This window comes from Stenella coeruleoalba (genome assembly GCF_951394435.1).
Source record: "Stenella coeruleoalba genome assembly, chromosome: 13".
Taxonomy (NCBI): Eukaryota; Metazoa; Chordata; class Mammalia; order Artiodactyla; family Delphinidae; genus Stenella; species Stenella coeruleoalba.
The window spans coordinates 30,482,497-30,626,675 of record NC_137159.1 but is presented as its reverse complement, the minus strand read 5'-3'; the positions used below and the strand labels follow the sequence as shown (position 1 = coordinate 30,626,675).

The 144,179-nt window shown below is 46.3% G+C and overlaps 2 protein-coding genes across 4 annotated transcripts; one reads left to right on the top strand and one right to left on the bottom strand.

The window, feature by feature from the left end:
• Window positions 1–31,826: 31,826 nt before the first annotated feature.
• On the bottom strand, window positions 31,827–136,739 carry ADD2 (adducin 2; the record flags this gene model as incomplete). Of its 3 annotated transcripts, XM_079940914.1 has the most annotated exons (16): window positions 136,327–136,739; window positions 74,687–74,804; window positions 68,814–69,030; window positions 66,950–67,088; window positions 60,249–60,400; window positions 59,720–59,800; window positions 57,734–57,883; window positions 56,318–56,461; window positions 54,277–54,375; window positions 49,780–49,956; window positions 44,366–44,623; window positions 43,326–43,445; window positions 42,409–42,498; window positions 40,314–40,461; window positions 38,604–38,729; window positions 31,827–32,134 (listed from the first exon to the last, which is right to left on the bottom strand). In XM_079940914.1, exons 3-16 carry the CDS (start codon window positions 68,994–68,996, stop codon window positions 31,827–31,829), a joined length of 2,175 nt encoding a protein of 724 aa, XP_079797040.1. In that variant the 5' UTR covers window positions 68,997–69,030; window positions 74,687–74,804; window positions 136,327–136,739. The 3 variants fall into 3 exon arrangements, with proteins under 3 accessions (XP_079797040.1, XP_079797038.1, XP_079797039.1); XM_079940912.1 differs by lacking the exons at window positions 74,687–74,804; window positions 136,327–136,739 and having other exon boundaries at window positions 68,814–69,348; XM_079940913.1 differs by lacking the exons at window positions 74,687–74,804; window positions 136,327–136,739 and having other exon boundaries at window positions 31,827–32,131; window positions 68,814–69,348.
• Window positions 95,927–97,308, top strand: LOC307196442 (kelch domain-containing protein 10-like; the record flags this gene model as incomplete). Its single annotated transcript, XM_079941359.1, is given in 3 exon segments — window positions 95,927–96,294; window positions 96,296–97,082; window positions 97,087–97,308. Coding segments are annotated over 3 exon segments (1,209 nt in total). The 5' UTR covers window positions 95,927–96,094.
• Window positions 136,740–144,179: the final 7,440 nt, after the last annotated feature.

The window sequence follows — 144,179 nt, the reverse complement described above, 5'->3', positions numbered from 1 at the left end:
CAGCTCCTTGGGACCTGCTCTGGGGACTTTGAGGGGCCCAGCCTCCTCCTGGAGTTAGCCCATGTCCAGTCCTTTCTAATAGTCTCATCCTCCCTTTGAGAGACAAGAACATACCTCCCTGAGAGCAGTGTCCTGCTCACCACCCCAAGCTTGGCACAGAACATACTCAAAGATAATTAGCTGCATGAATGAACTGCCTTCCTAACCTTATAATAACCCTTAAATGTTGTTGAACTTGAAGGATCCTACCATCTCATTTTTCAGAATCTCTGATAGGTGCCAACATTTGTTCAGGTCACAACAAATTGGTGAGTCAGATACTGGAGTAGGTGTGTGTGTTAGTTTCCTAGGGCTGCTATAACACAGTTCCATGAACCAGGTGGCGTTAAACAACAGATATTTATTCTTTCATGGTTCTGGAGGCTAGAAGTACAAAAATCAAGGTGCGAGCATGGCCACACCCCCTCCAAAGGCTCTAGGGGGTATCCTTCCTTACCTCTTCCAGCTTCTGGTAGCCCCAGGAGTTCCTTGGCCTGTGACAGCCTGACTCCAATTTCTGCCTCTGCCTTCACATGGCTGTCTTCTCTTGGTGTCTGGGTGTCTTCATGTCCTCACATGGCATTCTCCCCTCCTATCTTCACGTCTTCTTTTTTAAAAGGACACCAATCATATTGGAGTAAAGGCCCACCCCACTCCAATATGGAGTATAGCTTTATCTGCAATGAACCTATTTCCAAATATTCTGAGGTAGCCAGGGTTAAGATTTGAACATATATTTTCAGGGTATGTTCAATGCATAACAGCATGGAAGACAGATCTTCTATCCCTGGCCTAGCAGGTTTACCACGAGGTTGTATGGTTGCCCCTCTGTCAGGGCTGGACAGCTTGACCCTACCCAGCGGCCACCCCATAAAATCAGCTCATTCAGCTTGTTGATAGGAATACTTTAATATCACCACTTAAATGAGGGATGGCTTCAACAGAAAAAAAGAAAGGTGAGTTTGCATTTTAAAAGAGACTCTTAAAAATCAGATTCCTGGGCTTCCCTGGTGGCGCAGTGGTTGAGAGTCTGCCTGCCGATGCAGGGGACACGGGTTTGTGCCCCGGTCCAGGAAGATCCCACATGCCGCGGAGCAGCTAGGCCCGTGAGCCATGGTCACTGAGCCTGCGCGTCTGGAGCCTGTGCTCCGCAACGGGAGAGGCCACAACAGTGAGAGGCACGCGTACCGCAAAAAAAAAAAAAAAAAAAAAAAAAAAATCAAATTCCTTTGACAGCTAAGTAAATGGAATCAGTGAAAATTGAGAGACAGAACTTCAAATTCGGTGAAAGGCAGTGCAGGAGATATGTCCTTCCTGGAATCTCCCATCATACTTCCTGAGTTTCCACCCTCTACTCAGAGCTCAGACGTGAAGGTGGGCCTTGGGGGATAGAAACACTCATCCACAACCAAGAGGATGGACCTTCCCTTCTGCTTCCCACACCTCAACATCCCCCATATCCACTGCTTGAGCAACGGCTGGGTGGCTAGAGAAAGCAGGTGGCAGCGAACGCTCCCAGCACGCTCGCCTTCGTCCTGGGCTGTGAGGCTTGCCTGTTCCCCTCCAGTTGCCACAATGACCCAACCAGGCCCATGATGACACAGAAATAGGAGTGCAGGGTCACAGGTTTCTTTCTCGCCATGGAAGAGCAAGAACGATGGTCTCACCAGTTCAGGATGACACAATCTTTGGGGCTGGGACGTGCTGTCTTTTCTTTTTTTTAATTGAGACCACAGGCCTCTGAGGACAAGAACAGGCTGTCAGGTCATGCTGGCCCTGTGGTGTTTATTTTGAAAGCAACGAGAATAAATCTGATTCACGTCTTTCATGATTCAGCCTTCCCCGTAATTGTGAGGGAGGAGGTTTGTCTTGAGGCCTCCACTTCCTCCTCCTCCCTCCCCCTCTCCTCTTAGTTGTTAGGAGTTGCACCGCCCATCTAAAAGCAGTAGCTCACGCCTCTGTGTTGAGTGACGTCACCCCCCCCAGGAGGCTTCGCACTGTTAGAGAGCAAAGCAGCGAGAGGGACACAGGAGCACAAAGCCTTTCATATGAAGACAGCGAATTGCGGGGTGGGAGGGCTTCCAGTCAGCCCACCACTAACTCTGCTCAGAGCTGATGTGGACAGTGGGCTTTCGTGTCAGGAGCTGCAACTGCCAGCTGCAGGAGATCTGGAGGGGGAGGCCCAGGGGCTGGCAGCGTGATGGTGAGCCCAGGGCCCAGGGGACTAACGCATAAGGACCAGACCCACGGAAAACATCAAGTTCTTCCTCCAAAACAAACTTCAAAGACAGCAAGTGATAAGACAAAAACGCTGGGTAATGACCTGCCTGTGCTTCCTTTCATCTGGGCATCTGGAATCTCTTGAAAACATTAATTCCGCTTTCCTCCCTTTGGATGGAGGAGAAACCATGTGGTTGTCACCGTGGCAAGACATAGGTCAGAGCACTGGACCGGAGCCAGGAGATGGGGTTCCAACTTCAGCTCTGTCAATGTAGTGGTTCTTAGGCAAGTGCCTTAACTAGAGTCTTGGCTTCATTATGTTAAAAATGGGAGAATAATGATAATAAAAATAGTAATAATAATAATGAAACTGTAGACTTTGTGAAGCACTTGCTGGTGTCAGATGTTGTGGGAGGGCTGCCCTTGCCTTATCTCAGGAAGCCCGCATGGTACCTCAGGGGGCAGGCACTACCATGGAACCCATTTTGCAGATGAGAAAACTAAGGGCTGGAGAGAATTATTGACTGCTGGTAAGTAGAGATGCTGGTATGTGAATGCAAGTCTTCCAGCTGCAAAGCCAAGGCTGATAGGTTGATAAGAAAATCTAGTGAGACACAGTATGTAGGGTGCTTGGGGAAGTTCCACATTACATAGAAGTAAGAGAGAGTTTCAGGACAAGGGTTCCAGTCAAGCCACTGTCCTCCTTCCACCTCAAGCTGCAAGCTGTTGTCTCTATGGTCCAACTTCCCTGCTGCCGGTGCTTGTGCAAGATTTAGTCAGGTTTCCAGTGGCTTGATTATGTGGGAGGGACAGCATAGAACGTCCTAGATTAAAATGTTATTTTGTTCCTTTCAAAACGTCCACAAGCTTCTGAATCCTTCAGTCTAGGAAAGCCAAACCATTCTACCCTTAATCAGTTCTGGGAAAGCGATCGTCAAAGATAATGGAAAAATAATATTCTGTGTGTTGCTTTCTACCGTTGCCCAGGGCGCGAGAAACATCTGAAGGTGGGGAAAAAAATGAGGGTGGGCTGAGCCATGTCTTTTCTCCGTTTGCTACTGAAAAGATGATTGATTTTGTAATTAATGATGGCGCACTTTAAATGAGTGACATCAGGATTCCACAGCTTCAGTGCCTGTGAATAACCAGCCAGGAGAAAACTCTCCAGGGCTGTTACATCTCCTGCTGTGGGAAAGGGAGCCCCTCCAAGTGCCCGTTGTTTACGATTCTTTCTCGCCTCCCATGGGTTCACTGGACACCATCCTGGACCCTGCAGTTATCAGAGGTGGAGGAGGGGGAGACCCCTGCTGCATGGCGAGCCACTGGAGCCCACACTGGAAGGACAAGGTGAAGGGTGGGACGCAGACACAGAAACACAGGATGGTTGGAACCCAGGATGGTACCCTGGAGTCCAGCAGGTGGGGCTGGCGGCACACTTGGGGCCATGGTGCCTGGGCAGCCCTTGACGGATCTGAAGCAAGGATGTGAACCGAGGGACTGGCTTCGTGTGGGAGAGAGTGCCCCCTGGAGGCCGCGGGGCGGTGCAGCGAGGCCGGGAGAGCCGGCGCTTCCCCAAACCTGGGCGACAGGTCGCAACTAACACAGTGGGGCTGAGAGGCACGTGTTCTTTTTAACCTTTTGTCCATTTCCTGCGAAAGAAACTTCTGCCTATTGAACAGTCTATGTAATTAGTGAGAATTTAAGATATGAAGCAAGGTTTCCTCAAAAATAATTCTCTGCGTGATAGTTATAAGGGTCAGATGCAAATTTGAATAGATGAAATCAAACATTGTTACCATGAGATTTTAAAATCTTTTCCTTAAAAAAATTTTTGCTGCCTTTGTTCTTCATTTAGGAGTTCACTTGGTGATAATAATAATAATAACAGCTGCAACAGCGAACACTTATAGTGCACTATGACATGTCCAGCTGTGTTCTAGAAGCTTTCAACAGATCGACTTGTTCAGTGTTCACAGCAGCCCAGTGAGGTGGCACCATTATGATCCCGTTTACAGGTGAGGACATTAAGTCATCACACAGCTGGTAAGTGGCAGAGCTGGGACTTGAATCCAAGCACTCTGGCCCCAGAGCCCCTTCTCAGCCCCTTACCTGCATCTCATCACTTGAAACGCCCAACACAGGTCAGCATTTAGTAGCAACGTGACCTTGGGCAAGCTGCTTCACCTCTGTGCCTCTGTTTCCTCATCTGTAGAATGAGGGAGGGGCAGTAAGTTATGTGATCTCAGTGATCAAGTCCTCCAGCTCTGATATTCTACTGCTCTTCTACCGTTAGTTTAATAAATATCTGAGTCCCTGCATGGTTCACACATGGGCCAGGTGCTTTGCTAGGCCCTGATCTACAGGGAAAATCTGACCAGCCTATTCCTCCAAGAAGCTTGCTTTCCTCCACGGGGAAACAGCTACAAGGTCCAGTCTCCCTTGCTGACAGCTGGGGGCTGGGAGAGGAAAGTCTGATGGGAGATGGTAGAGGCACAGCCACTCTTGAACAGCGGTGGCCACAGAGCCCTCAAGAGCTAGAGACCTCTGCCCAGGCTGCTGAGAGTGGAGACCTTTTCATGAGGCCAGCAGCCCCCCTACTTAAGCCCTCAGGACACAATGCAGCCATCACTGCAGGTATCACCATCGAGCCAATCCAGCCTCATAACTGTACTGTGCCTCTGTGCTCCTTCGCCCTGGGCCTCTCTTCCCTTCTACACCCAGAAAGCTCCTCCTGGCCCCTCTCTTCTTTGAGTGTTCCCTCACCTCCCCCAAGGTCCCTGCTTCCTGGGCAGCCTTCTCTGGAGTTAGTGCTTTGCTCCTTCCCGCCCCATGTTCGTCACAACCGGGAGCCTGGGTTGACCTCCTTGGGCCCACTTTCTATCTTCAGACCATTGCCCTTCCTCCCTTGTGAATGCCTGGAAAACCCAAGTCCTCTCCTAGTGGTTCCTGCCATCCTTCCTCCACCCCCTGCTGGTGTGAACGCTGGGCCTCTGTGTCCCCCTCAATCAGAGCACCTGGACCACTGGCTCTGCACAGCCTCACCTCCTACTGTCAGGATGTCACTGTTAGTTCTTGCTCCAAATCCCAGTGCTGTCATTTTAGGGTCTCCACATCCATCAGCATGAGCCAGCCACCCCCCGGGCTCATACCAGGCTTATCACCACCCCAAGTGCAGCCTCTGTCCTTCACGTGCCCGCCACTAGGCATGCAGTTGCTTGTCCACCAGCCTCCGCCTGGCCCTCCTTCACCCTCACCGGGGCCATCAGTTGCTGACCCATCTGCTTTCCTCCCTGTCCACATTCCTCTTACCTTCACTTCCCTGTGTTCCAGTTCTGTATCCACAGTCCCTCATGTCAGCATTGTTGTCACAACAAACCAAACTCCCTCGACCGTCCATCTTTTCAGTGCCCCACCAGGCCAACTTCCAGTGCGGTTCCCCCAGCTCTGTTTGTTCTGGGCCTGCAGGCAGCAGCTGAGAGCTGGCAGCAACAGCACTTGCAGCACAGATTTCAAAGACTACAAATCGATGCCCATCACGCTGCCACTGCCAGGCAGTCCTCTGGGGTTTCTCTAGCGAGTATGTTTTCCCACTTATCACTTGGTGTCAGCATTCTCAGCTCTCTGCACAACTCTAACCTTCCCTCTGTCTCTTCCCTGACTCCCAGCAGATGGCTTTGCCTCCTGCTTCAGAGGGAACAACAAGTTACCAGACAGGAACTTGCTCACCTTCTGCAGAAACACTGCCCCCTCCACCTCACCTTTCTTTTATCCCTGCCCGACTAGCTGTAGTTGTTCTTAACTTGCTGAATTAATTTTACATATATATATATATATATATATATATATATATATATATATATATATATATATATAAATTAAAAGGGTAGCATACTATAGGCTACTTTCTGGGGCTTACTTTTTAAATTTAATATGCAGTGTATGATTCATCTATATTGTTGCATGTATCTGCAGTTCATTTGTTTTAAATGCCCTTAAATGTTCCCTGTGTGAAAATACCACAAGAGAATGATAAACTGGGGTTCAGAATGCTGGTACCTCCAATGGGGGGAGGCCAATGGCAGAATAGGGAAGAAGTATTGATACATAGTAAGTTATTGTCAGTAGTCCTGTTCTTACGTTGGGTGTTTCTTATAATATACATTTTAATAAATAAATAGATAAATAAATAATAAATCAATATCTCTGACATGCATCTAAGATGAGAATGTGTCATAAACTAAGACATAATGATTAATAATATTGCATCAGAGGGAGACCTTCAAGATGGCGGAGGAGTAAGATGTGGAGACCACCTTCTTCCACACAAATACATCAGAAATACATCTACATGTGGAACAACTCCTACAGAACACCTACTGAATGCTGGCAGAAGACCTCAGACTTCCCAAAAGGCAAGAAACTCCCCACATACCTGGGTAGGGCAAAAGAAAAAAGAAAAAACAGAGACAAAAGTATAGGGACAGGACCTGCACCTCTGGGAGGGAGCTGTGAAGGAGGAAAAGTTTCCACACACTAGGAAACCCCTTCACAGGTGGAGACTTGGGTGGCGGGGTGGAAAGCTTCGGAGCCACGGAGGAGAGCGCAGCAACAGGGGTGCAGATGGCAAAGCCGAGAGATTCCCCACAGAGGACCCGTGCCGACCCGCACTCACCAGGCCGAGAGGCTTGTCTGCTCACCCGCTGGGGAAGGTGGGGGTTGGGAGCTGAGGCTCGGGCTTCAGAGGTCAGATCCCAGGGAGAGGACTGAGGTTGGCTGCGTGAACACAGCCTGAAGGGGGCTAGTGCACCACAGCTAGCCGGGAGGGAGTCCGGGAAAAAGTCTGGAACTGCCTAAGAGGCAAGAGACAATTGTTTCGGGGTGCACGAGGAGAGAGGATTCAGAGCACCGCCTAAACGAGCTCTAGAGATGGGCACAAGCCGCAGCTATCAGTGCGGACACCAGAGATGGGCATGAAATGTTAAGGCTGCTGCTGCAGCCACCAAGAAGCCTGTGTGCAAGCCTGTGTCCACACCTCCCCTCCCGGGAGCCCGTGCATTCTGCCACTGCCAGGGTCCCGTGATCCAGGGACAATTTCCTGGGGAGAACTCATGGCGCACCTCAGGCTGTTGCAATGTCACACCAGCCTCTGCCACCACAGGCTCGCCCTGCATTCCGTACCCGTCCCTTCCCCCAGACTGAGTGAGCCAGAGCCCCCGAATCAGCTATTACTTTAACCCCGTCCTGTCTGAGCGAAGAACAGACACCTTCAGGCGACCTACACACAGAGACGGGGCCAAATCCAAAGCTGAACCCTGGGAGCTGTGCGAACAAAGAAGAGAAAGGGAAATCTCTCCCAGCAGCCTCAGGAGCAGCGGATTAAAGCTCCACAATCAACTTGATGTACCTGCATCTGTGGAATACATGAATAGACAATGAATCATCCCAAAACTGAGGCGGTGGACTTTGGGAGCAACCGTAGACTTGGGGTTTGCCTTCTGCATCTAATTTGTTTCTGGTTTTATGTTTACCTTAGTTTAGTATTTAGAGTTTATTATCATTGGTAAATTTGTTTATTGATTTGGTTGCTCTCTTCCTTTTTATATATATATATTTTTTTTTCTGTTTTTCTCTTTTTGTGAGTGTGTATGTGTATGCTTCTTTGTATGATTTTGTCTGTATAACTTTGCTTTTACCACTTGTCCTAGGGTTCTGTCTGTCCTTTTTTTGTAGTATAGTTTTTAGTGCTTGTTATCATTGGTGGATTTGTTTTTTGGTTTGGTTGCTCTCTTCTTTCTTTCTTCTTTTATTACTTTTTAATTTTTTTATTTTTAATAATTTTTTATTTTAATAACTTTTATTTTATTATTTATTTATTTATTTCTCCCTTTTATTCTGAGCTGTGTGGATGACAGGGTCTTGGTGCTCCGGCCAGATGTCAGGCCTGTGCCTCTGAGGTGGGAGAGCCGAGTTCAGGACATTGGTCCACCAGAGACCTCCCAGCTCCATGTAATATCAAACTGCAAAGGCTCTCCCAGAGATCTCCATCTCAGCGCTAAGAGCCAGCTCCACTCAACGACCAGCAAGCTACAGTGCTGGACACCCTATGCCAAACAACAAGCAAGACAGGAACACAACCCCACCCATTAGCAGAGAGGCTGCCTAAAATCATAATAATTTCACAGACACCCCAAAACACACCAGTGAATATGGTCATGTCCACCAGAAAGGCAAGATCCAGCCTCATCCACCAGAACACAGACACCAGTCCCCTCTACCAGCAAGCCTACACAACCCACTGAACCAACTTTAGCCACTGGGGACAGACACCAAAAACAATGGGAACTACGAACCTGCAGCCTGCGAAAAGGAGACCCCAAACACAGTAAGTCAAGCAAATTGAGAAGACAGAGAAACACACAGCAGGTGAAGGAGTAAGGCAAAAACCCACCAGACCAAACAAATGAAGAGGAAATAGGCAGTCTACCTGAAAAAGAATTCAGAGTAATGATAGTAAAGACGATCCAAAATCTTGGAAATAGAATGGAGAAAATATGAGAATCTTTGACAAGGACCTAGAAGAACTAAAGAGCAAACAAAAATTGATGAACAACACAATAAATGAAATTTAAAATTCTCTAGAAGGAATCAATAGCAGAATAACTGATGCAGAAGAATGGATAAGTGACCTGGAAGATAAAATAGTGGAAATAACTACTGCAGAGCAGAATAAAGAAAAAAGAATGAAAAGAATTGAGGACAGTCTCAGAGACCTCTGGGACACATTAAACACACCAACATTCGAATTATAGGGGTCCCAGAAGAAAAGAGAAAAAGAAAGGCACTGAGAAAATATTTGAAGAGATTATAGTTGAAAACTTCCCTAATAAGGGAAAGGAAGTAGTCAATCAAGTCCAGGAAGCACAGAGAGTCCCATACAGGATAAACCCAAGGAGAAACATGCCAAGACACATAATAATCCAACTATCCAAAATTAAATACAAAGAAAAAATATGAAAGCAGCAAGGGAAAAACAACAAATAACATACAAGGAAATCCCCATAAGGTTAACAGCAGATCTTTCAGCAGAAACTCTGCAAGCCAGAAGGGAGTGGCAGGACATATTTAAAGTGATGAAAGGGAAAAACCTACAACCAAGATGACTCTACCCAGCAAGGATCTCATTCAGATTTGACAGATAAATTAAAACCTTGACAGACAAGCAAAAGCTAAGAGAATTCAACACCACCAAACCAGCTTTACAGCAAATGCTAAAGGAACTTCTCTAGGCAAGAAACACAAGAGAAGGAAAAGATCTACAATAACAAACCCAAAACAATTAAGAAAATGGTAATAGGAATATACATATCAATAACTAACTTAAATGTAAATGGATTAAATGCTCCAACCAAAAGACATAGACTGGCTGAATGGATACAAAAACAAGACCCATACATATGCTGCCTACAAGAGACCCACTTCAGACCTAGGGACACATACAGACTGAAAGTGAAGGGATGGAAAAAGATATTCCATGCAAATGGAAATCAAAAGAAAGCTGGAGTAGCAATTCTCATATCAGACAAAATAGACTTTAAAATAAAGACTATTACAAGAAACAAAGAAGGACACTACATAATGATCAAGGAATCAATCCAAGAGAAGCTATAACAATTGTAAATATTTATGCACCCAACATAGGAGCACCTCAATACATAAGACAAATGCTAACAGCCATAAAAGGGGAAATTGACAGTAACACAATCATAGTAGGGGACTTTAACACCCCACTTTCACCAATGGACAGATCATCTAAAATGAAAATAAATAAGGAAACACAAGCTTTAAATTATACATTAACAAGATGGACTTAATTGATATTTATAGGACATTCCATCCAAAAACAACAGAATAAACTTTCTTCTCAAGTGCTCATGGAACATTCTCCAGGATAGATCATATCTTGGGTCACAAATCAAGCCTTGGTAAATTTAAGAAAATTGAAATCAAATCAAGTATCTTTTCCAACCACAACACTATGAGACTAGATATCAATTACAGGAAAAAGACTGTAAAAAATACAAACACGTGGAAGCTAAACAATACACTACTAAATAACCAAGAGATCACTGAAGAAATCAAAGAGGAAATCAAAAAATACGTAGAAACAAATGACAATGAAAACACAATAACCCAAAACCTATGGGATGCAACAAAAGCAGTTCTAAGAGGGAAGTTTCTAGCAATACAATTCTACCTCAAGAAACAAGAAACATCTCAAATAAACAATCTAAACTTACACCTAGAGCAATTAGAGAAAGAAGAACAAAAAAACAAAAGGAAAGAAATCATAAAGATCAGATCAGAAATAAATGAAAAAGAAATGAAGGAAACAATAGCAAAGATCAATAAAACTAAAAGTTCTTTACTTTTTGGTTCTTTGAGAAGATAAACAAAATTGATAAACCATTAGCCAGACACATCAAGAAAAAAAGGGAGAAGACTCAAATCAACAGAATTAGAGATGACAAATGAGAAGTAACAACGGACACTGCAGAAATACAAAGGATCATGAGAGATTACTACAAGCAACTATATGCCAATAAATTGGACAACCTGGAAAAAATGGACAAATTCTTAGAAAAGCACAACCTTCTGAGACTGAACCAGAAAGAAATATAAAATATAAACAGACCAATCACAAGCACTGAAATTGAGACTGTGATTAAAAATCTTCCAACAAACAAAAGCCCAGGACCAGATGGCTTCACAGGCGAATTCTATCAAACACTTAGAGAAGAGCTAACACCTATCCTTCTCAAACTCTTCCAAAACATAGCAGAGGGAGGAACACTCCCAAACTCATTCTACGAGGCCACCATCACCCTGATACCAACACCAGGTAAGGATGTCACAAAGAAAGAAAACTACAGACCAATATCACTGATGAATATAGATGCAAAAAACCTCAACAAAATACTAGCAAACAGAATCCAACAGCACATTAAAAAGATCATACACCATGATCCAGTGGGGTTTATCCCAGGAATGCAAGGATTCTTCAATATATGCAAATCAATCAATGTGATACACCATATTAACAAATTGAAGGAGAAAAGCCATATGATCATCACAATAGATGCAGAAAAATCTTTTGACAAAATTCAACACCCACTTATGATGAAAACCCTCCACAAAGTAGGCATAGAGGGAACTTACCTGAACATAATAAAGGACATCTATAACAAACCCACAGCCAACATCAGTCCCAATAGTGAAACACTGAAACCGTTTCCTCTAAGATCAGGAACAAGACAAGGTTGTCCACTCTCACCATTACTATTCAACATAATTTTGGAAGTTTTAACCACAGCAATCAGAGAAGAAAAATAAATAAAAGGAATCCAAATCAGAAAAGAAGTAAAGCTGTCACTGCCTGCAGATGACATGATACTGTACATAGAGAATCCTAAAGATGTTACCAAAAAACTACTAGAGCTAATCAATGAATTTGGTAAAGTAGCAGGATACAAAATTAATGCACAGAAATCTTGCCTTCCTATACAATAATGATGAAAATTCTAAAAGAGAAATTAAGGAAACACTCCCATTTACCATTGCAACAAAAAGAATAAAATACCTAGGAATAAACCTACCTAAGGGGACAAAAGACCAGCAAAAAACTATAAGACACTGATGAAAGAAATTAAAGATGATACAAACAGTTGGACAGATATACCATGTTCTTGGATTAGAAGAATCAACATTGTGAAAATGATTATACTACTCAAAGCAATCTACAGATTCAGTGCAATCCCTATCAAACTACCAATGGCATTTTTCACAGAACTAGAACAAAAAATTTCACAATTTGTGTGGAAACACAAAAGACTCCGAATAGCCAAAGCAATCTTGAGAAAGAAAAATGGAGCTGGAGGAATCAGGCTCACAGACTTCAGACTATACTACAAAGCTACAGTAATCAAGACAGTATGGTACTGGCACAAAAACAGAAGTATAGATCAATGGAACAGGATAGAAAGCCCAGAGATAAACCCACACACATATGGTCACCTTATTTTTGATAAAGGTGATAAGAATATATAATGGAGAAAAGACAGTCTCTTCAATAAGTGGTGCTGGGAAAACTGGACAGCTACATGTAAAAGAATGAAATTAGAACACTCCCTAACACCATACACAAAAATAAACTCAAAATGGATTAGAGACCTAAATGTAAGACTGGACACTATAAAACTCTTGGAGGAAAACATAGGAAGAACACTCTTTGACATAAATCACAGCAAGATCTTTTTTGATCCATCTCCTAGAGTAATGGAAATAAAACCAAAAATAAACAAATGGGACCTAATGAAACTTCAAAGCTTTTGCACAGCAAAGGAAACCATAAACAAGACGAAAAGACAACTCTCAGAATGGGAGAAAATATTTTCAAATGAAGCAACTGTTAAAGGACTAATCTCCAAAATTTACAAGCAGCTCATGCAGCTCAATATCAAAAAGACAAACAACCCAATCCAAAAATGGGCAGAAGATCTAAATAGACATTCCTCCAAAGAAGATATACAGATTGCCAACAAACACATGAAAGAATGCTCAACATCATTAATCATTAGAGAAATGCAAATCAAAACTACAATGAGGTAACACTGCATACCAGTCAGAATGGCCACCATCAAAAGATCTACAAACAATAAATGCTGGAGAGGGTGTGGAGGAAAGGGAACCCTCTTGCACTGTTGGTGGGAATGTAAACTGATACAGCCACTATGGAGAACAGTATGGAGGTTCCTTAAAAAACTAAAAATAGAACTACCATACGACCCAGCAATCCCACTACTGAGCATATACCCTGAGAAAAACATAATTCAAAAAGAGTCATGTACCACAATGTTCATTGCAGCTCTATTTACAATAGCCAGGACATGGAAGCAACCTAAGTGTCCATCGACAGATGAATGGATAAAGAAGATGTGACACATATATAAAACGGAATATTACTGAGCCATAAAAAGAAACGAAATTCTTTGTAGTGAGGTGGATGGACCTAGAGTCTGTCTTACAGAGGGAAGTAAGTCAGAAAGAGAAAAACAAATACCGTATGCTAACACATATGTACGGAATCTAAAAACAAGGCTCTTAAGAACCTAGGCACAGGATAGGAGTCAAGATGCAGACATCGAGAATGGACTTGAGGACACAGGGAAGGGGAATGTTAAGCTGGGATGAAGTGAGAGAGTGGCATAGACATATACACACTACCAAATGTAAAATAGATAGCTAGTGGGAAGCAGCCACAAAGCACAGGGAGATCAGCTCGGTGGTTTGTGACCACCTAGAGGAGTGGGGTAAGGAGGGTGGGCGGGAGACGCAAGAGGGAGGCGATATGGGGATATACGTATATGTATAGCTGATTCACTTTGTTACAAAGCAGAAACTAACACCCCACTGTAAAGCAATTAGACTCCAATAAAGATATTTTTTAAAATAAATAAATAAAATTATTCATCAGGATAAAAAAAATAATATTGTATCATTATTGTTACATAATCTTGTAAGATATATGAATCATAATCCTTATATATGTTATGTGTTACATATTATATATTATGTAGACGTGTATTTTATGTATATAAACACATACATATGTATTATATACTATTAATAAATAAAATAGGACATGTTAGTATATATACTATTATTATGTATTATTTAATAAATAATAACATACTATGTTATTTTATATGATATGATATTTAACCTTTAATATAAAATATATTATTATATATGATGACAATTAATAAAATTAAGTAGAAACACCGACACCCCTTAGCCCTCACACCACTCCAGCTGTCACTGTTCTTTCTTCTTCCCTTTCTGTTGAAATTCTTCCCAGTGTTGTCCATCCTCCCATCTTCATTTCCTTATCTTGAACCTTCCTCCTCCTCCCATCCCATCCTGACCTCTGCCCCATCGTCCCTCCAGAGGTCACCAGCAGCCTCTGGGTCACTGAGTTTAGTGGGCGGTCTCGGTCTTCAGCTCACCTGCCTGTCCGCGGCCTCTGCTACTGCTGAGATGCCCTCTTTCTTGGCCCCCTCCTCGCCTGGTCTCCATGGGCCACACTCTTTCTTTCCCCCTACTTCTCTGGCTGCTCCTTCTCAGCCTCCTTTAGCAGACTATCTCCTCTGCTGTGGCTTGGAGGTTCCTCAAAATCCCATCCAAGGCGCTTTTCTTATTCTCTTCCTTCATCCATTTCCTTGGCCTCATCTGTACCCTAAGCTGGGTCATCGGTTATTGCTGGCCTCTCCAGCCAGACATCTCCCTGGAGCTCTAGATTCATCCCTCTGATGGCTCTGCTGGGCTGTCAGCACCTCCAAACTAAACTCCTGACCTTCTCTAGGCCAACCCTTCTCCAGGGCTCCCTGTCTCAGGATGGGCTAAAGACCTTACTGGGTTTGTCCCGGCTGCCCCCGAGCTCTGGTAAGTGGCCCCGGAATGAGCATGGGCCTCAACCAGGACAACAGGAGGCTTCCCCTGGGATTTTTCTAAGTGGATCTAATGGAGAAAACTCCCTGGCCTCTTGCATGTGAAAGCCGCAGGCGTGTGAGATGGGGGTCCTAGAGAAAACCTGTCTGCCACCAAGAAAATGGCGAGTCCAGGCAAAATCGAGGGTCCTGGGGCTGCAAGCTCATTCCAGTCCCCCAGGCCCCTGCCTGCCTTCCTGCATTGCTGCCCTTGGTTTGTTGAGCGCTTATATATCCACCCAGTAACCCCTCTTCTTTGCTTAAGCTAGTTTCAGTTAGGTTCTGGTCACTGGCCGCTAGAGGGTACTGACCACCATGGCCCCTCCCCCAAACCATCACAGCCACTGCCCATCAGGCTCCTGCCCAGCTCTCGATCCACCCACTCCTCTCCACCCCGGTGCGCTGTCACCTCTCACCAAGACCCCTGCACCAGTCACCTTTCTGTCATCCCAGTCGCTCTCTCCCATTCCAATCTGGCCACCGCACAGCAGCCCAGCCCAGATAAAGAGAAGCATGGCACCTTCTTCTATGCCTAGAAGTGCAGAAGGCAAGTCACAGCAAGACCGATTTTTTGTTATTTGGAGGAAACTCACATTCCAGTAGTCCCTCCAGCCATATACATGGGGGGCAGCGTGCACCTCTTGCCCTGGGAAGAGAATACAACACAGACCCAGGGACTAGCAGTGCGGCCCATGATATGCAGAACATGTCGGGGGTGCAGAGAGCCGGGGGCTGTTGGCATCAAGACCCAGGGCACCTGGAGAGTGAAGAAGCCAAGACACACTAGTTCTCCCGGCCTCTTGAAGTGAGGAAAGCACCCATAGGGGGATTAAAGTGTGACCTAGGTCTGTTGGCTGGAAAGGACAAGCAGACCCCTAATGAGAGTGTGGCTGGTGTTCCAGGCCCCATGAGAGCCCAATGGGCTGGTGGGGGCCGAGGCTGGATGCTCCATGGATCCAGCTCCCCAGCCTGGGGTAGAGCCTTTAGGAACAAGCAGAAAGGCCTTGATCTCTGTGGGGACCGGAACAGTGTGGGAGCATCACTGCAGCTGTAGTAACGTGACATCAGAGCCAAGTCGAGCCTCTGCGAAAGTCACAATGGCAGAAGTAGATTCATGCCTCTCCAGTTGTCTTCCTCGTGTTTGAGTGCCAGGCTTCAAACCCAGTCTGCCCTGGGCGCTAGGACAATTCTGGATAGAGGCAGCTGGTGGTGGGGGGGGGTGGTCCTGAAGAGGGCAATGCTGGCCTTTCTGCCAACACGATTATGTGTAGACTAAATAATCAATGGAAAGAAAATAAAAGACATGGTCACATCTGTACCCCAAGCTTAGTTATGGCTCATGGGTGACATTTATAGACAATCCAGTGAGGTTTTAGGCCCAGAGCTAGAGGCCAGGGCAGCAAATGCCACTGCCAGGAGTGGAACCAACGAGCCTCATCATACGTAAGCCGGGATTAGAGGCCTCCAGTCTCCTCTCAGAAGGAGCCTGGGTGTTAGGAGATGGCTAAAAGATAAGATGAAGGTGCCTCCCTACGCGTCACCAAGGAAGTAGCCACCCAAAAATGCCACCTGTGGAAAACAGGCTGTAATCCTGGGCCGGATCGCCCCTGGCTGATCTGACAAAAGCAGTGTTCTGGCCCTACAAGGGGGAGCACCAGATGGGCAGTGAACCAACCAGCAGGCCAGCGCAGTTTCCTGCCTGTATTTATCATGCTTCAGTAACCAAGAACGCGAGGGAGAGGATTGAAATGCTCACCATTAAGATTTTAACACCATGAGAGGCTTCCAAGTCTCACTGCATTTCAGTATCACCGAAAGAAACTCAGGTAGTATTTAGACCCCAGGGAAAGCAAAGGTCCCCTGGTTCCTCAACAACCCGGTAAATCCACCAGTCCTCTTAGACCAGACCTTGACGAGTGTCTGTCTTCTCTGTTACAACAAAACACTTCCCACCAAGGCCACTGTGAGCTTTTGTTTTGTTAATTAATGGAACTGAGGACACTTTACAGCCTTCTCAGGAACTTTGCAGAGGCCAGTGCTACTTCCCAGCCCCTCCTTAGGGCTTCTGCCCTCAGACCCCAACAAGGGGTCCACTGCCCTGGGTCCCCCCACTACGGAGGGTCCTGCACTGACACTTTCTCTGGCCACGCCCTCCATGGGGGTGGAGTCAGCAGGGCCAAAGGAACATGCCTTTGGTGTTACCCCATGCTCTGGAAATCCAGGACCCCAGAATTCCATGCCCCAGCAGCCCCTGACCCACTTCTGGTGTCTGCACAGTTTCTTCCCAGAGCATATGCTCATATCCCCAAGGACTTACAGCGTGGCCAAAGGGCAGCTGTTTGTACGGAGGGTATGGACAGAGCCTGGACGTGAGGTCTAGGTGTCCACACGTATGCACACAAGGCCACCTGTGGCATGGGATGGACCCCACATTGGGAAGAAAAGGCTCAGGCTAGTAGTTAGAGACTGGGGATCAGCTCTCCCCACACTGTCATTTTTTGTGTGTGGGACTCCAGTGAGTCTGAGAAGTCTAAATTTGACCCTGGCCTTCCATCCTATTATGAACATATATTTACAAAGGCAGGAATTTAGAACCTAATTAACTTAAAATGTTTAGCTATATAGGATGTGAGCTTCTGGAGTATTCTAGCCCTGCACGCCCAAAGGTCCAGAGCAGTTATGTTGGTCAGGTGCGCCCCTTGTTGGCCCTGCTGAGATTGTTGGAGGCAAAGACCACCTCTAGAGAGGAGGGACTCCTGTTGCACGCTCTGCAGTCAGGATCTTCTGAATGGATAAAACGATGGAAACTGAGAGCATCAAGCTTATATTTATTTATACACTACCAAATGTAAAATAGATAGCTAGTGGGAAGCAGCCGCATAGCACAGGGAGATCAGCTCAGTGCTTTGTCCAACTAGAGGGGTGGGATAGGGAGGGTGGGAGGGAGACGCAAGAGGGAGGGGATATGGGGATATATGTACAAATATAGCTGATTCACTTTGTTATACAGCAGAAACTAACACACCATTGTAAAGCAATTATACTCCAATAAAGATGTTAAAAAAAAGTTTAAATTTATTTAAAATGAGGTTAACGATGCGTGTGTGTGTGTGTCTGTGGATGTGTGTGGTTGTGCTCATGTTTATGTGTGGGGTGTGCATGGGGGGGGTGTCTGCATGTGTGTTTGTATGTCCATGCATTAGTTTTAAGAATAGTAGAAGCTGTCCTTTAGAAGTCTGAAGTAGTGAAAGTTTTATGTTGTCCCTCACTGTATAATTCAAAATTAATCTTCAATTACCAAAAATTAGTCCCCCCCAATTCTGTTCCACCCCCCGATATTGATTAGTTCTTCATTTTACAGATGAGGAAACTGTAGCTTAGGGATGTTGAGTGACTTGCCCAAGGGCAGAGAGCTCATGAGCACAGGACCAGGATTCAGTCCAAGCAGGGTGGCTCCAGAGCTCTGGAACACTGCTAACTATTGTGCGTGGCCTCTTGGCTGGGAGAACAGATTCTAATGAGCTGGGCCATCGTGCAGGCTGCTCAAAAGGTGGGGACTCTGGAAGCCAGGCAGTGAATACTGGATATTAGATAAGTGTTAAGGGCTACTCAGAAATCAGATAGGTTCTTAGGTCTTGGATGAGTAATAAGGCTCTCTGATCATCCTTGATCCCTTTGCTGGTGACTAAAAGGGACTAAGGGCCATGATAGCACTGCTGGGGGTTGCCTGCCAAAACATGGAACAGTACTGTACTGCTTAGGGCTGTTTCTACATTGGAAGTGGAGAAAGGAAATGTTGCCACCTGGTGGACATCTTTGGTAGTGTCAGTAGGGGGCCCACCAGCCTTAGCAGGTATGGGGCAAGGAAGCTTTCTTGTGTCCTAGTGGATGATCATTTTCAAGTGTCTTAAAAACCATTGTTTCATATATTTTATCCATTTCTTTTTGTTTTTTTAGGCAGGATAAATGTCTCTGGTACTCCATCTTAGCTGAATTCCTAATAACTCACTTTCTGTTGTTGTTTTTCTCTTCAATGATTTGGAAGCTATATTGCCTTTAATGACGATTTTCTCTAAATTTTTATAAATCATCTCTAAGTTCACAACTTTATATGTAATTGAACCAGTATTCCCTTAATGGTCTTAAAAATGAAAAATCTGGGGAGGAACCAAGATGGCGGAGTAGAAGGACGTGCTCTCACTCCCTCTTGTGAGAACACCAGAATCACAACTAGCTGCTGGACAATCATCGACAGGAAGACACTGGAACTCACCAAAAAAGATACCCCACATCCAAAGACAAAGGAAAAGCCACAACGAGACAGTAGGAGGGGTGCAATCACAGTAAAATCAAATCCCATAACTGGTGGGTGAGTGATTCACAGACTGGAGAACACTTATACCACAGAAGTCCACCCACTGGAGTGAAAGTTGTGAGCCCCACGTCGGGCTTCCCAACCTGGGGGTCTGGCAACGGGAGGAGGAATTCCTAGAGAATCAGACTTTGAAGGCTAGCGCGATTTGCTTGCAGGACTTCGACAGGACTGGGGGAAACAGAGACTCCACTCTTGGAGGGCACACACAGAGTAGTGTGTGCATCGGGACCCAGGGGAAGGAGCAGTGACCCCAGGGGAGACTGAACCAGACCTACCTGCTAGTGTTGGAGGGTCTCCTGCAGAGGCGGAGGGTGGCTGTGTGTCACTGTGGAGAGAAGGACACTGACAGCAGAAGTTCTGGGAAGTACTCCTTGGCATGAGCCCTCCCAGAGTCTGTCATTAGCCCCACCAAAGAGCCCAGGTAGGCTCCAGTTTGGGTTGCCTCAGGCCAAACAACCAACAGGGAGGGAACTGAGCCCTACCCATCAGCAGTCAAGTGGATTAAAGTTTTACTGAGCTCTGCCCACCAGAGCAACAGCCAGCTCTACCCACCACTAGTCCCTCCCATCAAGCCTCTTAGATAGCCTCATCCACCAGAGGGCAGACAGCAGAAGCAAGAAGAACTACAGTCCTGCAGCCCGTGGAACAAAAACCACATTCACAGAAAGATAGACAAGATGAAAAGGCAGAGGGCTATGTACCAGATGAAGGAACAAGATAAAACCCCAGAAAAACAACCAAATGAAGTGGAGATAAGCAACCTTCCAGAAAAAGAATTCAGAATAATGATAGTGAAGATCATCCAGGACCTCAGAAAAATAATGGAGGCAAAGATCAAAAAGATGCAAGAAATGTTTAACAAAGACCTAGAAGAATTAAAGAACAAACAAGCAGAGAGCTCATGAGCACAATACAATACAATATTGAACAATACAATAACTGAAATGAAAACTACACTAGAAGGAATCAATAGCAGAATAACTGAGGCAGAAGAACGGATAAGTGACCTGGAAGACAGAATGGTGGAATTCACTGCTGTGGAACAGACTAAAGAAAAAAGAATGAAAAGAAATGAAGACAGCCTAAGAGACCTCTGGGACAACATTAAATGCAACAACATTCGCATTATAGGGGTCCCAGAAGGAGAAGAGAGAGAGAAAGGACCAGAGAAAATATTCGAAGAGATTATAGTTGAAAACTTCCCTAACATGGGAAAGGAAATAGCCACCCAAGTCCAGGAAGCGCAGAGTCCCATACAGGATAAACCCAAGGAGAAACATGTCAAGACACATAGTAATCAAACCGGCAAAAATTAAAGACAAAGAAAAATTATTGAAAGCAGCAAGGGAAAAATGACAAATAACATACAAGGGAACTCCCGTAAGGTTAACAGCTGATCTCTCAGCAGAAACTCTACAAGCCAGAAGGGAGTGGCATGATATACTAAAAGTGATGAAAGGGAAGAACCTACAACCAAGACTACTCTACCCAGCAAGGATCTCATTCAGATTCGATGGAGAAATCAAAAGCTTTACAGACAAGCAAAAGCTAAGAGAATTGAGCACCACCAAACCAGCTCTACAAAAAATGCTAAAGGAACTTCTCTAAGTGGGAAACAAAAAAGAAGAAAAGGACCTACAAAAACAAACCCAAAACAATTAAGAATATGGTCACAGGACATATCGATAATTACCTTAAACATGAATGGATTCAATGCTCCAACCAAAAGACACAGGCTTGCTGAATGGATACAAAAACAATACCTGTATATATGCTGTCTACAAGAGACCCACTTCAGACATAGGGACACATACAGATTGAAAGTGAGGGGATGGAAAAAGATATTCCATGCAAATGGAAATCAAAAGAAAGCTGGAGTAGCTATACTCATATGAGATAAAGTAGACTTTAAAATAAAGAATGTTACAAGAGACAAGGACGGACACTACATAATGATCAAGGGATCAATCCAAGAAGAAGATTTAACAATTATAAATATATATGCACCCAACAGAGGAGCACCACAATACATAAGGCAACTGCTAACAGCTATAAAAGAGGAAATCAAGAGTAACACAGTAATAGTGGGGGACTTTAACAGTTCACTTACATCAATGGACAGATCATCCAAAATGAAAATAAATAAGGAAAACAGAAGCTTTAAATGACACAATAGACCTACAATGAGGTATCACCTCACACCAGTTAGAATAGGCATCATCAGAAAATCTACAAACAACAAATGCTGGAGAGGGTGTGGAGAAAAGGGAACCCTCTTGCACTGTTGGTGGGAATGTAAATTGATACAGCCACTATGGAGAACAGTATGGAGGTTCCTTAAAAAACTAAAAATAGAATTACCATATGATCCAGCAATCCCGCTATTGGGCATATACCCAGAGAAAACCATAATTCAAAAAGACACATACACCCCAATGTTCACTGCAGCACTATTTACAACAGCCAGGTCATGGAAGCAACCTAAATGCCCATCGACAGACGAATGGATAAAGAAGCTGTGGCACATATATACAATGGAATATTAGCCATAAAAAGAAACAAAATTGAGTCATTTGTTGAGATGTGGATGGATCTAGAGACTGTCATACAGAGTGAAGTAAGTCAGAAAGAGAAAAACATATATCGTATATTAATGCATGTATGTGGAACCTAGAAAAATGGCACAGATGAACCGGTTTGCAGGGCAGAAGTTGAGACACAGATGTAGAGAACAAACGTATGGACACCAAGGGGGGAAAACCGCGGTGGGATGGGGATGATGGTGTGCTGAATTGGGCGATTGGGAATGACATGTATACACTGATGTGTATAAAATTGATGACTAATAAGAAACTGCAGTATAAAACAAACAAAACAACTAATACTAAACTTTCTTTGGGTCATTTGTATGGAAATATGTTAATATAAATGTTTCAGACATGACATGAAATTTCTAAAAATCTTATATGTTCTGGTATAATGTTATAAGTCATAATTCTAGTTATTACTTTAAAATGTATATCTCAGAAATAACTAAATTTCCTTTTCAATTGCATTATTATGAATTTTCATCAAATCTTTAACCGTGGTCATTTTTAAGTCTTTTGTCATTTACAGACAGTCGGGGTGTACTCTGATGCTTTTGCAAAAATGTTCCTATAAAAGGGTTTCATCTTCAAGGAATTCATGGAAAAGACTCTGACAAGTACAGGTTTCTGGTAACTGACTATACTGCTGAACTGAATGAATAAGCATTTTCAGAACTCTAATGGAAAACTGATGAATTCATAAAAGTGCTAACAAAAGATCAAGATAAAAAAATTAATTACATGGGACTGAGTGAACTGATAAGGATGATTATAATTATTGTGACTTTCTGTTTGAATTAAAAAAAAAATCCCACAAGGACTCAGAGGCAAAAAATATACAAATCAATTTTCACTGCAAAGTAAAGGAGCTGTTACAGTGGAGGATTCCTGGACTGAATGTCAATATTATGACATAGTGTGAGTGTGTTTCGTGTTTGGTAATTGCAGTCATTGTTGCTTTTGTTGTGGTCATCCATTTACAATGCTTGGTGTCAGTTTATTTATCCCTTGTAAAAATAAAATACAGTGTGTGTGTGAGAAAAAAAATGAAAAATCTATTAGGTCCCTCTCATCAATAATGATAAATTCAGCATATTTTGCTTCTCTGCTGTTCCAAGTGTGTGTGTGTGTATTCCAATAACTACTTTTTAAACAATTGCTTTAAGTTTGTTAAATTAACAATGAAAAACTAGACTTAGGTATAAACTTGTTTGATTTAATTGCTCACGACTATTTTTAATCCCATGTCCTTCCCATTCTCATTTACTTAGATTGATTTCCCAATCAACTGGACACATGATTGGCTAATTTTTCCGTGCTGGGTTTGAGATCCTTACCTGTCTAAACATATCTTTATGCTCTCCTCATTCATCAACAATCTTCAACTTGCCGTTGACTGCCCATGCCTTGTTTTAAAATACAGCACTGCGGGCTTCCCTGGTGGCGCAGTGGTTGAGAGTCCGCCTGCCGATGCAGGGCACACGGGTTCGTGCCCCGGTCCGGGAAGATCCCACATGCCGCAAAGTGGCTGGGCCCATGAGCCATGGCCGCTGAGCCTGCGCGTCTGGAGCCTGTGCTCCACAACGGGAGAGGCCACAACAGTGGCCCGCACCGCAAAAAAAAAATAAGATAAAATATGGCATTGTTTCTCATCATCAAAAAAAATTTTTTTTATCTTAGTTTAAAGTGCTCCCTTTTCATGACTGGCTGGTCTTTTCTGATAAGTGGCGATTAATAAAGATTTTCTTAACCTTCTTGCTTTTTGCAGTAACTCAGCTACATTGAGGAGCATGTCTCCGCATTTCTCAGACTGGCTCCTGCTTTTGAACTACTAAATCATTACCGCGCTATTTTTCTCCATGCTTATTCCTGAAAGAGTTCGATCTCTATCAGATTAAAGATGGTTCCCGTCAGAGATGTGTGGCTCCCTGTCCAAAGGTCCAAAGGAAGAGAGAAAGAAAGATTTCCGTTTCTAATGGTTACCTTTTGTCAGATTAGAGGTTACCTGTGTGGCAGCAGTGGAATCTGCAAAACTTGGCTGAAAATTTCCTTTTTCATATTTATGAGAGTGGCCGGCATTCGTGGGGGGTCCTGGCACTCTGACCCTTGTCAGGATCCCGGTGCTGAGGCATCCCCTCTCTCCCCTTGTTACCTAGACCTTGCAAACAGGGTTCCAGCTGTGTGAATCCTGCACCTGGCTCTCTGCCTTGAGGCCAGGCTTGCCCTCCCCCAGCATTTCCCCAGTGTCCCAGGTGTCCCTCACTGCTATCAGCTAGCTGGCTTCCACTGCGGGTCCTTTCACCCTCCTCACCAGGCAACCTCCCCTTTCTCACGCGATTGGTTGACCCTAAATCTTCCCTCCAGCACTATACACTGTGAAGAAATTCCTCAGCTTTTCTGGCCGGTAGAGGGCACTCTGCTCCCATGTTTGGATCCCTTTCGTCCTTGCAGTAGAAATTTAGGAGGAGGAGGAGGTGGCGGATGCGGGGGTGGGGAGTTGTTCAACCTGTGCGTTTGCATCAGCACCTTCAGCTGCAGCCAGCCTTATAAAGCGATGTCAGCACGCTGACTATGGTCCCTGGCCTGATCAGTGCACACAGCTGTGCGAAGACAGAGCTGAGACGTTGAGCTGCTTACAGGCAGTTTCCTTGGTGACTTCAGGAGAGGAGAAACTGATGGCTTTGGGGCAGGGGAGAACCTCGGCTCCTGGGGAGAGCCTGTGGGGGCTTTGGGGCACCTGGATGCAGCAGGAGACTGCAATTTTTGGAACAGGTGGGCCTGGGAGTGATGATCAGATCTGCTTCTGTAGAGGTCTCTTTGCTCAAGACACTGGGCAATGGGCAGTAGTGGGGAGAACTTGGTTACCTAGAAGACCTCGGTTTGAATTTGGTCTTCCCCACATGTTAACCTGTGGTTCATGACAGTTTTCTTTTTTTTTTTTTTTTTGCGGTACGTGGGCCTCTCACTGTTGTGGCCTCTCCCGTTGCGGAGCACAGACTCCGGATGCGCAGGCTCAGCAGCCATGGCTCACGGGCCTAGCCGCTCCGCGGCATGTGGGATCTTCCTGGACCGGGGCACGAACCTGTGTCCCCTGCATCGGCAGGAGGACTCTCAACCACTGCGCCACCAGGGAAGCCCCAGTTTTCTTATTTCTGAGCCTGTTTCCTCATCTGTAAACTGGGTAATGATAATAGGATCGCCCTTCTGGTTTTATGGGGATTAAATGAGGTGCTACGTATAAGACACTTAAGCAGCACCTGACTGATGTGTGTGGACCCTCCACAAACACTGAGCTCCTTATTTGAGTAAAGAAGAGTTGGAAGGGGGCAAAATGGCTCTTTCCTCCTCTTCTTCCTCTCCTCTAGTGTCTCTGTTCCCCTTTTGCCCTTTGGGGTGATGTCTTAGCTCTCCCCAGCCCTCTGATCCTGGCCTGACACCTCTTTCCATTCCAGCCTGTGAACCTCTCCTGTTTGTTTCTGCAAGCCTTCCCCATCCCAACACATCAAAACTGACCTTCCTCCACAGAGCTGTTTGCAAATCCACCTGGCCTTTCCCTTCTCAGAGGACCGTAGCATTTTATTACCTCCCTCCCCAGTCCGAACTCAATGATTCATATGTCCAGGTTTCCATGCGTGAGGTTTCCAGGATAAAAGTTTCCATACATGGAGCCCCTCTCTGGCTTCTGCTCCCCAGGGAGCTGGAAGAACTGGGTGGCTGAGAGAGATGGGTCACACACCGGGAAGCCAAGCACAGTAGATTTACTAGGGTAATATCTGCGGGTGAGAAGACAGCACGTACATACAGAAATCCATGGCCAGAGATACTGCCCAGCACCACAAACACCAAAGCAGAGGGGGGCTCAGGAAGTGGCTCTGGAAAGTTCTCTTGACAATCCGAGGGCAGCTTTGGTGCTCAGAGATTCAAACAGAAAACCGTACAAAACCAACCCATAAATATATATATATTATGTATATAATGTGTGTATATATATATATAAAATTGCAAAATAAAAGCCCAAGAAACGAACCAATCTGCACATCAGCGGCTCAAAAAGTGTTAGCGTAAAGGCAAAACCACTTGTGGGAAAGATGCACAATCCGGGGGGCTGGCGTTTCAGCGGCAGAAAGAGTATTTGCATGGAACCCCTATTTGAAACTTCACAATACTAGGAAAAGCTAAACACAGACCATGTATGTACAAGGGAAGACGATTGTCAGACACAGACGTTTCACCGAAACCGTCCACAGCTCTAGAGAACACAGCACTCTACCTAGACCCCCGTGTGCTCCACCACCAGGTGAGCCAGGCTCACAACCGTTTCTGCTCCCCCCCCACTCCCGCCTCTTCCTGAGAAAGGGCGTGGGACTCAGCAGGGTAGCGTAAATTACAGGAATTTAAAGGTGGAGCAGCCGGTGGAGATCAAACAATCACCCACAAAGCAGGACCGATAGGCATGGGGTGCAGTTGAAAGGTGGGGGTGAGGTCCCCAAAATATATTCCCATTTTAGGAAGCCTTTGATGTATTTAAATGTAGCCCCTCTGTCCTTGGTCCAACTGTCTTCCTCCTTCTGGTTCACTTTAACAGAGAAGATCTGGCCTTCGCGCTTCTCAAAATTATGCAAGATAATTTGTTGGAGGGGGGAAGAGTTTAGGGTTTTCCTTGCTAGTCTCCTCCCACCCCCTAAGCCCTCAAAACATTTTCTTCACACGAAAGATAGGGGATTTGCCACGTCACAGCGGGCCTCACCCTGCTGCTTGGAAACAGTGGGTGAGAAAAATCAAGGGCCGCCTACACAGGGAAAGCTACTGGCTGGTACCTCCCCACAGCGAGACTCTGCTTCCAGCTCCACCTGAGTCCCTCCCTGTGCCGGTAACGGTGTCCACTTCTCCTCCATCTTCAGGCCCCAATGTCTCATAGTGACAGCCCAACTTTGGGGGCAAGCTTGAAGGCAAAGGGCACCAAACATCAATTTGGCAAACCTTCATACCACGTAAGTACAAAGCAACGCAAACCATAGCTTCTGTATTTTTAAGAAAACCCCCAACCAGAGGTTCTTCCTAATCGTTCCTACAAAGAGAAGACTCTCTACATAAAAATGACGAAAGGCGCTTTCTCCACTCAAGAGAGACACCCTGCCTGAAACCCCACACTGAGGCCTGGGTGAGAGGTGGCTTCTCACCGTGGGAGGCTGACAGGGTTGGGTGTGCGTTGGCGACAGAGCTCTACATGGGCACTCTTAGTTCCGGCAAAAAGGAATCCACGTCCAAGTGGACACGTTGCTGAGATGGGGCGTCTGGAACTCAACAGTCTACTGCGTACTGTGCCTGCTTTTTCGTATTGTGGCACCAGTGGAACTGCCCACAGAGAAACATCCAATGAGCATATTTCATTCGTCATTTCGGGTCTCTGACTTTTTAAAGTATCCCTCTCAGAATACATGTGGAAAAGTGAGGATATAATGGCCCATCACGTCTTGAATTGTGGGGAGCCCTGTCCTTTCTGCGGGGGTGGAGAGCATAGATTTGCATAGATTTGGCCCCTCCTTCATTTCTTCTCAGACTCTTTGAATGTTATTGTCTTAGAGAGTTCGCTTGGGCTCATATGGTGGAGAAGATTTTAACAGGCCCGCTTCCTCTGTGCTCGGAGAGGCAAAGGCAATGTGGCCGCTACCTCGAGTACCGCTGCCGACCTGCACCAGGACCCAGGGGAAGGGCTGTAGTTTTTCTCATTTGTTCAACAGTCAGAAACTGTGTGTTCCTGCCTGGAGCTAGAGCATAAAATTCACACCGGTACAAAAGACGGCACAGAGGCCGAGGGTAGGCTGTGTGTCTATCTGCCCCTCTGACTACCTCCATGGAGAAATCCACACTTCCTTTTCCTTTTTTAGGCTTTCAGAAGTGAATCGTGATGTTGGGTGAATGGTTCTTTCAAATCCACGGCAACCAGAGAAGTGACCACATAGCTCTTCTTCCCGTGTTGACAAGGGTAGTAGCCCTCTGTGATGTCAGTGCCAAATGACATCTGCATGACTGTCTTGCCACATTCAGGAGTGAGTGACACTACTGGACGGGGAGCAGAATGCAAGGCTCAGAGTACACAATCAGTGGTATAAGGGTGATGCTTTCCAGTGGGGTTCTTACTGGACCAGACTTCTCATCCAAATCCACTCAAGTTCTTTCAAAAGAATGTATCTGTCTGCAGAGGAAGAGCCCCATTTTCCTTACAGGAGGGTTGAGGGAGGTTCTTTTTGTCTGTATAACCTGGCTGAAGTCAGATGGTGACTTGGGTCACCTGCAGGCCAGGAGGCTCTTGTGGAGCCCGGATCTGGGCTGGTCTCTTGGCAGTGCTTTTTGCAAAGGTTGAGGAAAGGTCACGTGGTATAGATGGTCCTCACACATGACCGCTGGGCACCGGCCACCAGTGCAGGGGAAGTCACTGGCGCCAAGCTTGCATCTCTGTAACACCTCTGCCTCCTTACTCCCACCCCTGCCCATCTTCCCAAGGAGACAGGCTCAGGAACCTCTCCACTCCCCAGCTCAGCGTCTATAACGTAGCATCTCAGTCCACGCCTTCTCATCCTTTTCCACAGCATATCCAAGCTTTACTAGAAACCATCCTATCACCTAACACTGCTGAGCTCCTCACATGCTGAGTATTTTTCTCCAGACAGATACTGGCCAAAGTATTCAGCCGACTTTTATTCAGAGCCAAAGAATGAGTCCCTTCCTCTCACCCTGCGAGCCTGGGGTCTTGTTTGAATGGCACATCTGCTTCAGCAGCTCTCAGCACCTGGCCTCGAGCCTGGAGCCATGCCAGCTGCATCCTACACGCTCAAGAGGAGGAGAAATGGGCAGGGTGACTCGACAGCTCTCCCAGCAACTCTCCACCAAGACAAAACAGAACTGGAAGCTGCGCTGAGCATTAGCTCTCTGAATAGTTCCCTCTCCTTGTTGAAAAGCTCTCTTAAGATGCCTCATCCAAAGAATGTCATGGGAATGAATTCTGTGCTCCCAGCTCACTATTTGCTGTAAGGGAAAAGGCAGTGTAAGGCAGGCCACCACATCCTTTCCAGTTTCCGAAAGGCCTCCTTGTGGAGACCTCCCATGCTTCCAGCGCTGCCCGCTCCAGTCAGTCCTCCGCTCAGTCACCAAAGGAAATTTTCTAAGATGCAACCTGCTCACGATCTACCCTGACCACAAGCCCTCAGCAGCTCCAAACCCCGTTCATGATAAAGTCTCACTCCCCCACACCTTCTACGAGTTTCTTTTTGACCCACCCCTGCCCACCTGTGAAGTGAATCCCATCACCTGACTCACACTTTCTGTCCCAGCCGCACTGAATTACTCCACGGACGCGTCATGGCGTTTCATGCTTCCGTGCCTTTGCACGGGCTCTTCCCTCATCACCAATGTCCTACTAATCCTCTTGTCCTCCTGGAAAATTCCTCTTTGTTTTGAAAACCTAACTCAACCGTCACTCCTTTCAGGAAGGTTTCTCTGGCCTGGAAGACAGCCAATCAACGCTTCCTTACACCTCCTCTGCACCCTTGCCCGTTCTGTAACTTGTTTATATGCCTACTAGACTTAGGAACCTCCTTCAGGCGGGGACCATGTCCTGCCCTCAAGCTTGGTCCATGACCTAAGCTCATGCGTGGTTTTTGAATGCATAGGGAAAGAACAGATGGTTGGATATGAGGCGGCCCCATGGCATAAACTCCTGCAAGGCCCTGGCATGTTCACCTAAATGAGGCCTCCCTGTTTTCACGGGAATAAAGAGAATGTGATGAAAGCAAAGAGTCTGTTGACATCATCTCTGAGCGACAACCACTCAAACATAAAAAGCTGCATCAGTGGTTGGGTCCCCTCTACCTTTCTCTTAACACTGCCTGCCGCTGACTGTTCCAGTCACAGCGATTGTTTTCTTTTAATGTCAGCATAATGCCTGCTGCTTAACAAATATTGGGATGAATGAATGAATGTGAAATCTTCTTTTTTTTGAAAGAAGGCATCAAAGGAGTGGCTTTGAAAGGCATTTGGCATATCACAGGCTTTTCTGCTTTGGGTTGTCCATCACAAGACTTGACTCAGTCAGAAGCGGAACAGAGAGATGGGTCTGGGTAGCAGTTAGGAATCTTCTGCTCTAGGGACACACAGTATTTGTGTTTTCCTCAGTCCTGTGTCAGTTTCCTTCCTTCTCAAGAAAGAGCCCAACGATGATGGTGTTTCCTGCCCCAACCAGAAGGCTCTGGCCTCTCCTTTGTCAGAGGTCCACACTGGCCCTGTCACAGCCCACATTCACCAGGAACTTACTGTGCACTGATCGGGGGGAACACAGGTGGTTTCCTACGTTCACTTCAAGTGCTAACATTATGCAGTGGAGACCAGTCACAGGAACGAAACGGTCCAGGACTAAAACCACACCCTCGGAGATAAAAGTTTTCTGATCATCATAGCTGTTAAGCGCAAAGGCTCTGGACTCAGACGGACCTGGGTTCAAATCCAGCCTCTGAATCTTTCTAGCCAAGTCACTGGAACAAGTCAATTATCCTTTGGGATTGGAATTGGAATAATCTGACCCACATCACAGGATTATCATGAGGGTTAAAGGATATAGTGTACGTGAAGCCTGCACAGTGTGTGTGTGTGTGTGTGTGTGTGTGTGTGTGTGTAGTAAGTGCTCAAAAATGGAAAACTATGATTAAGAACTTTCAAAAATACTTTGACAATATTCAGGACAGAAAGGGAAAATATTCTTTGAAGACACTGTGCTTTAAAGAGAATGGATTGTCTGTTTTTTAGGAGTCAATGTTGCTTATAAATCAAAGCCCCAGGGAAGAGTATGAAAAGATAGTGACGGCATCTAAAAAAATAGCTGTGGCTCTTACAGGCCCCAGGATTGATGGGCAGACAGTGACAGGGCCAGGGACACGCAAGCCTTTCTCTGAGAGCTGGTCCGAGAGGATTAATCCTGAAGGGCTCACCTCATTCTCCTCTGCTGGACCTAGAGCGACTGAGTCAGAACCCAGAGGAGCCACGGTCAAGGGGCCAAGGATGCCAGTTCCAGGCTGTGAGCCAGGGCTTCTAGTTTTAAGGGAAGGTCAGGGGATCCCAGATGCCGGACCGGAGGGGGACAGGGTGAGCCGCGCTGCCCTGAGAGTCAGGCAAATGCTCAAAAGGCATCACATATCTGCGCTGTCCTGACCCTCCTCGTACAACCCAAAGCCAACAGAGGATCAAAATGTCCCCAAATTTCGGCCCTGCTTATGACAGAAGTGTTTCCTAAGCTAAATTTGGTTTTAGTTTTGAAGTGCCTGAGATGCACTGTTCAAATGGGTCAAGTTCCTGCCTTCTTATATGGATTGAACCATCCTCCACGCTGTGGCTGAGCTGGCTGCCCTCACGTCTGCCCACTCTTACAACAATTCCGGCCGTCATTCCAGAGGTTCCATGAAGAAAGCTCGGGGTTAGTGGTTGGGGGAGCACAGCTAAGCCATCAGCCCTTGGGAACAAGGATTAACTTCTGGTGGAGGGGGCGGGTCCACTTGTGTGGTTCCCGTGAGCAGCAGGGCAGTTACCCTACGGGAAAGAGAAGAGAGATTTCTAAACATAGTGACAGCTCCGTCAGCAGGAGGTTGGGTTCACGCGAGGACAAGGACCCTGCTCAGGGGAGCCTCGACCTGTCTGATTTGGGTCTGATTTGTGAGAGCTTGCGGCTGACTTTGGCCCCTTGCCCTGGGCTCAGATCAGGGGCAGCGTCCTCACAAGGGCAGCCCACAGCTAGGCAGTGTCGTGTAGTGGAAAGAGCACTGGACTGGGAGCCAGAAGACCTGACTTCCAATGCAGGCTCCGCCACGAACCAGCTGTATGACCTTGGGAAAGTCACCTGATTTCTGTGGGGCAACTGTAAAATGAGGGGTTGGTGGGGTAATCTCTAAGTTTCCCATCAGAGTGTGATCCAGGGCCTATTCGACCCCTCCTTGGCCCCGTGCTTCCAGGGACAGAGATGGGAGACGGCGAGGGAGGGGAGGGAGGACGCAGATGGGAGCCCCAGGGGGCTGCGAATCAGGACTCCACTTTCTCCTTCTTTTTGCTTTTCTTCAGGAAGGACGGGGTGCGGAATTTCTTCTTCTTCTTTGAGGGAGACTTGGAAGGCGAGCCCTCTGGGGACATGGGACCGCTGGTGACTGACTCTGTTTTGTCTTTCGAGGTATCGACATCCGTGTCGGCGCTGGTGGTCATCTGGCTGAGGCCTTTGCTGAGGATGTCCTCTGCCGTCTGCTCATCCTCCCTGCCGTTGACCACCACTCCTTCTGGCTGCGTCTTTTCCGGCTCTGTGGTGGCTTTGCTTGTTTCCGTCTTCTGAGCATCTTCTAGAAAAAGATCCAAAGACGTGACCCATAAGATTTAATTCAGGCGAGAGCTTCAACCTGGGGCTAACAGAACCATTTCTAGGCAATTATATAAAGGAAGTCTAGAGCAAAGAGAGGGGCGGGCTGACACGGTAAGGGGAAAGGGGTAGGCAGGGTTCTCTCCCAAACAGGAGAGAACAGGCCCTTGGCAGGCCAGGGACTATGGGCTCTTGCCTACAAATGTAAACAGGTAACGATCTCCAGAAACGGCAGCAGCCCAGCAGGGGCCCGGTTGGGAGCTTTCCTAGGAACAGACAGAACAAGGGAACAGACGCAGACTACAGAGAGGCTGTAGGAAGGGGAGGGCACTGCCATGGACAGCTCAGGGGATGCATCTAAGAATTGTTGTGACTGGTTCAGTTTCACTAGTAAAAATATGGAAATGACATGTTTTCATACCCATTTCATTTCCTACACCTCTGAGGAACTTTTCAAGATGGAGAGTATCTTCCCAGTAGGCAGAGAGGGGCAGGCAGAGGGATGGTGGGATTCCCTGAGTGGCATGGACCCTACAGACTGCCACCCTATTCAAGGCCAGGAGTGAAAGCCTCCTGCTGCCCTTTCTCCTCCTTCCCACTCTCTTCCCACCCTGCTTCCACTCAAGCTTTGAAATGCCTGTATGGGGAAGGAGGAGGGAAAATTCTAAAACCGTAGACTTTGAAAAGTAGAAAGGAAGGTAAAGTTAATCTAGCTCCTCCCCATTTTACAGATAGGAAAACTGAGTAAAGCAGTAAAAGCGGGCAGACCTCAGTTTCTTGCCGTCCCAACTTAGTGTTCTTTTCACTACGTGAAACTGAGAGGGGTGTGTGTGATTGTGCATGTGTGTGAGTGTGCATGTGTGTGAGTGTGAGGGATATCACACCATGAGAAAGTGGGAGTGTGGGAGCTGGGGAAGGTGGGAGACTGGTGTCCCTTACAGACAGAGTGGGGCAAGACAGATGTCTTGGGAAATGGCTAGGGTTCTTGATGGGGTAAAGACTGGAGAAATGTCTGGTTACATGGAAGATGGGACAGAGGGGGGTAAATTTGGGGACAGTTAACATGGGCTAGTTTAACTATCTGGGTAAGCAAACGTCTTCTCCAATAACTCCTGAGGACTGTCCCCTCTTAGTACTGAAGACCTCGGCCCTGGCTCCCATTCTTCCTACTGTCTGGCCCGCATCCTGCCATCATCCAACTACCAAGTTCTCTAATGCGCTTGACTCCTACGGCCCTTACTGCCCTCCCGCCCACCATGCATTCCGATGGTCATCACTGGCCATTCTCTTGAACGCAGAAAAGCAATCCAGACACAGCCTTCCCCCTGACCGCTCCCCTCTCCTCTCTTCACCTGCTTTTGGCCTCATCGACCCTCTGATCCCTGGACCCCTCCCTGCCATTGCAGTCTGTTTCCCTCTGTCTAGACCACCCTTCTCTCTCTTCTCTGTGTCCCCAACCTTCACCCACACAATCAATCAGCTTGAGTGTTACCCTCCCCTTAAAGTCTTTCCTGGTCCCATCCCTGCTTCCAGGTAGAATTTGTCACTCCTTCCTTTCGGCCCCTACTAGATAAATTTCCATCACAGTGACTGTGAAACAATCACTTCTTTTTTATGCCTATCTCTCCCCTCAAAACTGAAATAAATCAGACAAGACTGTGTTTAATTATCTACGTGACTAGCTTATAGGAGGTACTCAGAAAATGGTTGTGGAATCCATGAATGGTTGAATGCATAAGCAAACAAATGAACGTGTGAATGGTTTTATTCTAACCAAGTCAACACCATACCTCATCTTCTTTCTTGTCTGTCCCAGCCTGAGTCTTCTACGCTGAACTGGACCCAACCTTGTAGACAAACAGCTGCCCTGCATGCTGGCCTTTGTCTCCTGTACCTACTCCCCTGTTCCCACTCTTGGCCTCCTGGGCTCTTGTACCTCCAATGACCCCTCACTTGGATGACCCGTGAGGATGTGTTTCTCAAGTTACACCCTCTCAGATGATTTTGTTACCTGCCTTCTAGCTCCACGAACACAACTATGGATCAGAGGACCCCACCTTCTGTCCAGGTGCCATTTCCTGCCCTGTGGTGATAGGCACCCTCGTCCCAGCAGTGGCCTTCACCCACGCCTGCCCCTTCAGCTGCATCTGCAATCGCAGCCCCTGCTGGCTGGCTCTAGGAGAGCACAGCAGGATTCTTCTCCCCAGCCAGAAAACAAGTCCACACCGGGCATGTCACCAGCATCTCACAGAGCTCCCGCACCATGAATCGTCTGGGGAGCACCAGCAAACAGAACGTGGGGCTGGGAGGCGCCATGGGCCTTGGAGGAGTCGGGTTCCAGATCGAGGTCACCACTCCCTCAGCTGGGGGGGACAGAGACCCCTGGAGGGTGCAGTTGGCCAAGAGAAGGGGCAGCAGTCAAGGCTCTAGAAATAAATACTTATTGGGCCCCAGTAAGGAAAGCATCAAGGACCAGCTCTGAGAGTCCAGATCCCTCCTTTGTTAACAGCCCACGACAGTTAAGGTCAGAACTACCTGGGTCTTCAGCTATTTGAAGGGCTCCAGGAGCTGTGGCAGAAGCGAACTCACCTTCTAGCATCTCCTAAGACGAACCACTGGCTTTCTCTCCTAGATGGGGCACTTTGAGCTCTGGGAGTAGGAGACAGGTGTAGGGTGGATGGAATGGGGTAGAGGCTGGGAAATCGGGGGATCTATCCAAGGATGGTGGCCAGGAAGCAGAGGGGAATAGGGAGAGTGGATTTGGAACAAGACTGGACTTGGCAGCCTAGGTCCATAGCCACACCCTTGTGGCTTGGGAAGAGCTGAAAGGCTTGAAGAGGCTGGAGGAGGAAGGGAGGTGCTTTGGTAGGGAGATGCCGAGCTTGTTTGGGTACCTACCTCTCAGACTGGATTTCTCACTATCCCTCAGCATCCAAACACTTGTCTCTCAGTCCCCCGATGTCCCCTTCCAGAAATGCCCACTCCCTGGACAGCCCACTCTACTCCTATCTGCCAGTCCAAGCATATATCTCCCCAAGGTCTGGTTCCAGCCTCCCTTGACATTTGACAACGATTTTGCCCTTCTCTAAACCTACCACCAATATATGAATTTTACACTTGAGTGTGGTCCCCTCCCACACTGAATCTGGGCTGGCCGTGTGGCTTGGAGAAACCAACAGAATCCAGAGGAAGTGCCACTGAGCCAGCCTCAGGCCGAAGAATTAAGAAGGCCCAGCAGCTTCTGCTTCTATAGTTTGGGGAGCCTTGAGGCACCATGTGTAAAGTCCAACTACCTTGATGGAAACACAGATGGCCACATGGAGAGGACCTACAGTTATATGGAGGGACAGACAGACAGACAGAGAGACAGAGAAAGAGGCCCAGCCATTCCACTGTCCCAGCTGCCCCTGACAAGGCACCTGACATGTGAGTGCACCATGTTGGAAGTTCTAGCTTAGTCAGGCAACCAGATGACTGCAGCCCCAGCTGACATCAGTGGAGCAGAAGAACCACCCGCTGAGCCTTGTCAGCCCACAGAAGAACTAATTTCCATAAACCAGTTCTCATTAGGCACTATGATTTAATAGTTATCTACTGCTGCGTAACAAACCACACCAGAACTTAGTGGCTTAAAACAGCAAGCCGCGTAGTATCTCTCACAATCCTGAGAACACAGTACGTAAGGAGAACTCATTTATGAAAGCACATTACAAGGGCCTTTTATATTTATGAGCTCATTTTATCCTGATAACAATGCTGTAAGTCAGGAAAGGCAAGGATTCATGTTAGTCCCCCATCCTGCAGTGTTTTCATGCAACTTATTTGAGATGGCTAAATTAGTAAGTGACACAGCTGGCCTTCTGATGTTGAATGCAGGGCTATTTCTTTGCAGGCATAGCCAATGCTCCTGAGGGGCCCATGGGGGGATTGACTCAGCAGGGGCAGGGACAGTCAGGAGCCAGTCAACAGAGAAGGTGATGACAGAGATGGCCAGATGTGAAGGAACAGGACTGGAAGGACTCCTTCAGAGAGGCTGAGGGGTAGGAGTCAGGGAGGCAGATGAGGAGTGACACTGAGGTGAATTAGCACAAGAGGATTTGAGAGCATGGGGACGAATGGTGTAAAAGTCATTCCGGATCTGATGGGTGAGCTACATGTCAAAGTGCAGATGCTACTCGGGGGGTCAGCCCTGTTGTTCTGAGGAGCTGGGCAAGCCAATGGGCAGCCTGGCCAAGGCCACACAGTCCCACTTCACACCGTCACCCCGGACAGCTCCAACTGGTGCCTCTTCACGGGGGAAGGCACCAAGGAGGTCCACGCTCCCCAGCTCTGCCTGTGTTACAGGAAGACTCTTTTCTAACAACTCAACTAGAGTGTGCCTCTCCATGGAGCATAGATTTGGGCCAGAGAGAAGCAGGAATCCTGCTGCAGTGGGAACGACGTCAGGCAGTGGGAAAGCAGTGATCCCACCCCTCACACCCCTCTCCTCCCCCATTCTGTCCCACTGAGTAGCAGAGGTCACTCCAAGGGGCTCCCAAGAGCCGAAATGGAATTGCCACCCCTTGTCCCACTCCTGCAACCAGCCTCCTCTCCAGTGGGCTCGCCTTCCTGCAGTTGGCGCAGGGATGCTGCAGACGGCAGTCAGGCCGGGTGCTCTCTGCATGCAGATAAGGCAGTTGGTCCCCAAGGCCATTCAGGCTCTGGCCCCCAGCCCTAGAAGAGGTCATGAGCTCCTCAGAGGGGCCCATGCACTAGGAAGGGGGGGTGCAGATGTGCTCCCGAGGGCCACAAGCCCTCCGCCAAAGGGGGCGTCCAGCAGCTGGCCCAAGGCCCGTTCACTGTGGGTGGAATGTCCCATGGAAGTACGGGAGTGTGTTAGTGCACGGGTATGACCTATGTGTGTCTATCCTAGGGGGATGCCTAAACCATGCACAGCACATGTGGAACTGGTGATGACTTTTATGGTCAGGAAACCTCCCGAAGGCAGGGTTGTGAGCAGCAAAAGAAAAAACTGAGGAGCAACATATTTCCTTTGTAAACGTCCTCCCTCCCCCATTGCACGTATTGGAGTGAGTTAGTAAACAGCCTCTCTATACTTACTACAGAGACAAGTATTCAGAATCGGAGGAAACTCCTTTGACGAAGGCACCAACGGGAAGAGAAAGGAAGACGTTGTGGAGGCAGGTTGACAACACCACGATGAGACACGATGAACACAGTCATGGGACATCCACTTGGGGCTCCGGCCTCAAGCAGATGGGTTTCCCCTGCCAATGCTGGACCTGTGCTCAAGGCAGCAGTTCACTAACGGAGGGAGCTCAGAGTTGGGGATTCGAGCTGCATTCACACGTGTGGCCATTCTACCCAGGAGGGGGAAGGTTCTATCAGGACACCCAGCTGCTATTGTCTGCCTGGGGTTCAGCCCTCCCTGGTGAGGGCTCACAGTTGGGGTGGCGTGCCCCAAGGGAGGAGCGTTCATGCCCCGGAGCGATTCTAGGAGCTCATTAAAGACACTCGCATGATCTAGGAGGTTTGGACTATCATCTTATTACCCATCCTGTGTATGTTATTAATCATAACCATAATTAGATCTTATATTTACATCAGGCTTTTACTCTTTCCAGGTATGTCTTCACCTACACCTTCCCTTATATATATAAGAACCTTAAAAGGGGAAAATATTAGTAGCCCCATCTGACAGACAAGGAAACTGAGGCACGGAGATTATCTGATTTTCTAAAATCAACAGTTGAGTTGGGCCTAGAACTCAGTTCTCTAAACTAGTATCTCATAAAGTGGTTTTCAACCTGGGCTACACATTAGATTCACCTGGAGAGATCTTACAACTCCAGGCTGCACTCCCCCATGCCTACTCCTAGACCACTGAACTCAGGAACCACTGGGGTGGGACCCCGGCAGGCGTCAGGGATTGTAAAGCTCCCCAGGTGATCCCGACGCGTAGCCAAGGTTGAGAATGACACCATCAGCCTCACCTGGGGGCCTTGCCAGAAATGCAGGGTCTCAGGTCCCACCCCAGACCTACTGTGTCTTCATCTTAACATTTTAATCTTCATTTTAACCAGATCCCTAGGCGATCCCTGTGCACGTTAAAGTCGGAGCACTGGGCTGGTGAGTCTAGAAAGGCCCATCAGCCAACCTGGCCTGAGTCAGAGGTGAGAAGGGCGTGGGTCAATCATTGACGTACTCAGCATTGCTTAGACTCAGCTTCACCTGTAAGGCGTATTGTCACAGCTTGTGAAGGGAATAAGCTTAAAGTTGGTAACCCCTGTTTCAGGTTCCCTAGAAACAGCAGAGGGGAGAGTCTCCCGTAGGAGGGTAGCACCTGTTGAAAGGCAGGTGCCCTGCAGTGAAGACCTGCCCACCCTCTATGCAGACCCCCTTCTCGGCCTGCGGAGGCGCCTCCTCCCTCCCAGATGCTCAGCTCCACTCACCGTCCACAGACTTGGAGGGAGAGCCCACGGGGCTCTTCGTCTCTGACTTGGCTGGGCTCTGAGCTGGAGAAGCAGGTGCAGACTTTACAGGTGAGCCAGGCTCCTCAGGGGCAGGTTCTTTCTCTCCTGAAAATACAGAAAGCCAGCTCAGGATAGAGGTCAAGGAGAGGAGAGGTGGGCAGACCAAGAGTGCTTTAAAACAACTACTTTCTTCGGCTTGGTCCTCATTTCTCTTGGCTGGAGTTAGCTGCTTCCTCTAACTTTAAAAAAAAATTTCTGCTCCATCCTAGGGGAGGTAAGTGGGAGGAGTCGGAGTCCATTTCCTCCCTCACAGGACATCTCTGGATGGACTTTGTTACCCCTGATGTGGACGGCAAGACTGCAGGGGAACTCCCACCCACGATCTGTTTGCATGTAACTTATTGATTATTTGTCTAATTTACATGTCCGGTCCAAACAACCTCTAGAGACAAAGAGCACCATATTTTTCTATCTACTTTTTCGATTGGCACCGAGAACTCCAAGCAAGCTAACTCCAAGAAAGCCAGCGAGGATTCTTCTAGTGCCTTTGTTCCTAGGAAGATGGCTGAGTCTGGGTGGGGACGGGGGCTGTGGAAGGGGGCCCTGCCCTGAGGGAATGAAAGCCTTGCCTGGTGGACAAAACCAAGAGCTGAATTCTGTGTCTCAGACCCCAAGTGCACTTGAAGCAAAGAGAAGGGACGGCTCCATGTGGGGCACAGAGAGGGCTTCCTGGCTGGAGGGGGTTTGCCACAGAGGCCGAAGTGTAGATAATACTGAACCAGGCTAGCCGAGAAGAGAAACTCTGTCGGGAAGGGACAAAGGCATGAACAAGCTCTCAAGAGTATGACTACTTAGGAGTCAGCATGGAGAGATGGGCTCGACTGAGATTCTGACATAAAGGACGCAGCTGCTGGATTCTGACATAAAGGACTCAGTTCTGATTGCCCGGCTAAGCGGTTTATACCACATCTGATAGATCATCGGTAATTATGATCACTATTATAATGAACATATTATTACAGCTAACGTTTGTCTGGTGTCTACTGACCTAGGCCATATTCGTAGGCAGTAACCTAAGCACTCCTCACGGATTAACTCCTTATTCCCAGGTGAGAGGGTCAGTGGGGTCATGGCGGCAGCACCGTGTAACTGTCAGGCACGAGCCATGAGGGGCATTGGTGTGATTAACAAAATCATGCTGATAAGAATATTATTTGCTGGGCTTCCCTGGTGGCGCAGTGGTTGAGAGTCCGCCTGCTGATGCAGGGGACACGGGTTCGTGCCCTGGTCTGGGACAATCCCACGTGCCGCGGAGTGGCTGGGCCCGTGAGCCGTGGCCGCTGAGCCTGCGCGTCCGGAGCCTGTGCTCCGCAACGGGAGAGGCCACAACAGTGAGAGGCCCGCGTACCACAAAAAAAAAAAAAAAAAAAAAAAAATTTGCTGATGGAGCAGGAAGGTCAAAGTGAGGACATGACAGAGAAGAGACAGAGAGAAGCAAATGAAGATTGAAAAGGAAAGCGAGACAAGGCTGGATTGAGCCCTGGGGACCCTGGCAGGCAGCAAGGAAGGGGGTCCAGGGCTGCTGGCGGGGAGTGAGGGCCATGGTTTGCTCTGCTGCCTCTCTGGGTGCCCCGAGCTCTCCCCTCCGCCTGGGAGGTCCTGAAGCACCAGCTTCCGGGGGTTATTTACCATCGAGTTCTAGCTTCTTCCTCTCCACCTCTTTCTTGTACTCTTCCAGCTCCTGATCCGTGAGTTGGCTAAAGGGGTTGGGCGCTATCTCCTCGGCCTCGTCTTTGGTATCCGCCTGGCCCCGGGACATCAGCTGGCTCTCTGTGGACTGAAAGTTAACCACAGAGTGTGTCGCTCTCTGAACGCCGCAGTCGGGGCCCAGGCCCGAGCTTCCTTTCAGACTCACGGGGCTGCCAGTGGTCTTGCTAGCGACAGCGTGGCATGCAGCTCCATGGCAACAGCTCGGGGCCTCGGGGTAGGGGTTTTTCACTCCGTCCCACGGCTACACCTCACCCCCAGACCCGGCTTCTTTGTAACTGCCTGGATGAACGCAGGGGGTCCTCCCTCTGCCCCAGAAATAAAATCAAAGAATGCTCCCAAGCAGAAGGAAGACACATCTTTATTGCGATCTCTACTGTGGACGCTTGCAAGCCGTCACTGGGCAAGTACAGCCGGCGGCCCACAGTCAGTCAGCCAGACCCCAGCATGCAAAGCGTTGGCTCAACCAGTGTCACGCCAGCCGCTCCCCGCCATGCACCCCACCATCCCGCCTCAGCAGCGCAAGCCACAGCACCCAGCGGTAAGTCATATGCAAAACACACAGTGGCTTTGGCGTTCTCGGTCCAAACTGTTAAGTCCTGTTTTGCACACGGTCATAAATAACAAGGGGGCCAAGGTCCTGAACCTTGGATATTCAACCCGCCTGTACTGCAGGTCCCTGAAGGGACATTGGCAAAATCACTGTGTTTCACCCCCTCTGGGGAGCCCCTGGCTCTGGGGAGCTCACCAGCTGGGCCTTGTGTAAGCTTCGGGAATCCTTTGATCCCTCGAGCTCGGGACAGCTCAGACTCCATAGCCCTTTATCCTAACTCAGCAACCTCATCTCGGCCTTTGGGAATTCAGTGGTCCGGAGCCAAGGAGTCAAAGAAAGTGGGGGCGGGGGGATGTGAGCCTGGGCAGCTGGCCCACACCACACACTCCCGGCCATCTGTCTCTGGCTCATCAAGTCTTCTGATGATGGGCCCATGGGCTCCTTCCAAAAGAAGGCAGCACTGGGCCTATCTTAAGGAATCATGGGGTTCAAAAAAGTCCAAGACCGGGATCCCAAGAAGAGGGACTCCAAGGAGAGCACTTGGTATAAATGGCAGAGTTTTTAACAATGTTGATCACAGTATTGAACTCCCACCTCCCCCCATTATCATGGGGTATTTCTATCCTTGACCCTGTAGCACATTTGCTGTTCCTTCTCTTGGCTCAGCTGAGGTGGGGTGGAGGTGGTGACATAACCTTCACACTTCCCCTGCCAAGGGGCACCCACCTGGTGGGTTGCAGCCTGATCTGCAATCATGACATCCCCTCAGTTTGCTCTGCAGAGAGGAATGGTCCCTGTATCCCCTGCCCCTGCCCTTACTGCTAAGGAAGATGCCACTGCTACTTTGCAATGAGCAGCAATGATTTCCAACACAAGCCAGAAGTCTGACGTTCACCCCTTTTGCTAAGCACTAAACAAAAACTGTTCTATCTCAAGCAGGGGAACAACTTTATATTTTCTAACTCTACGTGTGTTTGTGTGGGCAACTCACTGCCCCTTCCCATCCTGTAGGAGTACCGGTCCTTATATACATGTCTGCCCTCTGAGAGCCTGTGAGCATCTTCCCAGAGCTACGGCCTGATGGTGCTGTTTCCACGCACAGAGGCCAGAGCCGCTCAGGGCAGCCAGGCCTAGAGCCGCTGGGAGAGGCCAGCCGCGCTCCTGAGAGGTCACTCTGCGGGACACTGACAGAGGGCAGAGGGGAGTTCCAGGGGGAGGCACAGAAGCCGCATCACTCCCGTGGGCAGGCTGGGCTACTCCTCCCCTGCCTGGCGCCCACGGGAGGCGATGAGATACTGTCCCCAGTCCTCACAGCATCCATTTTGCAGCAAGAGCACCAGTGCCCAAGATCACAGGGGAAGGTGGGCATATAAGGACTCAGGGGTCCTGCTGCCCGGCCCCAGGCACTGCAGACCCAGAAGGCAAACACGTTTCCCCTCCAGACAAGGGCAGCGTCTGCTGTACCGGGCTTCGGCTCTTCTCAGCGATGACACTCGCCAGCAGCTGGGACTGAGGCCCCGCCGACTTCACATCCTGTCGGTTTTGTTCTCGAATCTGTGTAGAAAGGGATGGGGAGGGTGAGGTAGCTGTCCAGCATCAGGGTGTGGAGTTGGCAGGGAGCATCCCCAGGGCACACTAGAAAGGCCGCCCAGGGGTGCAGATGTAACGCATCACATCCACTTTGAGACAGTCTGTCTCCACGTCTGCTCCAGAATGAATGAGAAGTTTATGTAGAACGCCAGATTCTCATTAACCACAAGCAGATCATTGAGATGAAGAGGGAAATGAGGCATAGGAGATCCTTGAGGGAGATTCTCAATTTTTAATAGTCCTATGAAGTCCCTGAGGAATTGGTTTAAACTACAGATTCCTGGGGGGCCACCCCGTACATATTGAATCTCAGTCCCATGGGAGGAGGGGTGGGAGTGACCCAGGAATCTGCCCTTCAGAGGACCACACACTGAAACACTGTTCTGGGAACATACCCGACCTATTGAAGGTGGTCTGTTACAAGTTAAGTTTTTAAAGTAACATTAGAAATATAAGTGAGTGAACTGTAAAGCAAAGGTAGAGAAATAAACACAAAGGATTTTGCAATCTTGAAAATGAGCCAAAGGGAAATAGCATAAAATTTGTAAAAATTCAATTTGCAAGTTGGTCTCTTAGACACATCTAATGTCTAAAGCTAGCACCTCTCTATTTGAGGGTTACACAGGACTACAAAAGCACAGCGCTTAGCACTGTGCCTGGAATATGGCCAATAAATGGTAGTTTCTTTTCCATAAGAGGCATCTGGGATGTCGGTAAGTCAGGCGCATCCTGGGGACCCCCCCCACGCCCTTGAGGGAGAAAACATGGGAGGTAATTAGCTATCCCCTTACCTTGTTGCGCATGTCCAGCACTTCTTGGGGGTCAGTGTACAGAGGCACAAATTGGTTTGGGTTTTCGATCCGTATGGGCATGCCACTGCTGGATTTCTCCACCTCGTCAGCCTTCATCCACTGAACACACACAAGGCCCGGTGGGTAAGGCAAAGGCATATGGCTCGCCGTCCACCCTAGTGGTCCACCCCATGAGATCTGGGCCGACCAGCCCACGTGCAAGTCAGCAAGCCTAGACAAACACTTTCCCTCGTCTTGGGCCTCTTTGGTGTCTGTCTCCCAGAGCAGAGATGGGCAGCAAATGACCCAGCAACCAAAGAAAGGCCCCAGATCAATGGCCATAAAGAACACCTAAGACGAGGGACAGAGCCATGGTGCCAGCTTTGACAGACAGGCAGCCGCTGGTCTTGTAGTATTAGATGACTCATGGATGTTAATTTGCAGGGCTTTGTTTTTTTTTTTTAAACGAAGACCTTTTCTATTTGGCTGCCAGCTACTTTGTTAGTGAAAATCAAATTAAGAGCCAGGGTGTGTGATGAGGGAGAGAGAGGAAAAGAGCATACAATTTGTAAAAACTCAATCTGTGGGCAGGTCTCACACATCTAATGTCTAAAGCAAGCACCTCTCTACAGAAGAGGGTTATAAAGGGAGTGGACAACGTAATAGAAGCAAGTACCCCATGCACCTTCTGGTTTTGCATCAGATGGTCAGTTCAAATGTTGGGTACCCCTCCCTTGAATTTCCCAGAAGCCCCTTCCAGATATGGGAGCAAAAAGCTTTCATGCTGCTGGGAGTGACCTGGTCCAGCCACCCTCTGGACCAAAAACTCAGCATAGGGGTGCAAGAAACAGGTGATCTGCTCCGTAGGCATGAGAAGCTGCTCCCAGATGCCCAATAGGAAGCCTTAGAGGGAGACAGGACTAGTGCAGGCCCAGGGGAGGTTTGCTGTTTCCCTTGTAAAGCTGCTTAGCCCACACAGGTAGCTGGGCACTCTCCTTCCACCCCAATCTCCCCAGCGGAGCCCCCTCTGCCCTCCTTACCGTGGTCTTTGGCCGGGGGCTACCCATGCTCCTCTGGACCTCGTCGGCCACGTTGACCCGCAGGTAGGTGTTGGGCGTGTTGAGCCAGCGGGTCTTCTCCTTCTGCTGCTTCTGGGCGTGTTGCCTCAGGGCGGGCACCGGGGTGCCGTCCTCCTCAAACACGAAGGCTGTGACCGTGGCTGGAATCTCCACCTCACTTTTGTGTTTGGTTTTCTCTTGAACAAAGGGGTAGCGGTAGGTGTAGCCTGTTCTGTAACCCTAAAAAGGACAAAAACAGAACCACATGTGGTGGGGAAAATGATCAGGTACATGCCTGCTCGCCCGCTCACACGCTTTACCCCCTTCCATCTAAAGGACTCAGTTTAACCCAAAGTCTCTGTAATACAACCCAGGCCTTGCCGCACCTCTGGTGTATTTCAGAATCGTTCCCTGTCTTGGTCCCCCAACCCCTCCCCTCCTCCACCCCAACAAGCCCTCTGATCAGGGATGAGAAAGTTCCCAGAATCTTGTGGACCAGACAGAGCTCCAGCTTTTGGTCTGGTCCAGTAGTTCTCAACACAACAGAATCATGCGGGAGCTTTAAAAATGTATATGCCTGGGCTCAACTCAGAGTTCCCCATTTCATTGGACAGTGGTGCAATCTGGGCTACAGGATTTTAAAAAGTTTCCCAGCTGATTCTAACAGTAGCCCTCCTTCCTCGACTCTGAGGCTTCTTAACTATTTTTCTCTTGGGAGCCCTAACTCTGACTCAAGAACATCCCTGTCTCCTAAGCAAGACCATGTCCCGCCAAGGTGGACTGTTACTCAGAATGAACACTCGGGAATCTTAACAGCTGCTGGAGCAATTCTCGGCTCTGCCTGTCATCTTTTTTAAAATTCAAGTGGTATTAAAAAGAAAGTGGATTGGGGCTTCCCTGGTGACGCAGTGGTTGAGAGTCCGCCTGCCGATGCAGGGGACATGGGTTCGTGCCCCGGTCCGGGAAGATCCCACATGCCGCGGAGCAGCTGGGCCCGTGAGCCGTGGCCACTGAGCCTGCGCGTCTGGAGCCTGTGCTCCGCAACGGGAGAGGCCACAACAGTGAGAGGCCCGCGTACCGCAAAAAAAAAAAGAAAGTGGATTACAAAAGAAGTACAGAGCCATGTAGAAAAATTAAGCAATATAAAAAACATAAGGAAAAAGTGGGTTTTATGCAAAATCTCATCCCCAGAGACAATCACTAAAAATCCTTTCAGTCATCTCTCTAAGCACACATATACAAATGCATGTATGTAAATATACAGACTATATAATGAATGCATCATATAATATATATAAAACAGTATATTAATGGACTGTACCACATACGCAGCTTTTAAAAAAATTGAGATATAATTGACATGTAACTTTACATTAGTTTCAGGTGTGCAACATAGTGATTCAATATCTGTATTACATGTGTAACTGAATCACTTTGCTGTACACCTGAAATTAACACATTGTAAATCAACTATACCTCAATTAAAAAAAAATTGTATGTATTGCGAAATGATTACCACGAGTCTAATTAACATCCAGCACCTCTCATAGTTACCATTCTTTTTCTTGTGATGAGAACTTTTAAGATCTACTCTTTTAGCAACTTTCAAATATATAATACCGTATTAATAACTATTGTCACCATGCTGTACATTACACCCCCAGGATTACTTATTTTATATATGGAAGTTTGCACCTTTTGACCCCTGTACCCATTTCTCTCTGCCTCCCACCTGGCAGCTAGCAATCTGTTCTCTGTATCTATGAGTATGAATTTTTTGATTTTTGGTTTTTGAGGGTTTTTTTTCAATTCCACATATAAATGAGATCATACAGTATTTGTCTTTCTCTGTCTGACTTATTTCACTTAGCATAATCCCCTCAAGGTCCATCCATATTGTTGCAAATGGTAAGACTTTCAGCTTTTTTACGGCTGAATATCCTATCATATATAAGTACCACATTTTCTTTATTCATTCTTCCATCAGTGGACACTTAGGTTGCTTCCATACCTTGGCTATTGTAAATAATAATGCTACATAATCAGCTTTATAAGCTGCTTTTAGCTCGTCAATGTGTCTCGGAGTTTTTTTCATGTTATTGAACCTATAAATACACAGCAACCTTTAAACAACTACATAATATGCCAGTGAATGGACATATCATAATTTATCTAACCAATACCAGTGGACACTGTTATTTTCAAAATATTATAAACAACCCTGAAATGAGTATCTTTACACATTTTTCTTTAGGCAATTAACATAAGTGCCTAGTAATGAAAATGACTGAGTCAAAGGGAGCACAGTATAAGTTTTTATATATTTATCATGTCCGTCTTCCCAAAACACTGAGCCAATTTACACTTCTGCCTATTGTGCTGGAGTTCCCAGTTCTCGTCTCATTTCCCGCGCACTGAATATTGCCCCACTCTTCTTTTTATAGGATTTTCTGAGCCATTCTGAATTTCACCTGAAATTTAAAGGATTTTTAAAAAATTTTTAAAAAATCCTTGGCAATCAGATGGGTTAAAAGTAATATCCTCTACTTTTGTTTTGTTCTTTTTTGGATTACTAGTAAGACTGGATATTTTCAATTACACTTAATGGCTTCTTGAATATCTTCCTTTGGAAACTGGATTCTCAGTTCATTTTTCTATTGTGATGGTCATCTTTTCATATTGATTTGTAATACCTCCTTTTACAGTAAAGATATGAATCTGTTTTTGTTTTTGTTTTTTTGCGGTACGCGGGCCTCTCACTGTTGTGGCCTCTCCCGTTGCGGAGCACAGACTCCGGACGCGCAGGGTCAGCGGCCATGGCTCACGGGTCCAGCCGCTCCGCGGCATGTGGGATCTTCCCGGACCGGGGCACGAACCCGTGTCCCCTGCATCGGCAGGCGGACTCTCAACCACTGTGCCACCAGGGAAGCCCGATATGAATCTTTTGACTGTCACAGATGTTGCAAATATTTTCCCCATACTTTGTCTTTTAGCTTTGTTTATATGGTGGGTGGGGTGGTTTATAAAAATACAAATTTTGAATTTTAATGTAATCATATCTGTTAATATGTGGCATCACGATTTCAGACTTTCCTGCCATGCTTGACAAGGTCTTTCCCAACACAAGAGCATTAAAACTATTAATCTATGTTTTTAAATACCTATATCAATTTCCTTTCCATGTTTAAATTTTTGACAAATCAGGGATTTATCTTGTTGAAAGGACAAGGTAGTAATCCACCTTAGTTTTATTTCCCAGATGGCTAACAGTCTATTTTTTCCCCCAGATTTATAAGATGGCTGTTTATCCTGTGTTAAATTTTCATGCATTTGGGATCTATTTCTGGATCCTCTAAGCTGTAGCATTGATTGGCCTGTGCATTCTGGACTAGTGCTCCACCCTTTAGTGACTCAAGCCTTATCACACTTTACCATGTGGTGGTAATCACTCTTTTTTTTTTTTTTTTTGTGGTACGCGGGCCTCTCACTGTTGTGGCCTCTCCCGTCGCGGAGCACAGGCTCCGGACGCGCAGGCTCAGCGGCCATGGCTCACGGGCCCAGCCGCTCCGCGGCATGTGGGATCTTCCCAGGCCGGGGCACGAACCCGTGTCCCCTGCATCGGCAGGAGGACTCTCAACCACTGCGCCACCAGGGAAGCCCCACTCTTCTTTTTATAGGATTTTCCGAGCCATTCTGAATTTCACCTGAAAGAACATTTTGCTCAGTCCCTATACCTTCCCCCGCTTTTGAGGAAATTACATTGAGTTTATCGATTAATTTGGAAAAGTTACCCTACTGAAGCTTTTAACCAAGAATAAATTATAGGTCTTCACTGATTTCAGGTTTTCTCTGATGTCTATTGGTAAAATTTTACAGTTGTCTTTAAAGGGGTTCTGCTTAAAGTTTGATTTTGCTGCATTTGCAAATAGGATTATTTTCTCATTATATTTTCATTGTTTTGTTTCAAAATTTAATGGAAATTCTTCTAGTGTTTCACCATGATACTGGTGCGTGTTTTGAGAAAAAAATCATTTTAATCATGTTAAATAAATGGCTTCCTATCTTACTTAACAGCTATTATTTTTATAAATCAATATTAAATTTTTATCAAATAACTTTTGATCTCAAAGTAATCAGAAGGTTTATATTTTTGACTCATTGATATCATGAAATATATTTAAAAGATTTATAATTATTAAACCATCGTTCAATACTAGGAATGAGCCCTCACTTGGTTATTGTGTATTATTATTCTAATGTTATGCTGGATACTATCTGCTAGTTTTCATGCAGCCTTTTTCATCAACTCAAAGTGAGATTGGTCTGAATGTGTTATAATTGTTATGGTTTGGTTTCCTTCTTTCACTCTTATCTGCAACCGTTTAGATAGCATAAGAATAGCCTGTCTCTTAAAGGTCTGAAAGAATTTCTGCATGAAACCACTTGCTCCTGGTGCTTTATTTAGGCATAGTTACACAGATGTTAACAGGAGTTGTATTTTCATTGTGGAGTGTACCTTTCACCATTATAAAGTGACCCTCATGCTTGGCCTGGTAATAAAGTGGAAGTGATTTGGAGGAACTGGGGGAGGAAGGAAAGGACTGATTATTGCAATGACCCAGACACAACAAAGAGAGGGTCCAAAGTAGTAGCAGTGAGGCGGAGGGGAGGTAAATGATACAGAAATGTCACAGAGGTAGGTTTCGTCTTCGCTTTTTCGAGCAATCTAAGAAGTCAGAGCCTCTTCCTGCAATTAGCTCCCCACGGTATGTGCTTTCTTCTTATTCTTGAATTGTCTCATATTTACGTCATATATCATCAATTAAATTGTTAGCTCCAGAAGGAAGGGTGTCTTATAATTCTTTGGATCCTTTAAAGCCCACTCCTGGACATATACCAGTTAACGCCCTACCTGATCGATTGATTCATTCGTTACAATAGGATATTGTTATAATGCCGCTCACCAGGAACAGGGAAATTAATGGCATTATGTGTTTTCCGCGTTAAAGTCGTGAGATTAGAAAGAAAGGCAGAACTAACAGCAAAAGAGGAGTGAACAAAGCTACAATATGAGAGAGGCTCTGTGGTGCTGATTATTGCTGGATTACCACCTCTCATACCAACCAAGGGCTTCCTACCCCTTCTCTAAAGAGCACCTTGCAGGTATGACAACAACCACTGCCCTTGGAAAAGGGGTGGCAAAGGCCACCACTTGAGAAAACTCAACTACTATTAGAATGACCACAAACTCTAAGTCAAGTGGCCGATCAGGGGGCTTTAACAAATTAACTGTGATGCTGGCAGTTCTCACGCCCACCGAATGCTTCATACGGACTGGTTTGGGGGGAGCTAAGCCACAAAGGACTGGCCTGGAAGGACAACGGCAGGAGACTCACCAGATTGTCCAGCATCCTCATGAGGGCCTCGAACTCGTGCTCCCCCAGCCGGCTCTTCTGCATGGGCCCGAAGGTGCTCCCCGCCCACTGCACGGAGCCCACCTCGTGAGGCCGGTGCTTCTCCTGCTCCAGGAGGATGAGGTTCTCCACGCCCCCCGCGCTGGACAGAGCCGACACCTGCGCAAAGGGCAGAGAACGCTCAGCTCACACACACGGGTGTGCGCGTGTACCTGTGCTCCTCTGTGTAACAGAGAATGGAGATCGGGGAAGATTAGAAACAGAAGTGTCTGGAAAACTGAGCTGTAGCTGGTTATTTCCTCCCAGAGGAGAGCCCCTCCAAACTTGTAGGGCATGTGCCCATTTCCAGGGAAAGAGGTGTTAGTATTTCTTTCCTAATGTCAGTTCTTAGGGGGACATAGCAAGTGTTAAACCTCAAGAATAAAGCAATGCAGAGTCCTGAAAAATTACCTGGGACACAGACCAACCTCAAATTGTGATTATTTCTGGGGAAGGAGGGAAGATGAGAAAAGGGGACTTCAGTTCTTGTCTGTCACATTTTACTTCTTCCAGAGGAAAATGCCATTGATATTTGTTAAATCTGGTTGGTAGCAGGTGTCGATTATATGACTCTGCACTTTTCTGTATGTCTGAAATATTTCTCCTTAAAAAAAAAAAAGGTCACTTGAAAGAAATAAGCTGCCTTCTAGGCCAGTGAAATATGAGTGTAGCTGCATGTTGGGCTGAATTAACAGGACTAAAGGCAGAAGACCCCCCATGATGGCGTTATCCAGTCAAGGAAGCCCAGAGAGAGGAGACGCATGAAATGCTGACAGTCACAGCCGGGCACTGTGTAGGCCTTAGGAAGCTTTTACCAGAAGACTTAGAGCGTTTGTCCCACTGCCAAGGCTCCATGGGGAGGGGACGATCCAGGTGGCTACAGGCAACGGACTCTGACTTTTAGGGCAAGTGGTGTGTGTATAAAGCAGGCAATTTTAGAACGATCCTAAAAACATTCATGAATCCAACTGATCTTATTTTCTAATTCCATGCTCATCTAAAAGCACATTCTATTTACTCCCTGTATCTGCCACTCAGATATAATTGGTCATGGTTCGGCTTCCTGGGTAAGTCCAGAGAGAGATGGTGCTTTCCAAGTATTGTAGGTAGTGAAGCTGGAATTTTACACTGCACATCCAAGACCCCAGCATTCTGATTAATATTTGATATCCCATGTAAACCTGCTTGTTATGGGGGAACGGCTCTGATTATATAAACTTTCAGTGTTCCAGCTTTTGTGCCAGTTATTGTTTCACTGAAAATGAAAAGAATGCAGTGTAGCTTGCTGACAAACACGGGTCTATGAACACATGAGGATCCTGGACACACTCCAGAGTGTGTTAAATTCACCAGTGTAACACGTGGCCCCTGTGAGACTTCCTAGAGGTCAGCCAGGCAGCGTTTCCAAGGTGACCCCCATCACTCTGTGAAGAGGAAGAAGCAACAACAAGCATTTCCATGCTCTCTTCATCCAAGGCATGTGTCCTCTGGAAGCCTCCATTTTTATCTTAAAAAGATGACTCCACACCCTACAAATATAGAGACGTCGAGGCCTTTTATTCCGTTCTCTCAGCAAAAATGAGTCCTTGTCTAGTATCCCTAGAAGTGGTCAGCTCCGTGCCTGTTGTCCAAATGTTAGAAGGGTTACAGTGAGTTGATATAGATTACCCTGAGTTGAAATCTACCTTTTTATTATGTTCATTCACTGGTCCCAGTTCTGCCCTCTGCTGACCGTGTTTTCTAATTCTGAAGTCCCTCACACCTGGCACCGCGGCTGAGCACCTGGAAACGCACTCTCAAAGCTAGTGAATCCCAGCTGGTTGATCAATTACCAAGTTCATCCTGGACCCTTACCTGGCCAAGGCAGGGCTCCAGCTCTGGGACCCTGAAAGCCTGACTTGCAGTGCCAGCTCCCTGAAGAGAGGTCCCAACCTGACAGCTGACCTTTCCCCCCGACGCTTGCCTTCCTGAGAGGCAGTGCAATGTGGTGTTTAGGACATAGGACCTGGGTACCAGGCTGTCTGGGTTTGGATCCTGGCTCTGCCACCTACTTGCTGTGTGACTTTCAGCAGCTATTTACCCTCCCTGTGCCTCAGCTTTCTCATCTGTAAAATGAAAATAGTATCTACCTCGTGAGGATTATTTAAGGTAATATTCGTAAAGTACTTAGAATAGCACCTGGTGCATACGGGGTGCCGTAGAAATATTTATGATAAATAAATTCTGAGGTTTTACCATGGAAGGCTGAGAAGCAATACCGCCTGGAGACTGGTCATTCATAGAGGAGGAGAAAACTGCCCACACCCTTGCAAGAGCTGCCTCCTCTCACCTCCCCCTTCCCCCATCCGTTTCCATGGCGATGGGCAGCAGATGGAGAATCGCCTGAGCTTCTTCTCATCTGCCTGTGAACAGAGCAGGGAGCTGCCTCTCTCAGCAGAGGATGACCCAGTTTCCTGGAACCCCAAACCGATGGGGAGCAAAGAGAACGCTGTCCCCAGGAGAATGGAATAGGCTCTTAGCCTCGAACCGCTGAAATGACCATGGACGCATTTGCTTGTTTGCCAAGGCCACTGAGGGAGAACACTAGTCATGATGGAAACAGAATTTCGGTGCTGGTCATTTGACCAGAAATGACCCTTCCAGGGACTGCAGTCCCAACAGCATCTGCAGGCTGCCGTACCTGGGCTCTTCCGAGCCTTAATGCACCCACACTCTTCGTCCAATCTCTCCTGTTTTTTTCCCACAACTTCCAGCTTCATTTCACCCTCTAGAAGCCTTCCTGCTCCACCTGCTGAAAAAAATCCACTGGCGCTTTCCTCGGGTTATCTGTCCCCATCGCCTGATGCGCTTTGAAAAGGTTACATCAAACCAGTCCTGACTGAAAAGGAAGTGACAGCAGACAGGGCCAAGAGAAGCAGCTGGGGCTGTCCAGGAAAGTGTAGCTGGCAGCTCTGCCCTGCATCTCCCCAGCTGCTAGATGGCCCTCTTCCCTTTGCTTAAATTGCACAGTGGCCATTTCTGGGGATCTGGAGCCTGGGGAAGGCATCCTTCACCGTGTGGTGGGGGGGGGACACCCGGGAACCTCTCTCCATTCATTCTTTTTCATGAGATATTTTCTCATGGAAGCCTCTTCTTCAGAAGAAAGATGGGCAACTCTTCAGATGTGGAGAAGGGAAAGTAGGCATATCAGAGGCTCTGCCAGGTTCTAACAACACTCAGGGGTCAGAGTTCAGGGCCAGCATTATTGGATGGGGGATGGGGAGTCAGGAGGGTCTCACACCACCTCCTCTAACATTTCTTCATCACTGTCCTCTCAACATATCCTTCAAAAACCACTGAGAAAGGTCCCACTTGTAGAGCCTCCACTAGTGATGCTTCTGGGATTATCCCATTCTTCCCCCATAACGCCCAAGAGAGGGGCAGGCCGTCTTCCTTGGGGCACTGCTCTGCCCAGACCAGCCAGGAGAGGGCAGATGGGACACCAGAAGGGCCCTGCAAAGAGCCGACTCACCCTGGAGCAGCTAGCCTCTCCCTCTGTCAACCGAGTCCTAAAAATACCATCGGCAACACCTCTCCTTGTCTGAAAGGCCATCCTCACAAGGTCTCTCTAGACCCAGGTCTGAGGTTGAGGAAATGGAGGCTTGCAGAGGGCAAGTCCCTGACCCAAGAGCACAGAGCGCAGGCTGGGAAGGATGGAGCCCAGTCAGTCGTGCAAGACCCCCCTACTCACCTGACGGCTTGCCACACTGGAAGGAGCATATGCTTGGCTTATCCAACACTACCTGGTAATTTGATGAAACTACAGGATGTGTGTTTTCCTATTGCTTCTCCATCAAGTCTTCTAGGGGTCCCACGACTACTGACACTCCCCACCCACCCTCTATCTCATCCTTTACCAGTTAGGAGAACTTCACCATGGGCTCCCTGGACATCACCCTGGGGCTGCCCTGGGGTCAGGCCTGCCATGTCAACACTCTACTTTGGCCTTTCCACTTCTCTTTCTGGACTTGACCACATTCATGGTCTTTGCAAACTACCCTTCTCCAAACAAAGAAAGGAAAGAAGACTTACCTGTGTGGTGTCTGTGGGGCACAGCTGGAGGTAACAGGTACACCCCAGGTTATACAGGAGCATGGGAAGTACAGTTCCTCCCACTGTCCTACTGATGAGCCCAGGCAGCACCCCCTCCTGAGCACTGATCCCCAAGAGTTGGGTGTGGGTTGTTAGACAATGGCAGTAGAAAATTTTAAAGGTACAAAACTGATTCCAAATGTGAAACTTTAGAAGAATCAGGTGGTGCCAAGGCAGAGAAATAGGGTGAGGCTTTCAGAGGGCCCCACTCAAAGGTCTCCCTAAATCACGGCCCACGGGGCTGCCACCTTTGTCCCCAGGCCCCTGTCAGGGTCCCTCCTGGGCCCACACCCCAGAGGAATTGCTCACCTGTATCTCACACGCAGCCTGCAGGTGGAAGATCTTATAAAACGCCTCCTCTACGGTGTCCCCCAGAGCAACCACTCCATGGTTTCTTAGCACCAGGATCTGCACAGGAGCAGACAGCCAATGAAAACTTTAAGCCTTCCAAACTTGAGTTAAGAGGGAGAGATTTTTCATTTTATTCGGATCAATTTCATAGCCAATCCTGGAGCACACGCCCCCCCCCCCAATTCCTTACTCATTCTCCCTGTACAAACACCGAATGCTACCCACCCACCCCATGAGTTTTAATATCCACCCAAACGAACGTTTAAAGCATCCACCCTAAAAAACTGAAGATGCTTTTGAAAACTGAGACTGAATAGCTTGGTGGATTTCTTTGGGCAAGGCCTGGGTTTTTAGGCCCTGAAGAGCTTAAAGTCTGAAAAACGAATGTTTGTGTTAAAGTGAATGAAATGACTTGCTGTTGAATACAAGGGTCCTACCTCAAAAGCACTTGCCCCCCTGTAACTCAGTGGGCTTGTGAGTCAAACCCAAGGGGGTGGTCCTCTGAGAGGTGTCTCTGCAGACACAGGTGAGTTGGGTTCCCTGTTTTCTGGCCCTCAGGCTTCCTCTCCACGAATTCCGTGAGGCCCTGGCAGCTCTAAGATCCTACAGTTCCATGAAAGAGGCCACAGTGACTTTCTAATCTAACTTACTAGTTTTACTAATGAGGAAAGAGAAGCCTAAAGAAATTGAAAGTCTCCCAGCTAATTAGGGGCAGAGTTGGAACCAGAACCCAGGCTCCCCCTGATGGAGCGATGTTTGTAGCTCAGCCAGGGGCAGGCAGATCTAAAAGGTGGAAAAAAACAGAAATGAATTTATACCAAGGTCCAGGTGCATCCTCCCTGTTGGAAACTCTTCTTGGTTGGTTTTATCCTTGAGAACTCTCTGAAAGATACCTAGGTGACACCCACCTGGGAGTTGGGCCACAGACCCACGTATCAGATCTGTCCTTGCAGCACCTGGGCTGGGGCCCAGTGGCCTAATCTTCACATCCACTCTCGCTGAAAACAGCGGGAGTTTTTTCGTCTCAAGAGCCAGAGAGATGGAAAGAGACCGCGACTTTTGCTCACAAGATTTTGCAGATCTTTTGTGAATGCCCCATCTCTTAAATATTTGTACCATTTCACAACTGTGAACATCACCCCTCTCCTGGCACTGCTAATGAGGCTTCAGAGAATGGCAGGGATTTCTGCTCTATGTGAGAGATGGGAAGACAGGGACTCTCAGATGGAAAATGACTCCGGGAGTGAGTGCCTTTCAAGGAAGCGGGCAAGCGCCCACCCACCCAGGCTTGGCTATGAAACTTCCCATCCTAAGCTCAACAGCCCTAATTACATGCTGTTATAAAAGAGGCCTTCAGACTTAAATCAAGCAATAATAATGAGATTCTGTTTATCTCTATCAAGTTAGCAAAAACAAAAAAAGTGATAAGAGTCAAGTTTGGGGAGACTGTAGGGAAATGGCATTCTCCAGTACTAGTCATGGCCGGAGGAGAGGACAATTTGGTACTATGAAGTAAGACTTTATCTTAATGAAGTAAGGAGTTTATCCTAAGGAAATCATCCCAAGCAAATACAAAGATGTAGCTGAAAGAATTTTCATCACAGAGTTGTTTATATTCAGAGAATATTTGGGGGAAAACTTTTCAATGTCCAACCATAGAGGACTGTGTAGGTCAATAGCGGCGCAGCCATTCATACAATGAAGAATAATTTAAACTAGTGATTAGAAAGTATTTAGTAACATACAAGGGCGTTTACTGTATATCGCTAAGGGGAAAAGGGAGAATATATTTTATAATCCTAGTTTTGTAAATCTATATGAATAGTTATGGGGCTGTGCACCCAAATCGCAGGGTAGGGTGAAAGAGTTTTATGTCATTTGTTGTTATTGCTGTTTATCTGCAACTTATAAACATTTTCCAATGAACATTTGTCGCTCTTGTGATGTCGGTTTTTGACAATCCCACCCAGAGCATCTTCCCAGAACAGCTGAGCCGAACCTTGCAGGTGGGTCCAAGGCACTTCTGCAGGTTGATCCGATCGGCTTCCTGCTCCATCTCGCCGTTGAAGTCATAATAGGCCATGTCCCCCACCAGCAGGGCGTTGTGGGACACAGGCAGGAGGCCCCACTTCATGGCTGACACCTGTAGTGAGACGACGGAATGAATGTTTAGCGCAGCAGTTCCATCCCCCTCCTCGCCCCTCTGTCACAGTCGCCCTGGCCTCAGAGCAGCACAGTCAAGTTCTGTCTGGGGACGTGGCAGGGGAGGGAGCGAGCGCACGAGAAAAGGCACCCCCTCCCCTTGGCGAGGCTCTTGTTTTCTCACTACTTCCTCTAAAGCCTTTTCATCACACTTTTCCCAGCTGCCATGTCAAGACATCACCTTCTAAAACTGCTGCAAAGCATACGCTGGAGGGATGGCGTGCTGCTGCCCACCCCTGCTTGGCTCTTGTCCTAGGACCCGGGAAGAGGCAAGGCTGGTGGAGTTGGCACCAGGCAGGGCTGAAGCAGGGTCCAGGGTCCCTGGGGTGGGTTGCGCGAGACCCTCAGCCTTGGGTCAGTGTATCAACAGCCACGATTCTTCACTAACAGGGAGGCCCATTGAGAAGCCCCCATTTTACCGGCAACGGAGCAATGCAAGTGCCAGAGAACAGGGTTAAAACGCAGGCTGAAACGGCCATGCCCCAAACCCCGCCTTTTATTAAAAGCAAGGAGCGTGGAGAGGTTAGGAGAGCCGCTCGCCCCCCTTCACTCATCTTGCCCCTCGTGTAAGCCCCGGCTCTGCAGAAATGGATACTTGGCACGAATACAACATGCAATCTTAGTCCGAATTCTGGAAGGTCTGAGTGCTTGTAAGTGGAGTGATTTGCGGAAAAAACCACAGGCCAGTGACAGGTCTTTTTTGCCCCTGTAGGCATGTGGCCTGAGGGTGAGGGTTGAGGGAACACCGAGACTGGTTGTCTGCTGTCTTTCCAGGGGCACCGCAGCGTCTCAGGTAGACATGGAGAAATGCCCAGAGACCCTTGGGGGACAGCTTGCTCCTTGAGGGTCTTCCCTCTGCTCTCTCCCAGTTCCCAGACACTCGGAAGGTGCCGTCACCCAAGCCTGTGGCACTGATTTGCGTATGTAGCAGGTGCGGGGTGCAGCAGGGAAGACTTTACACATCTTCACCTTGTCTCCCCTCACCTAGACTTCCATAGTTAGAAAATGCAGAGGAGGAGGTTCCCATGTTGGGTGTCCCCTCCTCACCTTGCTCTGAGTTCCAGGGAATCTTTCCAGAACTGTTTTATATGGCGAACTTGCTCCTAGCTTGGGGGCTTATGTCTTTCTTCAGGGAGACCCTCAGAGGGACAGGTGCCATGGGTCTGCCGCCAGCCTGGGGGACTGAAATGCTGGCTGAAGAGCTGACACTCACCGCCGCCGTGGCTGGAGTATGCAGGTGGATGACACAGCGCACGTCGGGTCTGGCGGCGTAGATGGCCGAGTGCAGGCAGAAGCCCGTGGTGTCCACTGGGAAGCAGCTGCTGCCCTTCTCCACCACCTCTCCCAGGATGTTCACCTTGATCTGGGCCGGGGCGAAGAGAGACTTCCGGCCACCAGCAGGCAGAGGCCCCTCATTCCCCTCCCCGCAGGTGGGCCAGGCACACGCCCACCCACCTGTGTCCACCCTCCACCATACCACGGGCAATGGACGTGCTTTATGTGGGGGGCAAGAGACCCCATTACTGCCTGCAGGGTGAGCACACAGGCTACTGGGAAATAAAGGCGATTATAATTCAGCATTGAAAAATGCTAGAGCAGAGTTTCTCAAACTTCAATCACCTGGATGCAACTAGAGATTATCATACTAAGTGAAGTCAGTCAGAAAGAGAAAGACAAATACCATATGATATCACTTATCTGTGGAATCTAAAATATGACCCAAATGAACCTATCTATGAAACAGAATCAGGGACATAGAGAAGAGACTGGTGGTTGCCACGGGGGGAGGGGTTGGGGGAGGGATGGAGTGGGAGGCTGGGGTTAGCAGATGGAAGCTTTTATATATAGAATGGATAAACAACAAGGTCCTACTGTATAGCACAGAGAACTATATTCAATATCCTGTGATAAACCATAATGGAACAAATATATAAAAAAAGAATGCATATACTTGTATAACTGAATCACTTTGCTGTACAGCAGAAATTAATACAACATTGTAAATCGACTGTACTTTGATTTAAAAAAAAGAATCACCTGGAGATCCTGTCAAAATGCAGATTTGGATTCCGTAGGCCAAGAACTCGGCCTGAGAGTCTGCATTTCTAACAAGATCCCAGTGATAGCCCTGCAAGAGGAGAATCATTCACAGAATTCTCTAGAAGCAGATAGGAGGAGTCTTTAATTCCTCCTATTAAAGGGAAGAACATCTAAACTGAACCTTTTTCCTTTTTTTCCCACTTTTTATTTTGAAAAATTTTTAATCACACACAGAGGTAAAGAGGATCATGTAATGAACACCCATTTACCAGTCACCCGAAAGCTAGGTCTTAAAGGACACATGGAGAGCAGTCACTGGTCTTACAATCTGCTTTTGACTCCAAGGGGTTGTGGGTCATGGTGAAAACACACGCGCACGGGCGGGCGCGCGCGCACACACACACACACACACACACACACACACACACACAACTGCTGGTCGCTGCGGCTGACCTGGCACCTACCTAAGCCATGGCGCTGCCTAACATTAACAATCTCATAGAACATCATCCCCAGAGACGGCCACTTTTGACTGTGACACAGAAGACAAAAGCCACTCCTTAATCGCGTCTAAGCACAGACAAAAACAACTTTGTGTCAATGTAAAAATGCACCTGAACTCGACTTCTTCTGCTTCTAAGCCAGTCCCTAGACTGCTCTCCTCTCCCCCCACCCCCGCACCCAGAAATCTTTCCTGATCGAAACCGATTCTGGAAGTTTCTTCCTACCACGCCTAAAAGGGGCAGGAGAACAGAAAGGGGGCCCAGAAGCTCTCTCTCTGGGCACCGGCACTAGAAGAGTCTTGCACTGCTTTGGGACAAAGCACTGGCTGTTGTTCTAATGTACCCCCTCAGCTGGAAGGCTTCCCGACTCCCAGCCTTTGTCCAATCCCGGGCTCAGAGGCCTCCAGGCTCATCTCTTCTCCCCTCGCCCTCCCACTGCGCTTGCAGCCTGCACCTCCCATTTCGTCTCTTGATCACATCATGCTCTGCGCTCAGTTTGTTTTGCGTCCATGTGACTTCTCTGTCCCACTAGATTGCAAACTGCAAGAAGGACAGGATGGCAGTGGCTGCCTTGGAGATGACCTCGCACCGTAGGAGCAGAGAGAGTACTGTCATTTCAGCAAGAAATGGGTGGTGACAGGCCGGACCGTACTCACCAGGCTGGATGCTGTGACTTCGTTGCACGAAACTCCCTTAGGGCTGATCAGGAAGTGGTCCTGCTCCTTGCTGACCCTCAGCTGGAGGAAAGACACGTGTTCTCAGAGGCAAGGAGGGAGAGGGGTCATTTCCAATGCCATACTGCTTGAATCCCCTCTTTCCCTAAATCCACTGCACCCAAATCTTCCCCCCAAGAACCCTTACTTCTCCCTGACCCATAAAAGATGAAGAGGACTCAGCTTTATTTGGAGCTGGGGAAATGGAACTACAGGAGGAATCTCCCAATGGTCAAGGGTAGCCCTAGAAATAGGATCCAGAAATTCCTGGCTCCTCATCCGGAGACGTGCCCACTGGGCAGGTTATCTGTCTCAGGAAACCGCAGTGGTTAGAAACCTTGGAAGGGCTCATTGAATTTTGGCCAAAGGCCACCAGCAGTGCCATGGCCATGCCAAAGATAAGGAGTTTTCCCTTTGGATTTGGTGGGGGTCACACACATTGCCCCACCTCACCCCCAAATGCTCTCCTTACCGTGACGTAGGTGTCACTCAGCTGGGCCCAGCCGTACAGGTCCAGGAGGCGGTAGACACTGCTGATCTTACACCGCATGAGCCGCTCCCCCTTGGCCAGGTTCAAGGAATCGGCTGTGTGGAGGTCATTGATGGGCGTCATCATGGAGAAGTCTGCAGGGGCACAGGGCATCTTTTGGGTCGGGGGCTCCCGTCTGCCCTCCCTTGCCCTGCCCCCGTCCTCTCAAATTCTCACTGGCACTACAACCACACACGAGACTTCAGGGAATTCAACATTCTTTGACCCTGACTCCAGAGGAGAAAATCCACAGAATGGATAGCTGTGCCCAGTAAGGTCCTCTGCTCCTTCGGGGAAGAACGGCATTGCTTTGGGTCAAAAATCATGGCCAGACTCAAGGCCACAGAATGAAAGTTTCTCTGAAGGCCAAGCTCACCACAAACCCTAGAGATGGACATTGAATAAAAGCATAAATAAATTTCTGAGTGGAAATACGAGTATATTTTATCAGTTTTAATGAAGAAGTTACTAATCATTATCATATTGTTTTAACTATACCATGTAATATAACTTTTTCTCTAATTTGGAAACAGGGCAGACAGAAAGTCAAGTCAACCAGGAAGTAAATTCATCAAGTTTTTCTGACAAGTCATGAACTTCCAGAAGTCCGTGTAGCTGTGCTGGCTGAGGGGCTGGAGGCCCCGGGGGGGGCACATCGGCTCCCCTCTGGATATGCAGTCCCTTGGTTAGTTATGGCTCTTTTGGGGAATTCAGAGGGATGTGGAAGTAATAGGGAAATGAGCCTAGAGCATTTGATAGTCAGGGCACCCAGAGGGTCTAGGAGTTGACGCTCAGTCTGTCCCATTAACCACAATGACCGCTGCCTGCATGCCTCAGGAAGGCAGAAGAGGGCATCTGAGCCCCAGAACTCCAATTAATCAGTGTCTAGGAAACAATAAAAGAATCAATAGGAAAGGGTTCTGGCTTAAGATGATGTCTGGCTGGGAGCCTCCTGATGCTGTCTCTCCCAGCTTCCCACTAAAACCGTTAATGGATTAAAATGCTCTTTGGAAGCTTCCACCAGCTCCATAAACCTCACTGTCACACCATGTGATGTATGTCCTCTATCAGGTTTGCCATTAGTTGAAATGACGACACGGTCTGCAAATATGAGGGTGGACTGGGGGCCTAAAGCAAGCAGAGCAAGCCTTGAACACCCCATGTCAGGAAGATGCCCCCAAAGGGCCTGTGCCCACCAACGGTGGTACGCCTCCAGTGCATGTGTCCGGTACACGAAGTTGACAGGGACAGTAGTGGTCCAAAGGCCCAGCTAAACTGGCAAGGAGAGCAACAACGAAACCCAAGAATCAAGGGTTTCTAATTCAAACTGACCGACCTGGGATGCCTGCCTCCTCTCTAGTTCCCCAGATAAGTATTTACCTCTTTGCTTCACCCCCTGCAGCAAGCTGGGAGGCATAAGGCCCCCAGGCAAAGCTGGAAGGGAGGGAGGCTATTGTTGGGAGAGCCTTCAGACCCAGAGTCCTTTGAATCCTTCTCTTAGAAATAACTATGGAGCCCTGGAGATGGCAGGAGGCCAGAATAGGACTGAAAACACTCACTCTGTCATGTCCTCTGTGTCCCGTATCAAAGAGTCCCCTCCCCAACCCTGTGGAGCTTCCCCATGAGGACTACCCACCCACAGGCCCAGAATAGACCAGAGGGTTCCACAGGAGTCCCCGGTCCTCTGTGCTCAGGGTCTTCATAGAAAGAGCGCTTATTGTGACCAGCCTCACTAAAGTGAAAATCTAACTGGGCCATTATTTCAAAGTACCTAAGAAAACACAGAAAAAGATGAAAATCCACCAAACCCCCTGAAAGCTAAGCCTGAAGGACACACTATTTAGAAAAAACAACAAAAACAAAACAACCAAAAAACCCAAAACCAACCAGGCAAAGAAAATTCTAAGGCAAATGGACAAAGAACAACCTCTCCGGGCTTGAACTCTGGACACGTGAAAGGTTCCCTCTCCACATTCCCTGACTCAGATACCCTGGCACCAACAAGATTTTCAGGCATCCAACTGTTTTCCTGGCAGTTGCTGATCAGTGAGGTGATGGGAATGCTGGTCAGCCCTAGTTCTCTCTCAAAAGGAAGAGTATAAGGTCAGAGATATGAAAGTGATGAGAAAGAATATGATAGATATGGGAGACAAAGACCAGAGGATCTGGCATATAAGTTATAAGTACTGATATAATAGAAGAAAAAAGTTCAGAATTGAAAAAAAAAACCTATATATATAAAAACTGAAACAACTTACTGCATTTCAGGGGGGAAAAGTCCATTAAAAGAAAAGCCTACAATTATATGCTTCCTGACACAGTCTTGAAATACAAGGGTAAGGGGGAAAATCCACAAGCACCTAGAAAAACAATTGGTTACCTACAAAGGAACCAATAATAGACTGTTTCAGACTTCTCTGCTACAGCAACAGATGTCAAAGACAGTACTATAGGAGATTTAAAAAAACTAACAAATACTACAATAAAGTGACACAAAACAGGTAAAAATAAAGGGACCATCAAAAGTATGCCAAGGCAAATATAAACAAAAAGATAAATAGAGCCATAACATGATCAAAGTAGAAGCCAAGGAAAAGGATATTCTTTTGGACAAAAAGGATCATTTTGTAGGTCATTTTACATGGATTAAAGGCATAATCCATAATGAAGATATAGCTATAAAAACATGTATACTTTGAAAAGCGTTTCAAGATATTCAAAGCAAAAGCTATCAGAAACAGAGAGAAATGAACAGAAATAAAATACAGTGGGAGACATTAATTCTTTATAAAATCAAAAACAATAAATGAGGATGAAGATTAAATACTATGTCCCAGAGATAGAGTCTACACCCATATATCATTTAAGTATGATATTATTAGGGCACAAAGAAAATCTCAATAAATCCCCAACATAGACATTAAGTAGGCTACATTGTCTAAACATAATGCAATAAAACTAGACATTATCAGCAAATCTTCAAAAGAATACAAATTCCAATGCTTAGAAATGAGAAAACACACTCTCGGAGTGTGTTTATTTTATTTTAGAATAAAAATAAAACCAAAACAGCAACTGCAAACTACCTAGAAATTAACAATAAAGGAAATACTACATGTCAAAACTTATGGAATAAGACCAAATTTATACTCAGAGAAAAAAATTCATAGTCTTAAATGCCTTTATTATTGAATTAAATATGAAAATAATCAAATCCATTTTATTCTATTGTAGAAAAACATAAAGAACAAAATAAACCAAAGAAGAGTTATGGAAAAGAATTAATGAGTATAAAAACAAAATCAGTAAATCAGAAAACAAGAAAGTTAGTAGAACCAATATGTAAATCCAAGAATTGGCTTATGTGAGAAGATCTATGAGGAAACCAACATCTGGATTGGCCAATAAAGAGGAAGTGGGAATACACAGCATCAGGAATGAGAATGGGATGTCATAGCCACAGTAGAAGGTTTAAGTAATAAAAATAATATTGTAAATCAGGCTAATAATTTTTTAAAGGCACATGAAATGGATTATTTTATATAAAATATGACCAAAATTTACTCAAGAAGCAGCTAAATAAAATTTTAAGAACTTTAAATGAAACAAAAAAAATGTTATCCAAATATTCCATATCTGGATAGCTTTATAAGTGAATAATAAATCTTAAAAGAGCAGAGACTTCCTATCTAATTTAAACTCCATTAGGGCAAAGAAATGGGTGGGGATCACCCTGATTCATCTTAGGAAATTATAGTCTTAATACCAATACTAAACAAAGGCTGCCCAAAAAGTGAACTGCTTTTTATCATGTGTATGGATGCAAAAATTAATAAAATTCCAGCAAATCAAACCCAGAAGAGTATTTTTAAAAGAATGCATCAAAACCATGAATGATTTATTTCAGGAATGAAAAAAAGAGTTCAATATTCAGAAATCTATTAATATAATTCACCACATCAAGGAAAGAAAAATCAATAAATACCCAAAATGCATTTTATAAAATTCAATATCCATTTCTGAGAAAAACCCATATCGAACTAGAATACAAAGATATTTTCTCAACATGATAAAGAGTAACTGTCTCAAACTCTTGTGGTAAAAAAATTTCCATTGAAGTCAGAAACAAGACAAGGATGATTACTCTCTAATCTATTATTAAACATTGTTCTGAGAGTTCTAACGGATGCAATGAGAAAACTGGAAAAATAAACCAAAGGGTAAATGTTGGATTGAAGGATGCAAAATGACCATTATTTGCTGATTATGTGATTTTTCTATATACAAAGCCCCAAAGAATTGAGAACATACCAGAATTTAAGAGTCCAGTAAGCGGCTAGTTTAAATAATATATAAATACATATATCTCCAACGATTTCCCTAGATGACAGCTATAACCAGAAAAAAAGTTGAATGGAGAATCACTTAAAATGACAAAGTTACATAAAATTTCCAGGATAAACTTAACAAGAAATTAGTAAGGACTATAAGAAAATAACTACTAGCTTTTCTGATGGACATTTAAAAAGATTTAAATAAATAGAAGACACACATCATTTCTGAAAAGATTTAAAATTCATTCATGCACATATTTTTTAAGCACCTGTTATATGCCAGGTGCTACTTTTCTAAGTCCAGGACACTACTCTAATGGTGAACAAAACATACATATATCCTCCCTGCCACGGAGTTTACATGCTAATATAAAGTTGTACATTTATAAATTCTCCACCAAATTAATCTATTCATTTAATGTAATCCCAATCAAAATCCCAAAAGGAATTTTTTGAGGTGGATGGAGAGACCTGACAAAATACTTCTAAAGTCATTTTAAAGAATCAACTTAAACAATGGTTGAGAAAAATTGGCAAATGAATAATTAAGGGTATTTTATTGGATGATAAAACATAGGGAAGGTGTTTCTAAGTATGCAATCAAAAGCAGAAAACACAAAGGAAAATAATAATGGATTCAACTACATGGAAATTAAAGAATTCTGCAACACAAAGATATCATGAACAAAATTAAAAGGCAAAGGAGACACTGGAAAAAAATCTGCAATGTATCTGACAGATAGTAGGGAACTAGCCTTACTTTATGATTTTTAAATCTGTAAGAAAAGAATATGCAAGTAGAAAAATTGGCAAAGGATGTGACAGGCAATTTAGTACAAAAAGAAAATCATACCCAATATGTATATGAAAATATATTCAATCTCTATAGTAATCAAATGCAGATTAAAACACAAAGTACTATTCATCACCCATCATATCATGAGGATGAAACAAATGGTAACACAGACTACAGATCAGGGTGGAGGAAATGGGTACTCTTGCATTTCTGGTAGGAATGTAAATTCATTCCATCTTTCTCCAGGGTAATTTGGCATTATGCATTGCTGCCTTTAAAACATGCGTATAATTCAGTCTAGCAATTCTACTTCTAGTAATTTATCTTAAGAAAATAGTCATGGATATACTCGCAGATTTATTTACAAGGATGTTTATTGCATTGTCATTCATAATAGCAAAAAGTTGGAAACCACCTAAAAGTCCAAAAATGGGAAACTGATTAAATAAACTGTGGCATATTCAGCAATGTACAGAAGAGTATACATCCACCAAAAATTATGCTATAGAACCATATTTTATTATGTGAAAAATTAGTCAAGATATGCTAAGGCTATTAAATTTGTATGTATAATGCGATTCCACTTTTTTTGGCATAGTCTGTATATGTTAAGAGAAAAAGGCTGGAAGGATATACACCAAAATATTGATAATAGTAATTTCTTGGGTGTAAGAACACAGTACAGTAATTTTTATTACCCTTTCTCAACTATTTTCCTAATTTTCAACTATAGTCCTATATTCATCTTGCTGAGGGGAAGTATTTTTCGATGTCTGTTTCTTAAAGGTTGTGGGCAGAGCTTCAGAGCCAAGGAAGATGTGTTCGTGCCTAGCCCTGGCTGCTCTTGGCCCTTGTCTACGGAGTCAGATTGGCCCGTCCAGTGGGGTGAGGAGACAATGGCTCCAATGGCCTCCCATCTGCCCCCCCCCACTCCATCTCCAAGGGAGTGACGCCAGGGGATTGAGGGAAGATCAGCCTTAGGGCTGGATGCTGTGAGGACACAAGGATTTTCTTAGGTTCTGTGCCCATAGCTCGAGTAACAGAGAGCAGAACCCTAACTCTCCACTGTCCACTCCTGGGCCTCAAGCAGCGGCTGTGCAATGGTGCAAGGGACCTTGAGTTGCAAAGCTCTTCCCTCCATGCTAATCCGCTTACGAGGGGTGGGGGTGGAGGGACCATACATAGGCCGCCCTGCCTCTCATTGCAGTGACACGGTGTCATCCTCCGCCCGCCCCCAGCAGAACCCGAACTGGGTTCTCCCTTAAGTCTCCACCACCCCCTGCCCTCCGATTTCTGGGCATCAGGGGTAATCCTCCTGGGCTCTTTAAATCGCAGCAGCATCAGAAGCAGAGGCAGGTATCTCTCTGGCTGCGGCCCAGCTCCCCCAGGTCTGTTAATGCAGCTGCAGCGCTCACTGCGTAGGCCGGCGGCAACCAAGCCGCTTCTGACTGCGCCTTTCCCTCCCCCACTTCCACTACCTCTGCTCCTGGCAGCTCCCCAGCTCCCCCACGTACTCATGGAAGATGTTGGGAAGACTGCGTGGGAGGTGCTGGCCATGAAGTCCGCGATCTGCCGCAGGGCCCAGATGTTGGAGGAGTTGTTCCCCTTCTTCATCTGCTCCTGGATGAGGCCTTCCAGCTCCTCCCTGAAAGACTGAAGCAGGCCCCCGAGTCGCTGGTCCTCCCAGTGTGCCTCTTGTGGAAGACAGAGGGCCCCTCTCCCAAGTGCCCACCCCTAGCCCTTGGGTCAGCTAGGCTAGGACCACATGTGGGATATCTAGGTCCCAGGGGGCACCGGGCAATCCCACTGGGACCTCAGGAGCCTCCCCAGACTGCTGTGTGGGGAGCAGTAAGGAGATGCTGGGAATGAATCCTGTTCCTTTGCCTCATGGGCAATACTCCAGACTCCTGGTCCTTCCTGTGTCTCAGGGATAGCCTAGACCCCCTCCCCTGCCCATCCAGCAGACATGGCAGGACTTCACTTTAGTAATTAAAAGACTTTTTAAAAAGCAGAATTGAATGAAAAAGTATGCCATCTTTCCTGTCCGCTAGCCAGGCCGATGGCTCTTCTGGGCCTCAGTTTCTTCATATTCAGGATTTGATGACCTCAGAGGTCACTTCCACTTCTGATGTCCCGCTACTCTAAGCCGGGCTTTTCAGACCATCAGGCCACAAATAGGGCATGCCTGTCCACCAGGTGGCAGCAGGGAACACTCAGGAGGAAATGGGGAGCCACTTAGGTGTTGGGGAATCTACAAAAGGACAGAAGAAGCATGACCTCCTCCTGTCCCCATCTCCTGCCTGAGAATAGAGTCCCATCCTTCAGGCCCCCAAACTTGGGTTGGTACTAACTCTGCCACTTCTCCTACCACACCTGCCATCCCTTCTAGTCTCCCTCAGAGTTTCTGTCATCCCAACGTTTTTAGCAGCTGCCATTTTCCTCCAGACTCCCCAACATGGTGTCACCTGTCACCAAGACCTCGGGCCCATCCCCCTTAGCACTCCTCTGTGAGGCCCGAGCATTCACAGTGTGCTCTCAACCAGGGTCTCAGAAAAGCCGGGTAGTGGCTGAGGCAGAGCTCATCCTGGCAGGTACCTGGAGATGCCAGCTCCGCCCCTGAGCTTCCCAACACTTAGGATCATGCACTGTTGCCTGCGGACCCCCCACCTTTACTGCCCTGAGACTCCCCCTTGCCTCTGTCCACACTGCTCTTCCTCCCCCTCCGAGGGCCTGCACCACCCTCCTGCTTCACTGGTCCAGTAGGCCCACCCTCCACCCTCCATCCTCAACGCACCACCTGCCTCAAGGAAGAGCTCTGTGTCCACGCCAGGCAGGCGCCAGCTGACCTCCAGACTCCAGCCACGGCTGGGTGATCCGGTCTTGCCCGCTGTGCCCTCCACTCCCCCACCTCCTGGGGTTTTCAAAGCCTTATTTGCCAGGATGGAGTTCTTTGTGGCGTTCAGAAAAGGGAGCCCCAACCCTCCCACGTGGCGCCCCCCGGTGGCCGCTGGTTTACTCGAATTGTTACAGCTTTCGGTGAAGAGGGAAAGGAAGACTGGAAAGTGAGGCTCAAGAAGGGGCACAAGAAACTGAGGCGGGGCTCCTGCCTCTCAGACCCACCTCCTCCCGGCACCGAGCCAAACCACTGCATATAAACCAGGCTTTGCCCTCCGCCAGTGCTAGGGAAAGACACACACCCATGTTGCCAGAGCATCTTGCTCGGAGAGCTGAAAATTGCTCCGACCCTGAGCCAGCGGAAGCGGAGTTATTTATCTTTCAGGTTCACCGGCTGAATCAGCGTCCCCCTCATCTCCCCTCGCCACACCCTCTGCTGCCTCCTTTCTCCTCCCCCGCCCCGCCGGGGCAGACCCCGCTCACCGGGCTCTGCAGGATCATGGTGACACGCTTCTTCTTCTCCATCAGGTTGAAGTCCTGCCGCAGGTCCGCTGCACGGTTGCGAAGGCGCAGGTACTCGGGGTCGTCCTCGGAGAAACGATCGAAGTACTGCTGCCCCTGCGCGGACGGCGGGGAGGCGGCCTCGGGGACAGGCTCTTCACTCATTGTCCTGGTGGGTTTACAATCCACTCCTGGAATCCTGCAGAGAAAAAAGGAGGGTACTCCCAGTCGGGGTACGCGCCTCCTAAGGCAGAGGGCTTGGATTCGGGGAGATTCGCGGTGGGAGGCGGCTCTTCCCTGGAGGGTGTGAGCGGGGCAGCGGGTTGGAGGGCTGGGCACCGCGGCTGCCGGCCTGTAGGGCGTCCAACGAAGTGAAAATGTGTCACCGGCTCGGGGTCCCCCGCCCTTCCCTGCCTGACCCGCCCGGCTTCGGCGGCCACACTCGGGTTCAAGTAGACGGGTCCTCCAGTACGAGCGCGACCTGCAAACCTCTGGGGGCATCTTGTGATGCTTATCTACACAGTGTAAAGCTATTCACTGGGAATTCGTACTTGATCTAAAATGTAAACCCTCTAAGAAGCCTCCTAAACACATTCGGTGGGAAATCCACAAAACTGAAAAGAGAACGGGTAACTTCTAAAAGGCGGGAAACGCTTTGAGCAGTGCTTTTCTTCACAACTTTGACTTTGCTCTCGCCTCTGGAAAAGAATTACTGGTGAATCGGTTTCTGTAAAACATGTCTCACTGGAGAATCAGATTCTTATTCTAAGTTTAAAAGAGGTGTGCAATTTTTATTAATGGAAAATAAGTTTCTCCTAAACCCCAGTAAATAAATATTGAGAAACAGTGAAAGAATAAACACCGGGCTTCCCTGGTGGCGCAGTGGTTGAGAGTCCGCCTGCCGATGCAGGGGACACGGGTTCGTGCCCTGGTCTGGGAAGATCCCACATGCCGCGGAGCGGCTGGACCCGTGAGCCATGGCCGCTGGGCCTGCGCGTCTGGAGCCTGTGCTCCGCAACGGGAGAGGCCGCAGCAGTGAGAGGCCTGCGTACAGCAAAAAAAAAAAAAAAAAAAAGAAGGCAAGTGCCTTGACTGAACAATAATTAATTTTTGAACACAAGTACGGAGATACCAACGAAAGAGCTTTACCTGGAGTCAGAGCACCTGGCTTTCATCCTTAACCTGACCCTCCCTCACTTTGCCTCTGGGGTCTCCATTCCAGAAGGAGATGGAGCCTCTCTTGTTCTCTCAGAGCAGCTGCTGGCCTCCCCAGATCTGATCTGCTCTGACCCCTCAGCTGATCCTGTTAGCCCAAGCCTTAGCCTTCATTCCAGCCAACAGCTCATTACGAAAGAGGCCTTGCTGACAACCAGGAAAGCATATTCTTGTTGTCCATGAGCTGTCTGTGATCTCTTCTTCCAGCTTCTGTCAGCACTTTACCCTCCACCTTATAGCTCCTCTGAGTGGGGTGGGCATGAGAAATGGGAGTCCATCCCATCAGCCCAGAACACTCAGGTGATTGACTGATTGATTGATTTTATTATTATTATTTGCATTCTCCTTTGGATAAGGCAAGTAACAAGTTCAGGGGAAGACACATGGACAAGGTCCTTCGAGGGTCAGCTGAAGCTCTGAACCCTCGGCCTGGAGCAGGGATCTCAATCTTGGGTGCACGTTGGAATCATCTGGAGAACTTTGAAAAATACTGATATCAGAGATTCTAATATTATTAGTCCAGGGTGTGACCTCATCATCAGGATTTTTAAAAGTTCTCTGGGTGATTCTAATGGGAAGCCGGGTTGAAATACCACTGGCTAGATGTCAGTTGCTGTATCATGCAACAGAAGGCATCCATTCCAGGTGCTGGCCATCTCTAGCAAGTCTGCCAAGGTGGCACTGCCTCCCATGGCTGTCCAGGCCTCCTCCTCCCACTGTATTCACCTGCTGCCACCACACACTTGACCTGGGGCAGCAAGAGGGCTCCAAGTGCCACCACCACCTGCCTTTACAAGTTTACAAAACCATGACGTCTGATCTTAATTCCGTCACTAATTAGTCAGCTCCTTGTGAAAGCCCTCACCAGATCTCCCCCAATTAGCACCACCCTTACCAGCCATGTCGATGGGATAGAGGATGGAGAAGGGAAGAAGGAGTCACCTTGCAGTGGCAGCCAAAAACAAACAAACAAACCAACGGTCTCTAAGGAAATATTTTGAGACATATTTGGCAGGTTGCTAAAGTGTTTGAGGTTGTACTTAGTGACATGTAAAGGCAGATTCTTCATCTAAGTGAAGAGTGATTGAGTCCATCAGGGATGTTTCTGGTTGAATTAGCTCTGGACTAAAGTCAGCATCTGCAATGTTGCCCCAGTTCTGACATTCTCTGGTTCATGGACTTGGGCGAGTAATTTCCCTCTTTGGGTGTCACTTTGTCCATTCCTAAATTGGGGAGTGGACAGAATGGACCTCTGGGGCCCCTTCCAGTTCTGACACTATATGGAGAGAGACAGACTCATGTAGAAAAGGCAGAAGGATGGAGGATCTAGGTTTCCTGGAGCAAGAGACCTTCTTCCTGCATCTCCCCAGTTCCTCTTCCTCAAGCCAAATGCTGAAAGAGAAACATCTGCAAAGAGCACATATGACCTACTGACTGTTACCTTGTGGTTTCAAGTCTATCCCATGCACATGGGATGAGTTAAGAATACTTCACCCCCATCGTGCTCCCAAACAGCTTCATCTCTGGAACTTGGGAAGAGAGAAGAGACCGCAAGGTCAAACATAATGGGAATGCAACGGAGCCATGCAGACATGGGGTCACCACCCAGGTTCTTCTGGGAAGACACCGCTGCAGACCAAAATTCTTCCAGAGGCATCGCCCCCCTGCATCCGTCCCCTTTAATTCTCTTGGGCACCTTCACACCCCCGAATCTTTGATGTTATTTTTAAAATAGCAACAAGCAACCCCCCAATGGATACACTGGATGTGGGCGTGGAGATCCCTGTGCCTCTCGCAACGCCAAATCCCACTAGCTCCAGAACCACCTGAGCTGTCAGCTTCTCTGGGACCAGCACAGCCTGGTACTGAACCCTCCTGGACTCAATCCTTTTCATCCAGGCAGGAAAAAGCTGGTCCTCTCTCTTCCCTTTGGAGTGGCTGCACTTCCCAGGAATCAGGCTGTGAAGTCTCTGAAGTAGCTCTGGCCCACGAAGCATGAGGAACGAAGACCTTCCAGGCCCGATGGACAGGAACCTCCAGGCCTGCCTTCACTCGTTAGAGCCCAGCCCCACAGTGCTGCTCCAGAGGTGCTCAGATGGGGGAGGGGGTAGAAAATGGAAGCTCTGACTCCCTCACCACGACAGCTGGGGCCTGGGCAAACTCTTCGGTTTTGTGAACCAAAGGCATTCTTCTGTGCTCCTTCTTTCCCTTCCCAAAATGTTGGGAGGTGGTCAAAGTTGTGTGCAGCACAGCTTAGTGGTTAAAACCAAGGACTCTGGAACCAGACCATGAGTTCAAATCTTAGCTATGCCCCTTATTAGCTGTGTGATCTTGGGCAAGTTACCTAACCTCTCTGTGCCTCAGCTTCCCCATATATTAAACAGGGATTGCAACTATTTAACTTCTCTTTAGGTTGTTGTGAGCATTGGGTGAGTTAATGTATGTGAAGTAGTTCAAAAAGCTCCTGGTGCATAGCAAGTGTTATCAGCATTTGCTCTTATTATGTGTCATTTAGGGGCTAGAATCATCGTAGCATGAGGAACTCGAGTAATGAGAGGCTTATGATTCAATTGTAAACAGGTGCACACCAAATAACTGTAATTATATGTCTTAGTCCCCAAACTAATTCAATTTTGAACTATATTAACAAAAAGAAAATCCAGAAAGAGACTGACGAGAATGCCTCGTTCTCTGACCAGATAGCGGGAACATGTCAACTGGGAGATCACAAAGGAAAAGGGGTAAGCAGGGTGCTAAAGATCACAGGATACCAGCGCTTGTGAGGCCAGGTGCGGCGTCATAAAGAACAGAAGGGGCCTCTGGCCCCAGGTCCTGGCACAGAGCTTCAAAAACACATGGGATTTCTAAAACGTCCAAAAGACATTAGGAGTGTCTTTTCTTAGTCATCGTGAGCCCCTTTCACCAAGTCTGAGTTTTTATGCAAATGTGGTGACTTACGGTGGGCACTTAGATATTTCAAGGGAGGGACTGGCCACTGAGAAAGACCAAGCACATGATTAGAAGGTTGGAACTTCACCCCCATCCCAACCACAGAGTGAGGAGGGGAGAGGGGCTGGGGATTGCATCCAATCAAGTGGCAAATGACTGAATCAGTTGTGCCTGGTAATAAGGCACACCCCCTTTAAAGAACCCTGGACAGTGAGGCCGGGGGAGCTTCCTGGTTGGTGAGCACAGTGCTGGGCTGGATGGGGGCGTGGAAGCTCTGCACCACGCCCTCCACCCCCAGACCCTACCCTGCTTTTGTCTGGCTATTCCTGAGTTGGATCTTTTATAATAAAACTGCAATTGCCGTTATAGCGCTTTCAGTGAGTTCGGTGAGTTATTCTAGGGAATTATAGAAACTGAAAGGGAGGTTGTGGGAACCCCCAAATTTACAGTCAAGTTGGTCGGAAGTGCAGATGGCCTGGGGTTCACACCTGTAGCTGGCCTCTGAAGAGGGCGGAGCCTTGTTCATGACTTTGCCTTTTCTTACGTGCCCTTTTAACTCAGGGTAGTGTCAGAACGGGTTGAACTGTAGGACATTCAATTGGTGTCAGAGAATTGGTGATGGAATAACACCAAGCAACTTCTATTTGTGATTTATTTTCATTCCCAGGACCACTCTATGAGGCAGACATTATTGTCCCAGCTTTACAGATTAAAAAAAACTGAATCAGAGAGGTTAACTAACTTGCTGAAGATCACACAGATTAATAGTGGAGTCAGGATTTCAACCAGGCCTGTCTCTGGCCCCAGATCCTGCATTCCTCCACTCCAATTGTCCCTAAGTATCTGCTGGACTGCCATGTGGAAGAGGGATTAGGCTGATTCCTTAGAGCCTCGGGGGCCAGAACCAGGAAGCAAGTGGTTACTGCAGGCAGGCAGGCAGGCAGATTCTAGCCAAGGGTGCAAGGGTGAGCCTTCCACCAGCAGGAGCTGCTCAGTAACGAGAAGGTGGAACAGGCTGCCTCATTAGGTGGTGAGCTCTCTCCTTGGAGTCAGGGTGACTACAGGATGCTATAGTGGGGCTTCTGCCCTGCTCGGGGTTGGACCGGTGACCTCTAAGGTCCTTCTGATTCCATGGTAGCTCCTTTGCTTATTGAAGTGTAGTTGATTTACAATGTTATGCCCATCTCTGCTGTACAGCAAAATGACTCAGTTTTAGACATATATACATTCTTTTTTAATATTCTTTTCCATTATGATTTATCCCAGGAGATTGGATATAGTTCCCTGTGCTATACATTAGGACCTTGTTGTTTATCCGTTCTAAATGTAATAGTTTTCATCTGCTCACCCCAAACTCCCAGTCCACTCCTCTCCCTCCCTCCTCCCCCTTGGTAACCACAAGTCTGATCTCTACATGTCTGTGAGTCTGTTTCTGTTTTGTAGATGAGTTCATTTGTATCATATTTTAGATTCCATATATAAGTGATAGCATATGGTATTTGTCTTTCTCTTTCTGGCTTACTTCACTTAGCATGATAATCTCTAGTTGCACATGGTAGCTCTGGAGTCAGCAGGATCGGGGCAGTTCATGGCGATGACCTGAGTGTCTGGAAGCTCATCCTGGTGAGATGGACCCAATCAAAAAGTGTGTCTCACCCCCCCATCACCACTGAAAACTACCGACTAATTACCAGGAGGCTGGAGCAGCCTTGCCCCAGGCTGCCTCTTCTCAGCGCTCAGCCTGCACACTCCGTTCCACTCCCAGGGTCACCGATTGCATCTACAGGATCTCAAGCATCCGGGTAGAAACTGGAAGACACAAAACACAACAGATATCAGGGTGTTGTCTGCGCCACCATGACTCTTCACCCTGTTTCTGCAGCACCATTAGTTCGCTGATTTATTTTAAGGACTGCTGGGAAATGCTTGAAAATGAACTGAAGCTGAATTTTTTATTTTAAAAGTAAATTGTGTCTACAAAAAGGTAAAGAAAGCTTCATTATCTTTACAATCAGGATCAAAGTTCCTTTCAAAGAGAGGAATTGGGAAATCCCTTTGCTGAGTGTTGGCCAAGGGAGCCCAGAGGAGGGCGGCTGCTCTGTCCGGTGCAGGGAGCAGAATGTGGAACTCCGCGCAAGCCCAGAAAGCACACGCTGCTGGGCTAGAAGGGATTGGCCCCTTCCTGACACCCCCCAGAATACGTCACTAACAGCTACCAAACTCACAGATGCTGGTGTGACTGATTTTTGGATGCAGCCCAAAGAGGCAGAAGAAGCCCAAAGAATCTCAAACCCCAGGAAAGTGGGAGGGTTTCGAAGTTACACAGACCATGAATTGGTGGATTCAAGACAATGTCACCTACTGTTCAAGGGGAAGAAAGGCCCCAGCTAATACCTGGGTAACAGGTCATAAAGTACTACTGAAGGAGGAATGTAAAGTTGTTAATGTCTTATTAAGAAGGGCGAGTTACTAGTCCAAAACTCCTGGGGACCAAGGTCATCAAAGAGTTAATCATCAAAATGCTTTAGAATAAAAGACAAGTGATAGTTTTTTGTTTTTCACTTGGGTGCCTGTTGTTTAGACCCAGGGATGCTTGTCTCACCCAGAGCCAGTGTCCCATCCCCACCCCCACCCCCACCCCCTCTGTGGCTCTGAGGGCCTGGCCCTGCCTGTCCTGCCTCACCAGCAGCTCAGCTCCACCCCAGACCCCATACTGCCCAGAGAGCAGCACTTGGGAAGACTAGTCTCACCCAGGAGGGGCAAGGAGAATTCGTCTCAGCAGGTCCAGTGTGTGTGAGGGAAACCAAGATGCTGCGTGGCCCCTGAGGCGCAGCTGCCTTCTCAGCCCTGCTGGGCACTCGGGGCTCAGCATTCCAGTGCTGAGAGGGCCCCTGAGCTCAGTCCCAATGGTCATGCCTCTAGCTAGGGACCTGGCAGTCGCTTTCGAAAGCTCTTCTCTATGCTCTATGTGTGCAGCTGCCAGCTGGGGCTCTCCTCCCATGGGCCTCATTTTTAGCTAGAACAGAGTCACTGCCACCACTTAATGCTGCTTCTGTCCACTGCCTACCAATATGGGAGCCCTCCCTGGGGGGTTTGCTGACATACATCTGGATGCCCTTCTTTCTATGGGTGGCCACTGACCCGCCTTAAAGACCAATCCTGCAGCCAGATAAGTTGTCTTACATGAAGCTCCAGCTCCCTCCCCTTCACCGACAGCCCCTGCCACAGAGATGTGAGGTTGTCCCGTCCCTGTTAAGGCTTGGATTTTCAGAGTCTGAGCTATTTCTTGTGTCCACGGAGAGAACTAAACTTTTGTCCCCAGAAGGAACCTATGCCATTCAGGTAAGAAGAGAGACATCTGTCCCACAGAGAAGTATACACTGAATGCTGAATAATTCCTTCCTGATCTCCATCAGTGTTGAAATTCTACCATTAGTGTTCCATTCCTTGGGTTATAGCATTAACCCCTGATTACAATGAAAATAGCCCTGAGAGGTATTGTAGGCAAAGGCATTATTTTAAACATTCTCCTGTGTTACCAAATCGGTCAAATCTCTGATTGCAGTCAGGCTGGGCAGAGCCAGGAAAGGTACCAGATCAGCAAAAGAGGTCTGACGCCAGGGTCACTCAGGAGGGTCCAGCACCAGCTGCGGTCCTGGGTGGGCCTCGGGGGATCCTGGCCTGACAGAACCCTCTGAGCTGTGCCTGCTGTGGTTTTGAGGCCAGGATCATGATACACGGAGGCCTTGGCTTCCCCAGCACGTGCTTCAAGAGGCGAGCTCACCCAAGCTTCCAGCCACCTAGGCCCCGTGGGCAGAGCTGAGAAGCAAGGGCTGCCCCATGTAGTGAGAATGCCAGACCCCTCCACCTCGGGGCCACCTGCTCGCTACTCTCAGTGCACAACCAAGCCGGCTGGAAGGCAGGAGTTGGGACACGAGATTTCAGCCCCAGCCGGCTGCTCACTAGACTGTGGCCTTTGCCCACCTGTATGTCCCACAGCCACCTTGAAAATAACCCGTCGGAGCAGACCATCACTCTGGCCAACCCTGCACCAGAGCCTCCTTCCTCCAGCCAGCGTCTCCTTCCTGCCCCCCACCCAGCTGGCCACCCACCAAGGGCCCCAGAAGGCAGCCTTGTCTCCTCCCTCTTCATGCCCTGTGTACCTACTCTGTCACCAAATTCTCTGGTTTTGTGTCCTAAATATCGCCCCACCCAGAGTACCACGCCCCGAGTCAAGCCAGTGTCATCCCCATCCCTTTCATGGTCTCTGCCTAGCCTTTCCTCTCTCATACCCTCCAGCCAGTCAGTAGCCAGAGTCACTACAATGCAAATCTGGCTCATGTCCGTCATTGCCCTGTATCCCCCCCTCCACCCAACTCATCCATGGCTCCCCGGCACCTGAGGCGGCGTTCCTGCACCTTTTTTTCTAATTTCTGCTCCTCTATCCAAAATTTAGACTGTATTACAAGAGTGACAGCTATCCTTTTTATATTATCAAATCAAATGTTAACTCTGATTTTGTTCTTTTAAACCAAATGTGTGGCCCATGTAGGAAATTCAAACCAGCCCATCCCCGACCAGGGCACCGGGGATCATGTCTTTCTCCCTCTGGCCACTCCCTTCCTCTTGAGGACGGCACCCTGCAGAATGAAGTCCCTCCCAGCTGGTACACAAAGCCCCATGGGCCTCCCAGTGCCTGCCCCCACCCTCCCTGCCTACCACTGGTGCTCTGGGGGCTATTCCCAGGACCCAGAAGGCACCAGGCTGGTCCCCGTCTTTGTCCTTGCTGGTCTCTTCCTGGAGCACGCTTTCTTCTTTGCCATCATCTCCCTTCGGCTCAGGTTGTCCTCTCCTCCCAGAAGCCTTCCCTCCACACCCCTGTCCCTTACGCTCTCCCATCACCGTTACCCTCCTCTTTCATTCCACTTATAATCCGACGGCAACAATCTATTACCGTGAGCTCCTAGCAGGCAGGGCCTGTGTCTTTGCCATTTCTCTATTCCTTGTGTTGCTATAGGGCCTGGTGCCAGGTAGGTGCTGAATAAATGTTATTTGAACTAAAACTCAACTAACGGTGAATTGGGAGGAGTTAGGATGGCAGGGCAGCACCGTCCCGGCCCTGGGGTCCCAGAGGTGAGTCAGGCCCTAGGGGAGTCCAGGGAACAGCGTGGGAGACAGACCCCTGAGCAGCGCATTTCAGGGTAAGCTGATAATGGGGCGTGCGTGGCAGGACCCTAGAGCCTAGATCACCTCCTCTAAAATAACAGCTTCTTTTGTTATGTAACCCAAATGGCTGGGCCTGCTCGGGCAGCCGTTCTTCTTGCCTATTTTGAGACAGAATTCCAGTAATTGATTGGAGCTCTAACAAAGCCAACTCCACAATATAGCACCGACTGTGGCCACACGGAGGAGAAGGTAATAGACACCCTTGGCTCAGCCCCGCCCCCTTATCCATCCCTCTCACCTCGTCCCTCCAGTAGCTCCTCCTCTGCCCCAACCCCCAACACAGGACCCTCAGCTGCCCGCTCAGGGCAGCCCTGGAACTCCCTCTGGGCATCTCCAGTTTGCACCCTCACACTCTTGAGACTACTCAGCAAAGACTCTGCTGGGATTCACCCTCCTAGGAGAGCAGCCGGGGATCACCAATCATGAACGACGCTCCCTGTCACAGGTCATTTTCTTCCCTGTCCCACTGAAGACCACGTATGTGTCACCAGTGGAGTATGAAATCACTTTTCTGCGGGTCGTTCCTTGTAGCTACAAAAGGAACGAAGGTCGCGAAGAGGATGCTCAAGTTGCCTGACTTTTGGTTAAAGTCTGTTTCAGCCCCGTGAGCCCACAACGGAGCCGAGTGCCCGTCTCCTGCCACTTCAGTGGGAGGTGTCCCGACGGGAGCCGACAGTCTGTATCACACGCACCCCAAGCCCGAAGCAGAAAGACGTGGCAAGTGGTCCTTGCGCAGATGCTCCCGCTGCTGCCATGGGCACGGCCACCCCCTGGGTGGTGCCAGCCTCTGAAGCCCCAGGCCCCCAGCCCCACAGGTCAGCTCCAGACAAGGACAGCACGGCATTTGCTTCAAGCCCGAGACTTAAAGTCAGAGCCCAAACTCACCGATCCCTGAATGAAACTTCCAAAAGTGAGGGAGGAGCTGGCCAAGGCCCTGCTGCCGTTACTTTGCAGAGTAAATGGAGACCGTTGAACAAGGGACCGGACCACACCCTGCCTGGTCTGTTCAGATAAAGAGAAAGCTCATGCCCCTGGGTGGTGGGATTACGGCTGGAGTTTATCAACAGCTTCTTCACGTACTTCTGAATTTTCCACAGTTCTGCATAAGGCATTAACTGCTGTGACCACTTAGGATGAAGATAGTTTCAAAGAAGAAAGGGCAAAGGAGGAAGGAGAGAGTCTCCCTCTGTCCATCTCCGGAGACCCCCTTGGCTGGAAGAATCCTTTAACCCCCTGACTGCTGCAGGCCTAAGAAGGAAGACATTATTCAATCTAAAAAATTGGGGCTGTTAAACCCAAATAGGTATTGGAGCCGTGGCCAGCCCTTCTCATCAGTGCTGCGGTGAAAGGCCCATCATCCTGGTTTTCAGGTGAGGACACTGAGGCTCAGGAAATGGAGTGACTTGATCAGGACCACAGAGCTATTGGGAATCATCGCATTACCGAGCGATACATACATAGATCATTACAACACCGGGGGTGGGGGACAGTGCTCCAGTACAGGCTCGTGAACCACGGGGCTCCGGGGAGGTCTCAAGCCTGATGCGCCAGCATGAGCTCTAACACACTTGCCAGGTATCCCTGCCACCAGTCACCAAACCATGCGGACCTCATGCGTTCGGTGAAATGAAAGAAAGGGGGATTCAGGAAACCCTGGTGATGCAGAGACAATCCTGAACCAGCAGGATGGCTGGGCTCAGCCTTCAAATACTCAGTCCTTTCAGTGAGGAGGTCAGCCAAACTTGCACACTATGTGGATGAAAGATCATCCAAAGGCCCGTCTAATTGAACTGACACGTCCTCTGATTCACTGTTCCACACCTCAGGCTGTCCTAGAATCCAATCACAGGTACTTTTAAGCGGTCGTCTCATCTGCCTTTTGCCTTCAGGAAAGCCTGTACCCAAAAACCCATGGAGCCATATTTTGAAAAGCTTCACCTTGGTCAAATTCAAACACAAAACAGTCGATTCTGCTTTGGGGCCTAACCTGAGAGCATTTGTCCTTCATGTGGCAGGACCACTCTTGCCCCCAACTCCACCTCCAGCCAAGAAGTCCAGGGAACAGCTATTGGATGCTGTGTCCTCTATGTCTAATAGTATGAACCACATCCTCAGCAGACGAGGTTTGGTGGCTATCAATCCTGCTTCTGCCAGGGACGCTGTCCCAAGATCTACAGAGCAAGGAGGACTGATATGCCCGGCCCCCAAACAGTATACATCCGTGTTCTGCTGAGGAGGCATCTTCCTCCTCTGTGAAACAGGACCATAATGTCATCAGGCAGAACCAGACTAGGATGAGAAGGCCAAACTTAAAAGACATCCAGAGGAGACAAAATGGAAATAGATCCACTCCCTGGATTTCTGATTCACTGAGCCAATGAAAACATCCATGGCTGAAGTGTTCTCCAGAAGGACTAGCACATAGTAAGTGCTCGACCAATCCCCGATATCCTCACTCCAAGAACCCTCCCAGATCTTCCTTTGGGATCTGCCCTGCATTTTCCCAATGCTGGGAGTAGAGAGATTTAAGGCAAGCAGAGAGAAAATTAAGAACTATTACAGGGAGTGGGGATGGGATGGGATGGTAAATTACTCAAAAGGAGTCCAAAGCTATCTCATTACATTAAGAGCCCAGGGAGTTGGCTGTACCACGCAACATCGTCGCTAAGATCCAGGCTCTGGAGAGCATTAAGGGCCCAGGATCAAATCCCAGCTCTGCACCTTTCCAACTGTTGCTTAGTTTCTCTAAACCTCAGTTTCTTCATCTGTACAATGGAGACAGGAACAGTACCTCCTCAGAGGATCATATGAGGCAATTTATGTAAGGACAGGCTCTGTACAGGGTCTGGTAGATAATAAGTGCTCAATAAATGTTACATGCTACTATTCAATCAGTCATGTGGTCTATGACAATGGAACAATTGAATCTTTAAATCACAGTCTGGACTCCATCTTGCCATCAAGCGTACATCTGGGCTGACTGCCCCATCAAATGTTCTCAAGGGAATGTCAAAGAATCTGTGAAACTGAGCTTAATACAATTACACCGGTTATGTCTGCTGCTGAATTTCTGTACTAAAGACACAGGTAGATTTGGGGCTGATTATGCATTTTTAAATGGTGGGCTCCACTTTTCCATCTGAGCAGGTAGTCTAGAGCTTCCACTGCTGCTTGCGCCAATGCTGAGAATGCCTGGACTGGGTGTGGGTTTTCCCAGCTAATTCTCTGACCCTCTCAACCCGACATTTATTGTAGGTACAAAAGGCTGTATCCAGTCATCACCATGCTTGTGCCTTGGGAAGGGCTTCTGGAGACTCTTAGCAGTCAAGCTTGGAACTCAAGAGAAAGGGGTGAGTCTCTCAGTCTGGGAAAAATGAAGGTGGCAAAAGACTGCAAGCCAAGGCAGAAGATCAGGAAGGGTATAAAGAGGATGAAGGCAAGGGGAGATCCCACCCTCCGCATTCAAAGCAAGGGTAGTTAAAACAAATTAGATGAGGTTTCACATGCTGGTTAGTAAGCAAATGGCATGTGTGAGCCCAAGGCAGGAGGCAGATCAAAAGTGCCAAGTGATGAAACCATATTAAATACTCATCTAAGTACCTTCTTTAATGATAAACACCCACAAGGCACTTAGCCATGCAGGCTGTCTCATGGAAACATGTACCTATACAGTGTTAAATGAAAAAGGTTTTGGGGTGGAATCTATACATATATATATATTTTTTTAAGTGCCCGCTATGCCCGGGCACTGTTAGCACTGCCCTGCCGTAAGCCTGGCGTTCCAGAGCCCATGCTGCGCTGTGGGGGGAGGGACTGAGCAGCTGTGTGACCTTGGGCACTGTGGGCTTCATTTCTGAGTGGCGGCCATAGCAGTACCGCTCTCATGAGAATGTCTCACCTGCATTTCTGGGTGGCCTTTTCATGAGGGATTCAGAACTTGGCTCAGCTGCCAGCATCCTAATGAAACCATGCACCTGTCCAGGGCACATTTGCCTCTGCCCCCTCGTGCCCCCCACAAACACACACCATGCACGTGGGCCTTCAGAGCTCAAGGCTGTTTGTACGCTCCCTGGGCTGCTCACCCAGGCACACCAGGAGGTGGCGTGGTAACATCTCCCCTGTGGTTCTGGCCCCTCCTGGACTCTTGGATGTTGCTTCTGGCTCTCCTTGACTCGGAGCCCCATCTTGGGGTTGCAGGACTCAGCTCCGTGCCCTCCAGAGAGCTGAGCATCCAGCCTGGGCAGGTCCACAGAGAGAGTCCCCACCAATCCCTGCCCCGAGCAACGTCCCTGGCCACGGCTATGCATGTGGTCCTTTGACACAGATGGGAGGCACTGTGTCAGTCACTCGCTGCTGAGTAAGATGTGCTCCATCCTCCGGGCACCAACAAGTGGGGGTCCCCCGACCTCCAGGCACTGTGTGGTGGGTGCAGAAGGGCCCACACCGGATCTGGGCCTTCTTTGTGCCCAGGCTCCCTGGGCAGTGGGCCAAAGAGTCCTGGTGCTATCTCTCTCCTCCACCGCTTGAACCTTCCATAATTCCTGAAGCATTTAATCATGCTTCTGAATGGTGAAGCATATGGTAAAGAGCACAGATTCTGAGGCAGGCTGCCCGGTTTGTAGGCCAAGTTCAACTCTACTAGCTGTGAGAACTTAGGCGAGTTCCTGAACTACTCCGAGCTTCAGTTTCCTCATCTGTAAAGTGGGGGTGGTAATTACAGTAGTAGCCCTGAGGGGGTGTTGCAATGCAATGGATTCGTCCATGTGAAACATGTAGGGCAACATGTCGTAGAAAAGCATCAGTAATGCTGGTACTATCTGGCAGTGTTCAGCAGTACGGCTAAATCAGTACGCCAGGCTGGACTAGCTGCGGAGGGTGAGCTACGGCAAGGGGCTGGAAGCATCTGCCTGGGAATGTTCCAGAGGGGTCTGCAGTGGGTTGAACAGTGGCCCCTCCCCTCAAAAAATAGGTCCATGTCCCAACTTCCAGAACCTGCGAATGGGACCTGATTTGGAAAACGGATCTTTACTGATGTAATTAAATTAAGAATCTCAAGATGAAATCATCCTGAGTTATCCTGGGGGGCCCTGAGTCCCATCACGACTGTCCTTACAAGCCACATGAAGATGGATGCAGAGATCTGAATGAGGCAGCCACAAGGCAAGGAAGACCAGGAGCCCCCAGAAGCTGGAAGGGGAAAGAAAAGATTCTCCCTTAGAGCTCTGGCGGGAGTTCAGCCCTGCTGGCACCTTGATTTCACACTTGTGGCCTCCCCAGCTGTTTCAGGCTTCTCCGACCCTAAAATGCACACACTGCCTGAGGATTTTGCTGACCAGCAGACGCTGATTCAATCAGCGGGTCCGGAGTGGGGCCTCAGATTGTGTATTTCTCAAAAGCTCCTGGGCAAGGCTGATACCGCCGGTCTACAGATCATGCTTTGAGCAGCAAGGGTGTAAGAGCCTATGGTCATCAGCAGCACGACGATGGCAAAGGGGACCCCTAAACCCAAAAGTTCAGGATTTGTAGATGCAGCGAGCCACCCTGCAGGGCCACCGTGTGGCAGCGAAGGAGCCCAGCTTTCAGCTGCAGGGTGCAAGTCGTTGACCTCTGATGATACGTCTCCCTGGGCTTAGCCGATGCTTCTAAATTGAACAGCAGCTCACTGGGCCAGTGCTAATGGCTTCTGACTGCTCCAGTTCATCACTCTCTAAGAGGGTCAACCAAGAAGTGGTTTCATCTTTTTGGACGGAAAAAAACCAAAACAAAACACCAGATTATCTCTGGCTTACGCAGGGCCCAGAACAATTTCTGGGAGAATGGAAACTTTGATGACAGAATCCCAGTGCTCTAATTTCAATGAACTTGATGGAGACTTCTACATCAGTACTTTTTTTTTTAATGTTTAATTGTTTTCTGTATTTTTTTGGCTGTGTCGCATCTTAGTTGCGGCATGCGGGATCTTCGTTGAGGCATGCGGTATCTTTCGTTGTGGCGTGCGGGCTCTTCGTTATGGCACACGGGCTCCTCTCTAGCTGTGGCATAAGGGTTTTCTCTCTCTAGTTGTGGTGTGCGGGCTCCAGAGCGCACGGGCTCTGTAGTTTGCGGCACGCAGGCTCTCTCGTTGAGGCGCGCTAGCTCAGTAGTGGTGGCGTGCGGGCTTAGCTGTCCCGTGGCACGTGGGATATTAGTTCCCCGACTAGGGATCGAACCCGCGTCCCCTGCATTGGAAGGCGGATTCTTTGTCACTGGACCACCAGGGAAGTGCCTACATCAATACTTTTGCCATAATGTTTTTATGGAGTGAAAAGCACCTGGTCCAAAAAGAAGGCAAGACTGTGCGTCTAACATAGCCTGAGCTCTTCCATGACTGAGTACCTAGAAGCTCAGCTTGACAGACAAGAGAGGAAAAGCGGCTGCACGCATGCCCCACATGACGGTGGGAGTGGAGGAGCTTCACCCCATAAAAGAGCCTAGGTTTAAAACTGAAAACAAAACAGGCTGGTCCACCAAGTCCAATGTAAGAATAGGCAGAAGAAGATACAGATGTCCCTTGGCCTGAAATCTCCCCACATTCATTTCCCCACTCATCTCTTTCTCCAGCACTTGCTCCTTCAATCCAATCCACACCCATGGTTATATGTCTAAAATGCTTCACAAAAACCATCCATGTCTTCTTGTCCGTAGCCAGATGGTCCCCAGGCTTTATGCCATGTACCAGCTCCCATGTACCAGCAGCACCGCCCTAGGAGAGCTTGAGTCCTCCTCTGCCTTCAGTGGGAAAGAATGTGCTGTGGGCTGGGGGCAGGGGGGTGACACCATGCCATTTCGTTTTTGTTTTATTTTGCGGTACGCGGGCCTCTCACCGCTGTGGCCTCTCCCGTTGCGGAGCACAGGCTCCGGACGCGCAGGCTCAGCGGCCGTGGCTCACGGGCCCAGCCGCTCCGCGGCATGTGGGATCTTCCCGGACTGGGGTGCGAACCCGCGTCCCCTGCATCGGCAGGCAGACTCCCAACCACTGCGCCACCACGGAAGCCTGCCATGCCATTTCTTTCTGGACAGGCTTTCAAGCTCCTCAGGTTGGCACTGAGGTGCCATCTTCCCGCTCCTACTACATGAAAGGCCCAGCCCAGCCCAACAGACAGGCCCTTCCTCTCCACCCCAACACAGCACATGCATCCCTGCCTCTGCAGCCTGTCTCAGGCCAGACCTCTCCTCTTCCCCTGGTCAAGGTTCTTCTATTCTCTCCCTCTTCTCAGCTCCAGGACCTCTCATTTGTCACCAAACTGGCATCTTTTCCAGCTATTGCTCATCTCTGTATATGTCAGGACAGAAATGACTAACGCATGAGTGTCCCCAGCTCTTCCCCCACCACGGGCCTTCCTCCCTGACTGTCAAGAGCCTGCCTCACCTCCTCGGTTCTTTGGGCTTCGTAATGCAGAATGGACAGGAAGGGAAGTGGGGAGAGAACGAGAGGTAAGCCCTTCAAGGAAGCCGGAGAGGAGAGCGCGTGAGGCCTGAGGGCAGCGGGCAGAGAAGCGTGGATTCATGGGAAGCGTTGCCGTGCTCTGCACACTCCCCGTTTCACAGGAAATGCAAAACCTGGAGTTATTACAAAGGGCTTCCGGTTACTTAGTCCACCCTTGAGCCACAGCCGTGCTCTCGGTTCAGACCTCCTGGGACATGGCTGTGTGAGTGTCCTATTCCCAGCCTGGTGGAAGGACCATTTCCTGCCCCTGTCTGCCAGGGACTGGGGTAGGTCCCAAGTGCAGGGCTGGGAGAACCCCTCACTTAACAGGTAAAGAGCCTGAAGCCCAGAGTTGGGGGACTGTTAGCACCTCAAACTCCACTGCAGCTGACACCTGTGTGAGCGGTCTGTCCCGAGCTGAGGACAAAGCTAACACCACTTCCCTTCTTCAGGAAGAGAACACCTTAGGCAAGGGGATGTCCAGCCAATCCAGTCTGACAGGTACTGATTGAAGACACTCCATGAAAACGGTGCCTCGTGTGAAAATCCGTTAAACATTCTAGAAAAGCCTGATGTGGACACTGCCCTGTTGTGAATTATTTTATGATGGGAAGCATCGTTTTGCACAGACAGTGACCATCACTGGTCATGGGTGAGGCCCTTTGACCCCTTTGCCTTTGGGTTCAGCTCTCCACCCACAGGTATGAACCCTTTTTTGTCTCCTCTTTCTCTTCCGTTCCCCCTCTTCTACCTACCCCTCATCCCCACACCCACAAACACCTTCCCTGAAGTCTTGCCACGTTTTCCCCCATAAAGGCAAGCCCAGCACAGAACAAGGCAGGTGTACCTTGAGAAGGTTTGTTTCTGATGCTGGGATGGGGAGTCTCATTAAAGACCAGTGTGGCCTTATTGGCCTGATTTTCCCATCGGCACACCCTTGAGGACACACTGAGCTTCTCTCTCTCATTGAACGTCAGAGTTAACAGGGACTTCAACAGCAGCTTGGCCTGGGCTGCTCCCAGCCTAACCATTTCTCAGCCTTCCCTGCCGACGCCTGCAGGCTCCACGTCATCTGGCTTCCTGCTGGGTTGGGGGCAGTAGGAGGCACTGACCCAAGATTTGTGGGGGGAAGATGCCAGAGTATCTCCTCCCTCATTCTCTGCCTCAAGCAGCATCCCCTCCATGGCCCCAGCTCTTGCCCCAGAGGCCCCCACGTTCCAGCTTCCACAGAGTGGCCCTGGCCCCTGGGCTGGGATGACACCCCCTCCTCCCCTTCTCCCTCCAGCTTCGAGGAAGACGAAACATCCCACTGGGGTTAACCTCGGGGCTACCTTCTCATACCCTATCTGTTTCAGCTCCTCCATTACTCGTGTAACTGTCCTGCATTCAATTCCCTCTGTCGACATACTTGAAGAAGTTCCTATTTTCCTTGTTAGACCCTGACTGATACACAGCCCAACCCTCCCCTCCCACGTCTTTAAACCTATGAGAAAACTGAGCCCAAGAGGGTGGGATGTGTCCAAAGAAAGACGCACTAATACTTAGTTGTCTGTGACTGGACTGGGTCTCCAGGCTCTGTCCTCCTCGTCTCTGCAGAATATGGCACGGGGTGCTTGCTTTTCACTTTCAAGCCCAAAGAGTCACGAGTCATTGGGATCAAGTGTGAAATACGTGACTTCCAAGATACAACCACAGTTGTAATTCGTTCGCATTCTAAACACACCCTCTGGAGTGCTTTCAACCTCCACTGTGGGAGATGGAAACACATCAATTAGAATAGCCCAGGAGGTAAACACAGCCAGGTCACCTCCTGCTTCCTGTGCCTCAGTTTCCATATCGAAGGGATTAAAAGTGACACAAAATGACCATTTCCAGAAGCATTTAAACACCTCTCTTAATATATGCAGCAAAATTCAACTCCTCAGATTTTTTTGGACCAGATGGTTTCTCAACTCTGCAAAGTAGGTTTAATTTAATAATTATTTAAATATGCCATATATTTTAAATACATAGAGCTTCTACTAATTAACACTTCATAATTTCTCCAGAGTCCCACAGGCAATTGTTACCACGTTTAACTGGTGAAAGATAGTGTCAAGAAAATGAACCCTATTTCCTTTCCTAATTGCAGCCCGTGGATAATCTATGTGCAGTATCTCGTCTCTTCTGCCCGTGTGAACGCAGTGGTGGGAAAAGACGAGTGTGACCCCCTGGGGTTGGATGATGGGGACATGTGAGCAGAGCATCACCTCAGGTTCTTTGAACAATGATGTTCTTCAAAAGGGCCGATGGGGCCACGATTCGTTACACAGATGCACCTAAGGTAAACAGGGACCTGACAAGCAGACACAGACATACATGCACCTAGGTAGACGCAAACACAGCACTTGTATGAAAAACCCAGTCACAGGGCAAAATGAGCCCAGTCTGTGTAAGCCTGAGAGGCAGGGCAAACTAAACCCAGGTGCAGAGTGGGAGCGAGGGGCGCTCTTCCCGCAAATCTCACCAGGCTGCCTAAACATCCTTACCCCACTCCTCTGTGCCTGAAGTTTCATCATTTAGAGGTTTATTTGCCTAAGATGTCTTCTCCTCTGAAAGGCCATCCCTCTTGGGAGATTCAATTGGATATTGGTCCTTTCTACCGATTCATCACTGTGACCTAATGAGCGAGCTTTCTTCCTGGAGCTTTGCAGACATCCAGGGCTCATAGGCCCCCAAGGAGGACATGGCGCACTTAGGGGTGCCCACTGGGAGGATGCAGGCTTCCTTACTTTATTGTAAAAGGGACCCTGAGCACCTGGGAGTGGAGAAAAAGGGGTACCTAGGAGTTGCTGGGGCACCGAAAAGGGAGGGAGGAGGGAACGTCTGCTTACCCAGGGCTCTGTCTAGGACAGGCTCCCACCCCCCATGCTCATTACAGCCTCAGGATGCTGCTTCTCTGGGGGAAAAGGAAACGATGTGAGCAAAAGGTCGACAATGCAGCCGGGGATAAAAATGACAAGAAAGACTGCGTGTGATGGAAGAAAAGCTCATTGTGTGGAAACTTCTTTCTTGAAATTCTAAAAATAAAGACCTAGAACAGGCTTCCACCTGTCACGATACCGGAAGTTCTCAGAGGGAAGCCCCGCCTGATTTTGTTCCACCCTGTATTCCAGCACCTAGAACGGTGCCTGAGAGACGGGAGGCGCTCTAGAGGAATTGGTTACGTGAATGAGGTGGGACAGACCAACACACAACGGGAGCTCTTCCAGGCCCTCCAATCCCATGTCTGAAGGCCCACCGACCATCCATGGCTGCTCCATCTCTTGCTGGAGTTATGGATGGCTCTGGGGAAGAGGAAGCCCACTCTGCAGACCCCTACAGAGATGTATGCTGAGCTCTGCTGGTTTTCTCATGTCCCCCTGGGTCTCTGCGTTCATTAGGCAGCAACTGCTACATGGCCAGCCCACCTGTCCCATCCAGCAGCCCAGGCATCTTCCTGCTGACGCCCACCCCAGGAGGTAGATGCTGCGCCAACCAAACTTAATTTCCCTGAACCAAACCTGTGGTTCAACGGGCGGCAGGCTCTGCACCGGCAGAGACTGAAGGGAAATTCTTGGGAGTATTTTCCGCCTTTCATTTTTGAGGCACCACAGGAAAGATAAAACTCCTGATATTCTGTTAGACCCAGTGCCCCAAGGTGATGTTTATGGCCATAGTTTCAATCTCCCCCTCCCTTCACTGGGTTCAGAGGATTAAGTGGCACAGGTAGCAGGTGAGGACGTGGCCATGATTCTGGAGGAAGGTAGAACAAAGTTAATGCTTTGTAACTACGAAGCAGTACAAAAATATATAGCATGAAGACAATGGATCTTTACAACTTCAAACCTCTTTTGTCAATAAATCAAAAACAGCACTGGATTTAGCCAGAGACACTACCTAAAGCCCCTCTACAAAAATCCAGATACACACAGAAGTGTCTTGCTCAGGGCGAGGCTCACAGTAAGTTCTCAATTAATTTCTGTGCGATCGAGAAACAATTGAATGCAATGTGTTTCTGGCCCCATCGAGATCATATGTGTATGAAACAGAAAGCCTTCCTGATCTCTGGGTACACATGACGTGTACACCATACTGAGAAACCAGGGTGCTAAGTGGACATTTCAGGGGCTGTGTCCTGGGGAAAGAGCACCGGACAGACTCAAGAGACCACAGGTCTGGTCCTGGATCTCCAACTAATTCACTCTGTGATCGACAGCAAGCCACTTAACTTCTCTGGGCTTCTGTTTTCCCAACTGTAAAATAAAGAGCGAGACAAGGCAGCCTCTGAAATTCCTGCCGGTTCAGAGGTGCTCTTTTGAGTCTGTGATTTGAACACAGGATTGTGATTTGCTTGGTCCATGTGGGGGAAGAGCTGAGACTGGAAACACAGCCCCCTGGGCTCACCCCCTCCGCAGTCATCCTCAGGTGGCCCTCGGGGATGTGGGAGGTGAGGCCAGAGAGGAGGATCCTGTGTCATCTAGAGTTAGAGCAACATGGGCCCAGGGCCAGGCAGGTTGCCTACAAACAAAGAACTCAGCCTAGGGAGAGCCCACTGTTTGCATGGGGGAGGTAATGTCTTTCCTTTGGGGAGATGAAGGAAACAAAGGAGCTTGGCAGAGGGCTTTGAAGGCCACAGCTCAACCCCTGGCTCCTGGGGGAGGGGTCCGGCAGGAGCTAAATTTGAGCCACAGAGCTGGGAACCTCACAAGAGGAAAGAGTCCCTGAAACGCCTCATGGAGAAGTACGGGCTTCAGACCTCCCTCTCTCACAATCTGCCTTCCTCTGTTAATTAATTCCCATCTTGTCACAGTCACTCTTGGCCCATAAGTCCCGCTTACAATCTCCCATCTATATTACCTGGCATTCAAGAATTCCAGGCACTGACAGACACACAAAAAATAAGACACATTTGAACAAATGAGCAGCTTTGATAAGCTCAGGGTCCAAGGGCCACCTTTATTCGATCTGCCATCAGCTACAATTTTGCAAATTCTTCTCTCTGAGATTTTTTGGCAGCAGACGATGCTTCTTGCAGGAGATGTGAAATCGCTGCTGGCACGCTCCTCCCCTGCCATCCATGGACTGCTTTTTAAAGAGACTTTAATAATGCATAGGAAGGGCAGGGCGGTGCATGAATTAAACACCAAGCCTCCACCAAGATGAGATGTGCTGCTTGAAATCAGGCTGGTGAGCGAAGCAAATGGACCCGCTTTTAGCCTGAGTCCTCTGGTTTGCATCAAGAATGGGAGTTTGGATCCCAAAGCCTTTTCTGAGGATGCCATCTGACAACTGTAGGTTTGAGCCAACATCAGCTTGTCAGGAGCCGATTTTCATTTCCTCCCAGCAGCCTGGCCACACAAATCATTGCTAGCTGGACAGACAAGAAATGCTTTTCATTTAGCCTTCAAGAGTTCTAGGGGTGAATACATATTTGACTGACGTGTCAAAAAGTTATCAAAAAGGTGTTGCAAGTCTGGTAAGATATGTCAAGGATCAGAGGCAATGCAGTGGAAAGGAAGGGAAGATTCTATATCTGGATTCCCAATGTGCAAATTACGTAACTGATGTTACTGTGCCACCTGGGAAGCTGTTAATATTGTTAATAATACAGTAAGAGTTGGCAAGTTTTAAGAAATGGGCTGCTACTTTGATAAAGAAAGGATCGCCTTTCTTGTCCCCAAGTCCCTGTACTTTCCACCCACACACCCACACACACACACACGCACAAAACCCACCCCCAGGAGCAGATGAGCAGACTTCATCCCTGTTGTCAAGGAAACCAGTCTGTTCTGAGCTCTAGATTTAGAAAGCCTGGGCCTGGCCTCAGCAGTGCCTTCTGCCCACTTCTGATGGGCCTGCCGTCTCTCCCCCACCAGGGACACCCTTTCACAAAGTTGCTAGCATTGACCTGTAGAGTGGGTGCTCCATGGACAGACAGGCCAAACCGGCCTGCTGGCAGCTGTACAGGCCACATGAACAAATCCATGTGAAAAAATGGGTTTATCCACATGGAAAGGGAGAGGACAATTGCCAAGGGCCTGGGACAAGTGCCAAGTGATTGACCCATGTTACCAGGAATGGCTTCGGGAAGCAGGATCAACCACCCAAAGCCAGCCCAGCACTTCTCCCTCCAAAATATCTACCCCCATGTTTCTCCAAACAGGAGGGTCACCCCACTGGCGTCCACCAACGGTTCAAACCTGGTGCTCCCCCTGAGGCAGGGAGGGGGGCCCAGGGAAGCCATTTGGGGTAGGGGGACGGGGTAAAATGCTCCCAGGTGGTTGGGGGCATTTGGAGAGTCAGAGATAGGACAAGGGTCTGGGAGGAGGGGAGAGAACCTCAATATTGCTGCCACCATGAGAGGGGGTGTCTGAGATGCAAAGGAAACAGGGAAAGACAGGAGGGAACCGGCTGCTGGCAGGAGGGGGAAGAGGACCACAGCATCTTTAGGGATGTTCTCTGTGAGAAGCAAGCATGGGGGATAAATTAAAGGGCCCTGAGGTGACATCTGCTAAGGACGGCCTTACCCAAAAAACAACCCATGTGCTTGATCCTCTGAACTCTCTGAGCCAACACTGTGTCAGTACCCCTTTCAGAAGTGAGCACCTCAGAAGACCTATATAGACATTTCTCCAAAGAAGACATATAGATGGCCAATAGGCACATGAAAAGATGCTCATCATCGCTTATTATTAGAGAAATGCAAATCAAAACTACAATGAGGTACCACCTTACACCGGTCAGAATGGCCATCATTAAAAAGTCTACAAACAATAAATGCTGGAGAGGGTGTGGAGAAAAGGGAACCATCCTTCGCTGTTCGTGGGAATGTAAATTGGTACAGCCACTGTGGAGAACAGTATGAAGTTTCCTCAGAAAAACTAAAAATAGAGCTCGCATATGATCCAGCAATCCCACTTCTGGGCATATACCCAGACAAAACTATAATTTGAAAAGATACATGCAGCCCAATGTTCACTGCAGCACTATTTATAATAGCCAAGACATGGAAGCAACTTAAGTGTCTATCAACAGCTGAATGGATAAAGAAGGTGTGGTGTGTGTGTGTGTGTGTGTGTGTGTGTGTGTATACACACACACACACACACATATATATATATATATATATATATATATATATATATATATATACACACACACACACAATGGAATATTACTCAGCCATAAAAAGAATGAAATAATGCCACTTGCAGCTACATGGATGGACCTAGAGATTATCATACTGAGTGAAGTAAGTCAGAAAGAGAAAGACAAATAACATATGATATCACTTATATGTGGAATCTAAAATATGACACAAATGAACCTATCTATGAAACAGAAACAGACTCACAGACAGAGACAACAGACTTGTGGTTGTGGGGCGGGGAGGGATGGATTGGGAGTTTGGAGCTAGCAGATGCAAACTATTATATATAGAACGGATAAACTACAAGGTTCTATTGTATGGCACAGGCAACTATCAATACATTCAATATCCTGTGATAAACCACAATGGAAAAGAATATGAAAAAGAATATATATATATTATATAATATCTATATATATATAGATATATAATATATATAACTGAATCACTTTGCTGTACACCAGAAACTAACACAACGTTATAAACCAACTATACTTCAATTTTAGAAAAAGGAAGTGAGCAGCCTCCACCTTGAACTATACCTTCTGGATACACGGTTTATCTGCCTTTTTAAACCAAGATCCTTGAGGGATCCATTTCTGACCCATCTCTCCATCCTCCACAGCCCTGGAAGGACAGCTTGCACAGACTAGGACTGATGAGGGTCTGCTGAGTTTTCATGAATGAATGAATTCTTACTCTAGATCTTGTGAAATTCCCTACCCAAAATGTTCACAATTTTGAGGTGATTATAAGAAGAATTTTATCATTTCTATCCCTAGAGCTCAGAGTATTAGTTGGGTTTTCATTTCTAGCGGTGCTTTATCCGACTGCCCCAAGTATTGCAATTGCTTTATTGTTCTGAACAGTGATGGTGATGGTACTGATTCTTGTCAGCATAGGGAAGCTACAGTGAGACACCTGCCTCTGTTCCCCACTCGTCATCACAGAAGCCAGAAGAACAGGCCTATGGCAGATCTAATAAAGATGACCCTTGCACCATGGCATACAAAAGCAGCTAACTTATTCAAATGTGTCTGCCTGACCAGTCATGCCTTCCCTCCTCAGGACGGTACAAGATGGCAAGGGAAGAAGCTGTGTGCATGAAACCAGTGTCTTCTTCAGCTGCCAGGGGAGCAGAAAGGCTGAGAACAGTCAGATGGTGATGATTTCTGTCCCATCACCCAAGAAAGACTATGTCAGGAGGAAGGAACATAGGACAGGCATGAAGGTATCAAGGAGAGTGTCACATGGGGCAGTAGTTGGATTGAAGGTGGGCCAGCTGGGCACACACCTGGAGCACCCATCACCAAGCAGCATTACAGTATCACTATTGTCATATATGTAGAGATACAGTGCCAGTTTTAACCAGGTGTTCCTAGAAACAGCACCAGTTAACTAGGATTTCCGTACTTGACTCCTCACATTATGGTGAAACGTAAACTGATTCTGCTCCCCTGGAGCAGACAGAAGACTTAGGGCAGCTCCTTGACTGTGCTGACCCACAATTTTTAAGTATTTTTGTAAAATGCCCCTCCAGCTCTCATGGTAGAAGCATGACAGTCCCCTGAAGTCTGTCACCACATTCAGCTGAAATTTCTAAATTAAAGACAGGATGGAGGGCTCTGTACTGAGATAAGCTATTTAGCTTATTATATAACTTCTAGAACTTTTCATATGCCTTTTGAGAAGCTGCCCAGTTCAGAAAATCTTATGAGTGTTTTCTTTATTTGGGACATGAGGAGAATTTATTTCTCCTCACTCCTCCTTTATATAAAAGTTAAATGAATACTTAAATAATATCAACTTGGAGGGAGGCAGAATCATTAGTCCATCGGGGATGCTCACAAAGTACAATTCAGGAGAGAGACCACCCCTATCATAAAAAGGATACTTCAGGCTTCATACTGTTTGGAAACATTGAATTCATCCAAGTTCCCCTGCTCTGATTCCATCTCCCTAAGAATTCTTGCGATTGTGATTCAGCTCCTCAAATCCATGTGAGGCCAAAAGAGAGCACGTTCTGGCAAACGCACCACAGATCGCCTCTGATTTTCACTACCACTCTTTAGGGTGAAAATTATTATCCCCATTTTACAGAAAAGGAAACTGAGGCCCAGAGAGTTTAAGTGAGTTGCCCGGGAACACACAGCTAAGAAGCGGCAGAACTGAACACTGGACCTGCATTCATCTGATTCCAGAGTCCAGGATCCTACAAGGCCTCCAATTGTTTCTACAGCTCCTTTACTTATTTACTTTCTAAATTAACACCATTTGTGAGACTTATCCAGTAAGGGAAGACCAGGGTTTTTTAAATGATTACAAATATTTGAAGAAATTCCACTTTAGGATGGTATCTGGCTAGTGGTCCATAACTCACCCTCCCCCAACTTTTCACTAAAAACCAATGTCAACTCACATACAAAATCAGATGATAACTTATAAGAACTCCAAAAATGAAGGCTGACAATTAGACTAGAGCTAAACCAATGGATCAATATTTACTTGTCACAAGATCTGTGAGATTGAAGAGAGGCACAAAGAGTGACTGATATGGGCACTTGTCTTTCTCACCTGCAGGACAGAAAGCTCATTAGGTGGAAGGTGAGGCCTTATTCCTCCCCAACTAAATGCCTCCCCTCAGGGTCTATACTCTCCAGAAAATTTAGCAAACTTCCCACTATGATGTGGAAGGTGCTCCTCCAGTGGCCAGAGCCATTTCACACACATATCACCCCTGTGAGCATCTCTCATGCTACATCTGTACCAGGTTTGCAGTGTCAGTCATGCAACAAGGCCAGGACAGACATGGATTCCCATGCTATGTTGCGCCCAGAGATTTGAAGACACTAATGTAAAGTGGTTATGACAGGATAGGTGTGGGAATGTCAAAAAAAATCCACCTCTAGACTACTCATAAAAAGTTATGTGGGGGGCTTCCCTGGTGGCGCAGTGGTTGAGGGTCCGCCTGCCGATGCAGGGGACACGGGTTCGTGCCCCGGTCCGGGAAGATCCCACATGCCGTGGAGCGGCTGGGCCCGTGAGCCACGGCCGCTGAGCCTGCGCGTCCGGAGCCTGTGCTCCGCAACGGGAGAGGCCACAACAGTGAGAGGCCCGCGTAACGCAAAAAAAAAAAAAAATTATGTGGGGTCTCTTGAGGAACCCAGGAAGGAGGCTCAGCTAGGGCCGCCGGGCCACGGGCTGCCGCTACCGGGTTGCAGCAGTCGTTAGCAGATCATGAACTGCCGGAGGGGAGGAGGCTCCGCAGGCGGCGGTGGCGGCGGAGACAGCGGGGCCGGCGGGGGCATTGGGGGCAGCGGGGGTCGGGGAGCCGGCCAGCTCAACCGCTTCGTGCAACTCTCCGGGCGGTCGCACCCGCCAGGCCACAGACCTCCACCAGCACGAGGCGGACATCGTTGTGTGGCAGCTAATACCAATCTATGTGTTTGGAGGTTACAACCCAGGTTATGATGAATCAGGAGGGCCAGATCATGAAGACTATCCTCTCTTCAGGGAACTTTGGAGGTATCATTTTGCTACAAGAGTATGGCATCAGATGGGCACAGATGGCTACATGCCCCGAGCATTGGCATCTATGTCACTCGTGCTGCATGGAAACAACCTGTTAGTGTTTGGAGGAACAGGCGTCCCATTTGGTGAGAGCAATGGCAATGACGTCCATGTCTGTAACGTGAAGTATAAGAGATGGGCTTTACTCAGCTGTCCGGGGAAGAAACCCAGTCGTATATATGAACAGGACATGACTATCATCAATGGCTCCCCTTATGGCTTTGGAGGGACAACTGGCTATGTTTACAGCACAGACCTGCACAAATTAGATCTCAGTACCAGAGAGTGGACACAACTGAAACCAAACAACCTATCCTGTGATCCACCAGAAGAGAGATACAGACATGAAATTACACATGATGGGCAGAGGATTTACATCTTGGGAGGCGGTACTTCTTGGACAGCTTATTCCTTAAACAAGATTCATGCATACAACCTTGAAATGAATGCATGGGAGGAAATTGCAACAAAACCCCATGAAAAAATAAGCTTTCCTGCAGCCCGAAAATGTCACAGTTGTGTTCAGATAAAAAATGATGTGCTTATTTGCGGGGGCTATAATGAAGTGATCCTGGGAGATATCTGGAAGCTGAATCTGCAGACTTTTCAATGGGTAAAGCTCCCAGCTACCATGCCAGAGCCAGTTTATTTTCGTTGCAGCTGTTACACCAGCTGGTTGCACGTACGTTCATGGAGGAGTGGTGAATATCCACACAAATAAACGGACGGGGTCGTTGTTTAAGGTCTGGCTGGTGGTTCCTAGCCTGCTGGAACTGGCGTGGGAGAAGCTGCTTGCAGCCTCCCCCAGCCTAGCAAACCTCTCCCGGACACAGCTTCTGCACCTTGGACTCACACAGGGACTCATCGAGCGCTTGAAATGAGGATTTCTGGACTGTTCATTGATACTGGAAATGTTAATTTAAAGAGACTCCTTTATTTATGGGCAGTGTAGAATGTGCTACAGAGAGGATTGGTTACCCTGATCAAGGCCTTATTCAGAAAATACATCAGATGCCTTTCTGTACATTGTTTTAAATTGATGGAATCTCACTTTCCCTTGTGCTTTTTTCTTTGTTTCTCTCCCTTCTGCCCCAATACACACACACAGACTCACGTACTCACATACTCCCTCTTCCTAGATGGAGTTGAGGGCAAGTCTGAAAGTACCTTAATAATGGGATGAATCAAGATAAGATAAAGAAAAATTTAAAGGAACTCTATAAACATATGACCCTTTCAGGCAGTGCTCTATCAATTACAGCAACATCATCAATAAAAATAAAATTTAAAAAATTAAATCCAGCAACAACAACAAGAAGTTTGGGGGAATAGAACAAGAAGGCTAACCTTGAGACTTGCAGATTATAGGGAAAGCTAGATGTTTAACTTCCTGTTTTCAAAGGTACATCTCATTGAGTAGCTGCATCTAATGGCAGCGGTGGTTGACACCTTGCTGCCTAGGTACCCAAACCGATCCTTTGACTTTGGAGAAAAGTTAAGCAGCTCAGCAGCTCTTGATTAGTGATTTCTTTTCTCATCCTTATGGTGCCAGCAGTGGTTAGAGTTGACTTGTCTAAAGACTTTACTGTGTGTTGTAGCTGTGCTGTTTGTCGTTGCCCTTAGAAATTATGGCACCAACAACATGTCAAATCAAGAAATTTATGGTGGTCAAAGTTCTTCGTTCTGGGCAGTTTTGGAATTCTCCTACGCTTATTAATGGTTTCAAGTATCTTTGTGACTTCATTGTGGGGAATTGCAGACCCCAAGCGTGTGGCATAAATGCTGTGGGACATAAATGTAAGTTCGTGAGAAGCCAGAGTAGAGCAGGGCAGGGAGGGCTTCTGCTCTGGGCTGTGAGCTTTGACTGTCATCTTGGCCATTTCCTTTCAGAACTGTTTCTTTTCTCACTCTGGGCCGTGCGCCTGCCATATTCTCAGGCAATGGGTTTTATCTCTAGAAAGCCAATTGGCCCTTGATATTTCTCTCAGCTTTTTGCCTCGTTTTCTGTCTGCTTGAATGTGCATGGTGCTGTGAGTAATTGCCTAGTAACTGGAAAAAGGTCTTGGGGAAAAGCCACAGGTCATTCTTCCCGATGAACTAAGTATCATTTTAAAAACTAGCATGAGGAGGGAATGCAACTGAGGGTCATCCACTTTGGTGGGAAATTTTCGTTCTGGTTTGTTTTGTGTTGTATTTTAATTCTAAAAAAGAAATGACCTAAATGTTCACTTGCTTTGTCATCAGGCTGCTAGAGTGGTCACTGAGACATAGCAGCTGGAAGTCCTTCGGTGTATGAAAGGTGCTAAGGGTGTGCAGGAGGGCACAGTGCTGATCATTCCGTTGGTTACATTATAACAGGAGACTCAGATGGGAGGCTAGGGACATGTTTTTGCTTTAAGTGCCTCTTTTTCGCTTAGCTTTTAAAATTATTCTTCTTTTTCCTTTGTCCCAGAAGGGAATCTCTTAGGCTCATGTGTGGATTTAAAATCACCCTTGAGTTATGGCTAAAAAGTTACCGTCTAGTGTTCAGTTCTGGGGAAGAGAAAAATGTGGCCTCTAGACTTGGACTCCTAACTTCCAAGGCTTATTATAACCTCCCGTCCATGTGGGGTTGATTTCGCAGAGCCTGTGTTCTGCAAGGTCTTGTAACAACCTTTCATCTGTGAGTTTGGGTCCTTTTGGGGGAGTGAGGGGCTAAGGGAGAGGCAGGAAAAGGAGCAAGTCCTCTAGAGGCCCATCCTCCTCTTGCCATGACCAGTCAGGCCTGTAACGTCTTACCACCCACTGCTAGGTTGTTCCAATGAGGAGCTGTCTCCAGAGCAAGTCAGTCTGAGCAGCTCCATTAGTTCAAAACAAAGCTTTGCTGTGCGTGACTCCCATCTAGTCTCTGGAAGTTTTGGGGGAAACTATCCATAATTAAACAAGTCACACTCCCCTGGGTGGCAAAAGGATCTGTGTCCTGGATTGATAGGGACCAAAGACTGAATGCTCAGCCTCTGTGCTTATCCTTCCATAGTCCTTGGGATATAAGCAGGTCTCTAGTTCTACGACCCCAGAGATCTGAAAGAGAGACCGGTTCAATCCACACTTGCTAGCATCCTTTTTAAAACCTTCTGAAGGCGGTCTTCTTTGAGGTAGACTTTGGAGGCCTGACCTCCAAGACCTTGTGTGTAACGTTTTCATAAAAGTACACATCCTTGGTCTAAAGTGTCTTCTTTTAATATGACACTGTGAAAATGATGTCGTATGATCAGCTCTGAGGGCTATAGAACCACACATGCGCACACGTTCTGGATGCCAAGTGAGACTGTGTATATGATGACTTAAATGTAGACGACTAGAGTTTTATATAGGGAGTCACCAGGCCTTTTAGTATATCCAAAACCAGCACTCTGAATTCCCAATACTGTTACTCGATTCAGGAAAGTTTATGCCTGCTGCTCCTCTGCCTCTTTGAGGTACTCCCAGCCATCTTACTGCAGTCCTGTAAGTTTAAGTGCAATATACAGAAACACGTATGGATATATACAGGTTATATAGAAGGTGTGACTATAAAGCAGGTAGACTACTAGTTTGTATCTGTCTTGGGGAAGCCAGCTCGTTACTTGTGAGTCAAATTATACCAAAACTTTGAGATGTGATTGGCTGGCTTAGGCCAACTCTTGGTAAAGCTGGACTCCAACTCTTAGAGATTTATTGTTTCTTGGGTTTGTTAAAATTGAGACTTTTCCCCAGTCATCTTTGTACTATCTCATGTTGGCATACCTTACGTTTCTTTGCCTAGGAACAAGGAAGTCTACCTGTAAGGAGTTTTCTAAATGGAGAATTAAAACCTAATATTTAATACTATCAGTTCTCCCACGTGTATACTAATTTATCTGTGAAAGTAATACTTTATTAAATGAAGAAAAATGATGCTTTCTTCATTTAATAAAGTATTTTCCATATTCCGGAAAATCTATAAACCAGTACAGAATAGATTGAAATTTTAACTGTTCAGGGGCCAAACTGAAACCCTTGCTACTGGCAAATCTTTTTTCAGGGCCCTGGTGACATGATGTAAAAATGTGCTCTAAGCTATTCATGTCCATTACATAGCTAGATTTAAAAATATAATAATAAACATTAACATTTCTAAGCAAAAGTGTATTAACAGTGACCTTTCGTTACCCAGAGTAAAGCAGAGTTAATTGAAATCCATAGATAATCAGTGTTTTAACTTATCTATCAAACAATTGATTCATTTATAGTTCTTCCTTCTCCCTACCCTTTCCCACAGCACCTCCTTTTCAATGGAGTGGGGCTAACGTGTAGTTAGAAATTGAAAAGCAGGAATCACAGAGGGGTTAGAAACCAGCAAACATATAAGCAGCCCAGTTAGCTGTAGGCAGTCAACCTGATGACAGCGGTTAATGGTGAGTTTAGATGTCACTCTTCACTCTTCTGCTGTGGCATAGTCTCCTGCCCTGAGTTCTAAGCTGTCTCTCCTATAACCACCAAAGAACTCTTAGCACATATTGGAAGAAAAAAGCTGTGTATGATGCAGAGGAAATCCCATCATTTGGATACATTTCTTTGGCTCTTTGCGCAGGCTCAGCGGCCATGGCTCACGGGCCCAGCCGCTCTGCGGCATGTGGGATCGTCCCGGACCGGGGCACGAACCCGCATCCCCTGCATCGGCAGGTGGACTCTCAACCACTGCGCCACCAGGGAAGCCCAGCCAGCTAATTACTTTTAGTCATGTTGTATGACTTCATCAAATACATATCTTTTTTCCTTTTTTTTAGATCTGCATAAGATTTATTGATCAGATTGTTTTAGAAAACCAACAGCAAAACACTGACAAGATACATAAATACAGATCGGACATTTTAGGGTAAATTCACTATATTTCCTACCTGCTTGTAGGAAACCAGATAAGGTGGGAAAAGCTGTCCTGAACATACGGCATGCACACCAGAGTGCAAAAGGACTTCCACACTATTTAACAGGACTGTGGCAAATAGTTTTAAAGTAAGGCAAGCATCGTGTGTGGCCTAAGCATACCCTGTACCAAGAGCTAAGCCCAGGCTCGCCTCAGAGACTGCATGTGAGTGAGGTTTCCCTTTCTTGCCTAGTTCTTCCAGTAAAATCCTCATTGGCAGGTGCCTTTACAGGGAGATGTCTGGCGCTGTCCCTGCTCAGACTCTGTGTACAAGGAAGTGGCTTTAGAGAAAGTCAGTGTGTTTCTGATGCCTCCTTTGTATTCTAAATGTGAGAGGCCTGCATACCACAAAAAAAAAAAAGGTAATTAGCTGGATAATTATGCACCAGGGAGAAATAAATGTAAACAGTCTATGAGTTACAATATTTATATCAAAAACAATAAAATTCAAGGTAAAAAACTCTAGATGATATAAAGATTATTTTATATTTGAAAAGAGTAATTCCCACAATGAAAATATCATATTTAACTATTATGCATCACCTAACATAGTATTGGACTGTAGATATAAAGCAAAATCTATTGAGAATTGTTGAGAAAATAACAGGATCCCAATAATGATGGATGACATTAATATGCTTCTCAGTCATGACAAATTAAAGAGGCTAAAAAAATGGGCAAGGAGGTAAGGAACCTGAACAGGTTGATTAATTAAATTTAAGAGAATCCCTCACTACCCACGTCCTCACAGTACAAACTCAGGAACCCAATAGATTTAGATAGCAAGGTGTATACTGAAGGTAACATTATAAAAAAGAATTTCACTGCAAGCATCTAGAGCAGAATAAAATACCAGTTAAAACAAACATTTCAGCAGAGCTTTTCTTTATTCTAAGAAAAGCATCATTTATTCAGGGAGATAGTGGAGGGGGTGGGTTGTTTTGTCTTGTTTTTTGGCCTAGGAAATTTTTTGATGGGACCCTTAAAAAATGAAAAGTGAGCTCCTGCCTCCCTTGCTGTGAAGTAATAAGAAATATATATACTAGTCAGTGCTTCCAGTTCCAACCTGGAGTGCCTAAAACCCTTGTAAATTTCCATAATAGGGGTGCTAGGAGTGACTTTTGTTCTAATATTTGGTCTTTGTCCCAGAGCTCCTAAAACTCCTGTAATTTCCTAAGTGAGGGGGTGATAGACGCATCTTACACAGAGTTCCTAAATCCCTTGGAAGTTCCTAGATTATAGAAGCATCTTTTGTTCTGATGAGGTAACTGTTGGTAGGCTCCTGGTTGGGGGATGGTCACCAGAAAGACCAAGCTATGAGTAGAATCTTGGAACTTTCAGCCCCACCCTTTATCTTCTGGGGTGGGGAGAAGAGCTGGAGGTTGAGATAAGAATCAATCAATCATACCTATGTGATGAAACCTCCACAAAAGTCCCTAAAGCACAGGGTCTGGAGAGCATGAACGCACCCATGTGCTGGGAGGGTGGTGCCCCCCAACTCCACAGAGACAGATGCTTTCACACTTGAGACCCTTCCAGACCTCACCAAGTACCTCTCATCTGGCTGTTCAACTTTATTCTTTATTATATCCTTTATTATATAATAAACTGGTGGATGTAAGTAAGTGATTCCCCAAGTTCTGTGAGCTGTTCTAGCAAATTATTGAACCCAAGGAGGGGGTTGTGGGAACCCCTGGTTTACAGCCAGTCAGTCAGAAGTTGCAAAGGCCTGGACTTGCAATTGGTATCTGAAATGGGGGCAACCTCACGGGACCATGCCCTTAACTTGTAGGATCTTACTCCAGGTAAATAGTGCCAGAATTGAATTGAATTACGGGACACCAGCTAGTGTTGGAGAATTGGTCAGTGTGGGGGAAAAAATGTCAGACATTTGGTGTCAGAAGTGCAGTTAGTAAAGGAAAGAAGTGTTTCCTTTTATTTGCCAACCCTCCCCAGCCTTGATGTGGAAAAAGATGGTGAGACAAGGGGATAAATTGCCCTACAGAGGAAGTAATTATCGCACAACAACAAATGGGGAAAGATGAGAGATGCAGGAACAGGCAGGGGCACTGGAACAGAACCCAGCGAAAAACAGAGGCCTGTAGACAGAAGCAGACAGTGAAAAATTCCCGTTTCGAGAATCACTGATGTCTGACATTCAATGTAAAAGTTGTTTCCAGCCCTATACTATGAATGCCTTCTGTCTGCCTCACCCTTTGATTAAAAGTCTGACATGCAGAAGAGCCTTGGGTTAGTGGTGCTTTGGGAGAATAAAGGAGAAAGGACAGGTTTGGTGAGAGCAAATGTATTAACAAAGAAGGCAGCTCCTCTGGAAGGCAAGCTCTCAAGTGTGATGCTCACCGGTATCTGTTTCCTCTCTACTTTCAGGTATAGGCGAGGATGGTAGTTCCCCACTCTCTTCCAGTTTGGTCTTGCCACGTGTCCTTTTGTGGTCAATGAAATATGGACAGGTGTTCATCTGGAAAGAAGCATTTTAGAACCCTTCTTCCTGCTGCAGCTACCGGCAATTTCCAAATGGTGACAACTCCACCAGCTTAAGTCTCTGAGTAAGGAAGACACGGGACAGGTCTCCCCACCAAAATCCGGTGGACATACAGCAGGAGCAAGAGAGAAATCTCTGTTGTGTTCAGCCACTGAGATCATGGCGTGACTTGATACTGCAGTGTAATGGGCCTGTCATGACCAACAGCCTGCCGGGTAAGGTCATGGTCAGAAGCACCAAAAGCATGGAGTAAGAGGTAGACCAAGAAATGCTCACCCCTCCACGCGAAAAGTCTTGGGGAATCTGGGAAAGGCACAGGCCTTCCCACAGTTTGTAGAATAGGGGCTTGAGCCATTTTGATTGCATATTAAAAGAAAAGGTAAATTGCATATTAAAAACAGGCAGGAGGTCTTAGAGACATTTGTATTATACCTTAATGGAACATTTATCAAAATTCATTACAAATTAGGATACAAAGGAACTTCCAGTAAACCTTAAATACTGAGAAAGACATATTCTCTGACCACAAAACATTAAAACCAGCTAATAAATTTTAACAACAAAAAACTGCCAACTAGAAATCTTAAAACTCTCCCCAAAATAACGTTTGTTCAGAGAGGAAGTCTAACCTCGCATATTATTAACCTCGCGTATAATATGCAATCGCATATTATTTAGAAAATGACAGAGGACATGATATATTGACAATTAGGAGCTGTAGCCAGAGCCATATTTGGAAACAAACTCATAGCCTTAATACTTCCATTAACAAGAATGAAGATAAAATAGCTAAGCATTCAGCTTTAAAGGTTAGAAAAACAGAATAAACCGAAGGAAAGAGGAAAGGAATTAAATAAGATAATAAAAATTAATGAAACAAAACTGATTAATCCAAGAGCTGGTTATAAATAAATAGACGCATTCTTAGCAACTCAATAAAGGAGAGAAACAGCAAATATGTAAAACTGGGAAAGAGAATGTATCCGTATAGAGACAGAAAACAAAAATCTATGAGGGCTGGGCTTCCCTGGTGGCACAGTAGTTAAGAATCTGCCTGCCAATGTAGGGGACACGGGTTCGAGCCCTGGTCTGGGAAGATCCCACATGCCGCGGAGCAACTAAGCCCACGTGCCACAACTACTGAGCCTGCGCTCTAGAGCCCGTGAGCCACAACTACTGAGCCCATGTGCCTAGAGCCCCTGCTTCGCAACAAGAGAAGCCACCGCAATGAGAAGCCCATGCAATGCAACAAAGACCCAATGCAGCCAAAAAGAAATAAAATTAATTTATACAAAAATCTATCAGGGCTGGAGGAGGAAGAAAAGGGCGCAGGAGGAGGTTATCTGCAAGCGAAGCCAGCCCAGCCAGTGCGGGGTGGGAGCAGTAATAGGAGGAAGGGAAGAATATGTGCTGTTACTCAGCAACGGCCCTATTTTAGAAAATGGCTGCTTACTTGCATTAGATGTTAGTGTTTAATCAGGCAACTTCTAGGGAAAGTCATAGGTTCCACAAGCCTCAGGCATAATAAGCCTATAAGAAGCACAATTCTCAACACAGAAAACGATCCAGTTCTGGCTTGGCAGTTGTCCAGGAGGGAAGGAACAGATCCATGTTCGCGACTGGTTCATGGTGTGTCGCCCTGCCTCGGATCAGGACAGCCGCCTCACGCTAGGACTGGCGTACGAAGTGCCACTAGTTATTGGAGAAGTGGGAGGGAGCCGCGGCCCACAGGGGAACAACCTGCCCCCAGCTTGTGGGACAATAGGGATGTGCCACACCTTTGTGGGTGGTGACAATCTGGGCCCTACCTCTCTTTCCAGGGCTGGGGGAAGCCCGTCCTCCAACCTGAACATTTACTTAAAATCTAACTAGTAAAACTCAGCCTCAGTGTAAACTCCGGGCTTTGGGTGCTAATGATGTGTCAGTGTAGGTTCATGGCTTGTCACAAATGTACCATGCTGGTTGGGCATGTTGACAAGGGGGGAGGCTATGTATGTGGGGCAGGGAGTAAATAGGAAAATCTCTGTACCTTCTGCTCAATTTTGCTGTGAACCTAAAAATGCTTTTTAAAAAATTAAGGCTATTTTTTTTTTTTTTTGGTGGTACACGGGCCTCTCACTGCTGTGGCCTCTCCCACTGCAGAGCACGGGCTCCAGGCATGCAGGCTCAACGGCCATGGCTCACAGGCCCAGCCGCTCTGCGGAATGGGGGATCTTCCCGGACCGGGGCACGAACCCGCGTCCCCTGCATCGGCAGGCGGACTCTCAACCACTGCGCCACCAGGAAAGCCCAATTATGGCTCTTTTTAAAAATCTAAGTAGTAAACATCATTTGCAGCTCTAACTAGGTAATCACTATTTATTGTCCGCCTTTGACATTAACTGGTTCGTTCTCGTCTCCTCTCCTCCTCTCCTCCTCTCCTCTTTTCTCTTCTTTCTCTCTGCCTCTCCCTCTCTCACTTCAGACCAGTCCTAACCACCCTAAAGTCAGGAGGGCAGGATCATAATCTCAGCTCCTCCACCACACACCCCACCCAGCGATGGGCTTGCAGGCAAATCAATTGATCAAGTTTTCACATCCCTCTAATCAGCAATAAAATGAGGATGTTGATCTGGTTTAGAAGTTTTCAAACTGTGTTCTGAGAACCCTGAAGATTCTAAAGAAATGCAACAGGGGCTCTACAGGCATTTGATTCCACCTTCTCTAACTATTTGAAAATCTATAATGAGCCATGCATTTTAATATTCCTAATTTAAGGACGTCTGAGACTACCAATATCTTGGGTTAATTCTTCTTCTCCATGACTTCTGTTCCTTCTGCAGATTTGAGAACTGCCTAAAACATGTCCTTGAGTAGGAAAATTCTATTTCTGAGTCGGTAATTTTTTGGAACGTAGAGCCCATTCATGTCTGCTCACATGCAAATGTGCCATCAGGTACGTCACCAGTGGATGCATGCACTGGGCTGAACGAAACGCCGCAAGCAGCTCAGTTATACCTGCTTGGAGCCAGCCCTTGACTGGACAAAACTAAGTTTTGGGTGTTCTTCTCTAACTTCTAATATTTATATATATACATATTGTCTCTTTTAGATGAAGTGAAATAATTACCCATAAAAAGAGAGCAAGGTTTTGTATGTATCGCCCAACACAGTAATGTGTCTGTATGTGTATGTACAATTGTATAATATGTACATTGTATGTGTGACTCATAAAAGGGTACGTGCAAAGCATAATGTGGCTGTATTTTTACCCTGTCTCTCTGGGAGTTGGATTACCATGAGATACATGGGAACATGAGGCATCTCTGCTCTACAGAAAATGTTCAGTGTCATTGACGGTGGTAACTTGTGGTTATCTTTATGCTGCTGCTTTGTACATTACAATCACCCAGGTAATTTATGAGAGGATACACACTTCAAAACTTAACATTGACAGGCTTCCCTGGTGGCGCAGTGGTTGAGAGTCCGCCTGCTGATGCAGGGGACATGGGTTCGTGCCCCGGTCCAGGAAGATCCCACATGCCGCGGAGCGGCTGGGCCCGTGAGCCATGGCCACTGAGCCTGCACGTCCGGAGCCTGTGCTCCGCAACGGGAGAGGCCACAACAGTGAACTTAACATTGATACAAGAAGAGAAGAAATGTTTTTTCTTCTCAATAAGTGTGTAAAATTGCAAATAAGTTTGTAAAATTCAGGAAGATTTGTCAGGCTTATTTTTTTAAGAACCTGGTTTTAAAAACCCAGAAGTAAGGCCTCCTGGAAGCTGTGGCTGTAGCTTATTTCAAGCCATCTCTGTGCACAGCAAAGACAAGCACAAGCTATTAAGAAGGTGGCAATGTCTTTCAAACCAAGGTTTTAATTTGCCAAGAAAATGAAGACATTGTCTTTAAATATTCCCTTCTCAGAATTACTCATAATACCTTGGGGAGTGAATTCCAGCATATTGGTTTTTCATAACAAAGTTTAAGGCAAAGAGGTGGTTTAAACATTTCACATGTAGGAAGAAATTATTCTGAGTGTATTTTTCTGATAAGAAACTTAGCCAGATTCCTCTGAAACATAACAAGACTACCCCAGCTTGCAGATCATGTTGGTATTTTTAACAAATCAAATGAGCTTCATTTGGCAATTTAGGGTCATGCTTACAAATATTACATGCTTACAAATTTATTACATGCTTACAATATTACATGCTTACAAATATTACATGCTTACAAATCATTCAGCATTGAAAATCAAAGCGTTTGGACTGAACATTCCAAACAAAATGCATTTGACTATTTAAAAACTCTGAGTAAGTATCTGACAGAAGTAAAGGCTAAGGAATAATTTAATAGCACTGTTGAACATTTCACAGTATTAAAAGAACACTGACAAGAATTTTCTACCAAACACTGAAGATTTCAATTGGCCGAGTTGCTCATTCAATCAACTCCATCCAAATGGAACACTCTTGCAGAAAAGGGACGAACGCTGTTGTTAGATGTTGCGTGATTCAGCTGAGGAAATAAGCATTCAGCAAATGCCGTGTAGAAGGTAGAATGGTGAGCAAAACCAGGCAACATCCTGGCAAGCATGGAAGGTGGAGGTTGGTGCAGGAAACAAGCACTGACCTGTAACCACAGAAACAACTGTACCTGCACCCATGACAGCTGCTGTGTAGGAGGGGCACGCTGTGCTGCGAATCCCTGTCATTAGCGAATTTGGCCTCCTACTACAGCAGGTCAGGCAGGTCAGGGACAGCATCTCTAAGAAAGTGACATTTGTGCTGACATTGTAGGGAAGAATAAGAGTCAACAATGAAGCAGGGAGGAGAAAGTATTCCAGGCTGCGGCATTAGCACGTACAAAGGCCCTGTGGTGGACCAGAGCACGGCCAGTATGAGGAATCAAAGGAAAGCTAATGTGAGAGCAGAGCCGAGGAGCCTGGAGAGGCCAGAGGGGGTGACACGTGGGAGCCAAATGCTGCTGGGTCATATTTCTCCATTCAGCCATTTACAATCGGTCATTCATGAATCAATATTTACTGAGAGCCTTCTAGGTGTCAGAACAGTGTTCCAGGTACGAGGGGAGATGTACTAGTTTATAGGACAAGTAAGGATCCTGTTTTCATGGAGTTTACATCCTAGATAGATAATAAATAACACCTTATTTAAAACTCAGAGCAGGGCATTGGCGAGGGATGGATTGGGAGTTTGGGATTAGCAGATGCAAACCAGTGTATACAGAATAGATAAACGACAGGTCCTACTGTATAGCACAGGGAACTATATTCAATATGCTCTGATAAACCATAATGGAAAAGAATATGAAAAAGAATGTGTATATATGTATATTTATTTATATATATATATATAACTGAATCACTTTGTTGTACAGCAGAAATTAACACAACATTGTAAATCAACCATACTTCAATAAAATAAATTTTAAAAACTCAGAGTGAGGGCTTCCCTGGTGGCGCAGTGGTTGAGAGTCCGCCTGCCGATGCAGGGGACACGGGTTCGTGCCCCGGTCCGGGAAGATCCCACATGCCGCGGAGCGGATGGGCCCGTGAGCCACGGCCGCTGAGCCTGCGCGTCCAGAGCCTGTGCTCTGCAACGGGAGAGGCCACAACAGTGAGAGGCCCGCGTACCGCAAAAAATAAAAAAAAAATAAAAAAAAAACCCTCAAGAGTGATAAGAGCAATGAAGAGAATTAAAAGAGGGCAATCACTGAACTGTACACCTAAAAATGATTAAGACGGTATGTTATTTGTATTTAATCACAATAAAAATTTTGAAAAAGATAGGAAAATGGGCTCTAAACAAACAAACAAAAAAAAGGTTGGGGCTTCCCTGGTGGCGCAGTGGTTAAGAGTCCGCCTGCCGATGCAGGGGACACGGGTTCGTGCCCCGGTCTGGGAAGATCCCACATGCTGCGGAGTGGCTGGGCCCGTGAGCCATGGCCGCTGAGCCTGCGTGTCCGGAGCCTGTGCTCCTCAACGGGAGAGGCCACAACAGTGAGAGGCCCGCGTATCGCAAAAAAAAAAAAAAAAAAGAGGTTGGTGTATTCACCATTTGGAAACCAACATGGTAATAATTGTTTCAAGCAAGAAGCATCACTGTATGCTAATCTATTGGGCAAAACGATGATGACAAACAGGATGCTTATACAGTGTCAGAGTGCATCCCCATAAGGTACTTCATAATTACAAGAGATGAATAGTAACGTTACAATAGAGAAGACTGGCAGTGTGAACCACCTGAGAGGATGCTCAGAGAACACAGCACCAGCTCACTGCTAGTCCTGCCAAGAATGCACAGTCTGAACCTCATCATGAGAACACATCTGACAGATCCAAACTGAAGAGCATGCAGGGAAAGAACTGGCCTGGATCCTTAAAAAATGTCAAGGTTACGATAAAGATAAAGGAAGACTGTGGAACTATTCCAGGCTGAAGCATCCCAAAGAGAAATGATCCTGGATGGAATATTGGACCAGGAAAAAAATTGTTTTATTTTTGCTCTAAGAGAATATTAGTGGAACAATGGCAGAAGTTTAAGATTCTAGATTCAATAATAGGATTGTACCAATGTGAATTCTCTGGTTTTAATAATTGTATTTGGTTATATAAGAGAGTGTCTTTGTTTTTAGGAAACACACACTGAAGTACTTAGAGGTAGATGGGAAGCATTATGTTTGCAGTTCACTCTCAAATAGTTTTAAAAAATTATGTGTGTGTACAGATGTAAATATATGTATGTATATTATGTATGTAAATGCATATAAACTGAGAGAGAGAATGCTCTCGGAAGAGGCAATACTTAGGTTGAGTTATAAATGACAAGAAGTAACTAGCCAAGGAAGACCCTGTGAAAGGGCAGTTCAGGCAGAGGGAACAGCTAGTGCAAAGGCCCTGAGGCTGGAAAGCACTTGGTGAGTGTAAACAGCAGAAAGAACTCCGGTGTGGCTGAAGCTGGACTGAGTGGGCAAGGGAGCAAGTGCTATGAGATGGGAGCAGAGAGGAGTTTTGCCTTTTTTCTAAGAATAACAGGAAGCACTAATGCGTTTTAAACAGGATGGGGATGATGGAGACTGGACCAGAGCATGGGGGAGATGGAGAAAAGTACATGCATTTGGGATTGTTTAGGAGATTAAAAAATCAAACAGGATGTGGTGGTGACCTAGACGTGCCCTCTGGTTCTCTTCTTTCAAGCCTTGGATCTGAATGGAACTGAACCTAAGATTTCAAGTGAACTGTAAAGTGCCCCTACCCCATCCTTGCTATAGGTTTTGTTTTGTTTTCTTTATTATTCCCACACCCCTTTTCCAGACGGTGCCACACAATACAGACCAGAGACAGAGCAGATTGCCACCATGGGAGGAGCCCTCAGGAGTATGGAAATGATACCTAGATGTAAGGGCGACTGGTCTCCTCCAGTGGCACAGGCCCCATCTCCGAGGTTAGTACGGTGTTTCTAACATCCCAGCACAAAGCAGGGAAGTGCCATGTGCTGGAGATCAGATCCCCCTCTACAGCCAGACCCCTGCTTCCCACCCAGGGAGAGCAGCTGTCTGTGCCGAACCGGAGATTGCCTACCCCTCCCTCTTGAGAAAGACAGCAGATGCTTTTCTATAATGTCAATTGCTCCAAGTAATGTCATCATTTTTATGATTAATCGGTTGCTGAGTGTATACTCAGGGACATATGTCAGGTGGGTATCCAAGGACAACAAAAGACCCTGCGAAGAGGAGATAAAATGAATGCAGCCCTATAGCTGATAGTTAGAGAGACAGATTAACTGGGTATATTATACAGATATCTCTCCACGTAGACTATGGCCAAAACAAGGACTATTTTAACCTAAATTCACCGTGAAACAAATCTATTTTTAAAACCTATAGGTTTTGTAAATTGGGTGGGGGGGGGGAAGTTGTGAATAATAAGTATCCCCTTGACACAACTCAAATAATAATGAGCTGGGGAGTCTGCAACTCTGATTCTCACTTATAAAATAGCACCCAGTAAATAAAAAATAGCTTTTGTGCTTAAAAGGATTCTTCCAAGAAGGAATCTAATCCAACAGGAGTATTCTACTTGCATTCTGAGGCCCAGTTCAAATGTCAACCCCTTGTGAAGTTTTCTCTGATCTCTCGAGCAGAATGAACAGGGCTCTTCTCCAAGCCCTTCCCGCATCATCAGTGGGGAGTGGAATTACTCATCACGGTAAGTCTCTCTGAGGACTCTCTTCAATTTCAGTACCTAGCATACTAACTCAGCTCCCTTCGCATTCTAGAGCCTTAAAGATGATGCAAATATGAAAAGGATTAGTGGTAATAGAGCTGCTAACACTTAGGGAACAGTACGTGGGGGCCAGGCACTCACTCCAGGCAATCATACTTTTAATCCTCACAATAACCTACATGAAGTAGGTGCCACGAAGATGAGGAAACTGAGCAAGAGAAGTGAAGAGATGTGTCCAAGGTCACACTGCTAGTAAGTGGGGACAATCAGGATTCTAATTCAGGCATTCTTACTCTGCCACCCCCCAGATGGGGGTGAGATGAGAAATCACTGGCCTGGGAGTCAAAATTCCTGGGGTCAAGTCTTTATTTAGTAGTTTACCAGCCTGCGAATACCCACTGAGCCCCCCTGGCCTGCAATCCCAGAGTTCCAGGTCTCATCCACACCCACCTGCAAGACAGCAACTGCCCCCTGGCTGGGCTTCCCACCACTGAGCACAGCCTGCGGCTTCTGGATTAGCATCTGAGCCAATTTTTTTTTAATTTTTTTAAATATAGAATACTGATAGTTTATTTTATTTTATTTCTTAACATCTTTACTGGAGTATAATTGCTTTACAATGGTGTGTTAGTTTCTGCTTTATAACAAAGTGAATCAGTTATACATATACATATGTTCCCGTATCTCTTCTCTCTTGCGTCTCCCTCCCTCCCACCCTCCCTATTCCACCCCTCTAGGTGGTCACAAACCACCAAGCTGATCTCCCCAAATGAGCCAAATATTTTTGATGAGACATATGTTTTTGGGTGGATGTACTTGGGCATCAGTGCTTTCCTGATGAATTTACTCATAGTTTTTTTTTTTTTTTACATCTTTATTGGAGTATACTTGCTTTACAATGGTGTGTTAGTTTCTGCTTTATAACAAAGTGAATCAGTTATACATATACATATATCCCCATATCTCCTCCCTCTTGCGTCTCCCTCCCTCCTATCCTCCCTATCCCACCCCTCTAGGTGGTCACAAACCACAGAGCTGATCTCCCTGTGCTATGCGGCTGCTTCCCACTAGCTATCTACTTTATGTTTGGTAGTGTATATACGTCCATGCTACTCTCTCGCTTTGTCACAGCTTACCCTTCCCCCTCCCCATATCCTCAAGTCCATTCTCTAGTAGGTCTGTGTCTTCTACTCATAGGTTTTAAAGACCAAATGAGGCGCTGGGCCAAGTGCTAAGATGCAGCAAAGGCATAGCAAATGGTCCAGGAATGAAGAATTCAAAAGTAGATTCAGACAAGGAATCCAAACCTCAAGATTACAATCTAGAGCTCTATGGCATGTGCTCTCCCATCATGCCACGTGCTCTCCCATCATGCCATGTTCTCCCATCATGCCACGTGCTCTCCTATCATGCCACAGCACAATCACTCAAGCAAGAGAAATTCATTCTGTCTTCTGCTACATTACCCTTTTCTTTATACCTTCTACACACGTTTTATGTTCCAGGGATAGTATCTCTTTATGGGTCGGTGGCTTGGAACCACTTACAATTTCAGACTGACTGACCTTTCTGAAACATTACTCAAGGACAAAAACATTGTTTCCTTTGCACTCAGGGGCATTACAAGTTGAAATTCAATTGTTTTGTACACTAGATCAACCACCAAAATAGTATAAGGGCATTTGCTCCTTTCAGCCTCTGCCTTCATATCACACTGGATATGAGGCCACTGTGACCTGTGCTTTCTTAGGAATTCATAATGGCATAAAATTTTTATGAGTTTAAAAAATCGTGACATGTTCTTGCTGATAGGAAAAACAGGTGTTTTGACATCCCAGATTGGTTGCCTCCACCCAGAACGGAGGAGACAGCTTGTATTCATAGCAGAAAACGGAAAATAGCATAACCTGTATGATTGCTTTTCCCCCCAGGCCACTAGGCCCTCACTTGTGAGGCACATTCCTGTGCTCAGGTTTGATGACCCGATTGCCTTATCATGTGGGTCCTTTCCTCCTCCTCACTCATCCACAGAGGTAAGGTTAGAAATGTCACAAATTGACGCAGAGATCAAAAAGAAGCCTCTTTTGGAATCTGTTGTTTGTCTCTGTATCTTTGACATTACTGTTTGCTGTATTCGTCAGGCTAAGCTAGGTTACGCTGCAGTAACGCCTCCTTCCCCCTGCCTGTGCTCTCCCTGACTGCACAAAGTAAAGGAGAAGCCTCCTTCTCCTACAGGAGGCTCGTCATTGTAGGCCCTACCCGGAATTGGAGGCATGTGCTGTAGCTCTCCTGGTGATTAGAACGTGTGGCCACAGTGGTGATCACTGAAGACCTTTGCCATTGACGAGGTTTCCTGGGCCACAAGGCAGCATCTATTGCCCCTAAGAAAGTGAAAGCCTCTATCTTTTTGCTACTTTAAATGTTGGCCCGAAGAACTGGCGATACTTCGGCAGTGCATTCCAAGTGTATTACTTTAAATGTGGCAGCTATATATTTAAGGGATTTCAGGTTGTTAGAGAGGGAAGGTCCAAAATCCATTAGAGCACATGCAAGAAATTGAAATTAGTTTAGGAGTGCAAATACACATCAAGCCATTAAATAATTTAAAAGGTACTTCGTGTGGCACGGAGCCATGCAAGTACGGGCACTCTTAAGCTGCTTGAGATGTTCTAAGTGAAAATGTTTGGCAGGACTAAACCTGAAGGCTGATGCGAAAAACCTGAAATTCTATAGGAAGCATTCTCTTGTGAAGGACAGTGGGGACAAATGTTTAAGAAGGGCGATCTCCTGGTCACTAATGCCATGGGAAATTGTGTGTGTGGCAGTCACTGCCAGCTGCCCATGCAATATCACCCCTTCTTTCTTACTAACAGAACTTCGATTTTATCCAAGGTACAGTGTGCCCCCTCAAACCCCATTTCTCAGCCTTCCCTGAAGCTAGAAGCAACCACTTGATACAGTCCTAGTCAATAATGTGTAAGCAGAAGTCAGCAGGGAATTTCTGGGCAAGTGTAAGTTCCTGATAGAAATGCTATCCCTTCTCCCTCAGCACTTCCTCCTCCTTCTCTCTGTCTAGAAGCTATTCGGTTGACCAAAAAGTTCATGCGGGTTTTTCTGTAACATCTGATGGAACATCAATAGTCGGGAGATTGGAAACGGAGTAGCTGGTCTGCAAACTTTCAAGAGGAAGAACACCACCTACGAAGCATGGCAGAGCAGAGAGACAGAAGGAGCCTGGCATGTTGATGACATCGTGAGCCACTGAGCCAACCCTGGGCTGCCGAACTCTGAACTTTCTAAGTGAGGGAAATAAACCCCTATTGAACTAAGCTAACTGCAGTTGGTTTTCTATTTCATGAGGTTGGAGGCAATACTTAATCAATATAGCGTGTTAACACAGACAAAGAATTCCCTGTCCAATAAACTTTGGAATTGGCAGGGTAAACCCAGGTCCTTGTAACAGGACTTTTCCCAACCATTTATATCCTAGATGCCTGGTGATGCTTTGTGAGGAGGATAAAATACAGGGTCCCCCAAACGCTCTTGACCATGGAAAATTTTGTTTCATGTTACATTCCCTGAGAATAGTGCTCTACCAGATATACTTTGGGAAACAGTGTCCAAGGCGCCTTCTTCCTCCCACTTCTCTCCCCCCACCCTCCCTCCAGGGCTAAGGAAACAACATGTCTTTGTAGGGCATACAAGTATAAATTCTTAGCGAAAGTTAAAACATAAAATCTTCATAACTTTGCTTGCTGGGTTGAATAGTGAGTGCCTCCCCAACATACTGTGACGGTGACCTTATTTAGAAATTGGGTATTTGCAGAAAGTTAAGACAAAGTCATAGGGGTTAGGATGGGCCCTGAATCCAGCGGCAGGGTTGTTATAAGGAAAAGGAGATTTGGACAGAGAGGCACAAGGGACACACAGACACAGAGGAGAAGGCTATGTGACAGTGGAGGCGGATATGGGAGTGATGCAGCTGCAAAAGCCAAGGAACGCCAGGCACTGTGGACCACCAACAGTCAGCAGTAAGAAGCAAGGAAGGCTTCTTCCCTTACAGCCTTCAGAGGGAGCACGGCCCTGCGGACACCTTGATTTCAGACGTCACCCTCCAGAACTATGAAAGAATACATTTCTGTTGTTTTAAGGCACCCAGTTTGTAGTATTTTTGTTAAAGCAGCCCTAAGAAACTAATATACTTTGTAACATTATAACAAAGCTTAAATAGCTGTAATTTTCCCCCTGTATCCAGGGCTGAGAATTAAGGGTAGATGGAGGCCTAGACTCTAGACAGCCTGCCTCAGCCCCACCCATCTCCTCTACCGTATTTTAGATTCTTGAAAGGAATTTATATTCTTCCTGTCTCTTTTCCTTGAAATCAAATAACCTCTTGAAAACTCTGCCATTAAAAAAGGGAGAAGGTAAAAAAAAAAAAAGGGAGAAGGTGACATTTAGAAAGAAATGCCCTGAAGGGCAGCTTGTCAGGAACCCGGATTTGCAGTTATTACGGACGCCAACACCCTGGGTCAGTGCCTTGTCTTTTCTCAGCTCCATTTGCCTGAACCTATGACTAGGGGTGGGGTGGGGTGGGGGGAGGCGGGAAGGGTGGACTGGAAGATCTCTACGGCCTTTCCACCTCGACAGGCTGGAATTCCGGCGGCAACGTTTCATGTATGTGACATCTGACACGTTACTCAGAAACATAGACAGATGAGTTCATTTGTATATAAGAATCTTGCTTCCTAGGATATTTCTTTGAACTGAACTAGAGAAAGGAATGCAATTTTATGTTTGGGGTAATGTTTGCCTTGGCATATTGATTCTTTAGAGAAAGGTGTAATAGAAATTGCTAGGTAATGAATGTGGGTCTTCCTTTCCTACCCTTAAAAGAAATTCACTCTTACGAAATGAATTATTCACGTTACAAAATATGTTGTTACTTTATGAACAAGTTTACTAAAGATTTCCTTTAAAATAAACAACAGAGCAAAATAGAGACTTCACCTGCTCTTTCCCAATCTAAACAACCCAAGATCCTTCAGACTTTCTTCACTGAACTACCTTCCATCCACTTGACCATGTACTTTGTTTTTTCCTGAACCCCAGCCACTTTTCATCATACATTGTGAGTGTGATAACCAACACAGAGCACAATACTCTCAAGACTGAACAACGCACAGAAAGTTTAGGAAAAGAATACATCTTGGAGGCTGAAGGTCATTTTCTCAATGTATCCCACAGGTTACAGAAAATACAGCGATGTCATGAGAAATGAAAGGATCCCTGCTTTTCACAAGGACACACAAGATACAATGTCTTTGTAAGGTACATCATGATATTGTAATTATCAGACAAAAATGTTTTAAATGCAAATAGGCCTTGTCAAAAATGGTTTGAGGAAGCCAAAGAGACTATAAATTCTGTAACACACACACTTTGGACATTTGCCTGTGGACATTTGCAATGTGATTTGTGCTTACCAAGGACACAGACACCTTAAAATAAGACACTGTCTCCCTAATTATGTAATTATATCAACAGCACTATTGACTCTTACATTGACAACAAAGGAGAAAAATAAGCCAAAATAATGAATTAAGTTTTTTAAAGTCATAAACTGCAGGTCTATGTAGGGTTACCTAGTTATAAGTTTTTCTCACTCAAAAAATGAGGTTAATAATCCCATCTACCTTATAGCGTTGTCATGATAACTAGATTCAAATACATTTAAGTATAAATGTATGGCATTGTCTTAGTCTACTTGGGCTGCTATAACAAAATACCCTAGATTGAGTGGCTTGTAGACAACAGAAATTTATTCCTCACAGTTCTGGAAGCTGGGACGTCCAAGATCACATCACCGGCAGATTCAGTGTCTGATGAAGGTCCATGTCCTGGTTCATAGAGAGCTGTCTTCTTGCTGTGCCCTCATATGGGAGAAGAGGCAAGAGAACTCTCGAGAGTCTCTCTGAGGTCTATTTTATAAAAGCACTAATCCCCATTCATGAGGGATCTGCCCACTTGACCTAATCACCTCCTAAAGGTCCCACCTCCAACCACCATCACATCAGGGATTGGATTTCAACATATGAATATTGGGGAGATGTAAACATTCAGTCTATAGCAATCATTAATATAGTCTGACATGTAGAATGTACTCAGTAAATGCCAGTTACTACTATTATTATGGAGCCGAGTGGAAAGATTTGGAATATGCTTTAGAGAATTGAACCAATGGAATTTTCTGATGGATTAGACAAGAAGGTGAAGGAAAGAGAGAAACCAAGGACAATTCCACGATTTTTGGTATGAGCAACCGGGAGGATGATGTAATGAAGAGAAAAGTGGGTTTGAGGAAATATCTCAGGAACTATAACAGGGTCATGTGAGGTTTGGTCTGAGATGCCTGTAAGACGTCCATGTGGAAATGTCAAGGAGGTCATTGGGATTACGAGTCTGCAGCCTCACCACTCAAAGTAAGATCCCAAGACCAGCAGCACCAGCATCACTTGGGAGCTTGTTGAAAATGCAGAATCTTAGGCCCCAGACGAATGAAATCAGAATCCGCATTTTAACAAGATCCCCAGGTGGTCAGTATGCACATTAAAGTTTGAGAAGCACTAAGCTAGAGTTCTGGTGAGAGAGAGACTTCGAAGTCATCAGCATTTCAATGGAGTCTGCAGCTAAGGCCCGGATGAGCTCTCCTAGGGAGAGTCTGTAAGGAGACTAGGTGGCCCCGGGTAGAGCCATGGGGCTCTCCCACATTTAGAGGTCTGGTAGGGATGAGGGGGGACCACACAGAGGAAGAAGAGGAACAGCCAGTGAGGCTAAGGGAAATCCAGGAGAGTAAAAGGTTCCAGAAGGCCAGAAAGTGGAATGTTTCAAGAAGTGTTCAACTGTGTTGAACGCTGCTGATGGGTCAGGTAAGACAAGAACAGGGTAGAGGCCATTAGGTTTGGCAACGTGGAGGTCATCGATGACCTTGACGAGCAATCTCAGTGGTATAGAGAGGACAGAATCCCAAGTGCAGACAGTGAGGAAGAAGAAGGGGGACGGGGAGCAAAGGCAACTCTTGCAAGTTTTGCTGAGCACATAAAGAGAGAAACGGGGTAGTAGTTGAGATGCTTACGTAGGAGATACTAGAGCATGCCTGACCACCAAGGGGAATATTGCAATTGAGAGAGGCAGAGAGGGAAGGCGATGATTCAGAAAAGGGAAAGACCAGCTGCTGGAGTAGTGTTTTGAGGTGAGAGGGAAGGGGCCCAGAACCCAGAAGGAAGGACAGCCTCTGACAGAAGAACTCAGCTCATTGCTTCTGTTTCTCAGTGAACTCAGAGGCACCCAGCAAGGTGGGTGGGGTGGGGAGGGAAGGAGATTTAGAGAAAGGAGGAGTGAAGTAGTCATTTTGGAGAGTGGGAAAGTAAATGCCTCAGGATTGCCAGGTAGTCAGGGAGTTTTTTGAGATTTTTGGCTATGCGTTTAAGAAAACCCACACTTTCCCATAACATGCTTCATTCCTCCAAAAACGTCCTACCCTAATGCATGAGCCATAAATTATGAGAAAGTGCATCTTCTCCATCCATTCTCATTATTCTCGTAAGCATTTTATTACGTTAAAGGTCACCATCAGCAGAGCAAGGCTAGACAAGGAGTCATTGCAGAGCCACAGCAAGACGGTGAGACAAAAGGACAGATGCCCTCTGTCCCCTCCCTGAGACTTATGGCTGGGGGTGACACAGGAATTAATGACATGAAAACACGAGATGCCTCAAGAGAGGAAGTTTCTCCTCCTCGTCTCACAATTCGCAAGAAGAGCTAGGAGATCCCTCATGAGACTAGTACTTTGGTAAACAACACCAGCTACTGTGAACTGCCTTTAACTGAGTTTTGAACAAGCCCCAAGTCAATAATGCCTCCTTGGTTACCGCCCTTCCTGCTTGGAAACCAAACTCATTGAACAGTCACATAATTCTTTGCAGCACCCACTAATCCAGCTACATACACCCCCTTTCTGTGATCCCAAAATCAAAAATCTAAAGCCTGCCTTTCCCCGGAGCACACGGCACTCAGCACACACCTCACACATTCAGCACCTGCACGCAGTGTACATGGCCTCCTCACGCCCTACAGCCACCTCTATTTTCACTGTTTCAAAAACCCATTGCCTTGGGAGTACACACCCTCCAACTAGACTTCCCATCACCCCTCCTTTGGGCTAGCCTTTACCGCTCACCTGGTCACTCGTCTCGATCACTGATGACTTCAGCTCCTTCCTGGCTGACCGTCTTTCCCTCCGTCACTATCCTTACTCATTCCTGATGATGTCGACTTCAGCCTCCACATCCATGCAGTGATCCACCCAACACCCAACCTCACATTTTCGTGGCCTCTAGAGCCAATGATCTCTCCTTTCAATCCAGCCTCAGCCACCCACTCCCATGGGCACATACCCTAGATTTTGCTGTCACCAGCAAGATCACCACCTCCCATGCCCTTCCAGCCCACCTACTCAGATATCCCTCCTCTAAGAATTCAGTGTCTCCAAGACCTCCTACTCACGTTCTCACCCCCAAATCCACCCTTCACATCCCTTCTTTTCTAGCTTAAATTAACTACTCCAGCTGGGTAACCACTTTGCAAAACACCTCTAACCCCTCTGTCCCTCTGTCCTCCACTATTCTCACCTTGCAGAGCCCCACCTTTGGTCAAACCCTACATGACCTTGCTTGCAGTGTGCATCTGAGCAGCTGACCCTTGCACACAACCGTGAAGACTGGACTCATTTCAAAATTCCCTCCACACCTTTCAAATGATTTCTTAACATGGCCAGGCAACCTGCCTTTCCCCCATGTCGACTCTTCAAGAAGATCGTTTCCCACCTTCTCATCTCTCCTCAATTCTCTCCCATACCCTCCTCACCCCCACTCTCAGCCAATGGTGCTGTCTCAAATAGCATAATGAAATGCTTGCAATCAGCCCACGCTCCCTCATTCTCCGACCCAATCCCACTAACCCACGTGAGTCAGCTCAGTGTCACCTCCCCAGAGAGGCCTTCCCTGACCACTCCTCTCGTCACTCTCTGCTTACCTGAATTTATCTTCTGCATAACAAGTATCGGTGCCTGGCACCATTCGTTTGTTTGCATGTTTAGCATCTTTCTCTTCTTCCTAGAGGGTGACCTCCTAGTTTGCCCTGGCATTCCCAACACCTGGAACAGTAGCTGCGCATAGAGGGTGTTCAGTAAATCCTTGTCAACTGACTGACTGATCGTAGTTAAACCACGCAAACCTACCTACAACGGTAATAAATCACGCATTGCGGCTAGTATACCTCAATCATGGTAAAAATGTTATGGTAGAATACACATAACCTAAAACGTACCATCTTAGCCATTTTTAAGAGTACAGTTCAGTGGTATTAAATATATTCATAATGTTGTTCAACCATCACTACCATACATTCCATAACTCTTTTCATCTTGCAAAACTGAAACTCTATAACCATTAAATAATAACCATGCATTCCCCCCACCCCAGCCCCCAGCCACCACCATTCTGCTTTCCATCTCTATGATTTTGACTACTCTCAGTACTTCATATAAATGGAGTCATCCAGTATTTGTCTTTCTGTGATTGGCTTATTTTACTTAGTGTAGGTCCTCAAGGTTCATCCATGTTGTAGTATATGTTAGAATTTCCTTCTTTTTAAGGCTGAATATTATTCCATTGTATGTATATACCACATTTTCCTTGTCCATAGATGGACACTTGGGTTGCTTCCTCGTTTTAGCTAATGTGAAGAATGCTGCTACGGACATGGGTATACAAATATCTCTTCAAGTCCCTATGTCAATCCAATTTAAATATACATTTTCTTGAACATCTTTTATTTAACCTTTTTTCCCCTTCCTTCACCCCCCCCCAATTAACAGTAGGGCTGCTATCTGGGCCAAATATATCTAATTTAAAGAGGTACTGGGGAATTCCCTGGCGGTCCAGTGGTTAGGACTCTGGGCTCTCACTGCCAAGGGCCCAGGTTCGACCCCTGGTCAGGGAACTAAGATCCTGCATGCTGTGCAGCATGACCAAAATAAACAAATAAGTAAACAAATAAATAAAATTACTATCCCTCTACTCGACCATCAAAACAATTCCTCTTTAAAAACTAAAATAAAATAAGGAGGTATTTACTGACTAAAAGTATAAAGACCAGAACTTGGAGTAAGCAAATTTAAAAAATGGAATCAATATTAAAGCTGTCTTCCTCCCTTCTTCTCTCCCTCCCTAAGGGAGCAGCCCCTCATAGTACAAACCACAACATCCTCCAGAGAAGAGCTCCAGAAGCAGCCTGTGCAGGAGGGAAGGATCAGGTACCCTGGTCCTGAAATCAGCCCCCTGACATCACTTTCCTCTCAGCAACTCTCCCCCAGTCTCCCATTCCACTCCCCCTGTTATGTTTCTGGTCCCCCTTTGAGACTAAGGAAAAATCCTTTCCCTGTTTACCTTAGAATGGCAGAGCCTTCCTGACATTTAAAAGACAAGAAACAACAAAAAAGAGATACTGTGGCATTTAAGCAAATGAAAAGATGCTCACTGGCATTGATCATTAGGTAAATGCAAATTAAAAACACAATGAGGGGCTTCCCCGGTGGCGCAGTGGTTGAGAGTCCGCCTGCCAATGCAGGGGACACGGGTTCGTGCCCCAGTCTGGGAAGATGCCACATGCCGCGGAGCGGCTGGGCCCGTGGGCCATGGCCGCTGAGACTGCGTGTCCAGAGCCTGTGCTCCGCGAGGGGAGAGGCCACAACAGTGAGAGGCCCGCGTACCACAAAAAAAAAAAAAAAAAACACACAATGAGATACTACCCCACACTTATGATGGATAAAATTTAAAAAACAACAACTAACAATACCAAGTGCAGAACAATGAGAACTCTCATACATTGCTGGTGGGAATGCAAAATGGTGCTGTCATTTTGAAAGCATCTGGCAGTTTCTTATAAAGTTAAGCATACACTTACCACACTGGAATCCCACTCCTGGGGATTTACCCAAGAGAACTGAAATCTTGTGTTTATACAAAAACCTGTAGGCCAATATATATGTAGTGGCTTTATTCACAGTCATCAAAAACTGAAAACAAACCAAATGTGCTTTAGTGAGTGAATGGCTAAACAAATTGTGGTACAGCCAACCAAAGGAATATACAAAAAGGAGGGACTATTAATATTGTAACAACATGGTTGAATCTCAAAAATATTAGGCAAAGTGAAAGAAGTCAGACACAAAAAGCTACACTGTATGATCCCATTTTTATGACATTCTGGAAAAGGCAAAACCAAAAACAGATGGGTGGTTGTCAGGGGCTGTGGGTGGAGGGAGAAGATTCACTACAAAGGGGCATGAGGGCCCTTTTTCTACTTTGATTGTGGTGGCGGTTACATGACTGTATATATTTGTCAAAATTCATAGGACTGGACTTTCCTGGTGGCACAGTGGTTAAGAATCTGCCTGCCAATGCAGGGGACATGGGTTCGATCCTTGGTCTGAGAAGATCCCACATGCCACGGAGCAACTAAGCCCGTGAGCCACAACTACTGAGCCTGTGCTCTAGAGCCCGCGAGCCACAACTACTGAGCCCACGTGCCACAACTACTGAAGCCTGTGCACCTAGAGCCCGTGCTCCACAACAAGAGAAGCTACCGCAATGAGAAGCCCGTGCACCACAACGAAGAGTAGCCCCCGCTCGCCACAAGTAGAGAAAGCCCGCGCACAGCAACGAAGACCCAATGCAGCCAAAAATAAATTAATTAATTAATTTTAAAAAATCATAGAACTATACATCTAAGGAAGGTGAACTTTACTATATATAGCATATAATATCATATATAGCATATTAATAAGCTTGACTTTTAAAAAGAAAAGCACAAGTAAACAAATTAAAATGTGACCTTCTGCATAATACTAGGAGACACAATAGTAAATAATATCAGCAATACAAACAGCACCAGAAAAAATCATTTTTAAAGAACTGGTTTCTGATCCTATGGTAGTGGTGTACAGTGTGTACAATGGAGATTATAAAGCAAGAATGGAGACCTTCTCAAAATCTCAGTAACTTTGAAAGACTATTTTAGCAGGTAAAAAGTATGGAGAATCTCAACTAGGAGAGACACCAAGATATTACAGATCAGCTTGTGGGCTTGCTCTGCAAATCAAAGCCCCTCTTTCTTGTCCCTGCTCATTTCCCAACGGCCTTGACCTTTCTGGGGCTGCAGCCACCCATCCGTAAAATCCTGGTGAACCCAATTCACAGCAATAAAAACAAAGCTCCCTTACATAACTAAAGCTATAGATCTGCTTTAGAACATTGTTAGCTTAATTAAGTACTGCCTTCTGGGTGTCCCAGTTACAGAATTTATGGATTTTTGTCCCACTATTATAAGTCAACTTAATTGATTTGTCATTTAACAGTATTCTCCAGCTATTTTCATTTTGTGTTTGAAGTTGACTAACAGTTAACATCATGGTTAAGATGAATTTTAATAAAGTAGCAAACAGTACAAAACAGTAGACATTCTTTTTTTTTTTTTTTTTTTTTTTTTTTTTGCGGTACGCGGGCCTCTCACTGTTGTGGCCTCTCCCGTTGCGGAGCACAGGCTCCTGACGCGCATGCTCAGTGGCCATGGCTCACGGGCCCAGCTGCTCCGCGGCATGCGGGATCTTCCCGGACCGGGGCACGAACCCGCGTCCCCTGCATCGGCAGGCGGACTCTCAACCACTGCGCCACCAGGGAAGCCCCAGTAGACATTCTTTAATTATGAAAAATGTTGAAAATATACAAAATTAGAGGGCACACCATAAGGAACCCCAAGCACCCATCACCTAGCTTCAGAGTAGACTGCCGTTTGCCCAGGAGAGTCCAGTATATGCCTCCGGTTCCCAAGTAATTATTAGCAGCACCTCCTTTCACTCTAAAAGTGCCAGTTTAGGTGATAGATTACACTCAGCCTCAACAATTTTTAACTCATGGGCTATTTTAGTTCACCTCCAACCCCACTCATCCCCCAATAAGAAAAAGATTCTTTTGAGACAAATCCTAGACATTGTATCATTTCTTCCATAAGCAAGACAGACTTTGAAAAGGAGATTTTAATTCCCTGACAGCCTTAACTTGATATAGCTTCAGTTCAGAAGTAAATATAACAAATAGTGGCTTCAAAGCTGCTAACAGTTTCATGACCTGTAACTTTAAGAGAGTTAAGATATATAAAGCAGGATCCCCAAAACTGTTTTCAGTCTTAATGATCATTGATAAGTCTGAAAAATGAAGCAATAATCTCCAAATTAGATGAAAACATAGAGACAACTGAAATTTCTTGTGCACCATAACTCCAGATTTACTTTCTGAACAAAGAAATGTTGGCACCCACAAATTCTTGCTTCTCATCCAGGTAAAAAAAAAAAAAAAAAAAAAAAAAAACCAGCAGCCCCTCCCCTGTGAGAATACAATCTGTTAGTTCACTTACTTTCTCTGTGAGTTCCTTACTTTCTAGGTCCAAATCAAATGTACTGTCAACTCTGACAAATGATCTTCCATAGCACTCGGGCAAAAAGTGTGACCCAGGTTGCTAGGAGAACTTTTCATCTTCTCTGAATTTTCATTTTTATCCCAATCTCTTTTAGACTATTAGCCAAACTCTTCTAATTTTCCATTTCCACTTTTCTGGAGTGTCTACAGAGAAACAACCGAGCTCATTAGAATTGTATGTAAACTGGGCTTCCCTGGTGGCGCAGTGGTTGAGAGTCCGCCTGCCGATGCAGGGGACACGGGTTCGTGCCCCGGTCCGGGAAGATCCCACATGCCACGGAGCGGCTGGGCCCATGAGCCATGGCCGCTGAGCCTGCGCGTCCGGAGCCTGTGCTCTGCAACGGGAGAGGCCACAACAGTGAGAGGCCCGCGTACAACAAAAAAAAAAAAGAAAGAAAGAATTGTATGTAAACTAAAAGTTAATCATCGAGTAGGGGTAGGAAAATGCTTCAATGTTTCTGGACTATTCTAGATGGGAGAACATATTGGAATTGAGTTGATAGGTGCTGCACCTATTTGAAAGCATTTTCATAACAGAGAAAAGCAAACCTCACCAGTGTTTGAATTTAAATCATGGCCGTGCCAATAGTTTGTTTTATCCCTATTATGCATGGCTTGATTGAAAATTAATACCTTGGCTTCTAATTCAAGATGGCAGGCCTAATCCCACCTACCACTATGTTTTTCTCTCTTCTTAGACTCCATTAAATTGATAAGGGAATAAAAATACATAATCCCACAATGACAAAGTAAAAGCAGGTCATTAACAGAGAAGAGATTTCAACAAGTTTCTGAAGGACAAAAAGCAGATGGAGAACTGGTGACTAATGGTTGAAAGCAAAAGAAGCGTCAGCCTAGATTTCAGGCAGAGGATGTTGGAACCAAGGAGGCAGATGATCCATGTAGCAGAGCCCTAAAAATGTCCTGGACTCTGAGATGGCAGGTGTCATGGAGGGGAGGAATTAAAAAGAGAATGAACACAAGGGCACAAATTGCAGTCTCTATACAGAGCAGTGGACCCTGCCCACCCCCAGAACACAGTGGTTCACAGCCAGGCAGACAGCTGTAGTTACCTCTGTATCTCAAACCAGGAAATATATACTGCTGTTTCTGAATTTATCAACTTGACTTCTGGGTGAGTCTTCTTAGAGAAACTGTACGCACTGCAGGGGCGAACTAGAGCAGCTCTGATGGTGCCGGTGCCCTCAGAGTAACAGAATCCATTTGAACTTCACCCTGGAAGCATTTTCCACTGAGTGGTCCAAAGGTTGAGATGTTGGAGCCCCTGAGAAGGATATGAAATCCTAGCATATTACTTACCGTGAACAGTGAAAAACAGCAACCCAGTTGGATAATGAGCACATTAAGAGTTTTCATCATTTACAATTACCTTATAGACAAATCATAGAAACCAACTATGGCAATGGAACACAATGAATATTTTATCAATTTTGATAATGCAGAAGTAAATGTGCAGCTAGAGGGAAGGAGGAAGCAGGCAAGGAGAGGTGATGGTGTTGGTATAGCCTTATCTTACAGAGTAGAGTCAAGTGACCCAACCAACAGTCCATGGGATGAGAAATCTGGTGTTAATAAATGCACTGTCTGGTGTGGCAGGGGTGACCAGAAGGCAGTGAAGGGATGTAGGTGTGGTGTAAATAGACTACATCCTTGATTCTCATGGCAGAAAGTCACTAGATGATGATCAAAGTCGATAAATTCAGAAACAGCAGTACACAGAATGGAAAACAGAGCTAAAACTGGTTCGCCTGTGGAGAAAGCATTTGGGGCGGGGCAGGGATTGTTGCTTTCTGTTAGAAGCCCTTCAGTCCTATTTGATTTCTTAACTATACACGTGCGTTGCCTTAAAAAGAATAAAGATTGGGGGACAGGTGACGAAGAAGGAAAAATAATGGTATGTTTTATGAAATACAATAAAGGAAGTCTTACGCAGTATACGGTCGGAACAAGCATGGAATGGGTTAAGCTGTATGCTGCATAACTATGGTAACAGATGTAGCTGATTTAGGACACAAATGAGGGTGTTGGAAGGATCTAAGAGAAAGGTGGTGCGAAGAGGGAAGAAGAATAAATTCTAAATAAAGGCATGCTGAGATAACCAGGATAGATGCTCTGCCACCTGACACGAGTAAAGGTGGAAAGAACTGAACCTGCCCTCACTTTTCCAGTGTCTTTTCACCATCGATTTTTACAAATAAAAGCCAAGAGATCCTTATTATCAGCGCCATGCAGAGTAAAGAAAGCAAACACGATGAAATTCATACTCAATAAAATAATTTGGGTGGAAAATCATGTCCGTTAAATGAAATTCTGTCTCCATAAAGCCCCCATGCATTTCAAAGTTTAATAACTTCATTTGTTCTTCGAGAAAAACAATTTATAAATGACATTTAAATGCACATGTATTGGCTTTCCCTTCAATAAAATGATTCACAATTGAGCATATGTAGTTAACTACCCCTTTCAAGATTCCACAGAAAATTACTGCAGGAATATAAAAATAGGAACAAATCTGCATCACTTCTGGTTACCAGGAAGACTGCCATCCACACGGTAGAATCTGTGAGGAATCGACCTCTTTGTAACATCGATTCTTCCCATCCAGGAGCATGACATTCGATTTCTGGAGTAAATATTGGTAGTTCCTATTTTCTGTGGAAGTTGTCCATTTCATCAAGACTTTCACACGTTAGGATACAATAATGCATAGTGTTCTTATGATTTCAAATCTCTTCTTCTCCCCTTCACTCCATATATCATTTCTAGTGTTGTTATTTTTTTTCTTTTAATAAGGCTTGCTAAAAGTTTGTCTGTTGTGGAGAGGGGGAATGTCCAGAAAGATGGTCTAGCCTACATCTCCAAGGAAGGAGATGTAAAGCAGTAGGGGTAGGTACGGAATTTGGGCTTTATCCCGAGGGTAGAGGAGTGACAAGATTCAATTTTTGTTTTGGAAAGATCACTGTGGATGGATGGAGAGAGGTTGGGCTCCATGTGGGGAACAGAAGCCGGAAGCTCTGGAGTAAGCCAGAGTTCTAGCCGGACATTATGGCTGTCTGAAACAGGAGCCCAAGCAAACTAGACTAGCAGGATGGAGGGCAACCTCATCAACCTAGGGACCAAGGTCTAGCTGGACTTCATGGGAGCTACTAGAACTGGAATCACTGTGGCCACCTCAAGGGAGCCAAGTGGCTTCTCTAAATTGGCGAGGGAAGTAGGGGGATGACCCATGATCTATCCTCACCCTAACACACTCCCCTGTTTGGCCTAATATGGCTACCAGCCCTGAGGTTCCAAGTCCTCACAGGTTCATGCCTGGTCCAGTCAGCTGTCTGTGTGTGGGGATGGGGTGGAGGGTGTCCAATGGTCCTTAGTGCTGCCATTCACAGAAGCCAGAGGGATTTGCTACTTGGCTTGGTAAGTTCTTTCCAGACACTTCAAGGCTGGGCCCAGGGAAGACCATTCTAAATATTGTATAGAGCACTGAATTTTGATTTCTGGCTACCACATCCTAAACTCCCTAACCTCCAGGTCCTGCTTGGGTTGTTTGAAGGTTGGGGTCCTGGGTCAGATCAAGTACGTTAGGGATATTTACTGGTGGGCCAAGTGGCACTTATTTATATACTTATATATCTTTGTCTTTAGCCACAACTGTTGGGTTGACTTGAACCAACCTGGTTGGAAGCTTCACTGAGGGCTCCCTGGGCACATGTCAAGACTGGGTCCAGGCACTCAAGGTGGAAGGTGCTGAAAGAGTTCCTAGAGCCTTTTGATTTATACACCCACCCTCTCCCCAACCACATCACAGCCCTTCCAGGACTTTCAGGCCTGGAGCTTAAGGATTCTTCTAGGTCTCAACTGGGAGAACACACCTGCCTCTTCCCAGGAGAGTTACTTATTGAACCATGGGCTGGTTGTTGTTGGTTGGCACCATTTGTACCACATCTTCTTCTTAAAGAATACGAGCCTATTGTCTGTTCTCTTGCTGTTCTCTAAAACTAAAATAGATCTGTCTTCCTTTGCCTGGCACTGTCCCAATTTTAGCATTGAAAGCCCCCCATCCCAGGAAACCCACCAGTCCTGGGCAACCAGGTCCTAAGTAACACACCATCAAATAACTCTGTGTGTGTGTGTGTGTGTGTGTGTGTGTCTATATACATGCATATGTCTATGATAAGTGTATATCAAAAGGAAAGCAATCAAAAATATTATAGTGGGAGACTAACACACTTCTTGTAATCTCTGACAGATCACCTAGGTACAAAGAAAATTTTAAAAGAGATTTGAACAATATAATCAGTAAACTTATCTTAGTCCATACAATCAAATGTTGTACTCCACAGAGAATAGGCTTTCTTTTCACTTCATTCAATAACATTGGCAAACCTTTCATTTGTAGCTTATCCTGGAAGATAGACCAGGATGAATTTTTGCTGGAAGCTTGCCATTCTCTGAGTCCAGGGGATTTTGCTATTGTTGTTGAAGACAGAGGCAAGTTTTGTTATTACTGCCTTAAAATTCTTTCAGACTAAATCTATGGCAGTTAAGGTATATAGAGTCAAATTTGGGGCTGCAATCTCTCTTCTAGAGGTTCAAAATTCTATCCCAAGAATCTTGGGTCTGTCAAAATGCTTGAATTATATAGCTCAAAATGCTTGAACTATATAGAAATCCCTTTAGAAGGAAAAAAAATATCTCATGGACCGAGGGTTGACCTAAGTCACTTTTAGTAAAATATAACTTAAGTATGTACACTCATAAAGACCAGTTCAAATACTTACACTTTATAACTTTTATAAAACTAGAATGCCAAATGGGACCTAATGAAACTTCAAAGCTTTTGCACAGCAAAGGAAACCATAAACAAGACCAAAAGACAACCCTCAGAATGGGAGAAAATATTTGCAAATGAAGTAACCGACAAAGGATTAATCTCCAAAATTTACAAGCAGCTCATGCAGCTCAATAACAAAAAAACAAACAACCCAATCCAAAAATGGGCAGAAGACCTAAATAGACATTTCTCCAAGGAAGATATACAGACTGCCAACAAACACATGAAAGAATGCTCAACATCATTAATCATTAGAGAAATGCAAATCAAAACTACAATGAGATATCATCTCACACCAGTCAGAATGGCCATCATCAAAAAACCTAGAAACAATAAATGCTGGAGAGGGTGTGGAGAAAAGGGAACACTCTTGCACTGCTGGTGGGAATGTGAATTGGTTCAGCCACTATGGAGAACAGTATGGAGGTTCCTTAAAAAGCTACAAATAGAACTACCATATGACCCAGCAATCCCACTACTGGGCATATACCCTGAGAAAACCGAAATTCAAAAAGAGTCACGTACCAAAATGTTCATTGCAGCTCTATTTACAATAGCCCGGAGATGGAAACAACCTAAGTGCCCATCATCGGATGAATGGATAAAGAAGATGTGGCACATATATACAATGGAATATTACTCAGCCATAAAAAGAAATGAAATTGAGCTATTTGTAATGAGGTGGATAGACCTAGAGTCTGTCATACAGAGTGAAGTAAGTCAGAAAGAAAAAGACAAATACCGTATGCTAACACATATATATGGAATTTAAGAAAAAAAAATGTCATGAAGAACCTAGGGGTAAGGCAGGAATAAAGACGCAGACCTCCTAGAGAACGGACTTGAGGTTATGGGGAGGGGGAAGGGTGAGCTGTGACAGGGCGAGAGAGAGTCATGGACATATACACACTAACAAACGTAGTAAGGTAGATAGCTAGTTGGAAGCAGCCGCATGGCACAGGGAGATTGGCTTGGTGCTTTGTGACCACCTAGAGGGGTGGGATAGGGAGGGTGGGAGGGAGGGAGATGCAAGAGGGAAGAGATATGGGAACATATGTATATGTATAACTGATTCACTTTGTTATAAAGCAGAAACTAACACACCATTGTAAAGCAATTATACCCCAATAAAGATGTTAAAAAAAAAAAAAAACTAGAATGCCAAAACAAATGTGCAAATAAATACAACTATCCAACTTTAAAAGGTCAGGTTAATAAAATTAATTTACTGCAGCAGATAATATTGTTTTGCTGAAACTAAAATACCATTTGGGTTTAACAATAGAAAGACGTAGCTGCAGGTCTAGTTCCTACATATCGCCATTATCTGAATTTTTCACTTCAACATATTAATGCAAACAATACATAAACAATGCAAAACAATATTAATAACCTCAAAAATGTGTCTGCTACTTGAAGATAGTTCAGATATCATAATTTAAAATGCTGATATCAAGCCATCCTGGGGTACCTACATAAATGAAGTGCATTTCACACTAATAAAAATAGTATTAGTTGCTAACATTTATTGAACATAGATATGCTCCAGGTATTTCACATGTAATGCCTGTAATCCTCACAATCTTACTATGAAATCAATAACGCCTATTTATCCACATATTATCGTAGCAACAGAGAGGCTGAGTAACTTGCCCAAAGTCTCACAGCTAGTAAGTGGAAAAATAGATTTGAAGCCAGGCAGTCTGGCTCCACTTAACCATTACACCAAATTAATTGCCTGTCTCATTGCTTTGGACATAAGGTACTTATTGGGAGGTTGCTAAATCTGCACTAAATGGAGATCTAATCCAATTATTCCAAAACCAGCAAAAGCAATTCTTTCATTGTGTTTTTACTACAACACCTGCTGCAAATAAATTGCTGCAACTTGGTCCATACAAAGGTGGAGCTGGCCCAAGAGCTTCATTCCTTGACTGTATAGCAGCGGTCACCAGATGCTGTTCTTTTTTGAGTCTGGCGAGCCTGTGCCCTGGGTGGACTCACCACTCTCCGCAGGTGTCTTGATTTAAACTCCCCTCCCCCTCATCTGTGCTGTGGCCCCAGCCACCAGGCCTGCTCCTGGCCCACACGGGAAGTTACAGAGGCAAACAGAGGCCCCAGCCTTGCTTTGGGGGTTGCCATCAAAATGATCCAGAACATGGTTTTAATATTTATTATTAAAGATTATCACTGAAATAAAACCACTGAATTTTAGGGAATACACAGACCTCTCAAAATACATATATTCACAGAACCCCAGGGGTCCGAGACCTGTGGGGTAATAGCAGGATCCCTCACACTAAGGGACACTCTAAAAAAGGCTGAGTGAAACCCATGTGTCTGATGAGGGCATGATTTGGGACATCGTTCCAAACACTGCATCATATCTGAAAAAAGTTCCTTTCTGCTCTTAGAATCAAGAATTGTTGTGCTTCTCTAAAGAAGCTTTTATTTCATATTTTTATGTCTGGACACGTGACATTTTGTGCTTCATGCTTTTCCTGCACAGCTCTTTTTTTTTTTTTAACATCTTTATTGGAGTCTAATTGCTTTACAATGGTGTGTTAGTTTCTGCTTTATAACAAAGTGAATCAACTATACATATACATATATCCCCATATCCCCTCCCTCCTGCATCTCCCTCCTACCCTCCCTACCCCACCCCTCTAGGTGGTCACAAAGCACTGAGCTGATCTCCCTGTGCTATTCCGCTGCTTCCCACTAGCTATGTTTTACATTTGGTAGTGTATAGAAGTCCATGCCACTCTCTCACTTCGTCCCAGCTTACCCTTCCCCCTCCCCATGTCCTCAAGTCCGTTCTCTACATCTGCGTCTTTATTCCTGTCCTGCCCCTAGGTTCTTCAGAACCATTTTCTTTTTTTTTAGATTCCATATATATGTGTTAGCATACGGCACTTTTTTTCTCTTTCTGACTTACTTCACTCTGTATGACAGACCCTAGGTCCATCCACCTCACTACAAATAACTCAGTTTCACTTCTTTTTATGGCTGAGTAATATTCCATTGTATCTATGTGCCACATATTCTACATCCATTCATCCGTTGATGGACACTTAGGTTGCTTCCATGTCCTGGCTATTGTAAATAGAGCTGCAATGAACACTGGGGTACATGACTATTTTTGAATTATGGTTTTCTCGGGGTATATGCCCAGGAGTGGGATTGCTGGGTCGTATGGTAGTCCTATTTTTAGTTTTTTAAGGAACCTCCATACTGTTCTCCATAGTGGCTGTATCAGTTTACATTCCCACCAACACTGCAAGAGGGTTTCCTTTTCTCCACACCCTCTCCAGCATTTACTGTTTGCAGATTTTTTTGATCATGGCCATTCTGACCGGTGTGAGGTGATGCCTCATTGTAGTTTTGATTTGCATTTGTCTAATGATTAGTGATGTTGAGCATTCTTTCATGTGTTTGTTGGCAATCTGCATATCTTCTTTGGAGAAATGTCTATTTAGGTCTTCTGCCCATTTTTGGATTGGGTTGTTTGTTTTTTGATAATGAGCTGCATGAGCTCCTGCACAGCTTTTATCACAACTTGTAATCAGATACTCGTTTTCGAGATTTCTTCGTGATTGTCCATTTCTTGCATTCGGCTGTAGATGTTGTCAGGGAAGAGACCATGTCTGTCTGCTTCACCCCTTTGTTCCCAGCACCTCTCACAGAATCTGTGCAGAGTAGGTCCTCAGTGAATGTTTCTTGAGTGAACAAGTGAGTGAATGAGTCAGTGAATAAATAAAGCATATGAACCGTAGGCTGGTCAATTTCCCTTTTTGTATGAGCTGCTAGAAAGTTCAGAGCTGGATTTGTTTGCCTCTCATATGTTTGTATTTTTGCATTAGCCTCATTCTTAATACAATTTTATGTCTTTACCTTTCGCTTTCTTTTTCTTCCCATCTAATTCTAAGTCTGCCTTGCTATATTTTATGAATCCCTGTAAACTGTCTTAAATCCTTTGTAGAACACGGTAGGTGATAAATATATTTATCAGAGTCTTTTTTTATGTATTTAAAATCTTAACTCTAAACCCTCTGCCAACAAACACACTTGATCACCTGTAAACTCTTAAGAATAGCTGAGATTTACTAATTCCAGCACCAAAAAAGAGTGATTCTCCAAAATGTATTGACATCATACTAATAATGAAAAGTTTGCTTTTACTGTGTCCTTCTAGGGGTGGGGGGGTGGGGATTGAAGGTAGGTGGGGGGGGGGTTCTGAGCAAGATCTTGGTCTGCAGGCAGAATGAAGGTAGAACATTATAAAGTAGAAATATTAAATGGCCCAGCTCCTTTTAAAATCTGTAACATATACTCTTCATACGTCAGTGAGAGGGGTGACTTGCAAGTGTGAAACTTCACAGCTCTCTTCCCTGGTCATACTCATTTAAAATTTAAAGCCCTTTCACTTCAAATGTTACCAGCTATTTTTCCCTTAAAATAAAACATCATTTTCAAATCCCATTAACGAGGACATACCTCACCGCACAAGTTCGACATCTCCTGTATCTCCACCAGATCCACACCCTAGATGTGAGAGGCGGGAGTCCACCTTCCCCATCCTTTGCTCCTGCCAGGACGCCGGAAACCCCTCATTTGGGGTTAGTCAGAAAGCACAAAACGTCCCTTTAGGAAACTGAGATTTGATTTCTAGTATTAATAAGGCTCATTTGAGTCAGTTGAATCTTAGCCGACAAACTGCAAGAGGAGGGAGGAGTAGACGTAAAGAAACAGATGGGAAATAATCATGTGTCAAAGATAAAGGACAATTTTCAAAAGAATTGGATAGGGTGTGGGCTTGGGGGCTTTTCACCCCCCTCTTTTCTTATCTCTCTCTGTCTCTGTCTCTCTTTCTCTCTCTCTCCCCACCCACCCGCTTTTTTCTTTTTTTTTCTTTCTTTTTTGTCAGGGGGTGGAGATTAGAGAAGAAAAGAAAGGGGGAGAAAAGGCAAGACAATAGACTAGACCCGAGCGCCCGATCAGCATCCTAAAGCAGTCTGCCCCTCCCTTCCCCCCAACACCAGGTAGACTGGCTGTGGTCGCGATTTCAAAACAAGCAGACGATGGCCCCCGCCTCGCGGGTGGTGCGTGGCCTCCTCCCGGGTGCAGGAGGGGAGGGGAGACAGGGGAAGAGAGGGGAGGGAAGACGAAATCTAAGAGATGTACAGCCTGGCCCGATCTCCTCGGGGACAGTGGCCTTTTTTCCCTCCAAAGTGGTGGAGTCGCATAAAAATTCAAACCCCCTGGGGTCCGCTCACGTGCCAGCGGCCCTCCTCCCAAGGCAAGCTGCTGCCGACGCCGCACCTGCTAGCCCCGCAGCTGCGGCGTCGCCACGGCGATGGCGAGGCCCGGGGAGCGCGCCCAGCCCTGCCGAGCGGGTCCCGCGGCTCCCGGGAGGGCGGCGGCGGAGCGCGGAGGGAAGGGAGGGGCGGCCCCGCGAGGCGAGGCTTGCCTCCCGCCAGCCAGCCCGGACCGAGAAGAAAGCCCCACCTGTGAGGCGCTGCTCTCGGGGCGGGTGGGTTCGATCTTCCCCAGGCAGAGGCCAGCGCTTGGCAGCCCGCTTTCCAAAGAACCTCCAATGTTACATCAGCAACAGAAACCTTTAGGCATAAAGCACAGACGAGGGGAAGGGCTGCCTCGCAGACGCACTCACTAACAGACGCTCACCGATCTGGACCAACCAGCTCCCGGTCGGTAGAAGGATGCTGTAGGGGGGGGTCTCAAATTCGCTTAAAATAAACAAAACCAAGACCAGCCCATGGCGCCCATTCCCAAGACGGGCTTACCTCCTGCAAGGCATCTTATCCATCTCTGGTCTTCCGCTGCGGGCTGTTGGGGGTTTGTTCTGCTGGTTGGTTTTTCTTTTTGGGATCTGCTTGATAAATGCACCCAGCTAATCGGCAGAGCAATGTTTTCTACTCATCCTGCAGCCCCGCACTTGCCAGAGCTGCCTGGAATTCCACCAGCAACGCAGCTTCTCCGCGTCAGTGGTAATTACAGACAACAGAGACTGCTACTCCTTGACAAAAGGCTTTCGTTCCCGCTCGTCCCTTACAGCCCTGGTGTCAGAATTAAATCCATTTCCAGCACGAGGCTAGGAGGAAATGAGAGCTCTCTCGGCCCTGTGCGCTGACAAAAGGACGCTTGGCGGTGCCCACAGCGCCCCCTCTAGCGGGCCGCTGCCCGGACGCCCGAGGGCCGCGGTGCTGCAGTGCCCCCGCCCGCTCGCGGTCTCGCCGCCCGCGCTGCCGCAGTCCCGCCGCCCAGGCCCTCTGCTCACCGCCACTTCCGCACCACGAGCTGACCGGAACAGCCAAGAGCCAGTGTGAGGATGTGGTCACTAGGAAGAAAATCTGAAACTTGAGCTCAGATAGAGGTTGTATCCTCTTGGGATTAAATAGAAGCAAAGTCTTGTATTTGTAATATTTTTTGACTAGGAAGGGCATCTTGCTTTAGAAGATTAATTCTATTCATCATTTTAATAGCAATTGTTTGGCCATTTGAATTCCAAGCCAAAATCATCCCTATTCTAATGCTGACTCCATTTTCCACAAGGGCAAAATGTTTCTTGTTGCCCTACCCTCTGGGGTTAGGGATGGGCCCAGCTCCCTCCAATTCTCACTACTTCCACCTCTCACCCGCTCCCCTCTCGCAGTCTCCCACCCCGGCGGGAACAGGTGTTTGGTGAACGTGCAACTGGAGGGAGAACCAGAATACTTGGTTACGTCCCAGACGTGCCATTAACTAGCTGTGTGACCCTGATGAAGTCACTTAACCTCTCTGGGCCTTATTGTCTTACTCTGTAAAATGACAGTGTACCTATGGCACCTCCCACTTCTACTTTCTGATAGTGTTTCTCAATGTGGGGCCCTCAGAAAGTAGAGATGTCAAGTGCGAGCCTGAGACTTTAGGCCCCATAATCTTTAGTCTTTAGACTTTAGACCCCATAATCTCCATCAACTCCCCAAAGCACACCTAAATCAACATTCACACTATGTTTTTTTTTTAAACATCTTTATTGGAGTATAATTGCTTTACAAAGGTGTGTTAGTTTCTGCTTTATAACAAAGTGAATCAGTTATACATATACATATGTCCCCATCTCTCTTCCCTCTGGGTCTCCCTCCCGCCCACCCTCCTTACCCCACACCTCTAGGTGGTCACAAAGCACCGAGCTGATCTCCCTGTGCTATGCGGCTGCTTTCCACTAGCTATCTATTTTACGTTTCGTAGTGTATATATGTCCATGCCTCAAGTCCATTCTCTAGTAGGTCTGTGTCTTTAGCCCCCTCTTGCCCCTAGGTTCTTCATGACCATTTATTTATTTATTTATTTAGGTTCCATAAATATGTGCTAGCATACAGTATTTGTTTTTCTCTTTCTGACTTACTTCACTCTGTATGACAGACTCTAGGTCCATCCACCTCACTACGAACAACTCAATACTTTTCTTTTTATGGCTCAGTAATATTCCATTGTATATATGTGCCACATCTTCTTCATCCATTCATCTGTTGATGGACACTTAGGTTGCTTCCATGTCCTGGCTATTGTAAATAGAGCTGCAGTGAACATTGTGGTACATGACTCTTTTTGAATTATGGTTTCCTCAGTGTATATGCCCAGGAGTGGGATTGCTGGGGCGTATGGTAGTTCTGTTTTTAGTTTTTTAAGGAACCTCCATACTGTTCTCCATAGTGGCTGTATCAATTTACGTTCCCACCAACAGTGCAAGAGGGTTCCCTTTTCTCCACACCCTCTCCAGCATTTGTTGTTTGTAGATTTTCTGATGATGCCCATTCTAACTGGTGTGAGGTGATACCTCATTGTAGTTTTGATTTGCATTTGTCTAATGATTAGTGATGTTGAGCATTCTTTCATGTGTTTGTTGGCAGTCTGTATATCTTCCTTGGAGAAATGTCTATTTAGGTCTTCTGCCCAATTTTGGATTGGGTTGTTTGTCTTTTTGATATTGAGCTGCTTGTAAACTTTGGAGATTAATCCTTTGTCAGTTGCTTTGTTTACAAATATTTTCTCCCATTCTGAGGGTTGTCTTTTCGTCTTATTTATGGTTTCCTTTGCTGTGGAAAAGCTTTGAAGTTTCATTAGGTCCCATTTGTTTATTTTTGTTTTTATTTCCATTTCCCTAGGAGGTGGGTCAAAAAGGATCTTGCTGTGATTTATGTCATAGAGTGTTCTGCCTATGTTTTCCTCTGAGAGTTTGATGGTGTCTGGCCTTACATTTAGGTCTTTAATCCATTTTGAGTTTATTTTTGTATATGGTGTTAGGGAGTGTTCTAATTTCATTCTTTTACATGTAGCTGTCCAATTTTCCCAGCACCACTTATTGAAGAGGCTGTCTATTCTCCACTGTATACTCTTGCCCCCTTTATCAAAGATAAGGTGACCATATGTGCATTGGTTTACTTTGGGTTTTCTATCCTGTTCCATTGATCTATATTTCTGTTTTTGTGCCAGTACCATACTGCCTTGATTACTGTAGCTTTGTAGTATAGTCTGAAGTCAGGGAGGCTGATTCCTCCACCTCCATTTTCTTTCTCAAGATTGCTTTGGCTATTCGGGGTCTTTTGTGTTTCCATACAAATTGTGAAATTTTTTCTTCTACTTCTGTGAAAAATGCCAGTGGTAGTTTGATAGGGATTGCATTGAATCTGTAGATTGCTTTGGGTAGTAGAGTCATTTTCACAGTGTTGATTCTTCCAATCCAAGAACATGGTATATCTCTCCATCTATTTGTATCATTTTTAATTTCTTTCATCGGGGTCTTATAGTTTTCTGCATACAGGTCTTTTGTCTCCTTAGGTAGGTTTATTCCTAGATATTTTATTCTTTTTGTTGTACTGGTAAATGGGAGGGTTTTCTTAATTTCACTTTCAGATTTTTCATCATTAGTGTATAGGAATGCCAGAGATTTCTGTGCATTAATTTTGTATCCTGCTACTTTACCAAATTCATTGATTAACTCTAGTACTTTTCTGGTAACATCTTTAGGATTCTCTATTTATAGTATCATGTCAACTGCAAACAGTGACAGCTTTACTTCTTCTTTTCCGATTTGGATTCCTTTTATGTCTTTTTCTTCTCTGATTGCTGTGGCTAAAACTTCCAAAACTATGTTGAATAAGCATGGTGAGAGTGGGCAACCTTGTCTTGTTCCTGATCTTAGTGGAAATGGTTTCACTTTTTCATTGAGGATGATGTTGGCTGTGTGTTTGTCATATATGGCCTTTATTATGTTGAGGAAAGTTCCCTCAATGCTTACTTTCTGGAGGGTGTTTATCACAAATGGGTGTTGAATTTTGTCAAAAGCCTTCTCTGCATCTATTGAGATGATCATATGGTTTTTCTCCTTCAATTTGTTAATATGGTGTATCACATTGACTGATTTGTGTATATTGAAGAATCCTTGCATTCCTGGGATAAACACCCCTTGATCATGGTATGTGATCCTTTTAATGTGCTGTTGGATTCTGTTTGCTAGTATTTTGTTGAGGATTTTTGCATCTATATTCATCAGTGATACTGGTATGTAGTTTTCTTTCTTTGTGACATCTCTGTCTGGTGTTGGTATCAGGGTGATGGTGGCCTCATAGAATAAGTTTGGGAGTGTTCCTCCCTCTGCTATATTTTGGAAGAGTTTGAGAAGGATAGGTGTTAGCTCTTCTCTAAATGTTTGATAGAATTTGCCTGTGAAGCCATCTGGTCCTGGGCTTTTGTTTGTTGGAAGATTTTTAATCACAGTTTCAATTTCAATGCTTGTGATTCGTCTGTTTGTATTTTCTATTTCTTCCTGGTTCAGTCTTGGAAGGTTGTGCTTTTCTAAAAATTTGTCCATTTCTTCCAGGTTGTCCATTTTACTGGCATATGGTTGCTTGTAGTAATCTCTCATGATCCTTTGTATTTCTGTCATGTCAGTTGTTACTTCTCCTTTTTCATTTCGAATTCTGTTGATTTGAGCCTTCTCCTTTTTTTTCTTGATGAGTCTGGCTAACGGTTTATCAATTTAGTTTGTCTTCTCAAAGAACCAGCTTTTAGTTTTATTGATCTTTGCTATCGTTTCCTTCCTTTCTTTTTCATTTATTTCTGATCTGATCTTTATGATTTCTTTCCTTCTGCTAACTTTGGGGTTTTTTTGTTCTTCTTTCTCTAATTGCTAGGTGTAAGGTTAGGTTGTTTATTTGAGATGTTTCTTGTTTCTTGAGGTAGGATTGTACTGCTATAAACTTCCCTCTTAGAACTGCTTTTGCTGCATCCCATAGGTTTTAGGTCATCGTGTTTTCATTGTCATTTGTTTCTAGTTATTTTTGGATATCCTCTTTGATTTCTTCAGTGATCTCTTGCTTATTAAGTAGTGTATTGTTTAGCCTCCATGTGTTTGTATTTTTTACAGACTTTTTCCTGTAATTGATATCTAGTCTCATAGTGTTGTGGTCAGAAAAGATACTTGATATGATTTCAATTTTCTTAAATTTACCAAGGCTTGATTTGTGACCCAAGGCATGATCTATCCTGAAGAATGTTCTATGAGCACTTGCGAAGTATGTGTATTCTGTTGTTTTTTGGATGGAATGTCCTATAAATATCAATTAAGTCCATCTTGTTTAATGTATCTTTTAAAGCCTGTGTTTCCTTATTTATTTTCACTTTGGATGATCTGTCCATTGGTGAAAGTGGGGTATTAAAGTCCCCTACTATGATTGTGTTACTGTCGATTTCCCTTTTTATGGCTGTTAGTATTTGCCTTATGTATTGAGGTGCTCCTCTCTTGGGTGCATAAATATTTACAATTGTTATATCTTCTTCTTGGATTGATCCCTTGATCATTATGTAGTGTCCTTCTTTGTCTCTTGTAATAATCTTTGTTTTAAAGTCTATTTTGTCTGATATGAGAATTTCTACTCCAGCTTTCTTTTGATTTCCATTTGTGTGGAATATCTTTTTCCATCCCCTCACTTTCAGTCTGTATGTGTTACACTATGTATTTTTTAAAATGTGGTGACAGGGCAAGTACAGCTTCCAGAAAATCCTCTGGTCACCACCCCCAACCAGATCATAGCCCCTCTGCTCCCTCGAGATTCTGGGGTACCACAGTCCCATGAAAATCACCAGACCCCACCACAGTGTTGCTGCAGAATCAGAATCCCTGGAGGTGGGCCCAGGAACCCATATTTTTAACAAGCATTCCTAGGGATTCCTTTGCACACTAACATATAAGAAATGCCACTGTATGCAAGCTACTACTGACATAGAAAAGGAGAAAATGCCCACCACAACAACCCTAGGACGCCTGGCAGTCATTTCATTTCAGATGCCAGAGTAAATTTTGTCTTTCTGCTCTAGCTCCCCCAGCCCTCCAACCCCTGGTCTCTACCCATCCTTCCCACTCAGAGCTCCTCATCCATTCCCACTTCATCTTCAGAATCAGAGTCCATAAGTTCTCTCCCCATTCTCCAGTCAAAAGCCACTAGAATTACAAGTATCTCAGCCACCAGGACCCGAGGTCTGGCCAGAACCAGGAAATGATATGTTTATGGAGACACTTCAGGCAACTGTGCACTACTGGTGCCAAGTGATAATATGTGGGAAGTTGGAAATTCCTTCTCTGGAGCCCTGAAATCACAGGTATGGTAGGCCCTTTTCTGAACTAGAACCCAAAACGGGAATAGAGAATTTTTGTTTAGTCCAGAAATAGCAGGTTTCATAAATCCCCTTGGTCATCACCATCTCTCAAAAATTTCTCTTCCTGGTGTGTTAGTAAGCTTTCTCAGACTAATAATAGCAAACTCTTTTTGGCTCCTGCCATTGTTCTGAGAGCTTTACATGCATTTTACTCATTTAATCCTCACAAGGACTCTATGTGGTGGAAATAGTATTACCCTATTTAATAGATGAAGAGACTGAGGCACAGAGAGGTTGAGTAACTCTCCCAAGGTTGCACAGACAGTGGGTGGCCAAGCCAGGATGCAAACATAAGCACCATGGCTCCAGAGCTGAGCTCTAACTACTACGTTGCCCATGCCCTCTCAGAGGGGAAAAAAATTTGATTTTAAAAAGCAGAACTAGTACAAGACACTGATAAAGTCCATAAGGCTGATACATTCTCCTTTGCCCCCACCAGAAAAAAGAAAAACCGATTCTGCTTTGATTTTGCTCTTCTAGCCATCACAGAATCTTAAAAAAAAAAAAAAAAAAATCCCTCCAGCTTCTCCCAGATGCCATCTGAATATGATGAGTGCTGGGAAGAGTTGTGCCATTCTGTGACTTTAGGAATTATTCAAATGTCAGATGAGAAACAAGACTTCATTGTATTAATTTCCATATTAATAGCCTATATGGAATTTTAGTTGAAGTTCCAGAAGTTCTCACTCAATTCCAAATTCCCTTTGAAATCCAACAGAAGGAACTAGAACTAGCTGGCTCCATCAAACATCATCAGAATTCAAAGTTCTCACTTGCAGAAAGCTCGAGTTGCCTGGCCCTTGACAAAGGACAGAAGAGCATAGGAGACTCCATGTCAGACCCAGAAAATCACATTTGGCTAGCCTCCAATAGCCAGATAAAATTAGACTTTCTGTTAGGCAGTAAAATTATTTCTAATCTCCAAGCCTCTTGACAAAAATGTTTCTAGTCGGCAATAACTTGTAAGGAGAGACACCTGCAGTGTCTAACAGATCTATGTGGCAAGGAACTGAGGGTGATATCTGGCCAAAAACCAGCTAGAAACTGAGGCCATCAGTCCAGAAGTCCTAGAGGAAATGAATTCTGCAGACAACCACATAAGCTTGGAAGCAGATCCTTCCCCAGCCAAGCCTTCAGCTGAGACCCCAGCCCAGACTGACACCTTGATTTCTGCCTTGAGAGAGACCTTGAAGCAGAGGACCCAGCTAAGCCATGCCCAAGCATGACTTCTGACCCACAGAAACTGTGATATAATGTGTTGTTTTAAGTTGCAAAGTTTGGGGTCGGTCATTTGTTGCTCAGCAATAGATAACTAACACAGGGCCTTAGCACTCTCCAGGGCCAGACATTCTTATCAACGGCCTTCCCCAGGGCATGCTGGAGGTGCTGGAGGAATTGACACCCCAGGGAGTTGGCTCTCAACCTGTGACCATCAGGAGTTAGTGGATAAAGAGCCCGGCTCCCTCCTCTGTAAGTGTGGGGCGGACCCCCTGAGGTGTGTTGTGCATATTTTCCCAGGAGGCCCCAGCAGGACTGAGCCCCAGCTGCCCACAGCATCACCTGCTCAGCATGCATCTTTCATTGTCTGGCTCTTCTTACCTATATCATTTTCCCACTCCCTATTGGTATTTCCTGGAATTGCCTCCCAGATAAACTATAAATTATGGCCTCATTTATGGAAATCAAATTTAAGACAGGAGAGAGCAGGGAAGACAGGGCTTTCAAAGCAAGACCAAGGGTAAATTCTAAGTCTAGATCTCCTGAAGACACCACTCTCCCAACAAGTAAAAGGTCAGCCAACCCCATGGCTGAGGCCTGCCATGGAAAGAGAATGAAACTTGGGTCCAGGGCCTGGGACTCCAGTCTTGGTCCCATGGACTGTGTGGCCTCAGTAAAGACTCTGACCCCCGGGTCCAGCTGTAAAGTGAGGGTAACAGCG